This window comes from Notolepis coatsorum (assembly GCF_963971535.1).
Source record: "Notolepis coatsorum genome assembly, chromosome: 10".
Lineage (NCBI taxonomy): Eukaryota > Metazoa > Chordata > Actinopteri > Aulopiformes > Paralepididae > Notolepis > Notolepis coatsorum.
In genome coordinates this window covers 39,896,317-40,030,436 of record NC_140174.1, presented here as the reverse complement: position 1 = coordinate 40,030,436, position 134,120 = coordinate 39,896,317, and the positions used below count along the sequence as shown (strand labels likewise).

At 45.8% G+C, this 134,120-nt stretch overlaps 1 protein-coding gene across 1 annotated transcript; it reads right to left on the bottom strand.

Moving 5' to 3' along the window:
* Positions 1-17,538: 17,538 nt before the first annotated feature.
* Positions 17,539-107,062, bottom strand: LOC311235544 (carbohydrate sulfotransferase 12-like; the record flags this gene model as incomplete). Its single annotated transcript, XM_084323013.1, has 6 exons — positions 17,539-17,636; positions 18,731-18,963; positions 32,170-32,477; positions 77,287-77,381; positions 78,918-78,981; positions 106,991-107,062. The coding sequence occupies 6 exons, from the start codon at positions 107,060-107,062 to the stop codon at positions 17,539-17,541; spliced, it is 870 nt and encodes a 289-aa protein (XP_084179139.1).
* Positions 107,063-134,120: the final 27,058 nt, after the last annotated feature.

Below are 134,120 nucleotides of genomic sequence, written 5' to 3'. Positions count from 1 at the left end.
TTTTCCCCCACATTATGATTAGATCTGAATGAGCCTTTTCCTGGGTGAGGTGGAGGTAAACAATGCTGGCTGGTACTTTTTATCTCTTTATTCATTTTCTGTACATAAACTCATCACTCACTCAAAAATAAACTCATCATTGGACATAGAGTTTGTACAACTTTTATCCAATTTACCTGACCACCCACTTGGAGGTCATGAATCAGGATCAAGCTAGAAAACTAGCATTGGATGATACAGTATGTTGCATGTTCAAGGTCCTCCCGTTAACCCCATAAATCTGTTTTCCCACCTTACCAACATGTCACCCACCCATCCCTGCTACAGTCGTACCTCCCACTCATTTACATTTACATTTAGTCATTTAGCTGATGCTTTTATCCAAAGCGACTTACAAGTTCTGTACGACAAGCCATCAGGAAGGGCACAACTCTATCAGGTGAGCAACAAAGTTCATCACTCACCCTCCAATCACACTCCCCTCCAGTATCCCATCCAGTCAACCCTGCCTCCAATCATTCCCACCAACCAGACGTCGCCCTGAATCAAGTAAGGAACAAAGAGCAAACAGAGTTTACAGAGTACATGTAAACACATATACATATAAGCAATAACTTCAATTAATATTAAAGGGGAACTATTTTACTATTTCTTTCACTGTTTGGGCACTTTTACACAATTCCTGTGAGTTTATGGAACACTTCTGTAATTTAATTGTTTTGTATTTCTAATCAAGTCCTCAAAAACAGCATTTTTCTACCTCCAGATCTTAAGCCGTTTTGAGCTGACTGTGTGGAGTGGGTACGAGTCTCAGCACCCGCACGAGTTATCATGCAGCGGTGTCTCTCTGACATCACAAATCAGCACATTTTCAGATGACTCAGTTCAGTGAGGGTGAATATTGTGAGAGGAGAATTGGAAGAATGTGCCAATATGAGAATTAGAGACATAGATCATATTAATATAAGTCCACATAGCTAGGAAACAATGCTAAACACTGAAAAGGCCATTTATAAGATAGTTCCCCTTTAAGACATGAAGTAAATAAATGAGTAAGACGTTTTTAGGGAGCCATTTAGAGAGAATCGAATCTTCTTAAGTTTGATGTATATGTATATATATACGGTAAGATATATACAGCATTATTGTATACGCTATAATACAGAGTTATAGGGGTTATATGCAGGTGTATAAGTAGTTATACAGGAGGATTATATGCAGGTATATTCAGACAGAAATAATGTAGCTACCACAGAATAAGGGCTCTTTGTCCTTTTTGAGTAACAAGGTAATAGTTGCTCCTGATAGGATAGACTCTAGGCCCTGGCAGCTTACCCTAGAGTCTACTCTAGGGTAAGCTGCCATTTAAAAAAGCCTTGTTATTAAACAAGTGGTGTCTTTTAAACTTGACACAAGAGTTGACTGCAATAGGTTTATTAAAGCAGAGATGGCCCTTTACTTCACACACAGAAAAGACTGCATGGCCCCAATAACAAGAGACAGATACAGAGCAGACTAGAAAGTAAGGATAAGAATGCCACTCCGTCCGTGTCTGTCATTGATAACCTGGCCAGTGTTGGGCCTGCCATCACTCATTGAGGCGCAGTGCTGTGAGGTTGAGCCATAAATTCGCCTGAAAGAGGATGTCCTCTATGCTCTGACCACCCCTCACTGTGTGTCTATCCCCTTAACCTCTTAACAAGCGCGCAGAAAAGTGGCCATTTTAGTTTTCGTTTTTGAGGACTGCACGCTTTTTTTGCAAACCAAAATACTATACTTTATACTTATAGCACATGCATGAGCCAGGTCTCTTTCGAACGATGACATTCTGAAGTTTATGATACAATAAAGAAAATTCACTTTTAGTGCTAATGAAATAGAGTAACATAGGTCTGAACTTGAGTTGTAGAAAAACGTGTTACTCACGTTTTTCTGTAGTTAGTTGTCCAGAAGTAGTATTTCCAAAAGAATTGGTATGGCTGAAAAACACCCTGGAAGAACTGGAAAGAATGAAAGTCATAGGGGTTATATCTAAGATATAAAAATCCACGAGTGGTGCACAGGAATGGTGGTGGTTCCAAAACCCAATGGTAAGATAATAATCTATGTTGACCATATCAAACTCAACAAGGGAGTGTGCAGAGAAAGGCATATATTACCCTCAGTGGACCAATGATTTGCTTAGTTGACTGGCATCTTTACAAAGCTGGATGCATGTTCATGACATGTTCATGTCCAGTCTAGCAAATACCCCACAAGCACAGGAGAGTAGAGAGCTCACAATCGTTGTCAACCCCTTTGGCCATTTGTGTTTTAACGTCTTATCCTTCCGCATCAACTCAGGTCCAGAGCGTTTCCAGAGACGTAAGTCCCAGCTGTTAGATGGGCTAACACACGCCACACACATGATGTCCTTATATGCTTTGTGCAGCCCGGTGTCCTGTTTCTGGTACACTACATACGGCCAGTGCAGCAGACATCGAGCCTGACCCTGAGAAAATAAGAGCCGGTCATGGACATGCCCATCTCGCAGACCACAGCGGATGTTAGGCACTTCTTGGGAATGGCCACACATAAAGTTGATAAAGTTTATCCCTTATGTTGCTGACACTACCAAACCACAGAGAGACCTCCTGGCAAAGGACAATGAGTGGTCCCGGGGTCCCATGCAACAGGCAGCATTTGACTAACTCAAAGGTGAGCTGGCATCAGAGAGAGTGTTGGCTCAGTATAGTCAGCTGACGCATCATCCTTGTTGTTCTGGGGGCTGTCCTTATGGAGAGACAGGACAACATGGAGTGGCGCCCCGGTTGCCTACATCTCTCGAAGCCTATCTGGAACAGAGCAGAGATACGCCCCAGGTGGAAAATTAGGCATTGGCTGTTACCTGGGCTTGTGAAAGACTGAGCCCATACCTCATTGGTCTACAGTCCATAGTACTGGCCCTGTTGGGTACAAACGCTTTGGATGACTGTCCTCTCAGGGTCCAGTGATTCCCCCTCAGATTGCTATGGTTCACATTATGGAGATAACTAAATGCAAGCTGAGGGCCCAACAGTCAAATTGCAGAAGTGGTGGCCCAGTGTGAGTTATGTGCAAAATGTCAACACCTCCACCCTGAACCAATGAGCCAAAGCGGCCTTGACAAAAAGTGGGAGCAGATTATGTTCTACTGGCAAAATTACTCTTATTTTCTGGTAGTAGATTACTATTCTCAGTATATTGAAATAGTTAAAACACCCATAACCAAACTCAGCCAGGGTTATCAATGGATTTAAATAATTTTTTGCTAGACAAAGAGTTCCTAACGTACTAATAACTGATAATGTGCCTCCGTTTTCCACAGGCTCCTTCTCCTCGTTTGCCGCCCGCAGACTATAACTTCAAACCTGTGACAAGCCCATACTTTGCGCAGATCAATGGTGAGGCAGAGAGGGCTGTGAAAAACTAACAAGGGCCTCTTGAAGAAAAACACTGACCCATACATAGCCATGCTGGTTTAGAGAGTCACACCACTGCATCACGGGCCATTGCTCGCCAAACCCCCAATGGGCAGGAGGCTGTGCTCACCATCGGCAGTCTTGCCCTCGCAACTCAAACCACAATGGCCTAACAGGAAGGCCTTCGCAGTCAAGGACATCTGAAACAAACACAAACAGTGGACAGAAACAGAGCTGCTGAGAGGCCATGCAGAGCTGAAAGCAGGTCAGCAGGTCTAAACACCAAAGAACCAGCCACAGTGCTGAGAAAAGCACACTCCCCACTCATACAGTATGTAGTGGAGACATGCTCAGAAGAGGTGAGGGGAAACAAAACACACCTCAGGCCTCTCCCAGAAGTACTAACCCCTCCACAGACTGTGTGGGACACGGAACAGACAGCAGGGCAAGAAGAGGGGGAGGGGGAGAGGATTCAGAGAGTCCAGACAAGGAGGGAGGTGAAGGCTCCAGGGTGACTAAAAGTCTATGTGACCTTACAGTTCAGACGGACTCTGCCATGTTTATATCATGTTGTTGCTATCTCCCATGTTGCAAACATAATTCTCCACTTGCACAACCTGAAAGTAGTCACTTCCGGCTGACTTCCGGTTGCCAATGGTACTTCCTGTCCCATCCAAATACATTGGTTTTAGCTACTTTTCTCCCCTTATTTAAACAACTTTGTCGTCACAGAGAGGCAATGAAACGTTTGTATTATTATAGTATAGAATGTATTTAATAAGCAAATGTTTGTCAGCAGGGTTTTTGGGCTGTATTTCATGTAAAAACGTTCACTGTTAGTTTACTTGCTCACGCTAATTAAGGCTAATACTGGCTAACAGAAGCTAGTGCAAGAAACGACATTGTTTATAGTGCATTTCTTGCCACCTTATAGCATTTGTACATTTGTATGACAGTCTATAATGCTCCCGTGAGGTTTTTCCGGACGTTTTGGTAATGATTTTCACTATAAAATCATATTTCTAAATGACAGGAAGTTGATGAAAACTGTCCGGAATAGCTTTGAGCTAACGATCTTTGCCAATGCATTGCAAGAAACAACGCCGCAAAGTATTGTTTATAGTGCATTTCTTGCCACCTTATAGCATTTGTACATTTGTATGACAGTCTATAATGCTCCCGTGAGGTTTTTCCGGACGTTTTGGTAATGATTTTCACTATAAAATCATATTTCTAAATGACAGGAAGTTGATAAACTGTCCGGAATAGCTTTGAGCTAACTATCTTTGCCGATACATTCCATTCTAAACATAACGTTAGTTGTTCAAAACATTACCCGTCTATATAATTTGTTCCTCAACATTAGCTTCTAACTGTAGCAGGCTGCAGCTTGCTGGCTAACGTTAGCTTCTAACTGTAGCAGGCTGCAGCTTGCTGGCTAACGTTAGCTTCTAACTGTAGCAGACTGCAGCTTGCTGGCTAACGTTAGCTTCTAACTGTAGCAAGCTGCAGCTTGCTGGCTAACGTTAGCTTCTAACTGTAGCAGGCTGCAGTTAGTTTACAAAACATTACCCGTCTATATAACGTTGAGGAACAAATTATATAGACAGGTAATGTTTTGAACAACTAACGTTACGTTTAGAATGGAATGCATCGGCAAAGATAGTTAGCTCAAAGCTATTCCGGACAGTTTTCATCAACTTCCTGTCATTTAGAAATATGATTTTATAGTGAAAATCATTACCAAAACGTCCAGAAAAACCTCACGGGAGCATTATAGACTGTCATACAAATGTACAAATGCTATAAGGTGGCAAGAAATGCACTATAAACAATACTTTGCGGCGTCGTTTCTTGCGCTAGCTTCTGTTAGCCAGTATTAGCCTTAATTAGCGTGAGCAAGTAAACTAACAGTGAACGTTTTTACATGAAATACAGCCCAAAAACCCTGCTGACAAACGTTTGCTTATAAAATACATTCTATACTATAATAATACAAACGTTTCATTGCCTCTCTGTGACGACAAAGTTGTTTAAATAAGGGGAGAAAAGTAGCTAAAACCAATGTATTTGGATGGGACAGGAAGTACCATTGGCAACCGGAAGTCAGCCGGAAGTGACTACTTTCAGGTTGTGCAAGTGGAGAATTGTTCCATTACCGCTTTGGGTAAGGAGGTGGTAATAGTACCTCACGGGTATCCGTAGGGGGGTTTCAGAAAAACTACGAGCAGCAAAAGCTTGGAGTAATATTGCGTTATTGTTTTGTAGTATACGAAAACAGACTGCTGCTACATTGAGCAGCATACTAGTATTTGATTGCGGTCTCGATTGCTGTATGCTACTATGTCTATGCTACTGTGCACAAAAAATTCGGCACTACTAGACAACCAATAGCACTTATTATTGGCAATAACCACCAGTACCACTTTCTGACTTGTACACAATGTCGTAAGTCGCTTTGGATACAGGTGTCGGCTAAATGACTAAATGTAAAATGTAAATGTAACACTAGAATAATGCTGCAGTTTTTATTTAATTTAATTAAACTTTTTATTCATGAGCTACAACAAACCAATACAGATTCATGGCCCCTGCTTTGCACTGGATGACTACACAGTATTTAGTTTGGGGGTATTTAATCTGTCAGCCAATAAAGTGTAAATCAGACTCTTTGCAGCAGCAGGCAGCACCTAGTAGGTCAGACAGCCATGTCTATGGTCGGTCACCCAGGAGGGGGGGGGGGGGGGGGCATCTCCCTTCTCAAGAGGTGATCCATCTCTCTGCCTGTCTCATTACTCACCCCAAGACCTGCATTAGTAAACTAGAGAGAGAGAGAGAGAGAGAGAGAGAGAGAGAGAGAGAGAGAGAGAGAGAGAGAGAGAGAGAGAGAGAGAGAGAGAGAGAGAGAGAGAGAGAGAGAGAGGTAGAGGTAGAAACCACACATTTTCTTTATTGTGCATTCCAGGTATTTGGGTGGTTAAAGGTTGCTCTTTTGGCAAAAACAGACTCCATGGAGATTACCGGATTCGGTGCCACATTTTCACTACGCTATGTGAATATGTTTCAGCTTGCCTCTTCTTAAGGATATAAACTCACGTCATGCTAACATTTCTTTTGAAGATGACATTGAGCCAATTTACACTGCAATTAGCTTTCAGACAGCACAGTTCCAGGTAGCAGCCACATTGCGTCACGTGACCTGAATACTGTGTGCTATTTCATCTGGCTCTGTAAAAGAACAGCACTGGTGTTTGACACTTTCAATGGACAATAACAGCTTTTGTGACAAAACTCGCTCAGGGTTGAGAATGGGATGTCTTAACAGTAACTCACAACATTTATTTTCCCGCAGAGGATGGTGTTTATCGGCTTTTGCAAATGAACTCAATAGATAGACACAGACAGGCAGGTGGGCGGGCAGACGGACGGATGGACGGACGGACGGATGGACAGGCAGACAGAGAGAAAGACAGAAGGGTAAAGAGAGAGAGATATTGATACACGTTCAAGCGTGTTCAGGACTTACATGTTTACGTGTCCTCCACAGTGGAATGGGAGACAGTGTGCAGTGGTTGAATGAACTGGAATGTGTAGCTTTAGCCTCTGGCTAGCTGACTCGATTGATTAAAGGGCTCTATTCCTCATCCTGACCTCTGACCTCTTGGCAGCAGACTGAAGTTCCCCTCAGTGACCCTGAAGGAGTGGCTCAGACTGTTCTCCACTATCTAGGCTATGCCTATATTAGTGTTGGGCAAGTTACTTTAAAAAAGTAACTAGTTACTTCTTCCAAAAAGTAACTAAATTACTTACTCAGTTACAAATTATAAAAGTAACTAGTTACTTCAGAAAGTAACTATTGCGTTACTTTCAAGTACATTTTTTACATAAACAACATACACAAATCTAAACTATTTGAATGTTGCTGTGTGACAAAGTGAGACTAGCCTCCAATCAAATGCCATGTATGTAGATATTATAATTACTATGTTTATATAGTGGATCATACAAATACAAACACAATAGATGTTTGGAACTTTTGTATATGTATTGCCCCTCAACAGGCCACAACTGGGCAACATTAAATTATGCTTGTTAAGCACTATACCAAAAATAAATAACAAATATATACTGATTCATTGAACATTTTAATTAACAGATTGCAGAATGGGTACAGTACAGTTCAATACACACAATTGTTAAGGGGATGCAGACCAGAGAAAGACTTTTGTCTTGTTTACATCAGGGTCCCCCATTTTCAATTCATCATAACATATATGACATACATGACATACAGATAGACAGTACTGCTACATCTAGACATTTATGACATACCAGATCTACAAATATACAGTACTGTTTGTGATACAAAAATAGTCTAAAAAAGAGAGTACATTTGAGGGGGAAGAAACTGTACATTGGAGGAGGTTGGGTAGGTGGGGTGGGGTTGGGGGGGTCTGGGATACTGTACATTGGAGGTGGTTCGGTGGGTGGGAGGGGTGGGTCGGTGGGGGACACTGTACAAGCAAAACTGTACATTGGAATATTGACAAAACCATACTTGGTAATTTACTGTACATTGGAGGGGGTTGTGTTAGGACATTTACAGGGGCCAGTTTCGAATTGCAGTCTCCCGTAGGTGTTCTTTGAGAGTGTTTTTGAAAGTGGGTAGTGATTCACATTCCTTTACAGCTTTGGGTAGGGCGTTCCACATTGATGTGGCATAATTGCGAAACGTGTTTAGTCCCTTGTTTGAGCCGAATCTGGGTTTAACATGATTTGTGGAGCTCCCTCTGGTGTTGTGATCGTGGTATTCACTGACCTTTGGGAAGTATTTTGACATGTAGGGTACCTTGGTCGTGTAGTGTATCTTGTAGACCAGGCCCATTGCAAGTTGCTGTACTCTGTCGTCTACTCTAAGCCATCCTAGGTTGTCAAAGTGGGCAGGGGTGATCAAAGTCCTTTTAGCTTGGCCCTCAGAGCCCACCACTTCTAAATATTCTATATATTTTTTAAAGTGACATATAAAAATGCCACTGTGCGTGCGTGCACGTGTATGTGTGTGTGGGGGGGCCTCCACAAGAATCTGGCCCAGGGGCCTCTGAAGTCTTAATCTGGCCTTGACTATAATACAATGCTAGAGACTGAAAAATGACATTTATAATGCATGTCACCTTTAAGATCCAATCAGATATTGGCGCCAGCTAATGAAACGGCGCTGCGGCTGGACAGTGGACCCTATTTGACTGTGTGCAATTTGCCTTGAAAGAGACTGACATAGAAAAGAAGAGATTAATTTGCCTAATATAATAATTCATTTTAAGATCTTTATTCAATTGTTGAACTTCATCAACTTATTGTGCACTGCATCGTTTGATGATATATATATATTTTTTTTATCTCAGTTGAAGTAGTGTAGTTGACGTGAACGTGCCGTCTTGGACTGTCTGTAAGCTAACTTGTTGTAGCTAACGTAGCTAAAGTGCTACCACCGCAGCTACCAGGGTGGAGTGTTTTGTGCCCAAGAGGGCTTACCGGAGTGCTACCACCGCAGCTACCAACTGACAGCGCGGACTCTCATTGGTGAAGTGTAATGCCTGGGAGGATCACACTACCTTCACCAGTTCCTTCACTTGCTGTGCAGGCGCCCTGACCGACCTGTAGGAGTCGCTGTTTTACAACGACCAGGATACCACCGACGGCTTCCCACCCGCTGACACTGCCAATTGTGTCAGTATGACGACCGGCCAAGCCGGAGGCACCGCTGACAGCCGGATTCGATACCAGTGTCTCTGCGGTGGTAGACAGAAACTTAGTCCGCTGCACTACCCGGCCGCTGTATTATTTTGTTGTCAATAAAGGAATATCTTATCTTATCTTATCCTTCACTTCCGCAATCAGATCAGTCAGCCTTTGCGCATGTTCAATGATTCTTGTGGGTGAGCAGCTTCAAGTACCTGGGGGTCCACATCTCAGAGGACCTGACATGGACAACACACATAGACTCAGTCGTAAAGAAGGCGAAGCAGCCATCCTAGGTTGTCAAAGTGGGCAGGGGTGATCAAAGTCCTTTTAGCTTGGCCCTCAGAGCCCACCACTTCTAAATATTCTATATATTTTTTAAAGTGACATATAAAACCTACTTACCTGAGACAGTTAAGGAAGTTCAGAGTATCAGTAGAGAGCATCTTGACTGGAAACATCACTGCCTGGTATGGAAACAGCACGGCACAGGACAAGAAGGCCCTACAGAGAGTGGTGCGCTCAGCTGAGCATACTACGGGTATTGCACTACCACCCCTGCAGGTCTTATATAACAAGAGGTGCAAATCCAGAGCCTGCAGAATAATATAAGACCCTCACCACCCCAACAACAGCCTGTTCAAGCTGCTGCGGTCAGGCAAACGCCTGCGAACACCAGCAACTAGGACAGGGAGACTTCGGCTCAGCTTCTTCCCCCAGGCCATCAGAGTCTTGAACACTGAAATCTCCACACAGAAGCACACATGAGCACACACACAACACACACACTGTATACGCTCACACACTAGCAGTCACTTTAACATGAACACACACACACTCATGCTGCACACGCTCACACTCACGGTCACTTTACACAATGAAAGGTCACTTTAAAAACAAGAACGGGAGTGGTTCTTGTATAATAAACAGATGGATATAGCAAGCTAGCATAAGGACACATAGTATAACTGTAGATTGTATAGTATAGCATTGTATAGTAGTGTACATAAGACCCAGTGCCTCATCCGTATATAGCTAACAGTATATTGCACTATCGCAGGACCTTAGCATGTCTTACCATGCTTTTTGTAAACTTTATGTACATATAACTGCTATGTCTTATTCCTATTACTTGTATTATTGCACAAATGTCTTGTTCTCATCCTATTCTTATTATTGTATTATTGCACAATCGTTGCGGGCAAGACCCCCCGCATTTCACTGTATGCTTGTATGCAGTGACAAATAAAACTCTTGACTTGACTTGACTATTCTGTCCCGCCTTCCCACACAGACAGAATGTCGGGAATAGCTAGATTGAAGAATAGTTCGGAGGGCTAGATTGAAGGGCAGTCGGCCTCCACCAGACCTAGGTGTTCAGCAGTCTGATGGAGGTTGGCACGAAGCTACCTAAGCCCCCTTTGTTCAATGTTGAAGCTCTGTATCGACGGCCTGAGGGCATTAGTTTGTATTGGGTGTGAAGGGTGTGTGTGTTGTCCTCAACTATTTGGGAGGCCTTTTTAACTGTCCGTTTCTTGTGGATGCTGCTGAGTGGCTCCTGGTCCTTCCCAATGATCTTGCCGCTGATCTTAACGACCCTGTCGAGAGGTTTCCGGTTGATGGCACGCATCACTCCAAACCATGATGTTTACCTGTGTATAGATATAGTGTATATAGACTGTATAGGACTGTGAAGCTATGCATCACCCACCCTGTACCCCCCCCCCCCCCCATGTTGCTTTGACATCCGAATTTCCCCAAGGGGATCAATAAAGGATTATCTTATTTTAGCTTAGCACAATGAATGGAGGCAGACAGTATCGTTTAGCCTCGGCGTTGGCCAACTAACTCCTCTCCCGGAGTTTAAGCTAGGCTAACCCGGTGCTGTCCACATAAATTATAACTAGAATCTAAATAAGCTATAAATAAATTATAGACTATAAACTAAAACTATAAACTAAACTATAGACTAAACATTATACACAACGTATATTCTATCTATACAAACATACAATAAATGTACAATACAAGGTATACGTTAGCAGCAGTGTGTGCATGTAATAGGTGTGCTTGTGTGGTGTGTTACTGCAAATTCAAAATTAAACCAAAGTACATCTTCAGCAAGGACTCACAGTGTCATAAAGTAGACATGAAGCATCAAAAGGCGTGTGCTTCATTAGCCTCCTTCAGTTGTTCGTTTTCACTTGGTCGTTTCTTACGTTTCTGGTTGTAAGCTACAATGTTGCCACTAGGAGCAGAGTGGCTAACCATGAGTGAATGTGAGTTAATTACATTGCTAGTTAAATAGATACTTTGCATCTTGTATTCTTAATTTTTTTTATAAATTAATGAAAAAGAGGCCCCAGATCTATGTTACAAAGGGTTAAAACAGCTATTTTACGTTTGTGAATCATAATCTGAATCACAGGATATAGACTGTGGCTAGAAGCCACAGTCTGAATTCTCCTCCCCTTCCATCATCTGCGACACAATTTTGCAAAGGGCACCGTCGCTGCATCCTGGGCTTAGCACCGCTAAGCCAAACTTGTGGTTGGTTTAAAAAAAATAAAAATACAAACAAGCCAGAGTGTTTTTTCCCCTATAGCGGAATGATAATAAGTTCAGCCAGACATCTCTCCAGCGCTGGCACAGTGGAGAGAGGTCTGGCCACATGAGACTAGTGGAATCCTGTAAAATGTTAAGAGATGTAGCCTGACATGTGTATGTTCTTCTTTTCTCCTCAGTGGATGTGATTTTTGTAGATCTCGACAACGACAACAATCCTGTTGAGACAGAGGAGTCTAACCCTAAAGAAGTGAACCTCCAGGGGAAGGAAGGATTCTCCACAGGAAAAGTCTACTATGAATTCCAGGTTTCCGCCGACAGGACTGACTGGTGTTTGGGAGTTAGCAAGAAGTTATTTGAGCTCAATGATCCTACACCTAAGAGTGGAGTCTGGATCATAAAGCACACGGCTTCCACTCTGAGTATATTTCATGTAATAAATTATACTGAATACATCATACAGGTCCCCAGCCAGAACCTCCAGAAGGTCGGGGTGTTTGTAGATTATGAGGAGGGTCAGGTCTCATTCTATGATCTGGACAACAAGTCTCATATCTACACCTTCACTGGACAAACGTTCACAGAGGAACTCTATCCAATCTATTCACATAAGGATGATGAGGATGATGAGGATGAGGATGATGATGATGATGATGAGGAGGAGGAATATCCAATCTATACACACGAGGATGATGATTACAGTGTGGGGCTAAAGTTGCTAAAGTTGCCCATGATCATCTTTTCTGATGATGATGATGATGATGATGATGATGAATAGAGATGCAGAGAATAATGGCATACGGTGATGATAATAATAATTATGAAAAATGTCTGCTTCATTGGACATTACCCCTGTAAATAAGTTAATTCAGTAATAGTACACAAAGTAAAAAATATTTTTATAAAAGCTACGGAATGGCTAGTGTGGATGGATAGTTTCAGGTTATACCTTGATCTTCACTCCGACAGTATAGCTGGTGAAACCAGAGGACACAAAAAGCGGGTTCAAGGCTGTTTACTCGACTTTACTAGAAAATACTTACACAGCAAAAAGGTATTTTCGGTCACAGGTTCAGGCAGCAAAAAGCACAATCTCCGTAGGCAAACAATACAATAATAACTAGTCACAGTCCAGGTATTGGAGAAACATATTGAAAAAGAAGCAGGCAATGTAATACAAAAGACATAAAGACACTGCTAGGCAGTGGCGGCTCGTGAATTCTTCTCCAGGGGGGGCGAAATTAATTAGTATCCCCCTCTATCTCTCTTTCTCTCTCTCTCACTCACTCACACACAGCGCGACGTGGAATCTATCGTTACACAAGCAAGGAACTGCAAAAGATCAGGCCTAGTAGTATGTAGTATACCAAGAATAACTTCAGTATGAGTACAGGGCTGTACACGTATTTTGCATATTGTTAAACGAGCCAAGGCTAGCTATTAAACTATCGATATGAATTGAAAATGGGGGACCCTGATGTAAACAAGACAAACGTCTTTCTCTGGTCTGCAACCCCTTAACAATTGTGTGTATTGAGCCGTACTGTATTGTACCCATTCTGCAATCTGTTAAATAAAGTTTTCATTCATTCAAACATAGACTTACCATCACAAGAGTTGAATGGGGCGAGATATTCAGCTGTCCAGTGCACAACAAGGCTTGTTGTTGTTGAACAAGCCATAATCCACTTCTTTTAAATCCAAAAGAAACTGGCAGTAACATTAAAACAGTCCATACCGTCGTTAGCTGGATCCAGCTACGGTAGAGTCAAGGTATAGAATATACGGACTGCGATCATCCGGAAGGACCCTGCGTGCTTGGAAGATCGCTCGAAAATGTATTATCATCATATTACACCATATTTCAACGCACAGCGCGTTACGCACTGATAGGCGAAATATATTTGCTTGACCTATTTCATTGGCTGGGAGGACACAGCGATGAGTCTGCCCTGCGCGATATGTCTCGCCCAGCCCAGACAGTGACTTCCTGTGACTCACAAAATAATTATTTATATTTGATATATTAACGTCATATTGTGCATTGGAAACACAAACATACATAAAATTAGTAAATATTATTCATTTTAAACATGTTTATTTTATTTCTAGGGTCTAAAATTCAAATAAAAATAAAATATTTTCTTCTTCTTCTGCTCTTTTTACCAGGTGGGGCGGCGGACAAGCGCCCCTAGTGGAGAAACCGCCACTGCTGCTAGGGTTGGGTACTGAATGACGTTGGTATTACCAAGTACCAAGTATTGAGCACCGAGTACCGAGTACCAAGTGGGTGGTTGAAAAAAAGTTTAAAAAAAATATATCAGATATGAGTAATGGAAATCATTCACTTCTGTTTTACGGACTCTAATCTTTCAAAAAATATTTGTGGTATTGGAAATATTTTCTATTAATACATTTTTTTCATTAGTATAATGTGCTAGTGAGTAAAATTGTCATATGGCGTGACATGCAGGTCATTCTGTACAAAATGTAAAAGTGGTGTATTTTAATTATGTATGTCTACTTATCAGCATTCCTCATCACTACTATATACATTTCTAGCTCTTCCTTGTGCAAATTTGTTACATTTTGCATTATTCTTCATAATCAAAACTCATGGTAAGACGATTGCACTAAATCTTACTATGTACTTCTAATTCATTTAGGCAAACCTTCTTACAAAAACACCAACATGCTAGAAACATTAGGTGATAGTACTGTTATTCATCTGTCCCATTGATGATTTTAACATTTCTTACCAAAAAGCCTTCATAATGTCATAATTGTGAAAGTCACACCAAATGATATGCCGTCACACCATATGATGAATCACACCACACAACAATCTGTAATGCAAGAACGTGTATTTAATCCATTTAACAAACAACCAAAATTGTTTCAAAGACATATGATTGATATCATGGGTTCAAATATATAGTATAATCACTTTGAAAAACAGTTTAAAACAGTGTGTCACAAAATACATTGTATAGCACTGGGTCAGGCTGGACTTCCATCTCATGGTTAAATGAGGCTTCTGGAGATGACGGGGTTAAGTTTAAAATCTTTTGTAGATCTCTCTTCTTTGTCTTGTATTTTAACTGCACATTTCTCCACAATTCCCCAAGTCTTTCTGTTCTTGATGGTGGTAGAGAATTTACTCAGTCTGAATGTGGTAACACTTTATAATAACACTCAGTTATAAGACATTTATAAGGTATTTGTAGATAATGAACAAACCATTTATACATTCGTAAATGATTATAAAATTATTTATAACTATATTTGTATAACATTTACAAATTAGGTATACATTATTTAATTATAACTCATTATCAACATTGTTTGTACTTGATTTGTTCATCATTAAATAATGTTATTTATAGTAACTAGGGGTGTAATGGTACACAGAAGCCACGGTTCGGTACGTACCTCGGTATTGGGGTCACGGTTCGGTACGAGTTCGGTACAACAGAAAAAAAAAATTATAATTATTATTATTAATATAATTATTTCTTTAAATAATTTTTTTTTTAATATATTTTTTTATATATTATATTTATGATTATGATTATTAAATAGAATAATTTTCTATAGGCTTGCCGTGGTAGTCAGTGATACTGGTGTCATTCTGTGTTCAGGCATCCAGAGTAAATTAATTGCCTAGTGCCCCTTTAACAACTTATAGGCTTGTTAAGTTTCAGTTTCACTTCTAGAGATGATTTAACTTCACGTGAAGCCGAGACTGAAGACTAGAGAACAGATGACATGTTACACAACAATGGCAGAGGATTATTTGGATTTAAACACAATAGCAGATCAACTGGAGAGGAGCTCAGATGATATTTTTTTTATTTGATCAGCGTGAGTCCGGCGGGGGAGAATGTTGTTGTTGTTTGTTGGCGACGCGCGTGTGTGTGTGTTGGCGATGCGCGGCGTGTCTGTGTGTTGGCGATGCGCGGCGTGTCTGTGTGTTGGCGATGCGCGGCGTGTGTGTGTTGGCGACGCGCGGCGTGGCGTGTGTGTGTTGGAGACGCGCGCCGTGGCGTGTGTGTGTGTGTCTTTCCATTGGTTTCATTGTTAACATTATTGGGCGAACAAGAAAAAAAAACGGTATACTTGTAATGACCCTGCAGGCTGCAGCTGTTCTTCTAATGTAAATGTGCCTTTCTCCGTGCACTTTCGCTCGCTCTGAAGTCGGACTCTGTGTGCCCGGCCACGTGCTCTGTTCTCGCACGGACCTCGCGAGTGCCTGCATGCGCGACTGGTATGTTTGCGCTGTCACGTATTCGTCGTATGGCTGCACGTACCGCACCGTGACGGCCGTACCGTAAATTCGCGGGACGAATACACGTACCGTTACACCCCTAGTAACACATTTGTAGATGCTTTGAAAAATGGATATGAAAAAACTACTATACCTCCATTTATTTGTTCATCAAATAATTTCTAAAACATTCTTAAAATATCTATAAATCATTTGCAGATGTTATTGTGTGCCCTAATCTAAAGTGAAGACTATTCATCATTAACAAATGTCTAATAGTTTGTTTATTATTTGTGGACTTTTATGAATACACACATAGGAATTACCAGACTTGTCTTTTCATGTTTAACAAATGATTTGTTAGACATTCATAAAACAACTATAAATCATTTGCAGATGCTATTGCGTGCCCTAATCTAAAGTGAAGACTATTCATCATTAACAAATGTCTAATACAGTTTGTTAATTATTTGTTGACTTTTTCATCACCTGTTACAAATGTTGTAGACAGCTTTCGGATCCACCCTTCTTTGTGACATCAAACTGTGACAGAATTAGGACTATAGATAAATGCAATTTTATTAACAGATAAAATACATGTGCACACAACATGTAACATGGGGGACACTAGGACCCAAGAGTTCGCTGGCCAGATATTGCCAGAGTATGTAGAGGGAGACTTCAGACTTGAAAGTTGAAAGTTCACGTTTGTTCTTGTCCGTTTGAATGGAAGCTACATAAGTGTTATTCATTAGCAGAGCCAAGGAATTCGTGCTGCCCCACGCTTTTAAGGTATGAGCAAGCTAAACACCTTTTTCGTTGGTAAATCTATTCCATCATTTCCGACAACTTATAGTCCTATATTTTGTGTAGATGTACTTGATGTGGTTGGACCTTTCCTCATTCCTGGGAATGCAGTTGCTGGCTGGCTAATGTGCGCTCAGTATATGTGGGCCAACGTGTATGCTACATGAGGGTAATAATTATTTGTATTTTCAGGCTGTATAGGCACCGATACAGACTGAAAATACAAATAATTATTACCCTCATGTCATCATCACATGCCGCAATATACTGAGCACACATTAGGAACAAACACATCATTCAAATGTAATGTTAGTGCTCACCACATCAAGTATGTCTACACAAAATATTGGATTAATTAATGGGGTTGAATATATATATATTTATGTTTTTCACATTTTTAAATGTACTGTACATTGTCTGAGCTTGTTAGAATTGTTAGAATGTGGATTGTGAGAAATTATTTTTACATGACTTTTGAGACTGAAATGTTTGTACATTGGTAATACCTAAATCAAATGTATTTGTATAGCCCGAGATCACATGGATTTGGCCCCATGGGCTGTACACGTCTTCTTGTATAAGTCAAGAAGAAACATCACAAAAGATCAAAAACAAAACCCACCATAAAATCCAAATATGCAACACTCCCAGACTTTCCCCAATGAAGATGAGGAACAACTCACTAAAAACCTAGCAATAAAAAAAATAAAAAAAATAGAATCACACTTGCGGGAGGGAGTTCCAGAGGGTGGGGGCAGCCACACTGAAATCCCTGTCCCTGAAGGTCCGCAACATGACTTGTGGGATGGTAAGCAAGCCTGTGTCAGAGGAGTGGAGATTCCAGGAGGAGGGGGTGTAGGTGTGGAGAAGGTCAGATAGGTATTGAGGTCAGCAGGACGATTTTGAAGGTGACATGAGATTTTACAGGAAGCCAGTGGAGGTGAATGAGGGTGGGGGTGATGTGCTGCCAGGGTTTGGTGTGGGTGAGAAACCTGGTGGCAGAGTTCTGAACATACTGGAGCCTATCCAGGGCTTTGTGGGTCACCCCGGATAGGACTCCATTACAGTAGTCCAAGCGGGAGGTGATGAAGGCGTGGATGAGGGCTTCAGGCACAGAGTCTGCAAGTGAGGGCCGGAGTCTTGACATGTTCTTGAGGTGAAAAGAGAAGATTTTGTAACTGATTTGATGTGGGGGACAAATGAGAGTGTGGAGTCCAGGATGACACCTCAGTTCCCGACTTCTGAGGAGGGGAGAATGGAGCAGCCATCAATGGTGAGGACTAGATCCCCAAACTTCCTGAGCAGTGCCTTGGAAGCCACAACCATGAGCTGTTTTGTTGCTGTTGAGTTTCAGAAAATCTGATGACATCCAGGTTGAGGTTTTTGACAAAGAGCAACAGTATGACACACCTCTCTCTGGGATTCACGTCTAGTGAGGTCAGCGCCATTGTGCCTACAAAATAAGAAATGTTTGAAAAATGTTGTGGGGTGTCTACACTCTCCCTAGGAGGTGCCATGAATATATATATGAATTAAATTTAATTCATGCTTAACCAGTGCATTTTCTGAGGCATTTTGTATTTGCTAGGAGTCCCTGTGTCACATCCATAACTCACTGACCATATATTATATATAATTTCAGAAAATGAATGAAAAATAAAACATTTGAAAAAGGAGATAACATTTTTAAATAGTAAATCTCTTCCCACACTTGTCACAGAGGTAAGGTTTCATCCAAAATTTCTCTGACATTGATCAAAGTGGTATGGTTTATTTCCTGTGATAATATGCTGGTATAATGTTAAGACTTCTCTTGACCATGTCTTCCCACACACATGATTTACATTAGTGATTAGACATTTTCTTCCCTGTGCCGACAGTGGACTGGTGTTTTTTATTTTAAATTATTCACTGAGCAACGTTTTTGGTTTTTCATAGCCAAAAAGCTTAAAGTCGACTTCATAGAGTTTGTAGAGCTTCCTCCTGGCCCATAGGGGCACTGTGCTGAACCAGTTGGCCAGCCAGTCATAGGATGTCATGTTGGCATAGGAACGAGGGACCTTGATTTCATTTTCCAGCTCCAGGATCTTCAGTAGCTGTGGCGCATCCTCCTGAATGGTCTCCTGGTGGCCCAGAAAATCGTACCTGAGACAGACGATCAATAAGGCAATGTGGGAAGGGAAATCCATCATAAATGCATAATGTTATAATTGATCCCTTCTCCTGTGTAAGACACTGATTCTCACAAGAGCCCTGAAGCACTCAATTGTTTTTGGCATTAACTCGTTTCTCTATCAACTTTAGGGACTGGCTTGAATAATTGTGTTACTCACTAAAGAAACTGCTTTAGAATCCTCACAACTCATTCTCTACGGTGGGGGTTCAGAGTTAAAACCCCCAAGAAAAACACAGATTTGAGTAATTGCCATGTCAAACGTTCCTCTGAGTCAGTACAACCTGTTACACCGTGTGCATCCTTCTTCTTGGACAGGTGTTTGAACCTGGATGGAGAAATTGCCTCCATTCTTTTAACAAGTCACACCAACTCTTTGAACAATGTTTGAAAAGATGAATGTGGACAAATTTGCTCAAAATTGTGCTTCTTGTAAAGTAGAAGCAGGTACTATTTACACTCATTGTGGGAATGTTCCTTGGTTTTTCCTGTCTGGAAAACGGTTATTGAAAAATTAGGGGAATGGTTGTATTGTCTAGATTTAAAGAGATAGTTCAGGTTTTTGGAAACCTCGCCCTATTTCTTACTTACCAATGATGTTATCGAGTCCTTTCTCAGAATAATCCATGCTGTTCCTCATACTAGCTGCGGAATGTTGGCCACAAACCAATACAAAGTCAATGGAGTCACGCTCCTGCTGACTGAGGCTCCACAGTCCACAGACAGTGCACACAAAGTACATTTCAGTCAGCTTGTACAGACAGGAGCGTGACCCCATTGACTTTGCATTGGTTTGTGGCTAACTAGCCAGAGCAAGTATGAAGAACAGCAGGGATTGTGCTGAGAAAGGACTCTACCCAATCGACAACATCATTGGTAAGTAATAAATAGGGCTAGGGTTCCAAAAATCACAACTATGTCTTTTCATGTGATGTAAAACAGCCAGAGAGAAATGGATTAATGGCAAAAACAATTGAGTGTTCTCATCTATTATATGCAAACACAGGTAGGACATTGTGTGCTGTATTTAATTTACAGAATAAAAGTTATCATAGGTTAGCATGGGCTTTTCAATTAATGTTGTGCTTTTTAGGGGGGGGGGGGGGGGGGTTAGCAGGGACGCAGGAAGGGGGGGTGCGGAGGGGGCTGCAGCACCCCCTCTCAATTATTGCAATTTTTTTATATTTTTTTTTTATGACAGTATTTATATATTTGTATATACTGTAACTGTATAACTGTAACACTGTATATTATAAGTTTATCCTGCTCAAAGCACATCACCATTTTAATATTGTGTGTATTGAGCCGTACTGTATTGTAGCTGTTACAAAGGGTCAGATTAAACCAAATATATATATTTACTGATTGATATATATTGCATAATATTTGTATATCGTTTGATATCCCTTGTGTATTCTTTGTACATATACACGGAATATCCCTTTAACCTAGTACAGACCATAATATTCGTTCTCTTATTGGATAGCGTTCCACCAGCGCCATTGCCATGCCCCCAGAGCCGAGTTCAAAGCCACCGTCAAGGCTTGTCTCAACATGCCCGGTTCTGCCCAAGACTACGAGACAGGAATAAGGCTGGTACTAGTTTATTCGCCTAACATATAAATATGGCGCAGGTGAATACAGAAGTGGTTCGAGTTACCCAAGTGAAGCCTCACCCACGATGCAACGTGCGGTGAAGTAGGGCCCGTTTTGCCCCAAAATAGAGTCTTGTCTTATCCTAATACGTTTGTTCAACGTATCGTTCGCTCCTTACTAGTAAAGCCTTCATCACGAGTCAACGACCAAGTGAAGTGAGCAACCGTGCGTCTAAATAGAGCACTTATAGCCGCGTGCGAATAGGATAGTAAAGTGTCAGAGCTTAGTTGAATAACGTCAAGTTCAACCTAGTTAATGTGAAGTACCACGCACCGGAGAATCTACACCGGTGAATGCAGAGCCCCTTTCCGGCTGGATTATTATTATTATATTGCTTTGGACCAGGCTGTTGGAGCGGATAAGAATAGTCTACACCCCACTACTGTGGGATTTACCCGTGACGTGAGGAACATCATTCGAGCCCGTCTCAAGGAGAGGCTGGCCGGCTTTCACCTGTGCTGCACGCATACTGGGATTACAGCTGCTGCTTTCGTCTGCCGATCAGGGAGTAATATACCGCCTCCCATAGCAGGAGCTTATTGAGTCCCCGCTGATCCAGACTTTGCATTCGAACATTTCCTCCCCCTGCTGGCTTACAACTGGTGGGAACCCTACCAGAATCTCCCACTGCCTCCCCAGAGTACCATAGATATAATTCCTAATATTCAGGTTGTATTATCATCTCCTGCGTAATATGAGAATGGACATTCGTTATTGATTTACCTACGCACATTCCTTTGCCTTATAAGCGCATTGAAAGTAAAGTATATTATGTACCTTTTGCTGCTAATAAATATTCTTAACCCAGATTTGTGTGGAACCGTATCATTGTGGAGGTGTTCTCATCATATACTCGTGTACTGTATGGCCAGTAGTAATGTACATAAGACGGTAGTGGTTTAATGATACCATACTTATTAATACAGTCAGGGAATTGTACCCCTCAGTTGCAATTGGTCCTTCGAGCCCCGGATAAGAATTAGCGTAATATTAATATAATATTAATATTAACATGGCCAATGATGAACACTCCACAAACGGTTCTCCTAAGCTAGATTGCCCGGAGCGTAGACGGCAGCCACCTAGAGGACTACGTTGTCAGTCCAATACCTAGCTTTAAAAGGAAGTTAAATACGGATAAAGTAACTAAAGCGGATAGTAAAATTATGTCAAACCCTACCGACCAGGCTACCCCGCCAGTAGAGACCCTAGTGGGTTCTAACGTAACTGACCAAGCTCACGGGGGGGACCAGGAGGGACATGACATGACTTTACCCACCGACAACACCAACGGGACAGTCCCCGGAGAGCTCCAGGATAAAGAAAGCGCTCCAGGGACGGAACCCGACCCACTACCAGAAGAGAAGCGCGCCCAGGAGACGGACCTCGAGGCGCGCCCAGAGAACAGATCTCCAACGAGCACTGCCGGAAGCCGATCACCTCCGCCGGTGTCTTCCCCCAGCGAAGCGGACAAGATGCTGGCGCAGGCACTCATCGCCACCCTGGCAGCCTCCACCGAACGCGATCGACTTCAAGCGCAACAGACGCGCGAGCGCGAACATTCTGCAACCGAGCGCAACCGAGCGCTTCCAGGCGCAACAAAGGAGTGAAGACGACCGCATAAGACTGGAGACCAGACGCCTTCAGACGGAAGAGAACATTGAAAGAAGCCGCGCCGATGCACAGCACGCCGCCGCCAATGCACAGCGCGACGTCGCAAATGCACAGCTCCACGCCGCCCATGCCAGCGCCAATGCCCAGCGCGACGCCGCCAACGCACAGCGCGACGCCGCCCAGGCCAGCGCCAATGCGCAGCGCGACGGCGCCAATGCCCAGCGCGAAGCAGCGCGCGACGCAGCCCATGCCCAGCGCAAGGCAGAGCGCGACCGGCTGCAGGCGCAGCTGATGGACAAATTGGTTGCCATGGCGACACCCCCTCTCTCCGCACGGAGCTCCCGGAGATCGTCACGGCAAGGGTCTAGGACGCATTCCCCTACCCGACCAAGCGACCCGGGACCCCGCCAACAGGAGGATCCTGTCCACGTCTCCGAACCCCCTCCCCGGCCGGTCCATACGAGACCCAGCAACCGGGAAGAACCGGACCACGCCGAGAGACTGAACAGAAGACTCCAGGTCCTAGCAGAGGAAGAGGAAGAGGAAGAGGAAGAGGAGGAATGTCAAGCCGACCAGCAGCAACGTACTCTGGACCAGGAGGCCCAGTACAGCCCCGACCAGCAGCAACGTACTCTGGACCAGGAGGTCCAGTACAGCCCAGACGTCAGTCCCGAGGCCCTGCGCTACAAACCCCCGACTCAACTCACGGGTGAGTTTGACGCACCGCCAGCCCCGAGGAACAGCACCTGGGTACCCGACCTTCGGTACCCACCAAGTACCAGCCCAAGACGACACGCACGGGGAGACTCGCCCAGGAGGCCTCTCCCCCAACGCTCACCGATGTGCCAGTCATCCATGGCATCGTACCTTGGCACACCGACGTTCCCGGACTTCACACACGAGAACAGAGCACAGTACACAGAGCTACGAATGTGCTTAGAGACTATGCTGTCCGACGTACCAGATGAACCGTACAAGTATGCTATCCTACTCAAGCACCTGAAGGTGCCCAGAGCGCACAATATAGCGCTGGCATATTCCAGCTCTACTACCCCATACACCGCGGCTCTAGTAGCCCTCGACCAACGTTACGGACGCATATGGGACTATGTGATACAGGAGATAAGAGACATTGACCGTCTCCCCCCAGCCAGAGACAACAGAGCATTAGATGACCTGTCTATCAAGGTACAGTCCCTGGTAGGGATGCTGGGGGCCCAAAAGGAAAAGGGGATCTATGAACTGTACGCTAACTCTAATGTAGAGAGGATATTAGAGAAGCTCCCTCCCGCCCGACAAGAGCGCTTTCGGCGGCAGAGAGACCACCGCGACCCCAACGGTCCAGAGGCATCCCTCCTAGACCTATCTGAGTTCCTCGCCAGGGAGGTCAGTAGCCTACGACTCGACACGTTCGTATGGAGTGGACCAAGCCCAAGACTCGGACCTCGGGGATCAACAGATAACCGCCGGTTGGTGACCGTTATGCACCAAGCCGAATCAGTACCGCAGCACAAGAACCACAACACCCCCTCGACGAAAGAGGACCAGTGGAAGATCGAGTGCCAGTACTGTGAGGGAGAACATCGGCTGTACCAATGCGACACTTTCGGGAAGCTGACCACGGACGAGGTGAGTCAGTGGATCAAGGACCACCGCCGCTGCTTCCGCTGCGCGCGCAGCCACCTAGCAGCTGAGTGCCGCTTGAAGAAGAAGTGCAGCAGGTGCGGTGGCACCCACTTGGAGGTCCTGCATGACATCAACAGGCGTCAGCCAGGACAACAGAGTGGGCCCGTCACGGTAATGTACCATGCCGAGGCGGTGGCACCAGTACCGAAGAGCCACCAGACCGCTCCCTACTGTACCTACTGCGACGGCGGACACTGGCTGGCACAGTGCGCCGAATATAAGACACTGAACCCCGTCCAATTGACCAGTGGCGTGAGGCGGCCCAGGCGGGCGCCGCTTACCGCGCAGGGGCGGCCCAGGCGAGCGCCGCTTACCGCGCAGCACTGTGCGGAGCCCACCAGAAGATCCGAGGCAACCGACCAACAGGAGTGCTCCACATAGACCCCAAGCAGAGCGGAACCCCCCGAGTGCTCCTCAAAGTGGTCAGAGTGCTCCTGAGCTACGAGGACAAGGTCCTGGACACTTACGCCGTCCTGGACGATGGGTCTGAAAAGACTCTCCTCCTCGCTTCCGCAGCAGCCCAGTTGGGCCTGCGGGGTGTCAAAGATACCATGACCATACGCACCATCAGAAGGGACCAGAAGACCATAAAAGGTGAAAGGGTCTCCTTCAAGATGGCAGCGGTGGACCAGCCCGAGAAGCAGTATAGTATAACCAACGTCTTCACCAGCCACGACATAGGCCTGTCCCAGTACACCTACCCCATCCCACAGCTGATGGCTAAGTATGTGCACCTACGTCAACTACCTATACCGCTTATCGACGGCGCCACACCGACCCTGCTCATCGGCTCCGACCACGCGGACCTCATTCTCCCAATTGAGGCGGCCCACATCGGACCCAAAGGATGCCCAGTCGCGGTTCAGACCCGACTGGGATGGACGCTCCAGGGCCCCCTCTACGGACTTGACAGTCAACCCACGTCTACACGCTGCCTACACACAAAGGCGAGCGACACCGGCCACTCCCTCGTACAGCAGAGGCTATTGACATTAAGCGAGAGGCCCGTGAGAGAACCGTGGGCACCAGAGGGAGTTTGGAACTCCACCCCTCTCAGCTGCGCTCCAGACGTAGCTGACCTCGAACCCAGCACCCCAAGCGACTCCTTGACGGGGCGGCCGGCACCGGCCCCTCCTCAGACGGGGTACAGAGCAAACAAGAGAAACAGACGGAGGTACAGCCAAGCACAGATCAAAGCAGTCTCAGGCCCGCTTCCTCCTAAGCCCCCCTTCATCCCGTCCAGTCGTCATGACCATAGACCAGTCACTACCCCGAGCTGCGTGGCCGGCCGGCCGCGTAAGCAAAGTGACCACTGGTGCCGACGGAAAGGTCAGAGCGGCAGAATTGCTCGTCCAAGGGCGGACCTACAACCGACCCGTGGCGAGGCCGATAGAGTCGCCAAGGCTCCCCGACTCGCTTAATGACGACCATGACCCCTGACTTTGTGAACTGCCCTACCCTCACAACGGACATTGAGTAGTGGACAGTGCGGTTAATCTGTCTCTGCTTATCTAATTAGGTGGAACTAATTAGGAGGCGGCTGTTACAAAGGGTCAGATTAAACCAAATATATATATTTACTGATTGATATATATTGCATAATATTTGTATATCGTTTGATATCCCTTGTGTATTCTTTGTACATATACACGGAATATCCCTTTAACCTAGTACAGACCATAATATTCGTTCTCTTATTGGATAGCGTTCCACCAGCGCCATTGCCATGCCCCCAGAGCCGAGTTCAAAGCCACCGTCAAGGCTTGTCTCAACATGCCCGGTTCTGCCCAAGACTACGAGACAGGAATAAGGCTGGTACTAGTTTATTCGCCTAACATATAAATATGGCGCAGGTGAATACAGAAGTGGTTCGAGTTACCCAAGTGAAGCCTCACCCACGATGCAACGTGCGGTGAAGTAGGGCCCGTTTTGCCCCAAAATAGAGTCTTGTCTTATCCTAATACGTTTGTTCAACGTATCGTTCGCTCCTTACTAGTAAAGCCTTCATCACGAGTCAACGACCAAGTGAAGTGAGCAACCGTGCGTCTAAATAGAGCACTTATAGCCGCGTGCGAATAGGATAGTAAAGTGTCAGAGCTTAGTTGAATAACGTCAAGTTCAACCTAGTTAATGTGAAGTACCACGCACCGGAGAATCTACACCGGTGAATGCAGAGCCCCTTTCCGGCTGGATTATTATTATTATATTGCTTTGGACTAGGCTGTTGGAGCGGATAAGAATCGTCTACACCCCACTACTGTGGGATTTACCCGTGACGTGAGGAACATCATTCGAGCCCGTCTCAAGGAGAGGCTGGCCGGCTTTCACCTGTGCTGCACGCATACTGGGATTACAGCTGCTGCTTTCGTCTGCTGATCAGGGAGTAATATACCGCCTCCCATAGCAGGAGCTTATTGAGTCCCCGCTGATCCAGACTTTGCATTCAAACATTTCCTCCCCCTGCTGGCTTACAACCGGTGGGAACCCTACCAGAATCTCCCGCTGCCTCCCCAGAGTACCATAGATATAATTCCTAATATTCAGGTTGTATTATCATCTCCTGCGTAATATGAGAATGGACATTCGTTATTGATTTACCTACGCACATTCCTTTGCCTTATAAGCGCATTGAAAGTAAAGTATATTATGTACCTTTTGCTGCTAATAAATATTCTTAACCCAGATTTGTGTGGAACCGTATCATTGTGGAGGTGTTCTCATCATATACTCGTGTACTGTATGGCCAGTAGTAATGTACATAAGACGGTAGTGGTTTAATGATACCATACTTATTAATACAGTCAGGGAATTGTACCCCTCAGTTACAGTAGCCATTCTCCAATCTGTTAAATAAAGTTTTCATTCATTCATTACACTACTGTATGTACACAATCATACGTGTAAAACCGAGTAGATTTTCGAGTGATGACAGACTGTCACAGACTGATTGAATGACAGGTGAAACAACTAATTGTATTCACCTCCCGTCTCCCGCCCTTCCCACGCGCCACGAACCACTGAGCTACTGTGATACAGTGCTTGCGCAGTCAGTCGATTTGAGCTAGTAGTCAGACTTTGCTAGCACAGAATGTCTCACTCACAGAAAAGAAAAATATCAGTCCCGCCGGTCCCAGTGACAGTCCCACTAAATCTGATAAACGTCAGAGAGAGACAGAGACGACAGGTTCAGCCTCAGCATCAGGTATTGAAGAGTTAACTGAGTCTGTTCCCCTATACCCCCCCTCGGGCGCCAGGGGCTTCCACTGAGGGGTGATGCAAATAGGGATGGGGTGTTATGGCAGCTCATGATGGAAAGAGTGCGCACCGAGTCTGATCCCGAGTTGAAGAATTGGCTCCGAAAGAGAGACAACTGGATGTCCAACAACATCCAAAACGAAATCTTACAGCTGCTTGCCCATGATATTCAGCGACAAATTAGAGGCAAAGCATCCAAAAGCCCAATCTTTGGCTTGAGCGCTGACGGAACCACTGATGTCACTCACTGGAAAAGAACAATTCTCGTGTAATATACAGTTCACCGATGACAACTTGGAAGCTCAGAACTTCTTTTGGGGTTTTTACAATGCCCGGCCCAGACACAACAGCCGAGACGCTGTTTTTGTGTATAAAATACTTTTACGCCTCGACCTGCCCATGGAGAGGCTGATAGGATACTGTTTTGACGGGGCCAGCAACATGTCTGGCTGGGGGGTACAGGCTAGACCAGGGGTTCCCAAACTTTTCAGGCCGCGACCAAAAAAAAACGGTGTCAGAGAGCCACAACCCCCACTATTATAGGAGGTAAAAAAATTTTTTAATGGAAATGTATGGTTGAAACATGCAAACGTTCAAACGCACACACACTAATAAGCATTGGAGGCTTTTAACCAGGGCCGGACTGGGGAAATCATTCAGGCCAGGAAATATAGCCCCAGTCAGGCCACTTTTTAAGCAGGGGGTCTGGGGGTCCCCCACCAGGAATTTTTTTGTTACAAAGACTTAATTTCCTGCATTCTGGTGCAGGCATTTTTTTTTATTTGTACCCTTTAAATGCCAGTGTTTGTGATGGCATCACAACTTATTGTTAAAAAACAGGCTAGCATATGTATGATTAGCAACAACACAGATTTTTATGGATTTTCAGTTTTTTGTAATTGATAAATACAATATTTTATTCAACTTCAGCCCTGATCATAACACCACATATTCATTTTATAATTCTAACCCTTTAAATGCCAGTGTGTGTGATGGCATATATTTGCAATATATCAAATGCAAAGTACATTTTTCTGGGGGGGATTATTACAGGCTAGCATGTGTCAATGATTAGCAGTTTTTCGTAAGGATCCCGCCTCCACCAATCACATGCGGCTCCCTTTGTGTGTGTGTGAGAGCAAGAGAGAGAGAGAGAGAGATAGTTCTCCAACTTGTGTGAGTTGCAGTGATCTCCTGGTTGTTCCCCACCTAGGTTATCTAACTATTGCGCTGGTGCAAATAGAAACACTGGCCTGGCCTGCTTCTAAGTTCAGTGGCCTGACCGCAAAAAAAGAAACGATTTTTTTTTTTTTTTCATCTGGCGACCCCCCAGCACCCCCTGCCGTTTTATAGTTCCCGCGTGCCTGGGGGTTAGATGCCTTTAAGGTACTTTTTTAGATACATTGACAAGCTGATGAATACGCACAAAATAGCCATCTCTGTAATGAAAAAAATCAATGGACAGAGGCTTAACAGCAGCATTTTGCAAACCTTTTATCTTGGAGACTGGCAAATGTCTGTATTTTTGTTTCTGGGACTGGCAAATGATGGCATTAGCACCGTAAAGATATAATCTGTAATACCGACCTCTAAGGCAAAATAGCCCTGCTTGGTAATATACTGTGTTTTGGTCTGATGTGTAGGTTAGCGTTGAATGAGTATAGGGCAGGGGTTACTATTGCTGGCTTGACCTCAGGCTCTGCCAAGAGAGGTCAGGAGAGTATAATAAGTGATATAATACTTATAGGTATCTACCTGAAATAAATAAATTATCCTAACTCTTTTAAACCTTTGTTAGCATGCCTTGAAGATGTCAAAGCATGGTTGGCCTCTCACTTTTTACATTTTAATGGTATTTTTGTGAAGCCAACCAATCTAGGGGTGAAGATCGACATTAAGATTGACAAACAGATAAATGTTGTAGTGGGAAAGAGCTTTTTCCAGCTCAGGAGGCTGTCCAAGGTCAAACCTTTATTTATTTTTTATTTTTTTTTATCTCGTAGTGTTTTTGAAAATGTTATACTGTACATGCTTTTATGACCTCTCGTCTTGATTATTGTAATGCCTTGTATGTTGGCGTTAGTCAGGCCTCCCTCTCTCGCTTGCAGTTAGTCCAGAACGCTGCTGCTCATCTGTCAACAGTCAGTACATACATACAGGTACAGTCAGGGCCGCCACAGGGGGTGTGCGAGCAGAGGGCCTCGCGGGAAGGGGGGCCTCGCACAAAATATAATTACATTTTTTTTTTGTTTTTTTTTGTTTTTTTTGTTTTTTTTTTTTTTTTTGCAAGGCCCCCCTTCCCGCGAGGCCCTTTTTCATCACAGACCTAAAATCTAGTTTTGCTTATATGCTTATATATTTCACATTAGACACGTTTGTAGAATGTGTCTGACTTGTTCCTGGCTCTGAGGCTCTGCAGATACACTATTGGAGCTCTGAGGCTCTGCAGCAGATATACTATTGGTTTCAACGAAGGGAGGGGTTACATGTGTACAGTCGGCCGGCGTGCGTCAGCTGCGTCTGACTATTTTGCGCGTGCAGCATTAGAGGTTATGCTAGCCAAGACGAAGAGGACGGTCGTTCGGCAGATGGACTGAAGATGAAAGTTGTTGCATGTTAGAAAGTTCAGTCAGGCTAGCCATGTCGGCTTAGCTAAAGGCAGGGACAGCTAGTTAGCTTTAGCTATGTTATAATATCGAGTGCTAACGTGTGGTTCAGTCGGGATAGCCATGTCGGCTAGTAGCTTAGCTAAAGGCTAACTAGCGTTAGCTAACCTAGAGAGAGCGCGTGCAGCATTGGAGGTTATGCCAAGATGAAGAGGACGGTCGTTCGGCAGATGAACTTCGTCAACTCCACGGTTGTCTCCTTCCTCTTGGACGTTTGGTGAGTTTTTAATGCACTCTATTCTATTCCCGCCATGGAGATATCTCTCTCTCTCTCTCTCTCTCGGGCCGGCTAGCTATCGTAGCTAACGTTATGTTGGCTAACGTTATGTGGAGCCAGCGGGCCGGCTAGCTGTCGTAGCTAACGCTATTATTGAGCCAAGCGGGCCGGCTAGCTGTCGTAGCTAACGTTATATTGAGCCAAGCGGGCCGGCTAGCTGTCGTAGCTAACGTTATATTGAGCCAAGCGGGCCGGCTAGCTGTCGTAGCTAACGTTATATTGAACCAAGCTCTCTCTCTCTCTCTCTCTCTCTCTCTCTCTCTCTCTCTCTCTCTCTCTCTCTCTCTTTCTCTCTCTCTCTCTCTCTCTCTCTCTCTCTCCCTCTCTCCCTCTCTCCTCTCTCTCTCTCTCTCTCTCTCTCTCTCTGGCCTTGCTCTGGTGGAGGGTGTGCCACTGTGTGTGTGCCATCATGTTAACGTTAGCCTCAGTTAAACCTTGCGACGCCTCGTTGTTAGATGAAGCTGTGTTCTGAGGTGTCCTGTGTTCTGAGCTGTGTTCTGAGCTGTGTACTGAGCTGTGTTCTGCATGTGTTCTGTGTTCTGAGATGTGTTCTGAGCTGTGTTCTGTGTTCTGAGCTGTGTTCTGAGCTGTGTGCTGAGCTGTGTTCTGCATGTGTTCTGTGTTCTGAGGTGTCCTGTGTTCTGAGCTGTGTTCTGAGCTGTGTTCTGAGCTGTGTTCTGTGCTGTGTTCTGAGCTGTGTTCTGAGATGTGTTCTGTGTTCTGAGCTGTGTTCTAAGCTGTGTTGTGTTCTGAGCTGTGTTCTGAGCTTATATAGTGCTTTTACTAACTATTATATTTCTCTCTCCTCTGGTCAGGGGCATTGCCGGGTCTGTGCAGCAATAACACTGTATATTGACTGTAGAACGGGAGCTCTCTCTCGCTCTCTCTCTCTCTCTTGCTATATGTTGACTGTATCATGCCCAGCCTCGGGCAGCGCTATTATTTAAGAATATGTTGACTGTATGAAAAAATAAAAAATAAAAATGTATTCTTTTTTCTTTTTTTTACCTTTAGGGGGGGGGGGGGGGGGGGGGGGGGGGCTCGCGTTTAAATCTCGCACAGGGCCTCGCATTTCTCCCAGGCGGCCCTGGGTACAGTACATACATTTATTATACTGTAGACATCTATTGACAGAACCTGAGGTGTGGCCAGAAATATCAACCCATATCGCTATTGTAACACATGTTCACTATTATAGGCCAGCTCCCTGGGTATGAATGCTAGTTACATAACATACTTAGGATTAGTGGGAATTTGAAGGCACATCAATATTTTAATATTCAGTGCACTCTAAATAAACTAAACAGTGCAACTAAACAAACAATCATAATCGGAAGGAAATCAATCCCAATTTGTTGAACATAGAAGAAAAGATCTATCAATAGGCTGAATCAGTGCAGTTGACACAAACAAAACCATCAACTATAGTCAAATACCTACATCTTTTTTAATATTCAAATAACCATGCCAGGATTGGGATGCTTGGAGAACCCTTGTTGACGGCCTATGCCCCAAACGGAGTAAAAGGCGTAAGTAAGTAAGTAAATAACCATGCCCATCCCTACTGGGATTATGATTTTACCTTCATATGAAAGGACGTCACAAACACAGTGCATTGCATTATGGGTCATATTTTGGCTCCCTTTGGATTTAGGGTGCACTGTAGTGACCTTGACCTGCATCATTAGATTAGATGAACACATCGTGAGGTGAGAAATAGGACATTCAGTTTCCATGGAGAATCACTGAGGTGCTAAGGCATGTCGATGGCTGAAACGATGGCTTTTTTAAGGATACCCAATAAAATACACTGCTTTTGGCTTTTGGAAAGTATCTTGCAGACAGACTGAATAGGTGCAGATAGGATGTTTCTCATCATTCAAAGAAATCAGATAATCCAAACTTTTGCAGATAGGAGGTTTTGCATTTCAGCCATCAACATGTTGATATTAACTCTTATCAAGAATAGAAGCTACACATAATAGACTGGGAAATCAAATAAGAAAAGACAAATTGAAGCCTACTTTATCTGGCAGGGGTGGCACAGACGGTGCATCTGACGCCAGTGTGGTTCAAAGGGTTCTTTCTTCTCTGTCTCTGGGTCCAGCAGGTACTGAATGAACTGGTAGAAGGATGGGCGGATCCCTGCCTTAAATGCCTCGTCCACCGACTCGGGGGTGTCAAGTCGGTTGCCATTGAGATGGAGGATGACACTGGCAAAGTTTTTATAGAAATACTCGTTGTGCTTCTGGAACTTGTCCCGGTAACTGGAGATGAGGCGGATGAACGGGTGCCGTACAAACAAGAACTTGGTGTAATGCTTCAGCCTTGCCTTTAAATAAAGATAGAAAGATAGATGAATACTTTATTAATCCTGAGGGGGTCAAAAACACAGGCTGAACACAGGAAAAACAAGAACAACATGGAGAAAGATCTATGCACTCCTCTTCCTCTGTTGTTGGGATGTCCGATATTATCGGCCTACCGATATTATCGGCCGATATCAGCATTAAAATGTGATATCGGTTGATATTGGTAGCGGAAATTAAGAGTTGGACAATATCGGTATATCGGTATCGGTAAAAAAGCCAATATCGAGCATCCCTAATTAGAACAACTGGATACTAGATGTACAGTATGTGTTTTATGTATTAGAACTACTGGATACCAGATGTACAGTATATGTTCTATGTATTATAACTTAAGGTTATCCTATAACCCTAGTTATATGATACTGGCTGAGCGTCTCGCTCTGCCTTCTTTTTTTTATCTACTTTTTCTCCAATTTTCTATTTTTCTCCAATCCCAATTTCGTATTGTCCAATTCTACCCTCCCCTGTCTCGAACGCTGTTAGGCCATGCCTCCCACAAGCCGGCTGCAATGTGGACGAAGCCTTACATCACGTGTCCCCTCCGGTACTCGAGGAAGCAGCCGTCGCATCTTTTCACCTGCACAGCGCGATCTCTCAGCGGCGGGGGTCTGCGTGGGAGGGACACGCCGCCCCCATCGCTTCCTGATTCTGCTGCGCAGGCGCACCAACCGACCTGTAGGAGTCGCTGTCCACAACGTCCGATCCCCACCCATCAGCTTTCCCACCCCTAACGCTGCCAATTGTGTTAGTATGAACGACCAGCCAAGCTGATAGCAATGCACCAGAACATAGCGGGAGTAAACGCCACGCATCGCGTCCTCCCTTGGGACCACGACGATGGCCTGCTTCGCCAACAGAGATTGAATCTCGTTGGCCAGAGCTGTCACTGCCGCGGACCCTGACAAGAGGGTCTGTACCAAACCCAAAAACGGAGGGTGGGGTTGTGTAAACTGTAACACAAGCCCCTCCCTCAGCGTTCTCTCCATCCACCTCGACATATGGCACTCCTGTAGCCATATGTGATGATAATCCCAAAGCGCACCCGCAGCCAACTGGCGCTGGTCTGCCAGGAACCGTAGATAGGAGGCCCGGTCCCTCCCGCTGTGTGTTGCCAACCCTGGACTCGCTAACCACGCGAGCAGGGTGTCTCGCGGAGTCGGGATATCGCACCCTGACTCTACCAACGAGGCAATCGCACCCAAGGGGGGACCCCGACAGAAAGGGCCGGCCTGATACGGGGAGAGCGGCCATCACCCCTGGTGACATAGGCTCCCCCGCTGAGCATCTTCCCGGCATAGACTACTGAGGACAGCATGCTCTGCAGCTGGACATACAAGGTGTGTGGTCCCCACACTGCCCGATAGGGTGAGTCCCTACACACCGTAGCCCTGTAGTGATATTACTACCACCCAAATCACGCGTGCCTGACTGACCACCGCCGGTCTTCCGGTCGGGGGAGGCACTAACGTGATACCCGGCCTGGCAAGGGCGGGGCTGGAAGAACCCACGCTGCGACCTCCTGGGCCTAGAGTTCCCCATCTGACAAAATGTTTTAGATACAGGGAACCCTGCTCCGTCGACAGACACAACACCAGGCTCACCAAACACAGACACAGGACGTGTGGTGTGGGAGCCGCTTGACAGCACAGCATTCTCATAGACAGACCCAGACCTAGCTAGCAACTGGGTGTCAGCCCCTGTCTCCATGAGAAGCGAAATGTGGGGCCGCTTGCGCTTCACTGGAAGAGCGCGGCCCACAGCCAAAGGGAACAAATCAGAGCCCTGTGTCTTGTAGTGTAGCGGGGGGGAGTAACCGGAGAGTGCGCTAGACACAGCTAGACGGCAACGTTTTTTTAGGGCGTGCTCATCTAATGTAGCCGATCCCTCGGCCGCCGAGGCTGTCGGCCTTGTGATCACCTGTTTTCTTTGTGCCCAGGGTATCTCAGGTGGGGGAAACATGGCCGCTGGCCGGGGGCCTCGCCGCAGCCGCTGGCGAGGCCGTGCTCTCACCTCTGACTGTGTGGTGTGGGGCGGTGTGGAGCCCAGGTCAAATACCGCCCGCACCCCTGCGGACAGACCAAAAAGCCCATCTGCGGAGAGGGGAGCCCTGAGGAGGGGAAGTCTCCTCTCCTCCTCAAGGGGAGACTGCTCCAACCAAAGATGCCTGTGAACAAGTGTTGACAGCATCCTAGCCCTCCCTGCGGTTATATCTTGCGGCTGAGTCAAAAGCTGTATAACCTCAAAAACACGCGCAATGTTTTTGACGTCGGCTGGCCTTAAGGCCCCACTACCCGACACCATTTTGAACAGAAAAGCAGCCAATTGAGCAATGTTATTGGTTGCTGCTAAATTCCGTCCCGCGGCGGTATAAGCTTCATCAGCCCACTCAGCCACCTGCCGGGCCAACCTCCGGTGTCGGCTTCCGGGTGGGATACCGTTCAACCATGCCAGGGCAAAGGACCGATGCTACCTGCTCCTCTAAGCACGGCACACCTGTCCTGGGCCCTGTCGTCAGCCCATCCACCTGTGTAAAGGGTAAAAAAGCCTCAGCAAAACCCTCAACATTAGACACCGATTGACCTTTCAAGTTCAAGTTTCAAGTTTCTTTAATAGTTGTCATACAGAAGTACAGAATACTTTTATACAAAATGCTTCTTACTGTTACTCTCCAGAGACTGTGCTAGACAATATAAGTATGAAATAAAATAGTATAGCATGTTAAAAATAGAAGTAAAAATAGAAGTCACAGTGTTCAGTATAGACATATGTACAATGTTCGATGCAGAATAGAAGTAACTGAGTTACCATACAATACAATATACAATATACTATGCAATGTACTAATATACAATACTATATAGTGCAAAGCAGGAATGGGATGAGGTACAATTTAGGTACAATTTACAGTAAGGTGTACGGGTTGTAGTGCAAATCCTTTACCAATAAATATAAAGTGTGTTTAGGTGTTCTAAAGTGTGGAGAGTGGGTGCTGCAGTGTGTTGTTTGTTTAAAGTGAGTGTGTGCGTGTGGATGTGTGTGCTGTGTGCATTTGATGGTTGTTGCATAGTGTTTATTGTTCGTTGAGCAGCCTGATGGCCTGGGGATAGAAGCTTCTTCTGAGTCTTTCTGTGCTCGCCATGAGACGCCGGTATCGCTTGCCTGACCGCAGCAGTTCAAAGAGGCAGTTGTTTGGGTGACTAGAGTCCTTGATGATTCTCTTAGCCTTACCCCTGCACCGCTTGTTGTAAATGTTCTGGAGGGTGGGAAGCCCCCCTCCAATTGTGCGTTTGGCTGAACTTGTCACTCTCTGTAGTCTGCTTCGGTCTTGTGCAGTGCTATTCCCAAACCAGGAGGTGATAGTGCCAGTCAAGATGCTCTCTATTGTACATGAGTAGAAGTTCTTTAGAAGTAGAAGTAGTAGCCTTCTTCACAACACTGTCAATGTGTGTGGTCCATGTCAAGTCCTCGGATATGTGGGCTCCGAGGTACTTAAAACTGTTCACTCTCTCAACCGGTGCCCTGTCGATGCTGAGGGGGCTGTAGTCCCTGACCTCCGACCTCCTAAAGTCCACAATCATCTCCTTTGTTTTGCTGACGTTCAGGGAGAGGCTGTTCTCCTGGCACCATCCCGCCAGGACCTTGACCTCTTCCAGGTAGGCCCTCTCGTCGTTTGCAGAGATCCTTCAGCAATGAAACGGTTAAGAGGAGGGAAGAGCAGTGACAGCCCCGCATTAGCATTAGCTGCGTGCGCTAGGATATTTGGAAAAACATCCAAAACTGAGTCATGATGACCACGTTCATCCAAATATCCCGCCCCCTGCGCCAATACATCACCCGGCTGTCTCACGAGACAACAAGCAGTATTACATATACCAATGCCAGCTAGTGCAGGCCCTACCTGGGCGCAACACGGCTCGACTGCCAGCCGTTGCGCTAAGTCCCTCGGTCTGCTGTCATGCGACGAGGAACAAACAGGATAAAGCCGTCGTGCTGTCAGGACGTGCCGAGAAGGTTCCGGGGGCTGGCGAACTTCTGGCGAATTCCCAACATTGTGTAATTTCTCCTTCTGCTTCATAACAATCTCCAGTTCCGAAGTGCATCTAGCTGCTTCCGCGTTGGAAACAAACTCTAACCTTAACCAACTTCGAAAGAGCGCCTAAGCTTAACCGTCCAAAGAACTTGCCGTCACACAATTGGGCGCACATGTCACATGACCAGAAACGTCAGTGGCCAATCAGATCGCGCAAAAGGACAACTTGCTTGCGTAAAGTATTCACGCATAGGGGACGCATGGGAGTGGCGTGGTCACGTGCAAGTGGGTGCATTTGTTTTGTTTCCCGGAGCACACTAGGTGCTAGAGATGATGGGTTATATCTCAGAAGGCAGAGCGAGACGCGAGGCCAGTTGATATATAATTACTGGATACTAGATGTACAGTATGTGTTTTATGTATTAGAACTACTGGATACCAGATGTACAATATATGTTTTATGTATTAGAACTACTGGATACGTGATGTACAGTATTGTGATGGATCACGGTTTATGTTGGTTTTATTTGAGTTTATTCTAGTGTGCTTTGGATGTATTTTGGGTTTTCTCTGGTGAGCTGTCAATCACCAGACACCAACCAGTTAATTGCCATGCGGCATGGCAGGTGTGTGGGCTTGATTGCCACCTGATTGGTGTCAGGTGTGCACTGCCTTTAAGTAGGCTTGGTTGACTGTTTGGATGCTTGTCCAATTCATGTTTTCCCTCAATAGTAGAGGAGTGTCTCAAGTTATATAGCATTACTGGCATCGCGTCTCGCTCTTCGCCATATTGAGATATATCTTTATCTCCAGCACCTACTGTGCTTCATTAACGAAAACAATGCACCCATGCACTTGACCAGACACCGGACATGGTCACACTCCCCCTTCCTCTTTTTTGTTTCCATCATGGACGCTGCAGTGCACTCCATGAACTAGTAGTTATGAAATGCAGAAGGAAATTGAACAATGTTGGGTTTTCGCCGGAGATTTGCCAGCCCCTGGAATCTTCTCGGCACATTCTAACAGCGCATCGGGCCTGTCCTGGGGTTTCCTCGTCTTCTGACAGTGGATCGAGGGACGTCGCGTGGCGGCTAGCTGTCGGGCTAGGTCGCGCACAGGTAGGGCCTGCGCCACCAGGCATCAATGCTGGCATTTGTGATACTGCTCGTTGTCCCGTGAGACAACCGAGTTGTGTATTGGCGCAAGGGGCAGGATATCTGGGTAAACGTTGTCGTTTTCCCAGCTATCCTGGAGCGCACGGCTAATGCTAATGCTACGATGCTGGGTCACTGTTCCTTTATTCCCCGCCGAGGGCTGTCTTTTTAAAAGGTCTTCCCTCCTCTTAACCATTCATGCTGACGGTCAATCGGTGTCTACTGTTGGGAGTTTTGACGGGGGCTTGTTTACCATTTCATGGGTGGATGGGCTGAGGCCTAGGGCTGGTGTGCTTTTTGTGAATCTATGAATTGTGTGCGGGACTGGTGTTTCTCTGGTCTGCATCCCCTTAACATTGTGTGTATGGGCTAGCCCATTCTGCAGTGTGTTGGTGGAGTTTTCGTTCATTTATTCATGATAGCTCAGCTGTTGGGGCGGGTACGTCGGGAGCGCGGGACTTGGTCCTGGTCGTGCCGGGCCGGGGCTCAGCTGTGTGGTCCCAGGCCCTGATTCAGCTCTGTGTGGCCCCGCCGTGGCCTGTTCCGTGGAACTCTGTTCTGCCTTCCTGTTCTGGGACAGCCTCTAGGCTTGGCTGCTGACAGTTTGAATCTGGTGGGGATGCGTCTTGGCTATTCTGTGGTTAACACTATCCGGTACGCGCGCGCTCCGTCCTCTACCACGGCTTACGCTGGGGAGTGGCGTAATGGTCGAGTGTGGGGGCGGAACGTTGTTCAGCCACCCTCTCGTGGGACGTTCCTGCTTGGCGCTCGGCGTCTCAAGCCGGTGGAACGTTCTCTGTCTCCGAGTGGGACCTCCAACTGGTCCTCGGCCGGTTGTCTGAGGCCCCGTTTGAGCCTCTTGAGCAGGCGTCATTGGAGCAGCTGTCTTCAAGACTGCGTTCCTACTGGCCATCACCTCCGCTAAGCGCGTGGGTGAGCTGTGTGCTCTCTCGGTGCGGCCTGAGTGCCTGTCTATTCGTGCCAATAGCGGTGCAACTCTGAGGCCTACTCCAGTCTTCATGCCAAAGAATATCCGGAGCTCTTTTCGCTCCAGGGATATTGTGATTCAGGCGTTTCATCCGCCTCCTCACGCTAGTGGGTTAGAGGCGAGCCTTCATCTGTCGTGTCCTGTCCGTGCTTTGAGGGTTTACCTCAGTCGGACTCGGGATCTCAGGGCTGCCGATCAACTTTTTGTTTGTTACGGTGGCCCTCGCGCTGGTAAGGCACTGTCCAAGCGGCGCCTGTCACATTGGTTGTGCGAGGGCATTGCCCTTTGCTACACGTTGGCTGGATAGGCCCCCCCTGGGGGTGTCAGGGTGCACTCCACTCGTGGAGTGGCGGCCTCTGCCGCCTTGTTAGGGGGGGCCTTGGTGGAGGACATCTGTGCTGCGGCCTCCTGGTCCTCCCCGGGTCCCTTCGTTAGGTTTTACCTCATGGACATGACTGGGGGTTCCGTCTCCCAGGCGGTTCTGAGGTCTGGGACCTCCCCTGCGTCCCGCCTGTCGGTGGGTTAGCAGGGGTGTGTGGGTGTGTGCCACGGGGTGATGTGTCACACGTGGTCCCGCCTGTGCTGTGCATTTTTAGGGGGCTCTGGTTCCCTCTTTTTTCGCACTTTGGTGGAGTTGACTGCCGCCCCCTCTTCACTAGGAAGGGCGGGTGGACGGGACTCCCCTCCCCCCTGGTGGTAGGGCTTGCAGGTCCTCAGGGGGTACATTTGTCGGACCACGTGTCTGCTCTGCCCCATATCTCAATATGGCGAAGAGCGAAACGCGATGCCAGTAATGATATATAACGAAAGGTTATCCTATAACCTAGTTATATGAATACTAGCTGAGCGTCTCGCTCTTAGCGCGCCCTGAGGTCCTTTGGTTGGGTTTTCTATGATGGAAACTTTTTTCCGAGGAAGGGGGAGTGTGACCATGTCCGGTGTCTTATAGGGGGACACTGGGGCGGGGCCTGGTCAAGTGCATGGGTTCATTGTTTTCGTTAATGAAGCACAGTAGGTGCTGGAGATAAAGATATATCTCAATATGGCGAAGAGTGAGACACTCAGCCAGTATTCATATAACTAGGTTATAGGATAACCTTTCGCTCATGATTCTCGGGTTTTCTCTCTCTATAGTGCTGTTGTTTTCTTTGTTGTTTTCAACTGCTATGCAGTTATTTTATACTGATGTTTTGTGTTTTCTACAGCTTTTATTTGTATTTATTTTATTTTTGTGTTCTCCCCCACCCTCTCTCATCGCTCTGCGATTCCAGTGGTTACCCCTCTGGAGTAACTTTAAGATTCCCCTTTTTGCGAATCTTAAAGACCCCCCCCCCCAGCGGCACAGGGACGTGCTATTTCTACTCCGGCGTACCGCGCCGGCAGGGCCACTGGGACAGAAAGGGACTCCTGTCATTCAAATTACAGTCACCATGGATTGTAAGCAGGGCGTTTCTAGCTTTTTGCGAAATGTTGTTTGGGGGCCCCTATTTTGTGAAACTATGGTGGGGGGATTCCAAACCCTTTAAGGTGGGCATGCATTTAACATTTAAATGCATCAATCTGGTGCACTATAAGAGGAAAAGAGGCTAGATCCGTGAAAAAAACGTATATATTTTTTCTCACAAATTCAAATCAAACATCTCAAGTTGACCCCAGCAATGACAGAAAATTATAATAAATAGGAAACACTGGGGCTCCCCTACATCAAGAAACTCTTACAGGATTTACCCAATCTGCATTATAACATCTCCAAAATGCACATAAATGAGACAGATACTGCATTTTCCTTACATTTCTGACTTACAATATTGAAATTTAAATGGAACTATTTAAGATAAAGTTAAATAAAGTTTGAAAATGCAACTACATTTTTGTCAGTAAGTAAGCTACTTATGTATTATTATTTTCTTTTATAAAGAAACGCCCATATTTTTTAGAGAGAGAGAGAGAGAGAGAGAGAGAGAGAGAGAGAGAGAGAGAGAGAGAGAGAGAGAGAGAGAGAGAGAGAGAGAGAGAGAGAGAGAGAGAGAGAGTCCAATCCTCTTCAACATATACATAAATGAACTGGCAAAAACATTGGAACAAACTGCAGCACCTGGCATCCCCCTAGCAAACACAGAAGTAAATGCCTACTGTTTGCAGATTACCTGGTGCTGCTGTCTCCAACAAAAGAAGGGCTACAGCAGCACCAGATCATCTGCACAAATTCTCCCAGACATGGGCACTGACAGTAAACCTAACCAAAACTAAAGTTATGATATTCCAAAAAAGGCCCAGCCTACAACAACACAAACACAAATTCCTCCTAGACAAAATGTCCCTAGAATACACAAAAAACTACACCTATCTCGGCCTTAGCATCAGTGCCACAGGGAACTTCAACCAAGCTGTGAACGACCTGAGAGACAAAGCAAGAAGGGCCTTTTATGCCATCAAAACGAACATCAAGTTAGACATTCCAATCAAAATCTGGCTCAAAATATTAGACTCTGTCATAGAACCCATTTCCCATGGTTGAAAAGTCTGGGGCCCACTTGCAAACCAAGACTTCAACAAATGGGACAAACACCCAATTGAGACTCTGCATGCAGAATTTTGCAAATCCATTCTCCGCACCCAACGGAAAACACCAAATAATGCATGCAGAGCAGAACTAGGAAGATACCCACTAATCATCAAAATCCAAAAAAGAGCATTTAAATTCTACAATCACCTAAAAGAAAGTCACCCAGACACCAGGGGCGGAGTTAGGATTGTAGGAGATCCGGGGCTTAGCTCAGATGCCCCCCCCCCCCCTTTTTTTTTTTTTTTTTGATTTTTTTTTTGATTTTTTTTTTTTTTTTTTTTGGTTTTTTTTTTTTTTTTTTTGGGGGGGCATGCAAGGGGTGGTTTGGAGCGGGTCATGCACGACCCCCTCCACGACAGTTTTTTTTTTTATTTAATGAACCTGTACGTGCAATTTCCTGCAATATAGAGCCTTCAATCTTGACCAATAAAGCTGCTCTTTTCACTATAAAACTCAGTTAACCATAACGTAGTTATGGTTGATTTATATATTGGGGGGGGATATATCATATTTTTCATATAATCAAAAAGTGGTGGAGCAAGATCATACCTTTGCTCCCCCAAGTTCAATAGTGGGAGAGCAGAGATGCTCTGAATGCTCTTATGGCCAGGCGTCTATGATTCACTGATACAAAGTAAAATAGTGCAGTGCAATAAAATAGTTAGTAAAATAGAATAAAATAATGCAATAGTGCATTGCAATAAAATAGTTATCATCGTATTTTTTTGGGAGGCCGGTAAAGAGTGCATTACAGTAGTCGAGTTGGCTTGAGATAAATGCATGGATCTGGTTTTCAGCGTCCTTTTGATTTATAAATGGCCGTACTTTAGCTATGTTTCTAAGGTGGAAGAATTAAGTTTTTGTCAACTTGTTGATTGTGATTTAAAGCTTGGGTCTGAGTCTACCATAACACCAAGACTTAACTCACTCAAATACAGTTAGCAGCTGGATAGACCACAGATGGAAATTAGCTTCTGCTAAATCTGGTGCAAACATATTTTCATGTAACAATGATGAATTGTAAAAAAAAAAAAAAAAAAAAAAAAAAAATCATTTTTTTATTTGTATTTTAATTTTTTTAATTTTTTTTTAAATAGATTCGGGGCTTTTCAGAATACATCCGGGGCTTGAGCCCAGGTAGCCACCCCCTAGCTCCGCCCCTGCGGCAGACACACTCCACAACAAAGCCCTCACCTACAGTGAGACCATTGAGAGATGCCCACTCAGCCAGATGGTTCTGGGACTCTGCTCACAAACACAAGCAGAGCCACCAGACAGAAACCACACTGGACTAAACCAAATTATAAGAAAACAAAACTATCTGACACATTGGAAAGAATCAACCCAAAACCAGAGCAAATTGAAATGCTATTTGGCCCTAAACATAAAGTACACATGCAGTGGCAGAATACCTGAGCACTGTGACTGACCCAAAACTAAGAAGATCCTTGACTAGGTACAGACTCAGCGAGCACAGCCTAGCCATCGAGATAGGCTGCCATAGGCAGACCTGTCTCCCAAAAGAAGACAGACTGTGCATCCACTGCACACAAGAAAATGTGGAAACCAAGCTCCACTTCTTAACAACCTGCCCACTATACCAAGACATCAGAGACATATACTTCCCACAAATTGCAAACACCCAAAGAGACTGAAAACATGGAAAACAACTCAAAACTCCCATACCTACTGGGAGAAATACAACAATGTGCAAACACAGCAGCAAGGTTTGTGAGCTGCTCTGACAAGAAAAGGACATCCAACAGAATACAACCACCATAAAGACTGTCAACCATACAAGAAATTCCTTCTGTAATGTACTGATTTCTTTAGTTTTCTCTGTTTGATTGTTTTGTTTTGTTTTGTTTGGCTTTGGCAATGTAAATGTTTCCCATGTCAATAAAGCCCATTTGAATTGAATTGAAATGTAATTGAATTGAGAGAGAGAGAGGGGGTGAGAGAGATGAGGAAGGGGCAAGAGAGAAAGCGATCTGGGAGAGTGTGTGTGTGAGAGAGAGGGGGGGGCGGGGGGGTCGAGTGAGTCCTCAGCCCTTGTGTGGGTGAATGTAACAAGTTCCTAACGTGTTCTTACCCCTGTTATTTCATGCACACTTTATTCATTGTTTTAAATTATTATTTTCTTTTAAGTTATTTTGTGCATCAATCTGTTTTGAATTTGATGCAAATTTGCAATGCATGAGGGTCATCATTTTGTGTTAAATGGCATTTGTTGATAAGAGTATTAAACCTGGAAAAAGATCAGTTTATGGTAGATTTAGAACAGATAAAAAATATGCGATTAATTTGCGATTAATCGCGAGTTAACTATGGACAATCATGCGATTAATCAGATAAAATATTTTAATCGATTGACAGCCTTAATTTTTTCTTATTGTTTTTTATTACTGGTCCTGTCCCACCGGGAGAAGGAAGGTTCCTTGCCCGTTTGTGGAGAGGACAAGGACGAACAGGAGACTGGAGAAGTACTGCGACCTCAGTAAGTCATGTATTTACACTGCACTCATGTATTCCTTCAAGTGATGTAATGCGTTTATACAATGACTGAATTCACCCAACCTTATTGCTATACAATAAACACACAGTAATTGAAGCATAATGGAGATTTATTCAAAAACTGAAAAAGTAGATCCCAAAACAGAAAACGTTAGGTTATGACTATAACCAAGTTCTGTTAACACTAGTGGACGCTCAGCGTCTCATTGCATATATCTCGCTTCAGCATATATATACTGAATACATTTCAAAATGTACCTTTAAATGCCAGCATTCATCTGGCCACACCCCCATCCGCTTACCTACATAAGCAGGGGTGGTGCCACACACTCATCTCCTTCCCAACAAATTTCACCACAATGAAAAATCAAGGGCCGCAGCGGCGTCTAGACGCTGAGCGTCCACTAGTGTTAACAGAACTTGGTTATAGTCATAACCTAACGTTCTGTACCCGCTCAGCGTCTCATTGCATAATAGGAGCTGAGCGGGAGCTAGAAGCTCGACAAATGTACCCCGCTGAGGCCCCCCACAACCATCAGATCAGGGAGGACCGAGCCCCCCCGACCCCCCCTAATGGAGGGCACCCCCCCTATTGGGGGCTTCACGGGAGGGCGACGGACCCGACCGTGCGAAGAGGCACTCAAGCAACTCAACGCACAGGGTGAGCAGACCGTGGCTTGACCCCACGACTACACACACGCACAACCCGCATGCCACCCGGGAACGAACGGAGGGAACAACCTCGTTACTGCCCCCAGAATCACGGGGTCAAGGGCAAACCCAACCCCGTGGCAAGGCCGTAGCAGCGGAGCGCGAAGGAAGACCCAGACCCACCAAAGGGACTGGACCCCCTGGAACGGGGGCCCGGAGAAGTCCATGATGCCAGCATCAAGACCCCACCAGGTGGGCACTTAGTGACCCCGCCCCCCACATCGCCAGCGTATTCGGACAAAGGCCCCTCAGCCGAGCGGGCCCTGTCCCCCCAATAGTACACCGCCTGGCACACTGACCCTGCAGAACAGGCAGTCAGCATGGCCGTAAGCACACAAAAAAGGTTAACCAACGGAAGCAGGCAGCGCACCGGGGAAAAATCAGGCAACAGGCTGTTAACCCTAGCCTGGAGACTGAGGACGAGACAGGCGCCAGAGGGGACAGCTGAACACAGCCACCCCGGCGGAAGGGGCGTAAGCTGGCGTTGTTGCATGACCAAGCCTCCATTTAAAAAAAAACCCACCCAGAGGGGTTGAGGCAGAGAAGGCTGACACGATTGGCAGACGTCATGAACGTGCAGGGGCACCCTCAACCGGTGAACCCGGGAGTTGACACTGCTCCAACACACCAGGGAATCAACCACCTTGGTGTTACCCAATGCGGTGGTTGTTCCTATAACCCCTCAAGAAAAAAACTCCAAAACACCGGCTATACCGCAGTACAAGTGTTTCAGTTTTCAAAAAAGGGTTAACCCAGGCCTACGGGTCGACGAAACATGACTTCGGACCGGGCCCGGCGATACGGGAAGCACAGGGTCACCAGAGGAGGTCAAAGACCACCCCAACAGGCCCCTCTTCGCCATGCGTGAGAGAGGAGCGAAAAATAATGGAGAACCAGCCCCAAGCACACCGTACTTGGTATTCCCAGGCGGTCTCCCAACCAAGTACTAACCAGGACCAACCTGTGTAGCGGCCGAGATCGAGCGTGTACAGGTTGGCATGGCCGTAAGCCATTACGACAGTGCTGAGTAAAAAATGTACCCAACCAGGGTCTCCATAGCGCTCCCGGACCTACTAACTAAGGGGGTTAACTAACCTATAAAGCTATGCTTAGTGACAAATGAGTAAAGAATGATTCTTTTCTCAGCCTGTAATGACAATGAACAGTGTGTTCACATATTAACAGGTTTTCCTGTTTTAATTGGCCGTATTAAAGGATAACTCCACTTTTTTTTTAAATTAGCTTATTTAACATCTTCCCTGGAGTTAGACAAGAAGATGCATACCTTTTTTGTCTCTGTGCGTGCATTTTAGCTTTGGGAATAGACGCTCCGTTAGCATAGCTTAGCTTCATCACTGGAAGTGAGGCAGGACAGTAGCCTTACAGTGCCTTACAGTGTATTGCAAGGTCTGACATTGACCAAACTTGATATGCATGACCTTGGTGGGCTCTAGGTCAACTCCTGAAAAGGGGGTCAATGTCAGACTTTGCAATCAAAAGTTAGGGGGCTAATAACCCTTGCCATAATTTCAGTGCGCCCCTAACTTTTGATTGCAAGGTCTGACATTGACCCCCTTTTCAGGAGTTGACATAGAGCCCACCAAGGTCATGCATATCAAGTTTGGTCAATGTCAGACCTTGCAATACACTGTAAGGCACTGTAAGGCTACTGTCCTGCCTCACTTCCAGTGATGAAGCTAAGCTATGCTAACGGAGCGTCTATTCCCAAAGCTAAAATGCACGCACAGAGACAAAAAAGGTATGCATCTTCTTGTCTAACTCCAGGGAAGATGTTAAATAAGCTAATTTAAAAAAAAAGTGGAGTTATCCTTTAATACGGCCAATTAAAACAGGAAAACCTGTTAATATGTGAACACACTGTTCATTGTCATTACAGGCTGAGAAAAGAATCATTCTTTACTCATTTGTCACTAAGCATAGCTTTATAGGTTAGTTAACCCCCTTAGTTGTGCGTACACGGTACATATAAACACACATGATGTTTCTCAACACAACAAACCAGATCATTTTCACATCTGTAATAAACAACCCTATTTGCATGGAGAATCTAATACCAGTGACAAGACAATTCACACATAACTCGCATCGTATCCTAAATGTAGTGCAGCAACACTCGTTTTGGAAAACATCGTTATTTACAAAACATTTAGAAGGGAAAGCAAGAAGACGTGCTCAAGGTCTGGTCCAGACCTTGCCTACCCGGAGCGTAGATCAAGCGAAGTGCAGTCTCAAGGCACCGTAGTAAACACAGCCGTTCTGTGTTGTCGATCTGGGCAGCGTCGCCGCTCCATCCCGTCGCTACGGTCCCCCTTGTTGACGCAGTCCTTGCCGTCCTGGCCCAGGGCAGGTTCGACGAACATCCTCTGTCAAAGATGACGTCGTAGTCAAGAGTGTTTAAAACATGTTATAATCAAAGCACGTTCAACAGAGTAGCATTAAGCTAACGGCCGCTCTAACCGTCGGGCGCTACCGCCCCTGCCCGCGAGACGCCGAGCAACGGTGATTTTACCAACACCCGACGGAGCCAGCACAATACCAAACTGGCCTGTAGCTGACTTGAACACAGATCTTCCACTAACGAACATCTATGCCCATATTTCCTCGTGAGGGAATACTCTCATTTGGATATGAAAGATGGGGCCTACATGGTGACAGAGAAAACATCCACTCGTCCAGAAAACCCTATAAACTATAATGGGCTTCAGATCAAGGTCTTCCGCTGTTGCCTAAGAGGCTGAACAAAAGACCTTAATCTGGGGCCGGTGTTCGTAAACATTGTCAGCCAGCCCCCATAGCACTAACAGACAAGTGGAGCCGCAAGCAAAACATCACTCACCAACCTGGAACTCACCGCTTCTCACAACAGCGGCGCGTCCTACAGTTCAGCTGTGTCCTGAAAGGTTTTACCGCAACCAGCACAGCAAGGAACTGCAGTTGAGAGGCATGCAGCGGCGTGCTCCCAATATGAAAACCGGTGGAGGATTTTAGAATGATCACCATCTTCCAGACACTCCAGTGACGAAGACAATATCGCCGTATTTTCTCGAAAATAGTGAGAGAGAAAATAAAGATATGATGTCAACGTATCTCTTGTTCTTCCTTTCCTCGTAAACATTGTCAGCCAATATTTTTCTCCACGTCAAGTGGGCATATGAGCAACACGTTGCTTGTGATGAAATTTGAGAAGGAGATGAGTGTGTGGCACCACCCCTGCTTATGTAGGTAAGCGGATGGGGGTGTGGCCAGATGAATGCTGGCATTTAAAGGTACATTTTGAAATGTATTCAGTATATATATGCTGAAGCGAGATATATGCAATGAGACGCTGAGCGGGAGCTAGTGTGATACAGAACGTAGATCCAATGGAAGTCATGCTTGATTGATTGATTGATTGAAAATTGTGTTAACAGATTGCAGAATGGGTACAATACAGTACAGCTCAATTTCAGGAAGACCTTCATTCCAACAGCCATCAGACTATACTGTAACTAAGGGGTTACAAAACCCTGACTGTATTAAAGATTGTGATAGATTAAACCACTGCTAGGTATGTACTTTAATTACTGGCCAGACAGTACATCTAATATATGGCAGACACTCATAATAACACGGCACTGACAAAGAAATATCATTTGAGGGTATTTATTATTATGCAGTAAATGTTACAGATATGAGAATTAGGGTCGCGCTTGTATGGCGAAGAATAGGCATAAAGTCAGTCAGTAGCATAAGTCAATGGGAATAGAATAATTCCTACGATGGGGTACTAGGCTAACGCCGCCTGGCGTAGAATGGCAATTATAGAGGGCAACGCTGGTACCGCTGGAGACAATGGGGTTCCTCCCAGAGTTGTAAGTTCTGGAGGAGAGAGGAATGTTCGGATACTCAGTCTGATCAATTGAAGAAGAAGGGGATTCACGTACAGAAGCCAGTCCTTGTAATCCAAAGCTCAGCATCAAAAGCAATAACTGTAATCCAATTGCCCAATAGCAATGATGATAGCCAGCTAGCCTCGGTCCATGAGGCCAGCCCGAATGTAGATCCTCACGGTGTTTAAATCCAAACGACAGTGGAGATTAACGATGCTCTTCTCCAGGTAGTACGTTCCACAATCAATATAATCCAACCAATACTGGTTCTGCAATCGCCGCCGTCGGTTCTCCTGTGCACATGTCCAGTAGGTTCTCCGACTAGGCCTCCTCGTGTGCTGGTACCAATGTATTTAGTCCACGCGCACTGGCTAAGGTCCACTAGCTAAACGAACGAACTGCTGGGTAATGCTACACACGAACGAACTGCTGTTGGCACGATACACAATAAATTAACGACTCTTTACTTCACATTAAGCTAAGTCGAACTTGACGTTACTGCATTAAATCTGACACTTTTACTATTCCCTGCGCACGTGGTTCTCAACGCTCTGTTAGACGCACTGCTTCTCACTTCACTGTTTTACCGAACTCGATGAACGTTGAACTTGCTGCACGAACAGCTACTGTTCGCACCTGCCGCCGTATATATACTTAAGTGGCTATCTATTGCCGAACCTCAGTTCTCGTCTCGAATCAATGCGCTGTCTCCGGGCATGTTGCGACATGCCTGGACTCGCCTTTGAACCTGACTTTGGGGGCTTGCGGTCTGGCGCCGATGGCGTTATCCAATAAGGAAAGCGAATATTACTATGATTCAAACGCAGGCTTAAAGGGATATACCGTGTATATATAAATAATATACAAGGTATATAAAACAATAAATGTAGATTCTCAGCTTTAATCTGGCCCTTCACAACAGCCGCCTCCTAATTAGTCCGCACCTAATTAGTTAAGGGAGACAGATTAATAGTCCAGTCAACTGCTCAATATTTGTTGTGAGGAGTAGGGCAATCTACAAAGTCAGTGGGTCATGGTCGTCATCAGGGGAGTCAGGGATCTCCGGCAACTCTATCAGCTTCGCCACGGGTCGGGTGTAGGTCCGCCCTTGGACTATGACTTCTGCCGCTCTGACCTTCCCATCGGCACCGGTGATCACTTTGCTTACGCGGCCGGCCAGCCACATAGCTCGGGGTAGTGACTGGTCTATGATCATAACGACTGTGTCCACCTTCAGGTTGTCCCTGTCCTTTACCCACTTCTGACGGGCTTGGAGGGACGGTAGGTAGTGGAGGAGGAAACTGTTCCAAAACTGGTCAGCCAATACCTGACTGTATCTCCACATTCTTCGGCCGTTCACTTCTTCAGGTCTGTACACCGCCTGTGGAAGGGCAGGGTCCAGCCGCCCCATCAAGAGATAGTTTGGGGTGACTGGGTCGAAGTCTGCTACATCACTTGAGACGTAACCGAGGGGCTTCGAGTTCAATACGCCCTCGATCTCCGTGAGGACTGTCGTGAGGACTTCTTCCGCCACGGTCTGGGCCCCAAGCACGGCGTACAGAGCTGTCTTTATAGAACGGACTTCTCTTTCCCAGGTTCCCCCGAAATGAGGGGCGTTCGGGGGGTTGAACTGGAATTCGACCTGATAGGGAGCGAGGTGGGTCTTAAGTTCTGGGCCCATGGCCTGGAAACTCTCTCTCAGTTCTCTTTCTCCGCCTTTGAAGTTTGTCCCTTGATCAGACAACAACGCAGACGGTTTTCCTTTTCTTGATATAAATCTCCGGAAGGACATGAGGAATGAATCCGTACTCATGGTCTGGAGGATTTCTATATGAACAGCTCGTGTGGTCATACACTTGTATACAATGCCCCACCTCTTCTCTGTCCCTCTTCCTTTCTAGACGTAGAGCGGGCCGAAGCAGTCCACGCCCGTGGAGTGGAAAGGCCTCTCGCCGAGTCGGAGGCGGCAGGGAGGCAGGTCGGCCATCATAGGTATACTGGGCTGTGCTCGCCACTTGCGACAGTCTAGACAAGTCCGTTGGAAGCGACGTGCTGCTTCTCTCCCTTGCAGTATCCAGTAACGCCGTCGGATCTCAGCGAAGACTCTCTCTGCCCCCGCGTGGTGCACATCCTCGTCGTACTTCTTTATGATAAGCTCGGTTACCTTGTGTCGGCTGTTGAGGACGATAGGATACTTGACGTCATCCGTTAAGTCCGGGGCCCGTCGCAGACGACCACCCACCCTGATGAGGTCATGGGTGTCGAGCTCGGGGGCCAAGGTGAGCAGTCGGCTGTCTGAAGGGATTGGCTTTTTCCCCTGCAGGCAGTCTAGCTCATCTGGAAATGAGTCTCTTTGGGCTCGCTGTAGCAGAAGGAGTTCTGCCTCTGCGTAGTTCGATGTGTCAATGTCTGTGGTGGGGGGAACCTCAGGGTGGTGCCACAAGAATGTCCTTTTCTGAGCACTCTCAAAGGTTAAGCAGTCGTCTATGTTAGGGTCCGTGGGAGCTGGGACGTGCGTCAGCCCGCAGAACATAGACTTCTTGATCTCTGCCTCCTCTTGACTAGCCTCCCGTGGTGTGGGGGTAGGCCACTCCTCCTCCGGGAGCTTGAGGAACTCAGGACCGTCACTGTAAATGTTGGGACGTGTGAGGTCGTCTAGAGCAGCGGTTCTCAACAAGGGTTCCGCGGCACACAGGGGTTCCGCGGAGAGCTGTCAGGGGTTCCGCGAGATGCCTGATGGGAATGTTTCTTTAAGAATATAGAATGACAACTATTAACTAAACAAATAGTCTATCTAGTGCTTCATGTGTATACAATAATTGCCTAATCTAATAACATGAACTAAAAAAGAAATCGATCAAAATGTCTTCACACGTTTCGTAAAGTTATTATAGAAACAACTTAACGTCCGCGTCAGGCCGCGGCGTCATTGCTTTTACCAACAGATTTTCCAACGCATTTCCAGAGAAGTCGCATTCGTGTGACGTCACATCGCGGGTCCTATCTCCGTTACAGAGCCGGCTCTGATCCGTTATCAATGAATTGCAAAGCGGGTGGCTGTCGTGATAATAATTACTAAATGCATTCAGTGCTGGATCTAATCAAATGGATTTATCGAGACACGTTATGGAAAGTTCAAGACCGGATCACAAGCGTGCTAATTACACGCTTGGGCTACGGTGATGGGCTACTCGCCAAGTGCAGACAAAGTGAGTGTATCCGCTGCTGTTATTATTATGATACAAAATGTGAATGAATGAATGAAAACTGTATTTAACAGATAAACAGTAAAAGGCACTCTGCAGATTACATTTATATATAGCTGTTTTATACGTCAACATTGTGTCCCTGACCGTCAACAAAGAATGGCAGGATGTGATGTCATAAACAAGCGTCACCTCACTAGAATAATATTTCCAAATGGTCACACTATGTTATTTTTATAGAAAACAGTGCAGCTGCAACAGATAGCACTTTATTGATATTTTTCTGTATTTAAAAAAATAAATACATGATTTTCTGTTTTGAGAAATGGTCACACTAGTTTTTTTTTTTTTTTGAAAACAGTGCAGCTGCAACAGATAGCACTTTATTGATATTTTTCTGTATTTAAAAAAATAAATACATGATTTTCTGTTTGATAAATGGTCACAATGTTATTTGTATAGAAAACAGTGCAGCTGCAACAGATAGCACTTTATTGATATTTTTCTGTATTTTTAAATAAATACACAATTTTCTGTTTGATAAATGGTCACACTATGTTATTTTTATGGAAAACAGTGCAGCTGCAACAGATAGCACTTTATTGATATTTTTCTGTACATGATTTTCTGTTTGATAAATGGTCACACTATGTTATTTTTATGGAAAACAGTGCAGCTGCAACAGAGCACTTTGATATTTTTCTGTATTTAAAAATAAAATACATGATTTTCTGTTTGTTTCCCGGTTTCAATGGGTTAAATAAACGTTATTTTGAAAGCAAGCACTTTTGTCATCATTGTAGCAAAAAAGACAGGACCGCAAAAGTCTTTATCGTATGTAGGGGTGCCCTGGAATATTTTTTTGGACACAGGGGTGCCTTGGCAGCAGAAAGGTTGAGAACCCCTGGTCTAGAGACATCCCCCGTGTGATGACATCTGCTGGGTTCTGCTTGGTGTCAACGTACCTCCAGCACGCTGATCCTACCAAGTCTTGAATCTCGGTGACTCTGACTCCCACGAAGACTTTGTATCTACAAGAATCGGACTGGATCCATGTGAGTACAGTCATGGAGTCTGACCACAAGATTGTCTTTTGCACCGTTATGGTGAGTTCACGTTGTATCAGCGTGGCGAGTTGCGCGCCTACCAGAGCTGCACAGAGCTCTAGACGCGGGATAGATTGTTGCTTGCGGGGGGCTATTCTTGAGCGAGCCAGGACGAAAGCTGTGTGTACTTCTCCTCCCTCCTCTCGGGCTCGCAAGTAAGCCACCGAACCGTAGGCTACTTCCGAGGCGTCACTGAAGACGTGCAGGTCCATCTGACACGTCTCCAGCCGCACTGTGGGTGGGAAGTAGCTCCGGCGAATGTTCACATTTTGGAGCGAGCTGAGTTCTCTCTCCCACTCTCTCCAGGTGGAAGCTAGGTGGTCGGGTATGGGGTCGTCCCAGCCCTGCTCCTTGTCCCACAGTTCTCACACGAGCATCTTCGCCCGAGTGGTGTAAGGTAGGATACACCCCAGCGGGTCGTATTGGCTTGCGAGTGTTCTGTATACGCTCCGTCGAGTGGTCGGTAGAGGGGTCGACCTTCCCTGCTCCTGGGTCAGGGGTGTGTGCTTATAATTAGGGATGTCCCGATCCGATCACGTGATCGGGATCGGCGCCGATCACGTGCTTTTCAGAGGATCGGGATTGGGAAAAGAAATTAAATAAAAATCGGCAGTCAATAAAAGATTTTTTTTTTTTATTCAACAAAAATGACCATGTTCACGTCTTAAACTCATACGGAGGCCTTAGTTTTGGTTTTAAATTACATATAATATATCATTAATGTATTTATTGTCACACAGAGCAGAATAATTGTCCACAACAAACACATTCCCTTTAATTTACACCGTTGCAACAAACAAATTCCCCTTTAATTTAGACCGGTGTTCTGGCTACACGCTCACATCACAACAACAGTACAACACGTCGTTCCCGAAACACTGTTATCCACTCACTTGAGCAGCTAGAGGTTTGGAAGTTGGAACTAAGCATTTTAAAATAGAAAGTGAAGCCAGTCCAACAGCAATTGCAATGTTTGCAAGGACGACATTCCGTGTGGAGGAAAAACTCAGCAGGCTGGAGCCTGGAGGCGGACTTTTCAGACTAACTTTTCACCTGGATAACGTCAATTATTTGCTGTGACTAAGGATTATCGTCGGCGTTTCAGACCGTAAGTCGAACACTGAATGTATACTAATGTGCAAACATATATTGAAACTTTTAATATTTCTCATGAAGCACATTTCTCAGGGTGAATGTAATAACAAGAGCCGCCGCGCTCGCGCCCCTCCAGGGACTATAGGCAACAGAGGGACTTGTCTTGCTCCACCAGTTTCTGACAAATGCGTCAAAATTGATTACTAATGTGAAAGATCGGATCGGGAACGATCGGAATCGGGAGATATTTAAAATCACATGATCGGAATCGGATCGTGAGCAAAAAAAGGCGATCGGGACATCCCTACTTATAATGGACGAGGCCCAATGTCATTTCCTGTGCTTCACCTGGGGTGGTCGCCATCCAGGTCTCGCTGCTTGCTGCCTTTGTCTCTGGGGAGAGGCTGCGAAGTACTTGAGGGTCACTGCTGGCCCACTGCCTAAGGTCGAAGCCGCCTTTGATCAGGGAGGCTCGGAGCTTAAGTAGGATGGCTTCGGCTTCTTCTGGCGTTGATACGCTTTGTAGACAGTTGTCCACGTAGAAACTCCTCTCTACGCTTTGTCTGACCTCCTCGTCAGCTCCAGGGTCTTCGGTCACGTGCTTTTGTAGTGCGAACGTGGCACAGCATGGGCTGCATGTGGTGCCGAAGGGGAGGACCTCCCATTGATAGATGGAGGGTTGTTCATCGTCGATCCTCTCTCTCCACAGGAACCGCAGCAGGGGCTTGTCCTCCTCCATCAGTCGCACCTGCAGGAACATCCCTTTGATGTCACTGCTGATGGCCACCTTGTCTTGGCGGAAACGTAGTAGTACGCCGAGGAGGGAGGGAGGGGCCGAGTGTCGGGCCGGGCAAGAGCAATTTATTCAGGTTTTGTAGTCCGATCTGGTAGCTGCAGTTGAATACAATGCGGTTCTTGCCGTTGTGGTGGACCTTGTGGTGGGGCACGTACCAGGATTCAGTCGTCTGGTCTGCCTCTTGATTGTCAATTTTCTTGATATGTCCCGCTGTGATCAGTTTGTCGATTTCAGCGCGGTATATAGTGGCTTGAGTGGGGTCTTTTGCTAGACGCCGCTCGGTGTTCAGTAGATAGCGTTCTGTCGCTTCTTTTGAGGCGTGGAGGGTGGGCATCCCCTCTCGCCTCAAGAGTGGAGTTGTGTATCTCATCACTCCGTCGACCTCGACCCTCTTTGTCTTCTGCTCGAGGAGAGCTATGGCATACGTGTCTTCCTTTGAACAAACTAGTTTCCGTTCGTTCTTAAAGGGCATCGAGTCTAATGTCCATAGTCTCTCGACGTGCTGCAAGAGGGTGGTGTCGTCTTCGCTTATCCTCGTGTAGAGGCAGCGGGTGGCTGTCGGTCGGTTGGAAGACCCGGAGAGGGGGCCTTGTAGCGTCCAACCCAGGCGGGTCTTGACCGCTGCTGGGCAGCCTCTGGGCCCGATGTGGACCTGGTCCATTGGGACGATGAGGTCTGCGTGGTCGGATCCTATGAGCAGGGTCGGGGTGGCGCCGTCGATGAGCGGTATAGGTAGTTGACGTAGGTGCACGTATTTCTCCATCAGCTGTGGGATGGGGTAGGTATAACGTGACAGACCTATGTCATGGCTTGTGAAGGCGTTAGTGATGCTGTACCGCTTCTCGGGCTGCTCGACCGCTGCTATTGTGAACGAGACGTTTTCACCCTTTATGGTCTTTAGGTCTCGCCGAATAGTACGGATTGTCATTGTTTCTTCGGTACCCCGCAGGCCCAACTGGGCTGCGGCGGAAGCGAGGAGGAGAGTCTTTTCCGACCCATCGTCGAGGATGGCGTAAGTGTCCAGGACCTTGTCCTCGTAGCTTAGGAGCACTCGGACCACCTTCAAGAGCATTCGGGAGCTCCCGCTCTTCGCAGGGTCTATATACATGACATTTACTCTCGAGCTGCTTTGTGGTACGGGTCTCCTCTTGTTGCTGTCGTGCAGGACCTCCAGGTTGGCGCCGTCGCACTTGCTGCATCTTTTCTTCAAGCGGCACACAGCTGCCATATGGATGCGCGCGCAGCGGAAGCAGCGGCGGTTCGCTTTGATCCACTGACTCACTTCGTCAGCAGTCAACTTCTTGAAGGTGTCACATTGAGACAGCCAATGTTCATTTTCACAGTACTAGCAGGCAATCTTCCACTTTCCCTTCGCGTGGGGGGTGTTGTGGTTCTTGTGCTGCGGCACTGACTCGGCCTGGTGCATAACTGTCACTGACCGGCGGTTGTCATTGAACCTCCGCGGTCCATCTCTAGGGCTAGAGCCACTCCACACGAATGTGTCCAATCGTAGACTACTGATCTCCCTGGTGAGGAAATCAGCCAGGTCTAGGAGGGATGGTTCTGGGCCGTTGGGGTCACGGCGGTCTTTATGCCGCCGAAAACGCTCTTGACGGGCTGGAGGTAGCTTCTCCAGTATCCGCTCCACGTTGGAATTTGCATACAGTTCATATCTCCCCTTCTCCTTTTGTGACCCCAGCATCCCCACGAGGGATTGTACCTTGATAGAGAGGTCATCTAGTGCTCTATTGTCTTTGGCTGGGGGGAGGCGGTCGATATCTCGTATTTCTTGGATCACGTAATCCCATATGCGTCCATAGCGCGCGTCAAGGGCCACCAGAGCATCTGAGTAGGGGGTTCTTGAGTTCGAATATGCCAGCGCTATGTTATGCGCTCTGGGCACTTTGAGATGCTTGAGGAGGATGGCATATTTATAAGACTCGTCGTGGACATCGGACATTATAGTCTCTAAACACATGCGTAATTCTGTGTACTGTGCTCTGTCCTCGCGCGTAAAGTCTGGGAACGTCGGTGTTCCAAGGTAAGATGCCATGGATGGCTGGGACACCGATGAGCGTAGGGGGAGAGGCCTCCTGGGCGAGTCTCCCCGTACGGGTGGTCGTGGGTTAGTGCTGGGTGGGTACCAGAGGCCGGGCCCCCAGGTGCTGCTCCTCGGTGCTGACTGTGCATCAAACTCACCCATGGGTTGTGTCGGGGGTTTGTAGCGCAGTGACTCGGGGCTGAGGTCGGGGCTGTACTGGGCCTCCTGGTCCAAAGTAGGTTCGTGCTGGTGGGCTTGCTGTCCCTCCTCGTCCTCCGCTAGGTCCTGGAGTCTTCTAGTTAGTCTCTCGGCGACGTAGGCAGGTTCTCCCCGTTGGCTGGGTCCCGTATAGACCGGTCGGGGAGGGGGCTCGGCGACGTAGGCAGGTTCTTCCTGTTGGCCGGGTCCCGTGTAGATTTGTCGGGTAGGGGAAGGTGCCCTAGACCCGTGTCGTGATGATCTCCGGGAGCTCCGTGTGGAGGAGGGGGGGGTCGCCCTCTGGATCAATTGTTCTATCATCTGCGCCTGCAGACGGTCGCGCTCCGCTTCGCGCTGTGCATTGGCGCGTTCTCGCTGAATGTTCTCTTCAGTCTGGAGGCGCCTCTCCTCCAGTCTGATGCGTTCGTGCTCACTCTGTTGTTGCGCTTGGAGGCGCTCTCGTTCCACTGCAGAGTGTTCGCGCTCACTAAGTGCCTGTGCTTGGAGACGTTCGCGCTCCACTGCAGACTGTTCGCGCGCACTCTGTTGTTGCGCTTGGAGGCGCTCTCGTTCCGCTGCAGAGTGTTCGCGCTCACTAAGTGTCTGTGCTTGGAGACGGTCTCTTTCGGTTGATGCAGTTAGTGTGGCAATCAAGGCTTGTGCCAGTCTCTGGTCAGCCTCGCTGGGGGATGACACTGATGGAGGTGATCGGGCGCTGACAGGACTTGGTGGAGACCTGTTCTCTTGGCGCGCTCCGAGGTCCATCTCTTGAGCGCTGCTTCTTGATTTCTCCCGCGCCCCGAGGTCCATCTCTTGAGCGCGGTACTCTTCTCTTGGTTGCGCGCCGAGGTCTGTCTCGGGTGCGCGCTCTTGGGTCTCTTGCGTTCCGGGGTCTATCCCGGTGGCGCTTTCTTTATCCTGGGGCGCTCCGGGGTCTATCCCGGTGGCGCTGTCTTGGGGTATAGTCACGTCATGTCCCGCTTGTTCCCCCGTGAGCTAAGTCAGTTTTGTTTGAACCCACTGGGGTCTCTACTGGTGGGGCCGACAAGTCGATAGGATTGGGCATGCTTGATCTATCAGTTTTATCCGTGCTTAATGTCTTTTTAGATAAGCTAGGAGGTAAAACGAAAGCGTAGTCCTCCATGTGTGGAGGTGGCTGACGTTTGAGCCGAGGGCGCTCTAGTTTGGGAGAGCCGTCTGGAGAGAGATATTAATATGATATTAAAGATTACTGATACCCTCCGGCTCGAAGGACCAATTGTAACTGAGGGGTTACAAAACCCTGACTGTATTAAAGATTGTGATAGATTAAACCACTGCTAGGTATGTACTTTAATTACTGGCCAGACAGTACATATAATATATGGCAGACACTCATAATAACACGGCACTGACAAAGAAATATCATTTGAGGGTATTTATTATTATGCAGTAAATGTTACAGATATGAGAATTAGGGTCGTGCTTGTATGGCGAAGAATAGGCATAAAGTCAGTCAGTAGCATAAGTCAATGGGAATAGAATAATTCCTACGATGGGGTACTAGGCTAACGCCGCCTGGCGTAGAATGGCAATTATAGAGGGCAACGCTGGTACCGCTGGAGACAATGGGGTTCCTCCCAGAGTTGTAAGTTCTGGAGGAGAGAGGAATGTTCGGATACTCAGTCTGATCAATTGAAGAAGAAGGGGATTCACGTACAGAAGCCAGTCCTTGTAATCCAAAGCTCAGCATCAAAAGCAATAACTGTAATCCAATTGCCCAATAGCAATGATGATAGCCAGCTAGCCTCGGTCCATGAGGCCAGCCCGAATGTAGATCCTCACGGTGTTTAAATCCAAACGACAGTGGAGATTAACGATGCTCTTCTCCAGGTAGTACGTTCCACAATCAATATAATCCAACCAATACTGGTTCTGCAATCGCCGCCGTCGGTTCTCCTGTGCACATGTCCAGTAGGTTCTCCGACTAGGCCTCCTCGTGTGCTGGTACCAATGTATTTAGTCCACGCGCACTGGCTAAGGTCCACTAGCTAAACGAACGAACTGCTGGGTAATGCTACACACGAACGAACTGCTGTTGGCACGATACACAATAAATTAACGACTCTTTACTTCACATTAAGCTAAGTCGAACTTGACGTTACTGCATTAAATCTGACACTTTTACTATTCCCTGCGCACGTGGTTCTCAACGCTCTGTTAGACGCACTGCTTCTCACTTCACTGTTTTACCGAACTCGATGAACGTTGAACTTGCTGCACGAACAGCTACTGTTCGCACCTGCCGCCGTATATATACTTAAGTGGCTATCTAGTGCCGAACCTCAGTTCTCGTCTCGAATCAATGCGCTGTCTCCGGGCATGTTGCGACATGCCTGGACTCGCCTTTGAACCTGACTTTGGGGGCTTGCGGTCTGGCCAATAGTATGCAGCTGCAGAACGTCAGACCGCAGCGCTTACAAGCCCCGCGCTTACAAGCCCCGCACATAGCAACCCCTCGCTTCCATTGGCTGATTTTGGTCACGTGATTTGGGTCCCACCCAATGGCTGAGGTCCCCCGCGCTTAGATACCCCTCGCTTCCATTGGCTGATTTGGGTCACGTTGCACTGCGGGATTGATTGATTGATTGATTGAAAACTTTATTAACAGATTGCCGTATGATTTGGGTCACGTTGCACTGCGGGATTGATTGATTGATTGATTGATTGATTGATTCATTGATTGATTGATTGATTGAAAACTTTATTAACAGATTGCCGAATGGGTACACGTGACCACCACAGGCCCTGATTGATTGATTGAAAACTTTATTAACAGATTGTAGAATGGGTACACGTGACCTGACCAATTGATTGATTTTTTTGATTGATTGATTGATTGATTGAAAACTTTATTAACAGATTGCAGAATGGGTACAGTGACCGATTGATTGATTGATTGATTGATTGAAAACTTTATTAACAGATTGTATAATGGGTACAGTGACCGATTGATTGATTGATTGATTGATTGATTTATTGATTGATTGATTGATTGATTGAAAACTTTATTAACAGATTGCAGAATGCAGTACAGCTCAATACACACAATTGTTAAGGGGATGCAGACCATGCAGTACTGTTACATTTGTGACATACAGTAAATATATACAAGGGGGAGGGAACTGTACATTTATGATGAATTGAAAATGGGGGACCCTGATGTAAACAAGACGGAAGTCTTTCTCTGGTCTGCATCCCCTTAACAATTGTGTGTATTGAGCTGTACTGCAGATATATTTCAATTGCCTTACTTATTTACATAAGTATTATAGGCCTACAGCAGTATTGTACAGACAGTCTGTGTGAAGTCTGTGTGGTTATCCAGCTGCACAAAGGCAGAGCAAGAGGCTCTACAGAGGATGGTGAAGGCGGCAGGCAGGATTGTCGGGACTCCTCTATCAAACATCACCTCCGTCTTCACCTCCCGCTGCCTCCACCGCTCCAAGTGTATCATCAAGGACCAGTCTCACCCAGCACATCACCTCTTTCAGCTCCTTCCCCCAGGGAGGAGATACCGGTCCATACATGCCAAGAGTTCAAGATTTAAGAACAGCTTTTTCCCCCAAGCAGTCAGACTGTTAAACGCTCATTGACTGTCCCCTCACGTGCACCATGCACTTACCTGGACTTGATAATCACTGTTACCACTCATCATGCACTTTATTTAAAATATTCTGTTATGTACAGTGTTATATGTGTTTCATGTATGTATATATTGTACTACGGTCTGTGGGAGCTCCCCTGGAATTTCACTCACGGTCATATAAGAGTTTTAATGTAGAAGGTTTTATTAATGAAATGTTGGGTATAAACTGGGAGGAGGTATGTTGTGAGGATGACCCAGAGGTTGCACTGGACTTATTTATGTCAGAAACAAATCAGCCCCATGGATAGATAGTAGCTTTTAATGAATTTTAATGAATGAGAGAGACATACTGTAGCCAAAAAAGCATCAGTGTGTTCCAGTTCTGCAGATGACAGACAAAAGTACAGTTCCTTACGTAATTAAGTCACAAAGTTAAATAAGGTGAGAAAAAGGGAATATTTTAAACCATGGTTATATGATGTGAGAAATGATGGTAAAAATCTATGGAATGTTTTAAATCAAATTATGGGTAGAAAATCCAATGTCTGTACACCTTTTGTTGAGTCATATGGAATTGTCCTAACCAAACCATGTGATATTGCCAACCATTTTAATGATTTTTATGCAAGTAAGATATCTCAGCTCAGGCAGGGAATGCACATCTCAAACAATACAAAATCAAATGACATAATTAAGAATATCATAATGAAAGATAAAGGGTGTAGATTTGATTTTCAACAGGTTGAGGTTAGTGATATTGAAAGGTTACTCCAGGCTCTACCTGACAGCAAGTTAGCTGGCACAGACAACTTGGATAGTAAATTATTGAGAATTACTGCTACGATCATAGCAAGTCCAGTGTCATATTATTAATAGATGTATACAAGTGGGACTATGTCCAAAGAGATGGAAGGAGGCTAAGGTTACTCCTTTACCCAAAGACTGTTTTGAAAGATGCGCCCATTTTGTTTATAAACTTTATATCTGTTAGTGTTCTTCTTCACTTAGTTTCACGTAATGTTTTGGTTGCACAAATCACGTGACCCAAATCAGCCAATGGAAGCGAGCGGCCGGAGGACCTCAGCCATTGGGTCCCCAAATCACGTGACCCAAATCAGCCAATGGAAGCGAGGGGTATCTAAGCGCGAGGGACCTCAGCCATTGGGTGGGACCCAAATCACGTGACCAAAATCAGCCAATGGAAGCGAGGGGTCGCTATGTGCGGGGCTTGTAAGCGCGGGGCTTGTAAGCGCTGCGGTCTGACGTGCTGCAGCTGGAAGCATCTCGGTCTGGCGCCGATGGCGTTATCCAATAAGGAAAGCGAATATTACTATGATTCAAACGCAGGCTTAAAGGGATATACCGTGTATATATAAATAATATACAAGGTATATAAAACAATAAATGTAGATTCTCAGCTTTAATCTGGCCCTTCACAACATATACAATGCATCACTTTGCCTCACTGCATCACTGAGCAGAGTGGCAGTTACCATCTTCCTGGACTTAGTTTGAAACAGCACTGTGCAATATTACACCTACTGTAGACCTCAGTATATTTTTACTGTATTTATTTACTGTATATTTTATTCTATTTTTATTCTATTTTACTCTACTCTATAGGCAACTTGATTTGATTCGTTTTATTATTCTAATTCGTGACCTGTTCTGTCTAAATGTTTAAATGTTGAGCAGTGTCAAATTTCCCACGGGATAATAAAAGTATTTATATTCTATTCTATCTAATTCATCAGAACATATAACATATTATGTAACATTCCCGTTTATAGTGCAGTTTGAGAAAAAAGTATCTGTGTCGTTATTTTGCCTCTTAGCTGGAACAGAATGCTCAGAACCTTCTGCAATGCGCTTTTGCGCAGATGAGCCTGCAAGAACATGGCTATAATTTCATCTGTCTTAAAAATGTGGGGTCCAATATGATTGCAGGGAAGACTCACATTTATGGCCAGTAACAGACATAATCTCCCTCGATTGGAAGCCTGCATTCGTTAATTTTTGAACAACAGTGCTTCTAAACAACGATTGGTGTAAATCGTGTCGGTGCCTGCGGCTTTACATATTCGGGGTAACATCATACATGTACATAGATCAAAATGTACAATGATAAGTTCGTTTTCGTCAATGTCAGCATGTCTTTTTTCCTTCTCCGGCTTCTCCTGCTGTAGTTTACAGACTTATATTATTCAATGAGACTGCCAGCCAGCTTTTGCGCGACAGAGAAATACAATTTCAATTGTGATCATCTCCCGATTCAGATACAATTTAACACACACACGGTTCCAAAGATATTAATGTTTTGCGGAAAATGTTCATCCCGCAATGGATTTAGGTGCGTCTCATCTCTCCTCTCTCATGTTCTGTACACCGAGACAGAGAGCACTCAGCCAGTGGCCACTCCCCCCCCCCCCCCCCCCGCAATTTTTATTTTGTTTCACAATGGGTCATGACAAACCAATTACATAATCCATATTGTGTAAACAACTAACATATTCCAGGTGACTGTATCTTTTTTGAATGAGTCGTTATGACGAAATCAATACATCTATTCATAAAGATTATAGTCCGCCATCTTGGTTTCATTCGGGAAAAAAGTAATTCGGTTGTGGGCGGGTTCTGGGGTCACGTGGAGTGTGTAATACGAAATAACAACCGGTAACTTCACAGTTTCAGCTAATCAGAATCAAGAAATTTGCATGCCATTGTATAATGTGTCTGTTGCTTGAGTAAATTGTGATGAAACAAAGGAGAATATAAATAGTGATTTTCTTTTGCATCTTTGCCGGTGAATAACACCATGAAAACATTGAGGTTATTTTGATTTCGCTCACTGAGATCTAAGCAAATGAATAAAGGGAAGATGATTAAACAGAAGGATTTGTAGATACAGTAATAAATTATAATCCATTTGAATTATACATAAACAATGTTACCTTGAACTTGACCTTGACCTTATTATGGCCAAATCTATCACATCTATGGATAGGGGAAAAGCTCCTCTTTCCAATGGCAGTATTAAATCTGGATGTAGTCATTTCCTCACGGTTTTACGATAAAAGAGATATATAATTAGCATTTTTCCGATAAATTCTTATTTTCGGTAAATCTTAAACATCGGTAAACAAACGTAGTGCTACGACTGCTGTTTTGATAGGATTAAGGTCTTTACTCTTGGCTACATTTGAAAAAGAAACACAACATTAATTAATATGTAGACGATGTATTGATCGATTTATGAGGGGGACCCTTTATGACAGGACCCTACAGCTACTGGTCCTGTCTTACATTTGAATCTATTGAGTGACACCCTGTGGGAAGGAGAGGGCCTCACCTCTGAATATTTATTGGCTGGCTGGCGTCTGGCTACCCTACTCAATATACATCCCCATTGTCTACTGTCCCCGATGTGTCTCCCCCCCCCCCCCCCCCACTCCTGGCTCACCTGTACACCCTGGGGGAAGAGAGGCCCTCCCCTCCCTTTTGCTGTAATGACGATACATTTGAATCTAATCTAATATTTGTAATATTTGCAGGCATACAGGGCGGAGACAGAGTCGGAGCTGAGGTGGAGGTGATACAGTGGAGGCCCCTCACAGCCCACCGCATCATCAGGTCTGGAAATCGGAGGCAGAACCGGACACTGCCGTCCCCAGCCCCCTCTTACCACCGGCACCCAAACGCCATTTGATATTTTTTCTTTGTTCTTTGATGGGGAGGTATTGTGAGCAAACACGAATAAAAATGCCACCAGAAATCTTGAAGGGAAAGAAGTTTGCTCAACCCACAGGAGCTTACTAAATACCTGGGGCTGTTGTTGTACATGTCTGTGTGTGACCTCCCAAAGATGGCCGACCTTTGGAGGGTGACATTTTTTTTCTCCTGTGCCCTTTCCCGCTATTGTCATGGCAAAGAGACGGGTTCAGAGCAATCACCTCAAACATCCATATGAGTGATCCAGAGGAGGATGCGGCCAATGACCAGAAGAGGGGGACAGAGGACTATGGCTTTACACTGGGAAGAACCAGGGCGCTTCAGGGAAGGGGCTGACCTTTCATGTGGTTGCGGAGCTGGTCAACATGGAGTACCTGGGGAGTGGCTAGTCAAGTCAAGAGTTTTATTTGTCACGGCATACAAGTATACAATGAAATGCGGGTGGTCTTGCCTGCAACAATGTGCAATACAGTAGTAACAACATATAGTAGAATCCAATAAAACAACATTGTGCAATAAACATATAATAGAATCCAATAAAACAACATTGTGCAATAAACAGGTAACATAGTAGGGCATATCGGTATTTGTACATACTGTAAGTTATTTACAGAGCATGGAGGACATGCTAGGTCCTTTGGTAGTGCATATACACTGTTACTGTTACTATACTATTTTTAAAGTGACCTTTCCTTAGTGGCCATAAGTGTGGGCGTGTGCAGCATGAGTGTGTGCTTGCTCATGTTAAAGAATTTAACATCGTCAGTATTTACATCGTCTACGTCCACAACTTTTATACCAGCCTTCTCCTGTTCCGTCACCTGAGCCGGCAGGGGTTTGGTGCCTGTGGGACCTACAGGCAGACCAGAGGGGGTGTCCCCAAAACCAGGACAAGAAGTCCAAGAGAGGCTCCATCAGATGGATTAGGGACGGCGACCTGCTCTTCATAAAGTGGATGGACACGAGGGAGGTCTCCATTTGCACAACTGTGCATCCTGTGTACAGTGGGGAGACTGTCCTGCGATGGAAGAAGAGGGGTGATGGGCCCAACCGGAAGGTCCCTTTCTTAATTAATAAACTATGTTCTATTTTTATACAATTTGACTCATCTGAATTTCTACAGTTCATGGTCTTGACTCATTTAAAATATTCCACAACAGATTGGCGACGAGGTTATGGGATACCGAGGCTTGACCACCAGCGGGCTAAAGGGGTCGGTGATTGCCGTAGACTCGAGAGCATTCCAGGGGAGCATCATCTTTCCCCGTCTCAAAATCCTCAGAGAAAATGTTACTTTAAGGAGAAGAGAGAACCACTGAAAGAGGATGCCTGGTCGTCACCTCCGGTTGAAATTCTGATTGTCTAAACATTTTGTTTTAAATTTAAATGAAGAGGTCTAAACCAGGACATACAGTACATAGTAGTACCTGTCAGAGCTATTGTTCTTTTTAATTCATATATTACCGTGTGCTTGGCAGACCAGCTTTTGGGTTCTTACAAGCGTCCTAAAAAAGGGAATTTAGGACTGTAAATCTACCCTAATTTCAAGAGGAAATTAGGGTAGATTAAGGGGTACTCCCAATAGTTTCAAACAACAGTCCCGGAGGGAGGACTGGACTTTGAGAAAAGGGAATCAAAGTATTTTTAAGGCACTGCTCTGTTCTATAAGGGTTCATTCAGAACTGGTCCATTTAGTCTGTATGACCTGTTTCAGTTGACCTGTTTCAGTTGTTCATATACGACCTGACCTGTTCAGAAGGGCTCAAAGGAAGAGACAGCTGCTTTGTTTGGGACTTGTTCTATTTGTACAGTCCCGGAGGGAGGACTGGACTTTGAGAAAAGGGAATCAAAGTATTTTTGGTTTAGAACTGGACTCAAAGGGAATAGGGAGCTGCCCTGCTAGTAGAATAGGAGTTGTTCTATTAAGTAAGTTAGAAAACGGACCCATAGAGTGAGCTTCTCTGTTGTTTCTGTAACGTAAGTCAGAAACCAAAAAATCCTGTTAACTAACTTGGGTAAAGCCAGTGGTGCAGTGGTGATTTCATAGGTGGTCGCACTGTGTTCTAATGATGGCATGTGCACGCGCATGCATGTGCGTGCACGTGCTCCTGCTCAAAGAAGTTTGGTACGCCATGCAACCCCGTCCCATGAGCACTGCATGCCTGGGTAAAGCACCATTTCTATTGCGCAGGGGGAAAGTGAAAAGGTAAGATATGTGAGGAAGGGCTGTGGTTCTGACAGTGTAACATATATGTATTATTGGGTTAAAGAGTATGAATTCCCGCAGGGGGGATCATTCTTTTTGAAAATCTTAAACAAACTTGAAGAAAGATTGAAAGAAAAAATAATTCAGTTGAGAAGGAAGAAAGTCAAAATGTTGGATATTGAAAATTAGAGGAACAAGAGAGACAAGACTATTTTATTGCACTGTACTATTTTACTCTGTTTATTACTTTTCATTACAGGTTCAAAACTGTCAGGTATTAAACTGTGTGGGTATCAAACAAGAAAGACTGTCAGGCTTTAAAACTGTGTAGGACCCAGGCCTAGAACTGCACCCTAAGATAGGGAACGTACGGTTATGTATATAACCATAGTTATATGAGTGTAGTGACGCTCTGCGTCATACTGCAATACTCCGGCGTGCAGGAACTGATGGTGTTCCTCCAGCACCGTACCGCCCGCCATCATCCCTGACATGAAGCGCGCTAGCTGCGCAATGTTGGACGTCGCAGCTAGGCTCTGAGTCGAGGCGATGAATGACTGGTCACTCCAGTTGGCCAACTGCTTAGCCGATTTCCCTTGGGGAACCGGCTTCCCTAACGGCTCCCACACCACCTCAGGACAAAGGAGAGACGCCATCGGGCTATCAAGCCGAGGCACCCCTTCCTTCAGTCCCTCGATCAAACCCACCACCCGCGTGACTTGCACGTAGGCGGGGGTAAGGCCGGTGATGCGGGAGATCACCTGTCCCTGACGCACGTAGGCCTCCATTGAGGGGAAGAATGGGCAGACAACGCCCGTCTCCCTCACAGGACGACATTGCCATAGATGACCTATCAAGTCATCGGGGACAGGTGCAGGCAGTGGCTGCGGCAGCGGCACGCCATTAGCGGCTGCGGCTGCCGCCATGAGCTCCGGGAACAAGGCATGTAATTCCCCATGCGCACTGTCCTCCACGCAGCTCGCGTCCCTCACGTACGGGAGGCTACCACTCATTGTGGTGCCACCATCCGATGTGGCCGATAGCAGGGCATCCTGTCTCCGAGTCGGAGGTTCTAACCCAACACCGGAGTACGAGGGACCCCAAGGGGACATACCACCCCCTGCCACACCCTGAGGGGGAGAGTGATGCGTCCCCACCGGGGCGTCAAACAAGAGCGCCCTTGCTTCCACCATAAAATCCTCTGTTTCCATCGGACATGGAGAAGCAGAAGCACCCTCGTCTGGCTCCAGCAGCTCACCAAAACCAGGCCGTTCGCCCCTGCAGGCCACCCTCCTACGACGGGAACGAGCAGAGGCGAAGAGCTTGCGTCTCAGATCCTCCGCTACCAGAGGAGCCGCCGGTGTGTGAATGTGTGAGTGAATGTGAACAAATTTGAAGAACAGGCAAACAAATTTTAAGCGTGGAAAATGGAAGCAGAGAGGGGAGGAAGAAGGGAAAAAATGGCTGGTAGTGAGAAAAATACAGGACACTCACAACATCTCTCTCTATCTCTCCCTCTCCCACCTATATCTATATCCCTTTGTCGTTTCTCAGGGTGGACTCCTCCATCTCTATGCCTATCCATGCCCGCCGGCCCTACTGCTCCAGAACCAGATGCACTGACCCCACTGTTCCAGAACCAGTAGGCAGATGCAGCTGACCCCACTGCTTCATAACCAGGAGGCAGATGCAGCTGACCGCAGCTGACCTCACTGCTCCAGAACCATGAGGCAGATGCAGCTGACCACAGCTGACCCCACTGCTCCAGAACCAGGAGGCAGAGACCCTACATGCAGGGGCGTCGTTTTGGTATGGCAAGGTATGGCACTCGCCATACCTTGGCAAAAAAATAAAAATAAAATAGAAAAAAATTTATAATAATTTTTTTTTTTATGTTTATTTAGAATTCGAATGTCAACATTAGGAACGAAGCTTTGAACTATTCGGTACAGCCCTAGCATGTTTTGATATTTTCAATTATCTCACTTTTACTAGGTGACTTTTACTATAGGTGACTAACTCAAAATATGCCACACAAAAAAAGGAAAATGGACATACAGACGTTTTTTAATCAAAGGGCAGCAGAGACAAGTGATACAGGGACACAGAGGTCTTACAATGGCTTAGTGATTATAACAGTGCAGTTCAGCATTCAGTAACCCATACTTTTTGTGAACGTGTTTTTGATACTACATTCTGTTGAACACACACCTCAAAACCGTACCTAAGGAAAATGTAGTCCTGTGTCATACCTAAATGTCATATAAGTGAATTGTATAGAAACAACTCACCAAAAGTGACTATTGCGCAACTGATTTTACAAAAGAAATCCACCATGGGGGGGAAACCCCCCCTTCACCCCCCCACCCTCCCTAATTGCAATACCTTGGCTTTTACTGAAACGACGCCACTGCCTACACGGCAGCCAACAGCAGAGGCGCCGGCTCCATTCTGCACTCTGCAGCTACAGATCAACACCACCCAGCTATGGGACAGCTGAAACCATCACAGTCGGACACAGCTGAAACTAGGGCTGGGCGATTCTTGCTAAAATGTGAATCACGATTTTTCTCTCTAAGAATTGAGATCACGATTCTCTCACACGATTCTTATTTTTTCAATAAAATCATTTATTGCACTCTTTCTTAAACAGACAACATAACATAATCAAAGTGTTTGACTTAAACTTATAACATATATTAAAGTGCTTGACTTAAACTTGTAACATACAAAATAACTCAAGTCAGAATGGTCATCATTTAAAAAAGTTAAGTAAAAAGTAAAAATAAATAAAAGAAAAGAAAAATGTTATAAAAGAAAATCGTCATAATTTAGAAATCTATGAATCGAGATCGCGATTTTTTTCCGATTAATTACCCAGCCCATAGCTGAAACCATCACAATAGGGACAGCAACCTTATCGAAACCATGCTGGACAAAGATACAATGAAAAGCCAAGAAATCTAAGAGACAGTTCCAACAATCCTAACTCATCAAAGCTGTCACCAACCTCAATGAGGTCACCGCCATTCACCAATCCTCCTTCAGCAGAGGAAGAGGTAGTTCTAGCAACCTTATTGACAGAGTGTTTTTGTGCCTGTTTCAGTTGTGTGGAAACGAACAATGAGTACAGAAACTGTGATAAAGAAGAAAACCATGTGGGGCGACCGAGAGGAACCATCAGACTGGACCAGCCCGGGTATTTTGGATGGCGGAGAGAGAGAGGGCCACCAGCTGAGATCGTCAAATGAGGCAAGTAAAACACACACTACAGGCACTACAATATCATAATAAAAAATATTTGGTAATATATACTGAACTTTGTTTGGAATCTATTACTGTCAGAATGAAAGATGTTTACAAATTGAGTATTGAGGTGTGTTACGACCCTGGCTCAAAGGCACGCAACCTATATGCAAACCAACACCAAAACCCGTGCTCAAACTCAAAATGCTACTCTAACAAGGAATTACTGGTGTAAACTAAAGTACAAGGATAGGAAGAATGTGACAACTCTCCCCCTAACCACAGACAGACCTGCATGTGTGTCTGAAGGCCTGGTTTTAACCATGCCAGCAGGTAACCAATCAGCAGCAATTAGCTAATTAGTAGCCCTCACCTGCATGCCCAGTGACACAGCAGTGATCAGGCAGTGACACAGGAGTGATCAGGCTCATGGTACATAACACCTCCCCCACCAAACTGGTTGCCCAAGAGGCAACCACAACACATAAACCCATAAACAAAACAAAAAACCGTGACCTATTAGTTGTCAGGGCCACTACCACCACAGCGATAACGGGCCAGCCCCTGTCGAACACGACCACCAACCGTGTTGTATTCTCCCCAGCGTGGAACATTTGCCAATGCTGTGTAAAACAAAAAACAACCCTGTCCCGACTTTCGGGCAAGCTAGACCTCACAAAAGGTTCCGCCACTGCGGTACATGGCTGCAGTGGGGCAGGCGCCTCCTCCGCTGAGGCGTAAGACTTAGGACCCTGTCGACCAACCAAGACCGTATCATATACGAGCTCCCTTTCAACAGGCCCCTCCACCGATACCGACCTGTCAAAAATAGACTGCAAACCAAAATCAATTTGAGAACTAATCTCACTGCGCTCAACAGGACAGAACACAGAAAAACAAAAACCATAGATCTCTGATACCACCACCACGCCCATATCCATCCCACCTGGCACTGGCAGTTCAGGATACCGCAAACCGTGAACATCCAGAGTAGCCTGTACCGCCTCAGATACAGCCCCACCGTCCCTGGAACATGGCAATACGTCAGTCACAAAAGCGTCTGGAAGACCATCCAAAATGGCGTCACACAAAATAACATTGTCCTGATCAAAATGGCTGCCACCCAACAGACCAGGTCGCGAAGGTGGCTCCTGCTCCACAGGATACATGTAACTAGGTTGACCATCACACCTAGTGCATGGCAGAGAATCAGTGTGGACACGTGGATGAATGTCAGAATCATCAACTGACATACTGGGACCATCCCTGCCCACAAGTGAAACATTAGGGACAATAGAGCTACTGCGGGAAGGCTGGCAGCCTAAGTCAGGCCTAGTAGCCCCTTCAACTAGAACGGTGTCACATGAATCAACAGCACCTCTCATAGCATCCTTCCCACACTCATCCTCCAATTCGTTCATGGCCTCAGCCACCGTACAGGCTGGGAAGACCTTGAGACACTGTGCTGCCAGATCATCTCCTACGACATGCCTCTCCGGCACACATGTCAACCCTGGCTTCACCACCGGGCCTAACACAAAGGCACAATCAAAAGAATCATTATGCAGAGGTACATCCACAGTGTGTTTTCCAAAATTCTCAACAGGTACACTTTTCAATTCAACAAAGAATGTGTCACCAAGTGTAATGTCCCAAGTCGAAGTACCAACAACATCACTTTCGTCCTTTGACATTGCCCGTGTCACAGCACACACAGGGAACACTCCTGGATGTTTCTGTGCCAGCTCAGTAGGGACCTCAGAAACCACAGGAATGGGAGTTACAACTGGAGTAGCCAACACTTTGTCACCAGCCAAATCATTCCCTAGAATGAAGGACACCCCTCTTATGGGAATGTGAGAACATACCCCCACAACAACATTGCCTGATACTAAGGGAGAATTGAGCGTGACCTCATGCAAACGTGCATCCACAAATCCACCCCCAAAGCCCCGAACAACGACACCGGAATGCAAAGAAGAGTTCTCTGAAAACGGCAAAACCCCCTCCAGAATGAGGGACTGAAAAGCACCGGTATCCCTCCAAATTGTTATAGCCTGTTTGGACTCTAGTGCATTAGTCAGGGAAACAAATCCATCCATCATAAATCTTGAGGAACCCTCAAGCTCTTTGTCCACACGTTTGATACTTCCCCCATCACCATCTAACGCTGGCAAAGGTGTTCTGCATATGGTTTCTACCAGAGCCACTGTTCTGAAATTTTTCTGCTCAAGCACCGGGCACCCAGCAACGATATGACCAGGTTCTTTACAGTAGAAACAGATAATCCCTTCTGGGAATGCACCAGCAGAACCACCCCGCCTAGGAGGTGAAGTTAACTGACCAGCAGACACAGGTTTTGGGAAACGGCCCCCCTGAACAGGACGCCTATCCCTGGACTCAACACGGTAGTCCTCCAAAAAAACGGACTTGTGTGTCAACACAAACTCATCAGCGAAGACAGCGGCGTCGCCTATCTTCGATACCCTACGCTCGTTCAGATGAGTGGAAACGGTATCAGGAACACATCTCTTAAACTCCTCTAGGAGAATCAACTGTCTAAGCTGCTCTCTTGACTCTGCTTTCTGAGAAGTGCACCACCTGTCAAACAGGTTCTCCTTCTCTCTTCCAAATTCAACATAAGACTGACCTTCCGACCTGCGATAGGCTCTAAAACGCTGACGATAGGCCTCGGGGACCAACTCATAAGCCCTCAATATGGAAGCTTTAACAAGCTCATAGTCAGCGCTTTGTTCAAGGGACAGAGCAGTATAGGCTTCTTGTGCCCTACCAATAAGAACACACTGCAGCAGCAGTGTCCAGGCTGTATCAGGCCACTTCAATGTGGTTGCCACCCGTTCAAAAAGGGGAAAATATCTTTCCACCTCTTTCTCAAAAAATGGAGGCACCATCCTAATATTCCTGCCTACATCAAAACCGGAACGTGACTCTGAATGCAGAGCACCCGCCTGCAAGGCAGCATGCTTATACTCAAGCTCCTTCTGCGCACGCTCGTGCTCCAGCAACATTTGTTTCTCCTTAAGCTCCCACTCCTCTTTCCTCTCTTTATGCTCATGCTCACGCTCCTCTCTCCTCTCCTTAAGCTCACGCTCCTTAAGCTCCCGCTCACGCTCATGCTCACGCTCCTCTCTCCTCTCCTCCCGCTCCTGTAGTAGCTGTCTTTCCTTAAACTCCAACTCTCTAATCCTCCACTCACCCTCTGCACCAGATAATAGCGGAGACACGTCAGACAAAGGAGGCTCCTCCACCCTCGCCACAAGCACCTGCTCTCTAATGAGTAACACCCTCAAAGCACTCAAGGCAGTTGGCTTCAAACGTTTCTCACTTGCAGTAAGCTCTACCCTGTAGTGTACAGCAAGTTCTAGAAGTTGTTCCTTGGAAAACCTCTCCAACATGTCATGAGACGGGTGATCAACAAAGTCCTTGATGGAAGCCATCTTTACTGCACCAGCGCCACACCCTGCCCACCTTAGAGTCACCAAAAAAAAACTGCCAAAAGCACCCTAGCACACCCACAATCTACCTAAAGAACCACCAAAGAGCCACTAAAGAAACACTGAAGAACCACAAAGAACCACGAAGCACCACTGAAGAACCACTAAAGAACCACTAAAGAACCACTGAAGACACACTACAGAACCACTGAAGAACCATAAAGAATGCTAATGCCAATACTAATAACCATAAAGGGACGCGGTGGAAATGTGTGCTCTACTGAGCGCACCTTTCTAATTTGCAAAAAATTAAATAAAAAACAACCACCCTGAAATAAATAGACGTGTCATACACGCAGGAGGTCAGGTGCTAACAGGTATGCTAACCAAACACTCAAAACAAACAAAATAAATACAACAAACAAATTCAAACAGGTGCGCCTTCTAACCTGACATGACTACTTACGCTTCTACATCTAAACTGCAGTCAAAACCGGCCCACCACATGTCTACCCTAAGAAACACTAAATCAGGCCCTACCACACTATCTGTGTTTTCTGGCCCCCTAATCTACCTACCCTTAAGCTAATGCCCTGTAGACCTAACTATCTTCAACCACACCTGCTACCAGCCAAAGATCATATTTGACCATCCACCCGTCCAGTACATGGTATGGTACCAGACAAGTAGATGGTGCTAATCACTTCCCTGACTGCCCCAGGAGTATGTGGTGCACAGGAAGCTAACCCACAACCAGAAAATAATGTCCCTATCTACATGTGGTGCCCACTAAACTATATATTTTAACAGCATAAGTAGTCACATCAAATTACAAACAAATAAGGCATACTCACCTGTTTGATGAAACGGCTCAAGCCCCCACGTTACACAATATGTAACGAACACCACCCAAACCATAGCACCATGACACACCATGCAACACAAAAAAACCACCAAACAATTTCTAGGGGTAAATATCCCGGACGAGCGCCCAACTGTTACGACCCTGGCTCAAAGGCACGCAAACCAACACCAAAACCCGTGCTCAAACTCAAAATGCTACTCTAACAAGGAATTACTGGTGTAAACTAAAGTACAAGGATAGGAAGAATGTGACAACTCTCCCCCTAACCACAGACAGACCTGCATGTGTGTCAAGGCCTGGTTTTAACCATGCCAGCAGGTAACCAATCAGCAGCAATTAGCTAATTAGTAGCCCTCACCTGCATGCCCAGTGACACAGCAGTGATCAGGCTCATGGTACATAACAAGGTGATCAAATAGTGTTTTTGTTTTGTGTTTGTTTTTTAAATTCACATTACAAAAAGGCACCTGAAATATGTGTCAACGTTTAGATAAAACCTATGCAATATCAGACACCAAAATAGAATTGAATAAGTACACAGACACCATTGTGTTCAGAGACTTGGTTCAATGCATGATTTCATTGTTTGTCCTTAGTGCCTCGAACCACGGATTTAACTACACCGTGGTTGTGGGTACTGGGAATATTTCTAAGGCAGGCAAGGTGGGAAGGCAAAAGTGTCCTTTTCATATAATAAATATTTAATACTATTTTGATACTATATAATATGTAGTAGTAATACTATACATATGTAATACTTATCAAGTTCAAGTCCATCATTCCAGTGATGTGAGTATTTGATTATTTCTCTAGAGCTTTGCCTCAAAATTATTATAGTTTTTATTGTTTTGTTTTACCTTATCTCTCCGCTCAGAGGGGAGGGCAGCTTGGCTGTGCAGCTATGCCAAGCAAATTAAGGGGGGACAGCACCCCCTAATAGGGAAGAAAAAAAATACTTGAATAGATATCACTATGAAACTTTCCCAGTTTGTTATGTACATATAAACTAAGAAAAAATATATTGCAAGTTTCCTGAATTTTATGTTTATATATGCAAATGAGGCACTTCCCCATTAAATATGTGCACATTTATGGATGCAATCAGGCAAAATGAAGTCAAATAAACAACTAAATGTGTGTTATTGACATTTTATTGTCACTAGTTTCATAGAAGACATGTTTAGGAAGCAAAATATAACAAAATCTCAATATTGTCGAAAAAAAGCAAAAAGGCAATTTTGGGGGTGCTGTCTCGCCTTAACAATAGAGTTCTCCAACCAACATCTCTGAGATCCTGTTGTGCTCAGTTATGGTGTTTGTTTTGGGAACGCTCCGTTCCAAACAAGGGCTTGGTAGGTAGCTGAAATTTACAACACGCTGTTTTTATTCTTTTTTGTAATTGACCTCAGACCCTGATTATCTGATTTCTCAGTCCCTTCTATAGGGTCTGCAGTGTTGTTTATATAGGTGGTATAGATGGATTCATGCTAGCCATTGCAAACTGGTTCACCAGTAGCTGAATCCTAGAAGATTTAGAAAGACAATTCTAACTTTAGTAATCCAAACTTTAATGTCAATTCAACATTCAAAGTGATGTAAGCAATCACACTGGAAATTATATTTTTGCAAGATACTGCCCTGTTTTTGTTTTAATTTCTGTCTTACAGAGGAGACACCTGGGGGGGGGGGAATGTTTTCCAACTTGACCACCCAGGGATATCTAAGGACACTGAGTGCTAAACACTGTCTGTACGCTCTTAGCAGTGAACATTTGCAAAGAGACACAAACTTCATGATAATCGCTTGTCAAGATGAGATGAGGGTGAAAAAGCGCCTCTCTCCAACAAGTGGCATGACAACGCCCCTACTCATCTTCGGGGTGATCGCCAAAATCACTCATCTGTGTTCCACTACACACATGAGTGCATGCTTACCAACTGTCCGTCTGCAACACTACTATCACCAACATCTAAGAAGGGAGATCCCCCCTTGAATGGCCCTTCTAAGGTTTCTCTCCTCCACACTGCCTGTGGAGCTTTTTTCCCTATTGTTAGGTTTTAGTGAGTTTTTCCTTACCTTCGCGTGGGGTATGTCTGGGAGTGCTTGCATTCTTTCATTTATTTGCATCCATCTAAAAATGTTTGCACCTTATGGTGTTCTTGTTCTGTTCTTGACTTATTGTTATGTTTTCTTCTTGACTTGTTTAAAGAAGATCTGTACGGCCCATGGGGACATTAACGTGTGTTGTCGGGCCCTATAAATAAATTTGATTTGATTTGATTTGACCTGTTTCCTGTCATTCCTGGGGCACATGCTATGGTGATTCTGTCATTTGTTGTCATGGCTGTAATGTTTTCCACAACACCACAAACAGATATTCATCAAAAACCTGTTCAAGTTCATTTTTAGAATGGAATGTTCATGCTTAGTGCTAAAAGGGTTTTAAGAGATTTTGGCCGATTCATAGATAAGAACATGCAAATGGACCTTGTAGAAGTGGAGCAATCTTCCATTTACTTGGTATGTACTTGTAGGCACATTTTCAGAAAATATGGCTAGGGCTTAACAGGTTAATGTTGAACAACTGACAGGTATTGAAAGATGAAATGATCTTGGAAAAAAGGGCAAAAGCAATGCCCTAAATACACAAAATTCCCAGGTGGAATTAGTGATGCATAGGAGTAAAAATGCATAAGCTGAAGGCTCTGGGAATGAATGATGGAGCTGTAAAGTGGATTGCCTCATATCTTATGGAGGTCAGAGGTTATATATTCCCTAGTGTTTGGAATCACAAAGCCAAATAACCAGATCTAGCTTAGCCAACCTGCTAGATGTAGAACAAAGATGAAACAATGCTTATTTACTCACACAGGAGTGGAATGAGTTGCCTTTGACCATCAAACAGGGATTGAACCTGTATAATTTCAAGGTTAATGCTAGGAAATGGCTCCTAGAAAATGTCCCAGAGTAAACTCAGGAGACTGAGAGTGGAGGGAGGCTTCCTGCTTTAGTGTATGCTATTTTTTTTATTAACAATGTATTTTACATTTGACTTTTAGCCATATAGCCTACTGTAGGCTGATGTGTATGAAAATACTATGTGCTGCTGAGACCAAGGACCACAATGGAAATAAGTCTTTTCTGTGCCATCCTTGATCATTTTAGTATGCAAGACTTGCATTTAAAAAATTGTCAAATAAACAAAAAAGATCAGCTAAAAAACAACTATCTTTTCAAATGGGGGTCCTTGGTACATAATCACATGAAATGGTCCCTGAATGTACAGTACTCCATGTACTTGTGTTGCATTGACATACTACTACAGCCATGCTATGAATTCACCTTCATTTCTGGTCGAGGGAAACTGTTGAGAAGAGGGAACAGTTTAGGAGTGTGCACCCAATCCACAGATACAGAGTTGGGATCCTGGTATGGCTCTAGAAGCAGAAAACAAGTCAGTGTCAAGCTGCATCACAATACTAGATGCAGAAAACAAGTCAGTGTCAAGCTGCATCACAAATGCAGAAAACAAGTCAGTGTCAAGCTGCATCACAATACTAGATGTAGAAAACAAGTCAGTGTCAAGCTGCATCACAATACTAGATGTAGAAAACAAGTCAGTGTCAAGCTGCATCACAATACTAGATGTAGAAAACAAGTCAGTGTCAAGCTGCATCACAATACTAGATGAAAACAAGTCAGTGTCAAGCTGCATCACAATACTAGATGTAGAAAACAAGTCAGTGTCAAGCTGCATCACAATACTAGATGTAGAAAACAAGTCAGTGTCAAGCTGCATCACAATACTAGATGAAAACAAGTCAGTGTCAAGCTGCATCACAATACTAGATGCAGAAAACAAGTCAGTGTCAAGCTGCATCACAATACTAGATGCAGAAAACAAGTCAGTGTCAAGCTGCATCACAATACTAGATGCAGAAAACAAGTCAGTGTTAAGCTGCATCACAATACTAGATGTAGAAAACAAGTCAGTATCAAGCTGCATCACAATACTAGATGTAGAAAACAAGTCAGTATCAAGCTGCATCACAATACTAGTTATACAACAGGTAGGTCCGACCACGCATTGTGATTGGTCGAGAGCGTTCTAAGCCGTGAGTATATTCATGATACACTCACGGTTAAATCACCATGAATATACCACTGCACTGGCTTTAGAATGTTGTAGAAAGTTTCAACTGCCATTCATCAAACGGAAACTGTCAACATGACCTACTCCGCAGACAACATTACGTTTGATTTAACGTACCCGTTAACTATAAACGAGTGGATAGATGTAGGACCGTCATCTATATCTTTCCACTCATTTATAGTTAACAGGTACGTTAAATTAGACTAGTAATATATCATTCGTTTGCGTTGCCAAGCTGGTTGATAGCTTACTCCATTTGAAATTCCATAGCGACGATACATCTTTAGGAAAAAAATTCTACACCAAGTTCACTGAAATCGATATAAAAGACCCTAGAATAGTTGATCCTATATTTTTCCCGACGGTGCAACTTGCTGTATAAAAGCAATAATACACTTGAACCAGTGGAATATCAGGAATATTGCCACTCTGTGATGCCTGCGGACGCATCACAGCCGTGGCAATATTCCTGATATTCCACTGGTTCGAGTGTATTATTGCTTAAATGTAGAAAACAAGTCGGTGTCTGGATGTAGAAAACAAGTCAGTATCAAGCTGCATCATAATACTAGATGTAGAAAACAAGTCAGTATCTAGATGTAGAAAACAAGTCGGTGTTTAGATGTAGAAAACAAGTCAGTGTCTCTAGATGTAGAAAACAAGTCGGTGTCTAGATGTAGAAAACAAGTCAGTGTCTAGATGTAGAGAACAAGTCAGTATCAAGCTGCATCATCTTCTCATGAAGTTGTACAAATATGAGTGATATAAAATATGATGATGTAAATATTTTTACAATATCACTTTTATATAATTTAATTACCTTGGTATGGCTCAGTCTGGTTCATCAGGACAAACATTACCCTCTTCCAATTGGTACATGCCACCTGTTAAACAGATGTCACAGGTTAACAGAACATTATCCTGTGTCCTTGTTTTTAGTTATTTTTTTACTAACAGCCATTTTGCCCAGATTGTGTGAAGGCCTGACAGAGAACATGGCCATTGAACCTTGATTGCAATATGAGGCTGCTGGATTATGTAATATAATTGGCGAGGGGTAGCGGGCTTCATTGTTTGTCTTCTATTGACTATTATGTTTTTGTGGCTGCCCCTCTCCCCTCCTTCTGCTGTCTCTCTTAGGAAGATAATGACATCACAGGCCTTGGAAATAAAACCAGAAAGGAGATACAGAATAGCAGAATGAGACCGGTCTCGTACTACATGACGGCATGTCCTTTAAGCTGGGTAGTGGCTCTTCAGAATGAAGGGGTATGGGTTGATAATTTACATTGAGACCGGGACTGACCCCAGGCCATGGAGAAAACTAACCCGGAATGAAGAGCGGTACCGCTTGATTTGTCCGGTTGAGCAGTTTACCCATATCTGATTGTTAAATTGAAAGATATCCAAAGATACCTATAGCCATTAACCTTTCCTGATTTGGAGCAAGAGAAATATTGTAAATATTTTTTGGAATGGTGTGCATCTGGAGAAAAAACTTTTTTTCTAAAAGGGAAAGGCGTTGAGCTAAGTTCTGCAAAAACCAAATAGACTGATACGTACAAAATAGACGCAAGTCATTTACGTCCTCCCACACCGTTTAGAGTCAGCATCTGAAAACACTCCGTTTGGAGGGCCATGACCACTACCCCTTGATCCACAAAAGGATCAGGACACCCTACCCTACACGGCCACGCACTGGTAGGAGGGGGGGATTGGGAATCAGGTCTTTATACCCCCCCCCCTCCCCTTAGTTGCTTGTCTCCCTGTTGTTTGTACGTTCCCTTCCTTATCACCTTTGTTGTTTTTATTGATAGTGTAAGTATTAGTAGGCAGCCTAATTTTAGCTTTGCCCCTGTGTTCTCTTGTTCCCCTTTGGTGTGCAGGTCAGAGCAGCCAAGGCACTCCGCTAGTCAGAATGGTTTAGATAAGTCCTTCTGGCTATTAGCCTCCCTAGCCACTGGCAGCATTCTTTTTTTATTTTTGCATGCTTTATTCTGTGAACGTACAGACAAGTTTGCGAGCCTAGCCCGGTGTGTAGCATTAGCCTAGCTCCCCAGAGCCTTAGTATATTATACAAATGTGGCCAACTGTGCGTCGGTGTGCTGTGTAGAATAGCACATTTTTACATTGAGTGTTCAGCCTTGTGGCTTCCTTATGGGGCCATTATTGTTCCAATATTATTTGGAAACGTGTGTGGAGAGCTGTGTATCTCAATCGGTACATAGATCTGTAAATCCATACACAGATCTGTAAATCCGTATACAGATTTAAAGGTGCTATAGATCAGTGGTTCTCAAACTTTTTACACCAAGTACCACCTGAGAACGTAGCTGGCTCTCCAAGTACCACCATATGACCGGCGTTAAAATACAGTCTATTCAGCTATGCACAGTTCACGCAGGAGGCAAATGTATTCCTAATAACATTATTTATTGTTAACTTTTGTCAGACACAGCCACAATGTACAAAGGGATAGCACTAGAACTAGCAAACGCTTCCACACAACTCATACAATGCAAGGGGCATTGAGAACATAATAACTAACATTCTCACATAGCAAGTGAGAAAACTAAGAACAACTGTATTTCAGCAAATGTACTTAATTCTCTCTCTCTCTATCTCTCTCTCTCTCACTCTCTCTCTCTCTCACACAGCAAGCAATTGTCCGTCATTCTCTCTCACACTCACACTCACACACACACACACACACACACGCACACACACTAAGGCTGAGCCCGAACCCTGTTTTTAGGGTTCGAACGTTCGCCAGGGTTTATCGAACGAACGTTTGAACGTTCGTTTTTTTTAATTTTTTAATAAAAATCTTTTTTAATAATTTTTTTTCCCATTTTTTTAATAATACATTTTTTTTTATTGTATTATTATAGATCCTACGGAGGGCGGCATTGCATAGTCTATTGGTGAAAACCATGTTGTTTACAGTGGTGGCTGTTCATGTAAACATGTAATTAAACAAAGCACTCAGAAGAAAATAAACAAGCTACTGAATCAAAGTATGATAAACAATAGCCCTTGCAGTCACGTAAGGGGCTAGATAAACAAATGCATTAGTTTTGTGGCATTAACGTTATAAAGTTAGTGTTACACGTTCAATAACAGGTATTCACTCTTGGTCGACGGGGAGGGGAGCCGGGAGGAGAGGCGCACGCCTCGGCTCAACAGACCCGTCCACCGTCTACCTCGGAACGGCCGGGCTCCCAACACGCCTGCCGCCCGTCCGCCCTACCACCGTTCCGAGGTACCGTGCGCCTGCTGTTGTTTCCAACGCAACCACCTCCCGCCATGAAGCTCGCGCTCCGTGGCCGAAAAAGGATGGTATTCATTAATGATCCGTCTGCAGGTTCACCTACGGAAACCTTGTTACCGATTACTTTCTCGGCGGGGAGCTAACTACGGCTCCGGTAGCTACGGTAAGTCTGTTGAGGCTTGCCGATTGGTGGTAACAGCAGAGGCGGGTGCAAGCGGTGTGACGTAATTGGCAGAATCGCCTGTCAATCAAAATAGAGCTCTGGTTGAGAAATAGTATCCCGCTGCAGCCCGGCAGACCATACTGGTTGAGCCGAGCGCCTCGAATTCACATCACCTCAACCATAGATATCTATAGAACACTAGATAGCTTAAGGCGGAGTCACCAGCGTCACTGAACCGCCGCCATCTTGCTCCAGTTAGCCTTGAGTGAGAGTGAGTGAGCTGCACAGACAGAAATACTCATAACTCGCTGAAATATTGACGGATTTACAAACGGGTTGGTTTGCTATAAACATCAAATATGTAGTTATGATACTGCATACTTATAAAAAAAAATTTAAAGATGTTTTTTTTTTTACAAACCGCTTGAATCATAGCCACGTTAATAATGCTTGTAATAAACGAAACCGTTTGTAAATCCGTCAATATTTCAGCGAGTTATGAGTATTTTTGTCTGTGCAGCTCACTCACTCTCACTCAAGGCTAACTGGAGCAAGATGGCGGCGGTTCAGTGATGTCGCTCTCCATTGGCCGGCAGCGCGGGCAAGCTATCTAGTGTTCTATATATATCTATGACCTCAACCCCGTGCGCATCCTTTATTTTTTTTTCACCGAACGTTCGAACCTATTTGTTGTGAAGGGCCAGATTAAACCGAATATATATATTTATTTATATATATATATTTAATTGTATTTGTATATTCTCTAATATTCCCTGATATCCCTTGTATATTCCTTGTACAATATGCATTGAATATCCATTCTAGCCTACTGAACATCCCATAATAGTCTCCATTCTACTATTGGTCGAGACCTTGGTGCCAGGCTGCCATACCCCTCAGACCCAGTTCAAACGTACCGCTCCACATGTACGAACAAGTCCTAGTTCCGCGTAGGAATCTGACTACCGCACCACTAATGGGACTATTTGTTCATAGTGCGTATATATACTGCGCTACTAAAGTAGGACTTCCTTTTCAGTCCAGTTTCTTACCCTCCAATAGAGTCACAGACGTAAAGCCTCCCCGCGACGCCACGTGTGGGAGTAAGGCCAAGTTCGCCTACCATCGGTATTGAGACATCGTGTATATTAATATTTGAATAGTCATATTTGGCACTATATCGTCGAGTTGGACGTAGTCTATTAAGCTAATAATAGTCTGTTAATATATAGTGCTTCGTGCGGTGAGAATACTACCGTAGCCAGCACCCCATCGTTTCGGGCAGAGAACTGGCTGCTTATCCAGGGTGGTTGACCCTACGTGAAGCTGCACCCAAGGAGCCCCAGAGCCGACGAGCGAGTGGACCTGTATACCGGATTATTCTACCGACGACAGCCCGCCTTCCCAGGCACGGATTATGCTTTGTATACTTTGATTATTCCATGGATAAAGACCCCCGACACTGCCGTGTGTTGGAACCCCCCCCCTGGAGAGGACGCAAGGTGAGGAGACGCTCTGCAAGACGAGGTCGCTTCACGTCTCTCCTCCGTGGACCGGATGACGCCGGCCCACAAAGAGTCCACCTGCTTTCATCTGTGGTCCAAGGATCGCCGGCGCATTGAACGGCACTACAGTGGGTTCACCTGGGATACCCTTGGCCGGATGAGGCAGCCGGATTCTACCCCCCCCCCCCTTCCTACTCCTGTCGGCTTACAAGCGACCGGATTAACCCCCCCCTAGTGTATCCAGTATATAATCATTAAAGTATCATTGCTGTTATTCCTTAAACTATTCCAGGTCGTATATGTACCACCTGCGCCTTCAGAGATTGGACATTCTCTATTGATATATCGACGAATACTCTTGCCATAAAAGTGCATACTAATTTCCATTCATAAATGTGATTGATTTGATTAAGTGCTTGCTCTACACACCATCGCTGTGTAGAAATAAAGACCTATTTCTAATTCGTACATTTGTGTTGGATCCGTTTCATCTACGTGACAGTGTTCATCATAATATATTTATGCCGTGTACTGGGTGGCCGAATATTAAGTACAAAGGTAGTGGTAGTAAGTATCATATCTAGTAATACAGTCAGGGAATTGTACCCCTCAGTTACAATTGGTCCTTCGAGCCGGAGGGTAATTAGTGTAATATTAATATAGTGTTATTAATATTGAAATGGCCTATGATGAACACTCCACGAAACGATCCTCCTAACCAACGCCCGCAGCGCGAACGACGGCTCCCTCAGTACTTAGAGGCTTACGCTGTCAGTCAACAACCTAGTCTTCTACTAACAGTAAACGCGGTAAAACTAGAAAGTAAAAGTATGTCTAACCCCAACGCCCAGACTACCCCGACCATAGAGGCCCCTACGGGTTCTAATGTAACTGACCAAGTTCACGGTGGGGACCAGTGGGAACCAGACATGACTTCACACCCCGCCAGTACTGAAGAAGTAGTCCCCGATGAGTCCCGGGAGGAATACAACGCTACCGAGAGAGAACTCGGCACGGAAGAAGACGGGGACAGCACCGTGGAGATAGAGCTCCAAGGCTCCGCAAGGAGTACCCCGAGGGAAGGCTCCCCTATACAACCGCCTTCTCCCAGCGAGGCAGAGAGGACCCTACAGCAGGCCTTCCTCATCAGCCTGAACGCCGCTGCTGAACGCGACCGACTGCAGATCCAGCAGCGGAGCGAAGAAGAGCATATACGTCTGGAACTAAGACGCATTCAGAGAGAAGAGAATGTGGCCCGAGACCGAGCAGACAGCCAGCGAGCAGCTGCTGGTGCTCTACGGGACGCAGAGCGCGACAGACAGCAAGCGCAACTAATAGAACAGCTGATCAGACGGACAACACCCTCTCCCTCCGCCAGAGGCTCCAGGAACTCGTCTAGACACACCTCCAGGGCGGCATCCCCTAGCCGAGTAAACAACCCTGAACTTGACCAACAGACGAGGTCTATACCCCCCACAGACCACCTCCCCCCACCGGTCCAAGCGAGACCTAGCAACCGGGAAGGAGCAGCATATCCTGTGGAGAGGCTAAACCAGAGACTACAAGCACTGGATGACCTAACTGAAGACGAAGAGGAAGAGGAGGAGAACCACGCCCGACGACAGCACAGTACTCTACCGGACCAGGAGGTCCGGTACAGCCCAGGCTATACTCCCGCGGAGCTGCGCTACAGACCCCCGACTCTATACACGGGTGAGCACGACGCACGACCCGCACCGAGGAACAGCACCTGGACAAGCGGGCCATGGTACACTGCCGGTACCAGCCCATACCAAGGAGCGGGAGGAGACTCGCCTAGGAGGCCTCTCCCCCAACGCTCGCCGATGTATCCACAGTCAGCGTCATACATTGGCCCGCCTATGGTACCCGACTTCACCCAAGAGAACCGGGCCCAGTATACGGAACTCCGCATGTGTCTGGAGACCATGTTGGTGGATGTATTGGATGAACGCCATAAATACGCCATCCTACTGAAGCACTTAAAGGTGCCCCGCGCACATAATATAGCGCTCGCCTACGCGACTTCCACCACCCCATACACAGCAGCGCTGGTAGCATTGGACCAGAGGTATGGGCGCATATGGGATTACGTGATCCAGGAGATCCGACACATCGACCGCTTACCCCCAGCCATAGACAATCGAGCACTGGACGACCTGTCCATCAGAGTGCAGTCCCTGGTAGGGATGTTGGGAGCGCAGAGAGAGAAGGGGAGGCATGAACTTTACGCCAACTCAAATGTGGAAAGGATCTTGGAGAAGCTGCCGCCCGCTCGACAGGAGCGTTTTAGGCGACAGAGGGACCACCGAGACCCGAATGGCCCCGAACCGAACCTCCTCGATCTAGCAGACTTCCTGGCGAGAGAAGTCAGCAGCCTACGGCTAGATACATTCGGACGGAGCACCCCTGGCTCCAGAGAAGGAACCAGACGACTAAATGATGGAAGAAGATCGGTGACTGTGATGCACCAATCGGAGTCAGTACCGAGCAGCAGGAGCCACAGTACCCCCTCCAGAACGGAGAAGTGGAAGATAGTGTGCCCCTACTGTGAGAAAGAACACTGGCTAGCGCAATGTGACTCCTTCCCCAAGCTGAACGCGGAGGAAGCAAGTCAATGGATAAAGTCCAACAAGCGCTGTTTTCGCTGTGCGCGCTCACACATGGCAGCCGAATGCTGCTTAAAGAAAAGGTGCACCAAGTGCGATGGAGCCCATCTGGACATACTTCACGACAGTAACAGACGGCGCCCTTCACCCGCACCATCCAGCAGCAAAGCGAGCGTCATGTACATCGATCCCGCCAGCAGCAGTGGAGCCCGAGTACTCCTAAAAGTAGTGAGTGTGACACTAAGCTACCAGAATAAAGTCCTGGACACTTACGCCGTCCTCGATGACGGGTCAGAGAAGACCCTGCTGCTCGCCTCCGCTGCGGCCCAGCTAGGGCTGCGGGGAAGCGAAACCCAAATGACAATTCGGACAATAAGACGAGATTTGAAGACGATAAAGGGCGAGAATGTCTCATTCTCTATCGCAGCAAGCGGCCAGCCTGAGCGACGGTACCAGATTACAGACGCTTTCACCAGCCAAGAAATAGGACTGTCGCGGTACACATACCCCGTCGCCAAGCTGATGGAGAAATATGCACATCTGCGCAAGTTACCGATCCCGCTCATAGACAATGCTATGCCGACCCTGTTGATAGGCTCCGACCATGCAGACCTCATTGTCCCGATAGACCGGGTTCATACCGGACCCCGAGGCTGTCCTGCAGCAGTCGAGACCCGTTTGGGATGGACTCTCCAAGGCCCGCTCGCCAAATCTCTCAACCGAAGTACAGCCACTAGATGTCTCCACTCCCGAGTCACAGAGGGAGAAACCGCACTCCTGCAACACGTAGAGCGGTTATGGACCTTGGAACAAATGCCCTTTAAGAACGGAAAGAAAGACATTCGCTCTAAAGATGACATTTACGCCATTCACCTCCTCGAGACAGGGACCAAGAGAGTCCCGGTCAACGGCGTGTTGAGATACGCCACGCCACTCCTGCGGCGAGAAGGAATGCCTACTTTCCACGCCAAGACAGACGCCACAGAACGGTACCTGCTGAACACGGAGCGGCGCTTAGCCAAGAACCCCGCCCAAGAGAGTGTATACCGCGCTGAGATTGAGAAGCTCATCACAGCGGGACACGTCACAAAGATGGACATTAAAGAGGCTGACCAGACCACTGAATCGTGGTACGTGCCTCACCACAAGGTCCATCACAACGGTAAAGACCGCATAGTATTTAACTGCAGCTACCAGATCGGATCCCAAAATCTGAATAAAGAGTTACTGCCCGGTCCCACACTCGGCCCCTCCCTACTCGGCGTTCTACTCCGCTTCCGCCAGGAAAAGGTGGCCATCAGCGGGGACATTAAAGGAATGTTCCTGCAGGTGAGATTAGTAGAGGCGGACAAGCCCCTGTTACGGTTCCTATGGAGAGAGAAGCCAGGAGATGAGCACCCAGCCATCTACCAATGGGAAGTCCTCCCCTTCGGAACGACGTGCAGCCCCTGCTGTGCTACATTTGCACTACAGAAACATGTAGCAGAGGACCCAGCAGCGGACGAAGAGGTCCGACACAGCGTAAAGAACAGCTTCTACGTAGACAACTGTCTACAAAGCCTTTCAACCCAAGAAGAAGCCGAGGCTCTCCTGATTAAACTCCGCGCCTCATTGATCAAAGGCGGCTTTGATCTCAGGCAGTGGGCCAGCAGCGATCCGCAAGTACTGCGCAGCCTCTCCTCCGAGGACAAGGCAGCCAGCAGCGAGACCTGGATGGCTACAATCCCGGGAGAAGCCCAGGAGATGACCCTGGGATTGGTGTGGCGATTCAAAACAGATTCGCTTCACTACAGACACAAGCCCCTGACTACGGAGCAGGGAAGGCCGGCGGCGGCGCCGACCACCAGACGGAGTGTGTACACAACACTCGCCCGACAATATGACCCGCTAGGATGTATTCTACCGTACACCACCAGGGCAAAAATGATTGTACGAGCATTGTGGGACAAGGACCAGGGCTGGGACGACCCCATTCCCGCACACCTTGCATCCACCTGGAGAGAGTGGGAGATGGAGCTCCACTCACTCCCAGGCGTTAATATGCGCCGAAGCTACTTCCCACCCACGGTGAGGCCAGAGACATGTAAAATGGACTTACACGTCTTCAGTGACGCCTCAGAGGTCGCATACGGATCAGTAGCCTACTTGCGGGCCCAAGAGAAGGGGGGAGAGATCTACACAGCATTTGTCCTCGCCCGCTCGAGAATAGCCCCACGCAAGCAACAATCTATCCCACGCCTAGAGCTCTGCGCAGCCCTAGCCGGAGCGCACCTAGCCACGCTCATCCAACGTGAGCTCACCATACCGGTGTCTAGAACAATCCTGTGGTCAGATTCCACGACAGTACTCGCCTGGATCAAATCGGACTCATGCAAGTACAAAGTCTTCGTGGGAGTCAGAGTCACCGAGATTCAAGACTTAACCGAAGAGTTAACCGGAGAAACAGAGTGGCGCTACGTTGATACAAAACAGAACCCAGCTGACGTCATCACCCGGGGGATGCCCCTGGATGACCTCACCCGTCGCAATGTCTACAGTGACGGCCCCGCATTCCTAAGACTCCCGGAAGGACAGTGGCCCATGCCTATCCCGAGGGAAGCAAGTCCAGAGGAGGTGGAAAATAAGAAGTCTGTGTTCTGTGGATTGAGCACCGTAGCCTCCACCGACCCTAACATAGACGATTGCACGTCCATAGAGAGTGCACAACAAAGAACATTCCTGCGGTACCACCCGGAGTGCAAGTCCCCCGCTGATATGTCAGCAGCTAACTACGAGGAAGCAGAATTGCTTCTACTGCAGCGAGCCCAGAGAGACTCGTTCCCCGATGAATTGGCCTGTCTACAGGGAGGAAAGCCCGTCCCATCCGACAGCAGATTAATTCATCTGGCCCCCGAGAGCGACGCTCATACCCTCATCAGAGTGGGTGGTCGCCTACGCAGAGCCCCCAATCTACCGGATGACATTAAATACCCGATCGTATTGAACAGCCGACACAAGGTCACAGAGCTGATTATAAAGAAATACGATGAGGATGTACATCACGCAGGAGCAGAAAGAGTCTTCGCGGAAATCAGACGTCGTTACTGGATCCTACAAGGAAGAGAGGCGGTACGACGCTTCCAGCGAACATGTCTAGACTGCCGCAAGTGGCGCGCGCAGCCCAGCATACCAAGGATGGCTGACCTTCCTCCATGTCGCCTCCGAATCGGTGACAAGCCATTCCACTCAACGGGTATGGACTGCTTTGGCCCGCTGCACATAAAGAAAGGAAGAGGAACCGAGAAGCGGTGGGGTATTGTATTCAAATGCATGACCACCAGAGCGATACACATCGAGCTTCTCCCGACCATGAGCACAGACTCATTCCTTATGGCCTTCCGTAGATTCACATCACGGAAAGGAAGACCGTCTACCCTATTGTCCGATCATGGGACAAACTTCAAAGGCGGCGAAAGAGAGCTGAGAGAGAGCTTCCAAGCTATGGGCCCAGAACTTAAGACCCACCTCGCTCCAGCACAGGTTGATTTCCAATTCAACCCCCCAAACGCACCCCACTTCGGTGGCACTTGGGAACGAGAAGTGCGCTCCATAAAGACAGCCCTGTACGCAGTACTTGGGGCCCAGACTGTGGCGGATATCGACCCAGTTACCCCCAACACACTCCTGATGGGGCGGCTAGATCCTGCATTACCCCAGACCATGTACCGGCCTGAAGAAGCGAACGGCCGACGAATGTGGAGGTACAGCCAAGTATTAGCCGACAAGTTTTGGAACAGTTTCCTACTGCACTACCTACCGTCTCTACAGACCCGCCAGAAGTGGGTAAAGGAGAGAGACAATTTGACAGAAGGAACAGTCGTCATGATTATTGATCAATCACTGCCCAGAGCTATGTGGCCGGCCGGCCGCGTAAGCAAAGTGATCACCGGTGCCGACGGCAAGGTCCGAGCAGCTGAAGTGCTCGTCCAGGGTCGCACTTACACCCGTCCCGTGGCGAGGCTCATAGAACTGCCTCGACTCCCAGACACAATCGATGATGACCATGACCCTATAACCCTATGACTTTGTGAAGTTGACTGACCCCTACAGCAAACCCTTATGTGTAAATAGACAACGCGATTAATCTGTCTCTGTTTAACTGATTAGGTCTGGGACCAATCAGGGGGTGGCTGTTGTGAAGGGCCAGATTAAACCGAATATATATATTTATTTATATATATATATTTAATTGTATTTGTATATTCTCTAATATTCCCTGATATCCCTTGTATATTCCTTGTACAATATGCATTGAATATCCATTCTAGCCTACTGAACATCCCATAATAGTCTCCATTCTACTATTGGTCGAGACCTTGGTGCCAGGCTGCCATACCCCTCAGACCCAGTTCAAACGTACCGCTCCACATGTACGAACAAGTCCTAGTTCCGCGTAGGAATCTGACTACCGCACCACTAATGGGACTATTTGTTCATAGTGCGTATATATACTGCGCTACTAAAGTAGGACTTCCTTTTCAGTCCAGTTTCTTACCCTCCAATAGAGTCACAGACGTAAAGCCTCCCCGCGACGCCACGTGTGGGAGTAAGGCCAAGTTCGCCTACCATCGGTATTGAGACATCGTGTATATTAATATTTGAATAGTCATATTTGGCACTATATCGTCGAGTTGGACGTAGTCTATTAAGCTAATAATAGTCTGTTAATATATAGTGCTTCGTGCGGTGAGAATACTACCGTAGCCAGCACCCCATCGTTTCGGGCAGAGAACTGGCTGCTTATCCAGGGTGGTTGACCCTACGTGAAGCTGCACCCGAGGAGCCCCAGAGCCGACGAGCGAGTGGACCTGTATACCGGATTATTCTACCGACGACAGCCCGCCTTCCCAGGCACGGATTATGCTTTGTATACTTTGATTATTCCATGGATAAAGACCCCCGACACTGCCGTGTGTTGGAACCCCCCCCCTGGAGAGGACGCAAGGTGAGGAGACGCTCTGCAAGACGAGGTCGCTTCACGTCTCTCCTCCGTGGACCGGATGACGCCGGCCCACAAAGAGTCCACCTGCTTTCATCTGTGGTCCAAGGATCGCCGGCGCATTGAACGGCACTACAGTGGGTTCACCTGGGATACCCTTGGCCGGATGAGGCAGCCGGATTCTACCCCCCCCCCCCCCCTTCCTACTCCTGTCGGCTTACAAGCGACCGGATTAACCCCCCCCTAGTGTATCCAGTATATAATCATTAAAGTATCATTGCTGTTATTCCTTAAACTATTCCAGGTCGTATATGTACCACCTGCGCCTTCAGAGATTGGACATTCTCTATTGATATACCGACGAATACTCTTGCCATAAAAGTGCATACTAATTTCCATTCATAAATGTGATTGATTTGATTAAGTGCTTGCTCTACACACCATCGCTGTGTAGAAATAAAGACCTATTTCTAATTCGTACATTTGTGTTGGATCCGTTTCATCTACGTGACAGTGTTCATCATAATATATTTATGCCGTGTACTGGGTGGCCGAATATTAAGTACAAAGGTAGTGGTAGTAAGTATCATATCTAGTAATACAGTCAGGGAATTGTACCCCTCAGTTACACTATTAATTAAAGTCCGAATGTCAGCGTAACGAACGAACGTTCGAACGTTCGAACGCTCGGGCTCAGCCTTAACACACACACACACACACACACACACACACACACACACACACACACACACACACACACACACACACACACACACACACACACACACACACACACACACACACACACACACACACACACACACACACACACACACACACACACACACACACACACACACACACACACACACACACACACACACACACACACTGCATTCTGGTGCAGGAATTTTGGAAATTTTACCCTTTAAATGCCAGTGTTTGTGATGGGCATCACAAATTATTGTAAAAAAGAAAAGAAAACACATATTCAATACATTTTTGAATGTTTACCCTTTAAATGCCAGTTTGTGTGATGGCATCACAAATTATTGTTAAAAAAAACACACAAAAAGTAAAATATTTACAATATATCAAATGCAAAGTACATTTTTCTGGGGGGGATTATTACAGGCTATGCATGTGTCAATGATTAGCAGCAACACATATTTTGATGGATTTTTTGTAATGTCAGATTTAACACCAACTCTTTTCAGAAATGTGGGAGTATTTCATTTTGTATCTGACATTACAAGAAATCTAAAAATAAATGGTTATGATCAGGGCTGAAGTTGAATTAAAGATTTATGACTGTTTAGACTGCATTACTCTCTGTCACAGTGATCTCCTGGTTGTTCCCCACTTAGATTATCTAACTATCGCGCTGCCGCAACCAGAAACACTGGCCTGGCCTGCTTCTAAGTTCAGTGGCCTGACTGCAAAAAAAAAAAGAAAAAAAATGTATAGCTTTTTTGGAAATGTTTTCAAGTACCACCAGCAGTACCACCAAGTACCACTAGTGGTACGCGTACCACAGTTTGAGAATAGATAACATGCAGCCACTAGATTTTGCACTAGAACACCAGCATGTAATTTATCCAATCAGACATGTTTTACAAAACAATTAAATATCTTTGGAACCGTTTGTGATTGAAAGTATATTTCTATCTCACCCACAGCTTGTTTGGCGGAGCGCGGAAGTTTGACTTAGTTTACAAAAATCTTGAAAACATCTAGATTGGTCTTTCGCATGCAGACCACTGCAAATCCCAGTAGGAGTTAGAGCAAGTTCAAGTTTCTTTAATAGTTGTCATACAGAAGTACAGAATACTTTTATACAAAATGCTTCTTACTGTTTCGCTCCAGAGACTGTGTTAGACAAGATAGTATGAAATAAAAATAAAAATAGTATAGCATGTAAAATAGAAGTGAAAATAGAGGTCACAGTGTTCAGTATAGACATATGTACAATGTTCGATGCAGAATAGAAGTAACTGAGTTACCATACAATATACAATATACTATGCAATGTACTAATATACAATACTATATAGTGCAGAACAGAAATGGGATGAGGTACAATTTAGGTACAATTTACAGTAAGGTGTGCGAGTTGTAGTGCAAATCCTTTACCAATAAATATAAAGTGTAAAGTGTGTTTAGGTGTTCTAAAGTGTGTAAAGTGGGTGCTGCAGTGAGTTGCCCGTTTAAAGTGAGAGTGTGCGTGTGGATGTGTGTGCTGTGTCAGTAGCGGCTCGTGGATGCTTCGCCACTAGGGACGCTATACCAAACATTTTGCAAACATGTACAAGGCACGCATTGGCGAATATTATCACCATTGCCATCGATCAATATCACAGTCAGTCAAATGCAACCACGTTTCCAATAGCCCAACACAAACACGCACTCTCTCTCTCTCTCTCTCTCTCTCTCTCTCTCTCTCTCTCTCTCTCTCTCTCTCTCTCTCTCTCTCTCTCTCTCTCGCTCTCTCGCTCTCTCTCTCTCTCTCTCAGATGATGTCAGATCCATTCAATAATAATCACATTTGTATATCTCGTCATTTTAAACAAGTTACCATTCATTGTCTGAGTGGTTATGCCCCACACGCGGCGAAATTAGAGAGAGAGAGAGAGAGAGAGAGAGAGAGCGAGAGAGAGAGCGAGAGAGAGAGCGAGAGAGCGAGAGCGAGAGAGAGAGAGAGAGAGAGAGAGAGAGAGAGAGAGAGACCACGGCGGGTGCAGCATAACAGAAGAGAGAGAGAGAGAGAGAGAGAGAGAGAGAGAGAGAGAGAGAGAGAGAGAGAGAGAGAGAGAGAGAGAGCGTTAGTTAAGCATTAGCTGAGTGGCTAACAGCAGCTAAAGTTAGCTGAGTTGGCTAAGAGAGAGAGAGAGAGAGAATTAACTCACTTTGTTTAATTGAAAGGTGGTCCAGCCGGAGGGCTTAATAAAGTGTATGTCCACTGACTGTCCCCCAGACTGTTGTCGATGTATATCCATTCCACTCACTGCCCACTGTCCAGACTCCAGACTGAATCACAAGTTCACAACACACAGCTTCGAACATGTTGCAAACTGTGGCTAAGGAAAAAACTGGCATCGCCGCGTCGGCCAATCAGAGAGCGTCTCCGCAAAATGCGGCTATGGAAATTCTAGACGGAAATTCTAAACGCTTGACTAGACCGCTTCAAATCGCGCCCGGATTCCAACATAATAGTCATATTTCAACGCACAACGCGTTACGCACTGATTGGCTGTGACGGATACAGCGATCGAACAGTGACGCGCACTCAGAGCGCTATCGCGTCTAGCCCGGGCCGAGAAATACAAACAAATAAAAAAATAAAGAAAAAGTGAGTCACTTCCTGTTCCTGAAAACGAGTATTTTTTTATTTTATATAGTAACGTTATATTGTGCATTGGAAACACAAACATACTTAAAATGAGTAAATATTATTCATTTTAAACATGTTTATATTATTTATAGGGCTATAAAACAAAAAACAAAAAGATAATTTTTCTTGTTCTACTCTCATATAACCAGGGGCCTGAAGGGGGGGCGGCGCCCGTGCGCCCCTAGTGGCGAGCCGCCACTGTGCTGTGTGCATTTGATGGTTGCTGCATAGTGTTTATTGTTCGTTGAGCAGCCTGATGGCCTGGGGATAGAAGCTCCTTCTGAGTCTTTCTGTGCTCGCCTTAAGACTCCGGTATCGCTTGCCTGACCGCAGCAGTTCAAAGAGGCAGTTCGGGTGGCTGGAGTCCTTGATGATTCTCTTAGCCTTCCCCCTGCACCGCTTGTTGTAAATTTTCTGGAGGGTGGGAAGCCCCCCTCCAATTGTGCGTTCGGCTGAACGTGTCACTCTTTGTAGTCTGCTACGGTCTTGTGCAGTGCTATTCCCAAACCAGGAGGTGATGTTGCCAGTCAGGATGCTCTCGATTGTACATGAGTAGAAGTTCCTAAGGATCTTCTGACTGACTTGGAACTTCCTTAGGCGCCTGAGGAAGTAGAGGCGTTGTCGTGCCTTCTTCACAACACTGTCAATGTGTGTGGTCCATGTCAAGTCCTCGGATATGTGGGCTCCGAGGTACTTGAAACTGTTCACTCTCTCAACCGGTGCCCCGTCGATGCTGAGGGGGCTGTAGTCCTTGACCCCCGACCTCCTGAAGTCCACAATTATCTCTTTTGTTTTGCTGACGTTCAGGGAGAGGCAGTTCTCCTGACACCACTGTGACAGATTCTCTACCTCTTCCAGGTAGGCCCTCTCGTCGTTGGCAGAGATCAGGCCCACCACTACTGTGTCATCAGCAAATTTGATGATTGTGTTGTTGTTCCGCTGTGCCACGCAGTCATGTGTGTACAGGGAGTAGAGGATGGGGCTCAGAACACAGCCCTGGGGGGCCCCTATGTTGAGCGTGATGGATGAGGAGGTGCAGTTGCCTGCTCTTACCACCTGGGGTCTGCCCGTCAGGAAGTCCAAGACCCACTGGCAGAGGTCATAGTTCAAGCCCAGGTCCCTGAGCTTGGCTATGAGTTTGGAGGGGACTATGGTATTGAATGCTGAGCTGTAGTCAATGAACAGCATTCTCACATAGTTCCCCTGCCTCTTGTCCATCATTTTGTGTCCTGTACTGTTGTAATTGTGTAGGGACTGTCCTGCTCCACTGATTGATTGATTGATTGATTAAAAACTTTATTAACAGATTGCAGAATGGGTACATTACAGTACAGCTCAATACACACAATTGTTAAGGGGATGCAGACCAGAGAAAGACTTTCGTCTTGTTTACATCAGGGTCCCCCATTTTCAATTAATCAGGAATTGAAACACCAGATCAATTCACTAGGGCAGGGGTGCCCAACCTTTTTTGAACCAAGATCTACTTTTTAATTTGCCACCTAGCCGAGAGCTACCAGCCCAAATTTGTCCTACTCTCGGCTAAGATAAGATAAGATATTCCTTTATTGATCCCCATGGGGAAATTCAGGCATAATAGCAGCATGGGGGAAGGGGGGGGGGGGGGGGGGGGTACAGGTAGTAAAAACAACACAAATGTCAATATAATTTACTATCTAACTAACTGAAAAATATATTCACAGTGTCATAAGGTGCATAAGGCTAGTATTAGTACTAATAGTATTACCCATTCAATATGCACATGACAGAAAATATTATATGCCATATAATATTTTCTGTCATGTGCATATTGAATGGGTAATACTATTACTACTAATACTAGCCTTATGCACCTTATGACACTGTGAATACTGTGAATATATTTTTCAGTTAGTTAGATTCTAACTAACTGAAAAATATATTCACAGTATTCAGTGTCATAAGGTGCATAAGGCTAGTATTAGTAGTAATAGTATTACCCATTCAATATGCACATGACAGAAAATATTATATGACATATAATATTTTCTGTCATGTGCATATTGAATGGGTATATAATATAATATGCTATTTTATATATCATTGTAACAGTGTAGTGTAGGACTTACAAGAATGACAAGACTGTAACTGTAACTTCTCAAGTTTATTTCACACTGCATACACAACACACCCACTCAGTTCAATGGGCATGAGAAAACATGTGTTTACATTGTCAAAGCAAAAGTGGAACAATACAATAAAAATATATGTACAATAAAAAAAGGAATAGGAATGATGTGTAAACAGAGCTGTCACATTGCAAAATGGAATACAATAAAAAAACAATTCCACAAAAAGGTCTGTCAACAGTCACTGATAGTTCTCCTTTATCTGTTTTTTAATTTTTTTTATTAAATGTCTCTACCTTAGTGAGAACGCTGGCACTGGGAAGAGGTAGCTAGTTTTTCAATGTCTGGGTTGTAGGAGCTGGTTGCAAGCCTCAGGCAGTCCACAAGATGGTCATCTGTTAATGTGGTTCTGTACTTGGACTTGATGATCTTCATGTGAGAGAAAGCAGACTCACACAGGTAGGTTGATCCAAAACATGCTGTTAAGTTCATGGCACATCTCCTGAGGTTGGGGTACTTCTCAGGCAGCAGTAGCTCCCAGAACTCTGCCTTCATCCCTTGTGTTGCCCTGGCTTTAATCTCAATGTCAGTTTGAAGTGTGAGGATCTCGTTCTCCACAGCATGGCTGTCCAGATTAAACAGTGTGGCCACTTTGGATGTGATGTCATCCACATCTACAGTTCCAAATGGAAAACACATGTAGCTTGCAACAGGTTCAAGTATTGAAAAGTCTGTGAAGCGCTTATCAAACTCTGACAAGATGCTTTGAACTTGCTCCTCATAATGTGTGCAATCAAACTGTGCAGTGTCCTCACCCTGACGTTGAAGTTCTGCTTGCATGTGAGGAAAGTCGCGTAGGTCACTGCGTTGCAGCCTTCTCGCCCACATGGTGAGCTTGCTTTTAAAAGCATTCACTGAGCTGATCATGTTTATTACACATTTATCCTTTCCCTGCAGCTCTAAATTCAGGTTATTCAGCATGCCAGTGACATCGGTTATGAATGCCAAATTCAAAAGCCAGTTGTTGTCCTCTAGATGTGTATATTCGGCATGTTTAGCAAGCTTGAGAAACTCTTTAATTTCAGGCAGCAACTCGCTGAATCTCTCCAGAAATTTACCTCTGCTCAGCCACCTTACATCTGTGTGCAGCAGCAGGTCTGTGTGCTCCGCCCCCGTCTCCTCCATATGTGCACGAAATAGACTCCTCTGTAGGCTCCTTGCCCTGACAGAGCACACAATTTTCATAGCGATATCCATAACGTCCTTCATATTTAAAATCTTTGCACACAGCACTTGTTGGTGAATTATGCAGTGGTAATTAAGGAAGTCCGGGAAAGCGTCGCTTTTTTTGCACAGTCCGATGAACCCATTATTACAGCCAACCATGGCTGGTGCCCCATCGGTTGTAATAGAGATGAGTTTATGGAGGGGTAGTTTGCTCTGCTTAGCGAACTCCATGAAGGCTTGAAAGACCTTTAGTGTATCCTTTAAGAGGCAATATGGTGAGCAGCTCTTCTTTTGCGCTCATGTCGTCAAAGGCCATTCTAATGTAAATACATAGCTGTGCCACATCTACCATATCAGTCGATTCATCGAACTGCAGGGAATAACACTTGCATGTATTAATGTCCCTCATGAGTTGCTGGTGGACATCTTCGGACATTTCCTCACAGCGCCGGGTCACAGTATTACGTGACAGCTGAAGGTCTTTAACAGCATCCATAATCTCTGTGGAATTACCGAAGAGTGAATCGGCAGCGGCAGTCAATGCCTCTTTTACACATTCGCCGTCTTTAAAGGATTTTTTCTTTTTAGCGAGAATGTGACTGACACGATAAGAAGCAATTGTTGCAGCTTTTGCCTTGGTGCTGGGCTTCGTAAAAGTGGACTGTTGTCCCACTAGTGAAGACTTCAGCTGCTGGAGTGCTGTTTCTTGTGCATCGTTGTATAATGCCGCTCCAAATTACCCTTTTTCGGCACAGCCACAGTTTGTTTGCAAATCAGACATACTGACTTTGCGTTGAAATAAACAAAAAAGTAAGCCTCCTCCCACTCTTCATGGAAATGATATGTTTTTGGTCTTTTGGCTGCTCCGGTTCTGCTTGCGGCGCTGACGCTGGTGCTATCCGGCAGCTCATCGGAGGCGGCGTTGGAGCTGCTCCCTGGCGGCGGCGGTGGCAGGCGCAGCTCGTCGGAGGGTCCTGGCGGCGGCGGCAGTGAAGTCTTGCTTGCGTTGTTGAAAACTAGCGTCCTCTGAATGAACCTCTTTTTAGCTGGTGGTGTTCCATTCATCTTGCAGTTTCGAGTGACTCAAGACTGGTCTCAGAGCCACGTTTATACTGTACCTACCAGGTGATGGGCCCGACCCCCACTCATGCCACTCCATGAAAACAAAGGCATCAATTTGCATCCCTATGGGTGAAGCTCGCTGTCCGGAATGTAGACGGTATCGATTGGCCCAGGACTGCTCGAACGTGTGTTGTCCTCCCCTCCAAATCAAATCAAATTAAATGATTTTCCAAAATAATCTCGCGGCCTACTAGAAACCAGCGCGCGACCTACCGGTCGATCGCGATCGACTGGTTGGGCACGACTGCACTAGGGGCTGGCTTTTCTCATTCACAGGATGGCAGCCATCTTTTCTACCGAATTTACCTGTTGCACACTGTACAACTCCCGAGACTCCCGAGACTGGTAAGTTACTTATTAAGGCTATACAATAAATCTAATATTCACAATGTCTCTCCTAAACCCGAGGGTAGAGTGCACAAACTCTACGTTGGCTTTGAGAGTTTTATTATACTGATATAAAAGTTATAGGCTGTAGGTTGTGTATGGGGGGGGGGGGTATGTCGCACATGGTCTGTTTGGTTAACGTTATAATGTACAGTAGTTGTGTTTGATTGATTGATTGATTGAATTGATTGAAAACTTTATTAACAGATTGCAGAATGGGTACAATACAGTACAGCTCACAATTGTTAAGGGGATGCAGACCAGAGAAAGACTTTCGTCTTGTTTACATCAGGGTCCCCCATTTTCAATTCATCATAACATATATGACATACACGACATACAGATAGACAGTACTGCTACATCTATACATTATGACATACCAGATTTGCAAATACAGTACTGTTTGTGATAAAAAAATAGTTTAAAAAAGAGAGTATATACATTTGACGTAGAAACTGTACATTGGAGGAGGTTGGGTAGGTGGGGTGAGGGGGAACTGTACATTGGAGGTTGTTAGGTGTGTGGTGTGGGGGGGGGGGGGTAGGCGGGGGGGGGGACTGTACAACTGTACAAGCAAAACTATACATTCGAATATCGACGAAACCATACTTAGTTCCAAGAGGAGGGTCTCGTGTATTCTTGGGTTAGGTAATTTACTGTACATTGGAGGGGGTTGGGTTAGGATATTTACAGGGGCCAGTTTCGAATTGCAGTCTCCCGTAGGTGTTCTTTGAGAGTGGTTTTTAAAGTGGGTAGTGATTCACATTCCTTTACAGCTTTGGGTAGGACGTTCCACATTGATGTGGCATAATTGCTAAATGTGTTTAGTCCCTTGTTTGAGCCGAATCTGGGTTTAACATGATTTGTGGAGCTCCCTCTGGTGTTATGGTCGTGGTATTCACTGACCTTTGGGAAGTATTTTGATATGTACATGGGTATCTTAGTCGTGTAGTGTATCTTGTAGACCAGGCCCATTGCAAGTTGCTGTACTCTGTCTTCTACTCTAAGCCATCCTAGGTAGTAAAAGTGGGCAGGGGTGAGGTGGGTTCTAGGAGTAAGGTCAAGTAGTAGTCTGACCAGTTTGTTTTGTGATGTTTGTAATCTTGTTTTTAGCGCCTTTGAGGTACTTTGGTACCATGAGGTGCAAGCATAGTCGTAGTACCCTTGAATGAGTGCTCCTGCCAGAGTCTTCAGGGTATTCTTGTTTACCAGAGAGGAGATCCGGTACAAGAATCTAGTTCGTTGGTTGACTTTTTTTTATTACATTTGATGCCATTTTGTCACAGGAAAGATTTGCCTCTAGGATGGAACCTAGGTATGTAATTTTGTCTTTCCTTGTGACAATATTGTCACCCACTGTAACTGAGAAGCCTTCGGTCTTCCTGAGTTTGTTATTTGATCCGAAGAGAATGGACTCTGTTTTACCCAGGTGTAATGATAGTTTGTTATCAGCGAGCCAGGTGCAGATTCTGCCGAGTTCTGAGCTGAGGGTTTTTTCAACCTGTAGCAGGGCTGAGTCGTCCGCGAACAAGAACAAGTTGCAGTCACAAGCTGATGACATGTCATTTGCATAAATTAGGAACAGTAGCTGTCCTAGTATGCTTCCTTGTGGAACACCACAGCTCACTGTGAGGGGGGGGGGGATAGGGTACCGTTTACCTCCACCACCTGTTCTCTCCCCTCAAGGTAGGATTGCATCCAGCTCACTGATAGACTATCAAAACCAATTGCTTTTAGCTTGTCAATCAGAATGGAGTGATTGACAGCGTCGAAGGCCTTTTGTAGGTCCAGCAGGACCATGCCGCAGTATTTGCCCACGTCCACCTCTTGTTTGATGTCGTCGTTCAAATAGAGAAGGCATGTGTCGGTGGAGTGGGATGTTCTGAAGCCAGATTGGAATTCGTAGATTCGATTTTTTTCCGCTAGATACTTTTCGACCTGTTTGTAGACTATTTTTTCCATGACTTTCGAGATGGAGGTAAGAATAGAAACAGGGTGGTAGTTGCCTGGGTCTAATTTGCTGCCCTTTTTGTGCAGGGCTTATGCTATTATTAATGTTCAAATTAATTATGTGCAATCCATTGGAATTAATTATTGTGTTGATGTCTCCAGTTGAAAGGTATTCATCTGTTGGAAAGTCTGAGTGGGGGGCTGGTCGTTGTTGATTCCAGATGCGGTCCGTGTGGGGGGAGGGGGAGTGCTCTGGCCTTGGGTCCAGGTTTACTTTGGGGGAGGAGGGTGCTCTGGCCTTGGGTCCTGGTTTGCTTGGGGGGAGCTATGCTAGCTAGGCTAGCAGGTGACGTGACCTTTGTTGTTTCGATGGTTGAGTCTTGCGTCGTGCTGGGCACCATGGTTGTAATCCCCGGTTCCCTCAGTCGCATCCTGTTGCTGGCCGCTCGTGCGCTCGTTGTTAGAGGCGCAGGAGAGCCAGTATTGCTCCCATAGAGCGGTGGAGGGTTGTTGATGTTGGTCGCGATGGTAACTGTCGCTGTTTGTGGAAGTAGCCGCTGTTGTCTCACCTGCCGGCGAGTGATGACTGGGCCTGGATTCAGCTGAATGTCTCCCGAAAGAAGCAGGTAAAGGAAAATCATGGATAGATCCATCCTGCCAGACGGGGGGGGGGGGCAAGTTCTTACGATCCGGATTCGATTTTAGCAAGGCGTGGATAGAAGCGGTTCCTATAAGCCATTCTTATAGCAGACTTGTGTGTGTGTGTTCACGTCCCATCTCTGGTCTTTGGAAAGACCAGATGAGGTCAGAGGAGTTTGATAGTATTTACTGAGGATGGACAAATAATGTTGATATTTAAACATAAAAAATATGATACATAATAAATGTATACATGATCATGCAACATAAAAAAAATTGTTGTAGGAACGGTTTGGGAGAGGGAGGTAGGGAGGGGTTTTAGGTTGTGTGTTGTGAGTTCCAAAAAATGGAACTTAAAGTTTAAACAACAGATAAATATGAGTTTTTAATTGTATTCACTGTATGAGTAAGCATATTTTCCATCTACAAATCAAACTCTTCAATAACGTGTGAATATACTCCATATTTACATGGTGAAAGACATTCCCATATTTACATAGTGAAAGACATTCCCACATTCCCAACAAAACAAGATGGTGCTGCTAAGACCGGCTGCCTCTCTGTGCGCTCCGTCGCGACTGTGCTTACTTTTGTTAATATTTATAGTTTTAAGAGTTTTGTTTGTACCAACTGTAGGTGCATTTAATGTGTATGACCGTCAGTCACTCATAGACATTGGATTACGGGAAACTTACCAACTGGATTGCTCTCTGGATCAGCTCTCCGAACAACAACAATGGCCTGCCGAGATCTTGAGAACATCAGGACCATACCTCGACAAAGGAACAAAGGGACCAGGCGACGAGGAAGGAGAGCCGGCGTCCGAAACAGACTATAATAATAATAATAATTTAGGACCTGCTCAGAGGTCATCAATCGGCACACATGCGATGCATGCATGCAATTCGTATCTGCGATTAACCCATCCCGTCGTCCTTCCCCCCCAAGGGCAGCCGGGAGCAGACAGGCGTCAACGTGAGCCGCGCCAGGGGACCAATCCAAGTGCTCCTGTCCGTCTTCGTCAAGGACGCCACAGCGTTAGCGATCTATTGTTGTGCATGTTTTTCCATTGGGTTTATCTTATCGGGGGGGAAACCCTTGCGAGCACGGGGAGAACATGCAAACTCCACACAGAAAGGCCTGGGAGATACCCCACCTGGGTAACTGGCATTATGGAAACCTGGTCCCCAAGCGGGAATCGAACCCTGGACCTTCTTGCTGTGAGGCGACAGTGTTAACCACTACACCACCGACTGCGAGCCAGGCAACATACAGGAAGGATCACACTATCCCACTCAAGTCCTATCCGCGCTTAGCAGGCGCCTCGACCGAACTGTAGGAGTCGCTGTTTACAACGACCCGGACCCACCCCGCCAGCTTCTCCCATCCTCTAATACTGCCAATTGTATTAGTGTGAACGGCCAGCCAAGCTGGTGACAAACCCCGGAACTGTGAGCTGGATTCGAACAGGCGAATCTAGCCGCTCCGGGGTTTGGTGACGAACGCAATCTCCGTTACGCCACCTGACCGCCCTAACGTCGATCATCTTGATCGGAGTGTATATTCCACCACAAGCAAACACAGGTGACGCGCTGTCCAAACTCCATGACGAGGTAAATAGAATCCAAGCAGCGAATGTTGACGCTGCTATTGTGGTTGTGGGTGATTTCAATAGCGCCAATCTGAGAAGAGTATTGCCAGACTTCTACCAGCATGTGACTTGTAACACCAGAGGCGGTAATATTTTAGACCATTGCTACTCGCAATTTAAGTGTGGTTACAAACCTCATTCTGCCAGTGGTTTCGGCAAATCTGATCATAACGCTATCTTCCTCCTCCCAAAATATAAACAAAGTCTTAAACGCGCGCCGGTAGTCTCGCGAGAGGTGCAGAAATGGACTGTGGGATCAGAGGAAACGCTACAGGCTGCACTAGAATGTACAGACTGGGGTGTGTTCCGAGATAACACAGATAACATTAATGACTACACGGAGACAGTGCTGGACTTTGTTTGTACTTTGGTGGAAGAAACAATCCCCACTACCACAATTAGAGTTTACCCAAACCAAAAGCCCTGGGTAGACAAATCCGTCCGTGAGGCTCTGAAAGCGCGCACCTCATCCTACAACGCCGGGCTTGTGGCAGGCAACATGAATGACCACAAGGTGGCGACATGAAACGTGAGAAGGGCAGTGAAAGAAGCAAAGAGGCGCTACAGGGATAAAATTGAACTCTAATATGAACAGGCTGACTCTAGAGCTATGTGGCAGGGCCTCAGAACGATGGCAGATTACAAAGGCACCTCCCTCAAACTGAACAGTGACATCTCCCTAGCAAATGATCTCAATACCTTCTATGCGAGGTTTGAGGCTGGGAATAACAGCACCAGCCTACAATCCACTGCAATGGAGGGGGGGGACACTGCTGATGGAGACTCAGTGTTCAGGTTAACAGAACATGAGGTGAGGAGGACCTTCAAGAAAGTGAATATCAGGAAGGCAGCAGGACCGGACGGTATCCCCGGCCGCGTCCTAAAAGTCTGTGCCGACCAACTGGCCCCGGTATTCACTGACATATTTAACCTGTCCTTGGAACAGGCTGTCATCCCCACCTGTCTGAAGAAGTCAACTATTATCCCTGTACCCAAAAAATACAAGCCTGCTTGCCTCAACGACTACCGCCCTGTAGCTCTCACCTCCATAGCCATGAAGTGCTTTGAGAAGCTAGTGAAGGGCTACATCTGCTCCTCCCTCCCCATCAACCTGGACCCCCTGCAATTTGCATACCGCCCCAACAGGTCCACGGAGGACGCCATAGCCCATGTGCTGCACACAGCAGCATCACACCTGGACAAGAGGCAGGGGAACTATGTGAGAATGCTGTTCATTGACTACAGCTGAGCATTCAATACCATAGTCCCCTCCAAACTCATAGCCAAGCTCAGGGACCTGGGCTTGAACTATGACCTCTGCCAGTGGGTCTTGGACTTCCTGACGGGCAGACCCCAGGTGGTGAGAGCAGGCAACTGCACCTCCTCATCCATCACTCTCAACATAGGGGCCCCCCAGGGCTGTGTTCTGAGTCCCCTCCTCTACTCCCTGTACACACATGACTGTGTGGCACAGCGGAACAACAACACAATCATCAAATTTGCTGACGACACAGTAGTGGTGGGCCTGATCTCTGCAAACGACGAGAGGGCCTACCTGGAGGAGGTCAAGGTTCTAGCGGGATGGTGTCAAGAGAACAGCCTCTCCCTGAACGTCAGCAAAACAAAGGAGATGATTGTGGACTTTAGAAGGTCGGGGGTCAGGGACTACAGCCCCCTCAGCATCGACAGGGCACCGGTTGAGAGAGTGAACAGTTTTAAGTACCTCGGAGTCCACATATCCAATGACTTGACATGGACCTTACACATTGACAGTGTTGTGAAGAAGGCACGGCAACGCCTCTACTTCCTCAGACGCCTTAGGAAGTTCCAAGTCAGTCAGAAGATCCTTAAGAACTTCTACTCATGCACAATAGAGAGCATACTGACTGGCAATATCACCTACTGGTTTGGGAATAGCACCGCACAAGACCGTAGCAGACTACAGAGAGTGGCCCGCTCAGCCGAACGCACAATTGGAGGGGGGCTTCCCACTCTCCAGGGCATTTACAAAAGCGGTGCATGGGCAAGGCTAAGAGAATTATCAAAGACTCGAGCCACCCAAACAACTGCCTCTTTGAACTGTTGCGGTCAGGCAAGCAATACAGGAGTCTCATGGCAAGCACAGAAAGACTCAGAAGAAGCTTCTATCCCCAGGCCATCAGAATGCTCAACGAACAATAACACTATGTAACAACCATCAAATGCACTCACAGCACACACATCCACACACACACAGACTCACTTTAAACATACAACTCACTGCAGCACCCACTTTAACCACTTTAGTACACCTAAGCACACTTTATATTTATCGGTAAAGAATTTGCACTACCACCCATACCTCATTACACCTTACTGTAAATTATATTGTACCTAAATTGTACCTCATCCCACTTCTGCTTTGCACTGTATAGTATATTGTATGGTAACTCAGTTACTTCTACTCTACATAGAGCATTGTATATATGTATATACTGAAAATGTTTGTCTACGTACTTGACTTCTATTTTATACTTGCTATACTTATTTTATTATCTATTTTTGCCTAGCACAGTCTCTGGAGCGAAACAGAAAGAAGCATTTTGTATAAAAGTATTCTGTACTTCTGTATGACAACTAATAAAGAAACTTGAAACTTGATTTACATGGTAAAATTGATTGATTGATTGATTGAAAACTTTATTAACAGATTGCAGAATGGGTACAGTACAGCTCAATACATACAATTGTTAAGGGGATGCAGACCAGAGAAAGACTTTCGTCTTGTTTACATCAGGGTCCCCCATTTTCAATTCATCGTAACATATGAGACATACATGACATACCGATAGACAGTACTGCTACATCTATACATTTATGACATACCAGATTTGCAATTACAGTACTGTTTGTGATACAAAAAGAGTCCAGAAAGAAAAGAGTATATACATTAGACGTAGAAACTGTACATTGGATTGGGTAGGTGGGGGTGGGGGGGAACTGTACATTGGAGGTGGATGGGTGGGGGGGGGGGGGGGGGTTGGGTAGGAGTGGGGGGGGGGGGGGGGGTTGGGTAGGAGGGGTGGGTGGGGGACACTGTACACCTGTACAAACAAACACTGTACATTGGATTATTGACAAGACCATACTTGGTAATTTACTGTACATTGGAGGGGGTTGTGTTCGGACATTTACAGGGGCCAGTTTCGAGTTGCAGTCTCCCTTAGGTGTTTTTTGAGAGTGTTTTTGAAAGTGGGTAGTGATTCACATTCCTTTACAGCTTTGGGTAGGGCGTTCCACATTGATGTGGCATAATTGCGAAACGTGTTTAGTCCCTTGTTTGAGCCGAATCTGGGTTTAACATGATTTGTGGAGCTCCCTTTGGTGTTGTGATCGTGGTATTCACTGACCTTTGGGAAGTATTTTGTCATGTACATGGGTACCTTGGTCGTGTAGTGTATCTTGTAGACCAGGCCCATTGCAAGTTGCTGTACTCTGTCGTCTACTCTAAGCCATCCTAGGTTGTCAAAGTGGGCAGGGGTGAGGTGGGTTCTAGGAGTAAGGTCAAGCAGTAGTCTGACCAGTTTGTTTTGAGATGTTCGTAATTTTGTTTTTAGCGCCTTTGAGGTGCTTTGGTACCATGAGGTGCAAGCATAGTCGTAGTACCCTTGAATGAGTGCTCCTGCTAGAGTCTTCAGGGTATTCTTGTTTACCAGTGAGGAGATCCGGTACAAGAATCGAGTTCGTTGGTTGACTTTTTTTATTACATTGGATGCCATTTTGCCAGACATTCCCATATTTACATGGTGAAATTCCAGTTTGAGGCTTAAGTCTTTATTTGGACCACTTGATGTGTTGTGCAGGTGAGCCTATGTATGCTTGTGTATGTATGTACCTTAGGGATGTAACAATAGATGATCCCATGTCTGTCATCCACTATGAGGTTCGCCAGCTCCATGTCAGTCATGTCTTCTATCAAACGTCTCTTCTCGCTTGCGCACATCTCCCTTAGCAATCGCTTCCTCTCTTCCTGATGCTGTTCCGCTATCTTGGCACCTGTGATGACGATGATGATAATAATAATTTGTATTACTATAATGGTGCATTAGATTGAAGTCGCAACTAGGATAAATCCAACCTCCTAAATGCAATGGAATGGCGCTCGAGGTCGGAATTCCAACTACTCTAGGAAATGGTCTCTCAACTCATCTTGCAGATATCTGACGTAATTTCAACATGGTGTTGGACACTATAAACTGTACACAACATTGTGTAATTCTTTAGATGATTGAAGTTAGATTCTTATCAATACCAGTGTGGCCATCAGGATGCTCAATGACAATGACACTATGTAACAACCCATCATCTACACTCACAGCACACACATCCACATGTACACATTCACTTTAAACAAACACTCACCTTATCACTCACTTTACTCACTTTAATCACTTTAGACACTTTAACACACGTTATATTTATCTATTATCTTATTTGCACCTTACCCTACGTTTTGTACCTCATTCCATTTCTGCATTGTACCTCACTGTTACTCTTTTTACTCTGTATTGTATATTGTATGTATATTGACTGACCATTCCTTTATTTTACTTACTTTTTACTTACTTTTTTACTTTTTGTATCTATTAATGTATGAAGCACACTCTCAGGGGCTCATACAGAAACAAGCATTTCATCATAAAGTATTCTGTATTTTATTATGACAAATAATATACAAACTTGAACTTGAACTTGAACTAGAACAGTGTTTAATCATCGTGCTCAGAAACCAGCCACACAAACACCAGCTTCTTCCGTGGTCATGCGTTCTCCAGATAGACAGATCTGTAAAATTGAGTTTCCCACACGCAATCAGGCAGAAGGACCCAGCTTCAATTCGCAATAGCTGCGACCACAAATCTTTGTGGACTGGCAAACCAACCGACAGACGTACAGTATAGAGCCGCTGGTTGCAGCGAAAAAGAAGGGCACCTTGAATGTTGTATCAAGGCAAGAATGACTTGGAACCCACATGTCAAAAAGACTGGTATGGTCCTTACAATTAATTCACAAGGCCTATTCCTATTCATCAGATCATTGATTGCTTAATCAGTATTTAGTGAACCAGAACAACCAACTACCAAAGCTAGAGAGACCCAGCTACATCTGTGATGTAATCAAAAGACAAACAACAGGCCCATATCACTGTATAATCACCTTGGTTCTCGATCAGATGATGAATCTATTTTTTTAACATAACATCTGCCATATGGTGGAAGCTTTCTATCATTGAACCTCTAACCCCAGCAGTGTTAGTGATATTAACCCTTTCACTGCCGCACTACCAAACGGTTAACCCTTTCACTGCGACAATACACAGAAGGTTAACCCTTTCACTGCCACACAACAGAAGGTTAACCCTTTACTATCACACAACCGACGGTGACCGTCGGTTGTGTGATGGTAAAGGGTTAACCTTCTGTCGTGTGGCAGTGAAAGGGTTAATGGGAGGACCATCGGTGGATTTAGCCGTTACAATGTCACACACTGGCTACTATTTATACTCACGGGTGAGACTCATAGGGGTAAACAGTTAGCTTCTTTCAGATTCTGAAAGACGTTGTGAGTTACAGTAAATGTAAACAAAGGTAATCCAAACTAAAGGGCATCAAAGGTGATGTGACCGCTCACTAATCCAACTCTATGCATAGGGTGGGGTCAACCAGCGTCATAGTTTCCAATGTAAACACATTCACGGGACCAGCCAGGACCTTCACATTAATTAATCCTGGAAATGTATGCTAGCAGTTAATGAATAAAAAACGGAAGATAATCCTAAATAATCTAAAGGTAATCAGAGGTCACGGCACACTGCTGCTCATTAATCCATCACAGTACATTGCTAGTTCTCATCTGCAAACCAAAGCAAATCATTATCCAAACCACACAATATGAACCAGGATCAGAAGGTCATTCTGTTGTGAGTCAGCCTGTATGACAGTGTTATCGGAAGAACAAGGAACTGTGTGTGTCATTAGCCAATTTGTCTACAACAATTTAGCTAAATTTTACTCATCGTCGTATCGTTCATTAGAAATGTTGTAGTGTCCAGGGCCCTCATTTATCAATAATGTGTAGAAAGTGTTCTATTTTTGCTCCTACGCACGGAATTTAGAATGTCTCTACGGACAGAAAAATCTGGATTTATCAAACGTGCGTACACGGCTCGTACGCACACATGCAAGTACTCCGTGTTGATAAATACCAATTGTTCTTACCGTCTATGCTCGTGCACGATTCTAAGTATTTGCATACAGAACCGCCCCTAATCAACCATAATATGGTAATTAAACACCCCCATGGGAACATGCCTGTTTGTGGAATGTGGAATAATGGCTTAGCGAACTAAAATGAGAAACTTCACTGAGAGCGAGATTGATCACAGAGGTCATCTAACCAACAAATTGAAGGTAGAAAGCATTTTTCTTTGTGAACAATCTTATTTGGAAACATGACACACAAAATAATAGTATTTAGCTTTTTATTTTAAACAATATTTAACCGTATGATAAAAAATAAATAAAAAATTTGAATAAATAAATCCAATGAAGTTGGATTTCACAGACAACTCTGCTGAGGAGGAGGGAGCATCCAGACTATCTTCGGTGCGCCGGGAGCCAAGGGTGTTGACTGACGCAGTCCTACAGAACCAGCACATTGACAGAAATAAATTACAAGCTGACCAGTCATTTGCACTATAATGACTGAAATGAACGAGTCACTGACTGAAGCAAATTGCTGCCCTTGCAACCCAATGGAGAATAAAAACTCGTAACCACTATTTTGCGCTTGCGTTTGAGTCATTGTGATAATCATACTGGAAAATAAATGCCTTTTTTTGTTTAGGTTTTTTAAAGTTAGATTAAGACAATCACACACATGCAATTTGAAATAAGAATATAGAATACCATGGGCCTATAAATCACCTTATTACTGTATGGCCAAGTCATACATACAAGTCATATACACAAGGCAGCAAAGACCGTGAATTAAATCTAAACGTGACACCTTTTTTTTCCTAGACGTTCACAGAAAGGTAAAGAAACAATATATGTTATTTTAGGGCAAAAATTATGTGATATGGTTGGACTTCCGCTGTCGCCGGCTGGTGTGAACTGGGTAGTGTAGTTTTATGAAATCTAGACGAAATCGAAAGTCTCTTTGTTAGGACTACAATTTCTTCTTTTCGCGTCGAATTCATCCGGTTTCCGGTGCAATGCGCCAGAGATTTTTTTAGGAATTTACTATTTTATTTTATCTTACCTCATTGATATCTTATTTTATTTATCGTACTACTACTACTTATTGGACACACACACACACTCTGCACCTTATCATGCACATACACTACACGCAAGATACTTTCTGTTAGGGCTGCAACTAACGATTATTTTGGTAGTCGACTAATCTGTCGATAATTTTTTCGATTAGTCGACTAATCTAACGATTATTTCTGTCACACCCTCCATCTCTGCTTCCTGTGGGCGCGGCTCCTTTTCCGGGCTCTTAGCAGACTTCTTAGCTTAAGATAACAGACCGACAGTAAGTTTGGGGGAACTAATGGGATAACTGGTTGCAACAAAAGTGCAACTAGGGCTAAAAACACAATGAAATAAAATAATAATAATAATAACAAATAATTATCCTTCTTAGCAGACTTCTTAGCTTAACATCCCAGGGAACTAATGGGATAACTGGGGATGTTGTTTGCTCCTGACAAGAGTCTCAAAGTCTGGGGTGATGGTAGACAAAGCAACTCTGAGGTCATGCTCAATGTCCAATCTGCTCCTCTGCTTTGTCTTCAGCTGGACCAGAGCTGAGAAGCCACTTTCACAAAGATAGGTAGTGCAATTTTTTTTTTTATTATTATAATTTTTTTTAATACGACGCATCAACGCACAAATTCGGCGTCAACGAGTTTTTATGATCGACGTCGTCGATTATGTCGACTAATCATTGCAGCCCTACTTTCTGTAAATAATTTACTAATATTTTATCTTACCTAACTTTCTTTTATTATTGTGATGTACCTATTATTACCATTCTTGTATTCATTCTTAAGAACATGGGCACACACCAGTTTGTCCTATCTACTGTACGACTGCCTTTCTGCATTCGTAAATCCAAAAAGAAACTGTTCGATCATGCCAAAATCAGTGTAAATTCATATTCAACATGTGTTTTCCACTTACCTGGCCCATGTAAACAGATAGACTAGAGATTACATAAATAAGAAACCTCCCTTGGCCACATAGCAACTTGACATGCAGTCAGATTCTCTGTCTGGTCTTCTCTGACTGACATATCAACAGGGGTGTAAAAAGTACCCAGAAATTATACTTAAGTGAAAGTATGGGTACTGTCTCAAAATCTGACTCAAGTAAAAGTCAAAGTATCTGGCTAAAAACACACTTGAGTAAAAGTAAAAAAGTCCTACTTTTAAATGTACTTAAGTACTAAAAAGTAAAAGTAATTTTTTTTTAAAGGGATAGACCAGGGGTCTCAAACTCATTCCATCGTGGGCCAAGTTTTCATTTTAACTATACATTGCACCAGGTAAGTTAGTTGAAGAGGTGAGCCAATTAGTGAAATCATCAGCTGGTGTTTAGGCAAGGCTGGAATGAAACCAAGCATACACTCTGCCCACAATGGAATGTGTTCTGCGATAGACAATGCTGAAATGAAAGAACAGAGGACACTTATTTAATGCACTTCTCCATTGAAGGTAAACTAACATGGACGGCATTCACATCACAGCCTGAATAATATCACAATATTAAAGACAGAATACTGGAGTACCCTGAATAATATCACAATATTAAAGACAGAATACTGGAGTACCCTGAATAATATCACAATATTAACCACAGCATAATGAGGATCTGACTGCCTATTCTTCTGATAGCAGGTGTTTAATCAAAGTTCCACGCTTTCTAGTGTTGCACAAGGACCAATCAGCATGGGTATGGGCGGGTTCATTTTCCATTGATGGGGATTTGATTGGCTGTTTACCTGCGGTCACAGGATTAATAACGTTAACGTTAGTTCGGCCAGATAAACAATTAACATATACTAATTAAAATGGTTGGACCTGTGAGATTTGTACTTTGTACTTTGTAGGTCTGCATTTTAAATGTATTTTCTCTGAAATGTAATGGAGTAAAAGTACAAAGTATACAAACCTAATAATACTTGAGTAAAGTACAAATCCCCAAAACAGTACTTAAGTATTAATTTGTAACGAAGTACAATTACTCAAGTACTTTACACCCCTGCATATCAGACTGTTCTAGATAAATTTTTAGGCTTTTGTCTAACTGGCTTCTAAAACCTCACCAACCTACATTCGGATTAACAGGATGCACAACAGAACAGTGCCTTGGAATGGCTACTATACCTTGAGTCCTGGAGTAAAGGACCAGCAGGATGAGAGACATGCAGCCTGCAACCAGAAGAACTTGGAACCTTCTGAAGGTTTGCATGGTGACTGGAATTCCACACGGCTGTCAGCTGTGCTTTTCCTGTATGGAAGAGAAACAAGGAACAGTGGAATAGTGCTGGGTGGTTCCTCCGGATCTTTGTACTGAATCAGGAATCACGAGTCCTCTGTCTCCATTAACCCGGATCCTATGAGTCCTCTGTCTGTCTCTGACTGGCTGGCTGCCTGAAATCATATGACGTTTCGGTGTGAAGGTAAGCCATTCTGAAGGTGTGTTCACACCAAAACGTCATATGATTTCAGGCTGCCAATAAATATGAAAAACCTGGAGTGCGTGCCTGGTCTTGTTTCCCTATTTTTTATGTATAGATGTATAGTATCAGAGGTTACAGCACCCAGTGTCAAGTCTAGTGAGGTGAGCGCGTTTTACTACCTTTTTCACACACACACACACAAACACACACACACACACACACACACACACACACACACACACACACACACACACACACACACACACACACACACACACACACACACACACACACACACACACACACACACACACACACACACACACACACACACACACACACACACACACGTGCACGCACGCACGCATGCACGCACGCACGCACAATGCCCATTTGCACACACACACACAGCCATGCTCAGCCATATCTCATCCCGTATTGTTATTTTTATTCTAATTAGTGTATACTTGACCACATCTTGCACAGTTGTACAGCCCTGGGCTATTTTAATTAAAATATTTTACTTATAACTATACTATTGTGCCTACTATTGATATTGTGCTTCTATTTAATTTAGTTTATATACAATTTTACCTTTTTTATTTTACAGTTGTACAACCCTGGCCTATTTTTATTTCATAATTCTATTCTATTCTATTGTGCTTCTATCTTCATTTAGTTCATATTTCATCTGATTCTGAAATGGAAAGACTCGTTCAAAGATTCGGCTCAGCGATCTCCTGGGCCCCGTTCCCCGTACCTGGATAACTGAGTTAGCCGGATAACTTTCAGTGAAGTCTGACTTAAGCCGGACTTTCTGGTTCCCCGAATCTGGATTGTCCAAATCACCATGACAACAGATCCAAAAGTTTGAGCCTGGTCGAAAGCAGGGTTTAAGTTCAAGTTAGCCGGATGAACCATCGCCACGCCCCCGCAAAGAAGTGACAGCGCGTTTCCTGAAATTATTCCCACAGTCTAGGATCTGCATTATATCATTCTGAATTACGTTTTTGTGCTCCATTCTTCCAGAGGGGTCTTTTGAAATGTAAAATAGACCCAAAATGCTGATACTAAATTCACTTTGTCCTAAATAATGCACGTTATATACCGTGGCGCTCGCTCGGTGCAACAACAACAAAATAAAGAATATTCTAAACACGGGTCTCTCGTTCATTAATGTATAAACAATGAATTTATTCCATCTGGCACAGTGGCGTAGCGGTAGTGCTCAATCCTGGCAACCCGGCGACCGGTGTTTGAAACCCCGTGTTTCCAATATAATTTTTTGGAATATAATATTAATGATTATACGCAAAGGTAGCCTAGTTTTAAGTTAAAATATTATAAATCTACATGCATTGAGGATGTCATTCTTTATATAGCTCTCAACGTGCACCAAATTGAATTATTCCTATATTGCAAAAAGAAGGAAGAGACTAGGTTTCGAACCCCGGTCGTCTGCGTGAAAGTCAAAAGAAGAACCCGTTACACCACAGTGGAGATAAGTAAAAGATCGACCATACATCAATCAATGGGCAAGAGAGCCGTATCGTTATTCTGTATAACAGTTTAACTAATTATTTTCGCTAGCAAGATCTCATTTGATTATTCAATCCAGCAGGCAAGTTTAAAGAAATATAATCTGATTGATTGAGGTAATGAGGGACTTAAAATTAGCCTATAGATAACGCATTTAACTTGTCGGCGAGGCGATTGAGCCGTACTGCAATATGTTAATAAAGTTTTAAATCAATTAATCAATCAATGCCGCTAGAGAATCAGGATCTCTGCTATCGATACGTGCTGGCTTTTCAAATGAAGCGGCCGCGCGCACTAATCTTGGGTCTCAAATCTGGTTTGAGTTAACGAGACTGAATCCACCTTCGAGGAACAGGAAAATCCCGGCTTCAATCATCTCGTTAACTGAATCTGGATAATGGGACTCTCGATCGACTTAGTTGAACCAGGTACGGGGAACAGGGCCCTGTTAGTGGACTCACCGGAAGCACCGCAGACTCAGGTTCAAGTTTCAAGTTTCTTTATTAGTTGTCATATAGAAATACAGGATACTTTTATAGGAAATGCTTCTTTCCGTTTGGCTCCTGAGAGTGTGCTATATAAAAGGATAAGTATAAAAAGTATAATATAAGTATAGAATAGAAAGTCAAGTACGTAAACAAAACAAAAAATTTCAATATACATATATACAATATACAATACAATATACAGTGCAGAGTAGAGAAAGTTAACTGAGTTCCCATAGGTCTATTCCCATACAGTACAATGCAATGAGGTACAACTTAGCTTAGCTTGTGGTGTCACCTTGTGGTGGTGAGGTGCAATGAGGTAAAATATACAAATATTCCAGTATACCAATAAATATAAAGTGTGTTAAGTGTCTAAAGTGGGTAAAGTGGGTTTCAAGTTCAAGTTTCTTTAATAGTTGTCATACAGAAGTACAGAATACTTTTATACAAAATGCTTCTTACTGTTACACTCCAGAGACTGTGCTAGACAAGATAGTATGAAATAAAATAGTATAGCATGTAAAATAGAAGTACAAAAGGTCACAGTGTTCAGTGCTACAGTGAGTTGTTTATTAAAGTGAGTGTGTACATGTGGATGTGTGTGCTGTGAGTGTATTTGATGGTTTGTTATATAGTGTTATTTTCATTGATTGTCATTGAGCATCCTGATGGCCTGGGGATAGAAGCTCCTTCTGAGTCTCTCTGTGCTTGCCATGAGACTCCGGTATCGCTTGCCTGACCGCAGCAGTTCAAAGAGGCAGTTGTTTGGGTGGCTAGTCTTTAATTATTCTCTTAGCCTTATTTTTGCAATGCTTGTTGTTACAAAGGGTCAGATTAAACCGAATATATATATTTATTACTTGAGATATATTATATAGTATTTGTATATCGTCTGATATCCCTTGTATATTCTTTGTACATATACACGGAATATCCCTTTACCTAGGTACAGGCCAGACCATAATATTCGTTCTCCTATTGGACAGCGACCCCCTAGGCGCCACGGCCATACCCCCAATGTCTAGTTCAAAGTCACCGCTAAGACATGTCTCAACATGCCCAGGTTTGCGCAGTAATACGAGACAGAACTGAGGTTGGCACTAGATTATTCACCTTACGTATAAATACGTCGCAGGTGGATACAGCAGTAGTCTTGTCTTATCCTAAAACGTTCGTTCAACGTATCGTTCGTTCCTTACTAGTAAAGCCTTCATCACGAGTCAACGACCAAGTGAAGTGAGCAACCTTGCATCTAAATAGAAATAACGTCAAGTTCGACCTAATTAATGTGAAGTACCGTGCACAGGAGAATCTACACCGGTGAATGCAGAGCCTTTTCCGGCTGGATTATATTGATTTTGGTACTGTGGCTGCTGGAGCAGAGAACCGTCTACCCCACTGCTGTGTGGGATCTACCCGTGAGGAGCATCACTCGAGCCCGTCTCTAGGAAGAGGCTGGCTGGCTTTCATCCATGCTGTCCCGCATACTTGGATTATAGCTGCTGCTTTTGTCTGCCGATCGAGGGGAGTATATGTACCGACTCCCGTAGCTAGAGCTTATTGATTCCTCGTTGATCCAGACTTTTGCATTCGAACATTCCTCTCCCCTGCTGGCTTACAACCGGAGGGAACCCCCCTAGTATCTCCAGCTGACCTACGAGTGTACCTTATATAATTCTTATGCTACAGGTGGTATTAATTATCCCCTTCGTAATATGCTCATGGACTTACGCTCTTGACCTATTCATGCACATTCTTCGCCTTACAAGCGCAACTCTAATTCTCAATACTGTAAGATAATATTGATGCTCTTCTAATAAATATTACAAACAGTACTTTCCTTGTTAAGCCGTGTTATTGTGGGGGTGTTCATCTCATATACATGTGTACTGTATGGCCAGTAGTAATGTACATAACTCAGTAGTGGTTTAATGATACCATACTTATTCAATACAGTCAGGGAATTGTACCCCTCAGTTACACTTGTTGTAAATGTCTTGGTGAGTGGGAAGCCCACCTCCAATTGTGCGTTCGGCTGAGCGGGCCACTCTCTGTAGTCTGCTGCGGTCTTGTGCGGTGCTATTCCCAAACCAGGAGGTGATATTGCCTGTCAGGATGCTCTCTATTGTGCATGAGTAGAAGTTCTTAAGGATCTTCTGACTCACGTTGAACCTCCTTAGGCGCCTAAAGAAGTAGAGGCGTTGTTGTGCTTTCTTCACTACACTGTCAATGTGTGTGGTCCATGTCAAGTCCTCGGATATGTGGACTCCGAGGTACTTAAAACTGTTCACTCTTTCGACCAGTGCCCCGTCGATGCTGAGGGGGCTGTAGTCCCTGACCCCCAACCTCCTAAAGTCCACAATTATCTCTTTTGTTTTGCTGACGTTCAGGGAGAGGTTGTTCTCCTGGCACCATCCCGCCAGAACCTCTACCTCTTCCAGGTAGGCCCTCTCGTCGTTTGCAGAGATCAGGCCCACCACTACTGTGTCATCAGCAAATTTGATGATTGTGTTGTTGTTCCGCTGTGCCACACAGTCGTGTGTGTACAGCGAGTAGAGGAGGGGACTCAGAACACAGCCCTGGGGGGCCCCTATGTTGAGAGTGATGGATGAGGAGGTGCAGTTGCCTGCTCTCACCACCTGGGGTCTGCCCGTCAGGAAGTCCAAGACCCACTGGCAGAGGTCATAATTCAAGCCCAGATCCCTGAGCTTGGCTATGAGTTTGGAGGGGACTATGGTATTGAATGCTGAGCTGTAGTCGATGAATAGCATTCTCACATAGTTCCCCTGCCTCTTGTCCAGGTGTGATGCTGCTGTGTGCAGCACGTGGGCTATGGCGTCCTCCATGGACCTGTTGGGGCGATATGCAAATTGCAGGGGGTCCAGGTTGATGGGGAGCGAGGAACAGATGTAGCCCTTCACTAGCTTCTCAAAGCACTTCATGGCTATGGAGGTGAGAGCTACAGGGCGGTAGTTGTTGAGGCAAGCGGGCGTGGATTTTTTGGGTACAGGGATAATGGTGGACTTCTTCAGACAGGTGGGGATGACAGCCTGTTCTAAGGACAGGTTAAATATGTCAGTGAATACCGGGGCCAATTGGTCGGCACAGACTTTTAGGACGCGGCCGGGGATACCGTCCGGTCCTGCTGCCTTCCTGATATTCACTTTCTTAAAGGTCCTCCTCACCTCATGTTCTGTTATCCTGAACACTGAGTCTCCATTGGCAGTGCCCCCCCCCTCCATTGCAGTGGTTTGTAGGCTGGTGTTGTTATTCACAGCCTCAAACCTCGCATAGAAGGTATTGAGATCATTTGCCAATGAGATGTCACTGTTCAGCTTGAGGGAGGTGCCTTTGTAGTCTGTCATTGTTCTGAGGCCCTGCCACATACCTCTGGAATCAGCTTGTTCAAACTGAAGTTCAACCTTATCCCTGTAGCGCCGTTTTGCCTCTATTACTGTTCTTCTTACATTGTATCTTGCCGCCTTGTGATCATTCATGTTGCCTGTCACAAGCCCGGCGTTGTATGCTAAGGTGCGTGCTTTCAGAGTCTCACGGACGGATTTGTCTACCCAGGGCTTTTGGTTTGGGTAAACTCTAATTGTGGTAGAATTGAATTGAATTGAATAGTTTATTGGTTTAGAATGGAAAATCACACATATACATTGGATCACAATATGAAAACAGGTATACATTTTCTCCATTTACCAATAGGATTTCATAAAAACACAATAAAGCCATAGGCTTGTTTCCATTGTGGTCCTTCATCATTGGTGTCAGTGGATTTATGTACTGGTGTGTGGACGTGGGTGTTTGTAGTGTCTGTATGTCAGGATGTGTGGTATAAAAACAAAAAAATACATACAATAATATTCCATTTTATAGACAATAAAAGAATAAAAAAGGAACAACACATATTAAAACCCTTTGTTCACTACTCCCAGCTTCTGCTACTTATGATCCACCTCTTTATAGCTAATTTAAAAGTGGAGAAGGGGCTTATGGTCTTCAACTCCATTGGTAGGCTATTCCATTGTACTGCTGCTGAATATAGGAATGCGTTTTGGCCAATTTTCCTATTGCATCTCACTGGGACGATGTCTGTAGGGCTCCCCCTGGTGGCGTGTCCGTGTACATCCCTTACCATGTTAAAATATCCACTGAGGTACTGAGGGACAGTATTCCCGAGTATCCTATGTGTTATGTTGAGTTTTATTTGAGAGACCCTCTCCTCAACCCTGAGCCATTTGAGGCTGTTAAAATGTGTCTGTGTAAGGTGAGTCCTGGGATGGAGTTTTAAAATCATTCTAACTAATTTGTTCTGAGCTGTCTGTAGCCTACCTTTCAGTGCTACTGTGATGCCAGTGTACCAGGAGGAGCATGCATAGTCATAATGACATTGGATCAGTGCCCCTGCCAGGACTTCCATTGCTGACCTGTTAATATAGGTGGACACTCTACCGAGAAATTTTATTCTCTGATTGATCTTTGTGACCACCTTTTGTGCCATGCTCACCCCTGATAAGGTGTTGTCCAAAATACATCCTAAGTATGTGACTTCCTCCTTTGCTGTTAACTCGATATCTCCTACCACTACCTTGAACCCAGGAGACCTCTTAAGTCGTATGGCCGAGCCAAAAAGGATAGCTTCGGTTTTACCCAGGTGTAGGGATAACCTGTTTTCGACCAGCCAATGACTGATCTTGACAAGCTCTAGACTGAGTGACCTCTCTACTTCTCTTTTGTCCTGATGGGAGACCATGAGTGCAGCATCGTCCGCAAATAAAAACAGTTTACAATCACATGCAGTTTTCATGTCATTGATATATAAAAGAAATAAAAGTGGTCCTAAAATACTTCCTTGCGGCACCCCGCACGTCTGTTGGAGTGAGGAGGATATGGTCCCATTCATTTCCACTACTTGTTTCCTGCCTCTCAGATAAGACTCCATCCACCTTAAGGATATACTGTTAAAACCCATAGCCTTCAGTTTATATAAAAGTATGTCGTGGTTAACAGTGTCGAAGGCTTTTTGTAAGTCTATTAAAACCATCCCACAGAATTGACCTTTGTCCACCTCTGTTCTAATTTGGTCTGTCAGATATAATAAACATGTGTCTGTGGAATATGATGTTCTAAATCCAGACTGGAGCTCGTACAACAGGTTGTTTGTAGAGAGGTATTCGTTTATTTGATCATTAATGATCCTTTCTATGACTTTGGATATTGCACTAAGAATCGACACAGGCCTATAGTTCCCTGGGTCTAATTTATTGCCTTTTTTGTAAAGCGGAATGACTCTGGCTTGTTTGAGATCATAGGGAAACTGTCCTTGACCGATAGATAGATTTACAATGTGTGTTAAGCCGGAGGTGATGGACTCTGCTGCATCCCTAAGAAATCTAGCAGGTATCTTGTCCTGTCCTGTTGCCTTGTTAGGATTGAGCGCCCTCAATTTTTTCAAAACTGTGTCCTCAGTCACACTCGCAAAGGAGAAGGAATCTGTCTGGATACCTTTCTGTTTGTAGTACTCCCCTACCTGTTTTTCCCCATACATGTCAGTTGTACTTGGCAGTCTCTTAACTAGGGTATTCGCTATGGTGTTAAAAAACGTATTTAGACAATTAGCTATGTTCTTATTGCCTGTAATCACTGTGCCTCCTATGTCTAGAATCATATTTTTAGCTTTTGTCCTGAGCTTGTTTCCATACCCTGTTTGCTTTAAGCACTTCCATAATTTTTGTGGATTTGATTTATTCTCGATAATTTTGTCATTAAAATATTCAGCCTTGGCTTTCTTGATCATTCCCGTGACCTCATTTCTTTTCTTCTTGAACTCCTCATAATCCTGTTTGTTGTGAAGGGCCAGATTAAACCGAATATATATATTTATTATATATATATATTTAATTGTATTTGTATATTCTCTAATATTCCCTGATATCCTTTGTATATTCCTTGTACAATATGCATTGAATATCCATTCTAGCCTACTGAACATCCCATAATAGTCTCCATTCTACTATTGGTCGAGACCTTGGTGCCAGGCTGCCATACCCCCCAGACCCAGTTCAAACGTACCGCTCAACATGTACGAACAAGTCCTAGTTCCGCGTAGGAATCTGGCTACCGCACCACTAACGGTACTATTTGTTCATAGTGCGTATATATACTGCGCTACTAAAGTAGGACTTCCTTTTTAGTCCAGTTTCTTACCCTCCAATAGAGTGACAGACGTAAAGCCTCCCCGCGACGCCACGTGTGGGAGTAAGGCCAAGTTCGGCCTACCATCGGTATTGAGACATTGTGTATATTAATATTTGAATAGTCATATTTGGCACTATATCGTCGAGTTGGACGTAGTCTATTAAGCTAATAATAGTCTATTCATATGTAGTGCTTCGTGCGGTGAGAATACTATCGTAGTCAGTACCCCATCGTTTCGGGCAGAGAACTGGCTGCTTATCCAGGGTGGCCGACCCCATGTGAGGCTGCACCCGAGGAGCCCCAGAGCCGACGAGCGAGTGGACCTGCATACCGGATTATTCTACCGACGACAGCCCGCCTTCCCAGGCACGGATTATGCTTTGTATACAGTGATTATTCTATGGATAAAGACCAACACTGCCGTGTGTTGGAAAACCCCCCCCCGGAGAGGACGACAGGTGAGGAGACGCTCTACACGACGAGGTCGCTTCACGTCTCTCCATCGTGGACCGAAGGAAGCCGGCCCACAGAGAGTCCAACTGCTTTCATCTGTGGATCGAGGATCGCTGAGGCACCGAGCCGCACAACCGTGGGTTCTCCCAGGATACCCTCGGCCAGACGGATACAGCCAGACTCTACCCCCCCCCCCCCTTCTCCAGTTGTCTTACAAGCGACCGGAATTCCCCCCTAGTGTATCCAGTTCTATAATCATTAAAGTATCATTGCTATTATTCCTTAAATATTCCAGGTTGTATATTTACCGCCTGCGCCACCAGAGATTGGACGTTCTCTATTGATATACCAACGAATACTCATTTGCCATAAAAGTGCATCCTATTTCAAATCATAAATGTAATTAAGTGATTGCTCTACATACCTTTTGCTATGTATTAATTATTATTAAACGCAGACTTTCGACTTGGTACATTTGTGTTGGATCGTTTCATCTACGTGGGAGTGTTTACCATAATTATTTATGCCTAGTACTGGGTGGCCAGAGTCTAAAGTACAAGAGGTAGTGGTAGTAAGTATCATATCTAACAATACAGTCAGGGAATTGTACCCCTCAGTTACAATTGGTCCTTCGAGCCGGATGGTAATTAGTGTAATATTAATATAGTGTTATTAATATTGAAATGGCCTATGATGAACACTCCACGAAACGATCCTCCTAACCAACGCCCGCAGCGCGAACGACGGCTCCCTCAGTACTTAGAGGCTTACGCTGTCAGTCAACAACCTAGTCTTCTATTAACAGTAAACGCGGTAAAACCAGAAAGTAAAAGTATGTCTAACCCCAACGCCCAGACTACCCCGACCATAGAGGCCCCTACGGGTTCTAATGTAACTGACCAAGTTCACGGTGGGGACCAGTGGGAACCAGACATGACTTCACACCCCGCCAGTACTGAAGAAGTAGTCCCCGATGAGTCCCGGGAGGAATACAACGCTACCGAGAGAGAACTCGGCACGGAAGAAGACGGGGAGAGCACCGTGGAGATAGAGCTCCAAGGCTCCGCAAGGAGTACCCCGAGGGAAGGCTCCCCTATACAACCGCCTTCTCCCAGCGAGGCAGAGAGGACCCTACAGCAGGCCTTCCTCATCAGCCTGAACGCCGCTGCTGTACGCGACCGACTGCAGATCCAGCAGCGGAGCGAAGAAGAGCATATACGTCTAGAAATAAGACGCATTCAGAGGGAAGAGAATGTGGCCCGAGACCGAGCAGACAGCCAGCGAGCAGCTGCTGGTGCTCTACGGGACGCAGAGCGCGACAGACAGCAAGCGCAACTAATAGAACAGCTGATCAGACGGACAACACCCTCTCCCTCCGCCAGAGGCTCCAGGAACTCGTCTAGACACACCTCCAGGGCGGCATCCCCTAGCCAAGTAAACAACCCTGAACTTGACCAACAGACGAGGTCTATACCCCCCACAGACCACCTCCCCCCACCGGTCCAAGCGAGACCTAGCAACCGGGAAGGAGCAGCATATCCTGTGGAGAGGCTAAACCAGAGACTACAAGCACTGGATGACCTAACTGAAGACGAAGAGGAAGAGGAGGAGAACCACGCCCGACGACAGCACAGTACTCTACCGGACCAGGAGGTCCGGTACAGCCCAGGCTATACTCCCGCGGAGCTGCGCTACAGACCCCCGACTCTATACACGGGTGAGCACGACGCACGACCCGCACCGAGGAACAGCACCTGGACAAGCGGGCCATGGTACACTGCCGGTACCAGCCCATACCAAGGAGCGGGAGGAGACTCGCCTAGGAGGCCTCTCCCCCAACGCTCGCCGATGTATCCACAGTCAGCGTCATACTTTGGCACGCCTATGGTACCCGACTTCACCCAAGAGAACCGGGCCCAGTATACAGAACTCCGCATGTGTCTGGAGACCATGTTGGTGGATGTATTGGATGAACGCCATAAATACGCCATCCTACTGAAGCACTTAAAGGTACCCCACGCACATAATATAGCGCTCGCCTACGCGACTTCCACCACCCCATACACAGCAGCGCTGGTAGCATTGGACCAGAGGTATGGGCGCATATGGGATTACGTGATCCAGGAGATCCGACACATCGGCCGCTTACCCCCAGCAATAGACAATCGAGCACTGGACGACCTGTCCATCAGAGTGCAGTCCCTGGTAGGGATGTTGGGAGCGCAGAGAGAGAAGGGGAGGCATGAACTTTACGCCATTCACCTCCTCGAGACAGGGACCAAGAGAGTCCCGGTCAACGGCGTGTTGAGATACGCCACGCCACTCCTGCGGCGAGAAGGAATGCCTACTTTCCACGCCAAGACAGACGCCACAGAACGGTACCTGCTGAACACGGAGCGGCGCTTAGCCAAGAACCCCGCCCAAGAGAGTGTATACCGCGCTGAGATTGAGAAGCTCATCACAGCGGGACACGTCACAAAGATGGACATTAAAGAGGCTGACCAGACCACTGAATCGTGGTACGTGCCTCACCACAAGGTCCATCACAACGGTAAAGACCGCATAGTATTTAACTGCAGCTACCAGATCGGATCCCAAAATCTGAATAAAGAGTTACTGCCCGGTCCCACACTCGGCCCCTCCCTACTCGGCGTTCTACTCCGCTTCCGCCAGGAAAAGGTGGCCATCAGCGGGGACATTAAAGGAATGTTCCTGCAGGTGAGATTAGTAGAGGAGGACAAGCCCCTGTTACGGTTCCTATGGAGAGAGAAGCCAGGAGATGAGCACCCAGCCATCTACCAATGGGAAGTCCTCCCCTTCGGAACGACGTGCAGCCCCTGCTGTGCTACATTTGCACTACAGAAACATGTAGCAGAGGACCCAGCAGCGGACGAAGAGGTCCGACACAGCGTAAAGAACAGCTTCTACGTAGACAACTGTCTACAAAGCCTTTCAACCCAGGAAGAAGCCGAGGCTCTCCTGATTAAACTCCGCGCCTCATTGATCAAAGGCGGCTTTGATCTCAGGCAGTGGGCCAGCAGCGATCCGCAAGTACTGCGCAGCCTCTCCTCCGAGGACAAGGCAGCCAGCAGCGAGACCTGGATGGCTACAATCCCGGGAGAAGCCCAGGAGATGACCCTGGGATTGGTGTGGCGATTCAAAACAGATTCGCTTCACTACAGACACAAGCCCCTGACTACGGAGCAGGGAAGGCCGGCGGCGGCGCCGACCACCAGACGGAGTGTGTACACAACACTCGCCCGACAATATGACCCGCTAGGATGTATTCTACCGTACACCACCAGGGCAAAAATGATTGTACGAGCATTGTGGGACAAGGACCAGGGCTGGGACGACCCCATTCCCGCACACCTTGCATCCACCTGGAGAGAGTGGGAGATGGAGCTCCACTCACTCCCAGGCGTTAATATGCGCCGAAGCTACTTCCCACCCACGGTGAGGCCAGAGACATGTAAAATGGACTTACACGTCTTCAGTGACGCCTCAGAGGTCGCATACGGATCAGTAGCCTACTTGCGGGCCCAAGAAGAGGGGGGAGAGATCGACACAGCATTTGTCCTCGCCCGCTCGAGAATAGCCCCACGCAAGCAACAATCTATCCCACGCCTAGAGCTCTGCACAGCCCTAGCCGGAGCGCACCTAGCCACGCTCATCCAACGTGAGCTCACCATACCGGTGTCTAGAACAATCCTGTGGTCAGATTCCACGACAGTACTCGCCTGGATCAAATCGGACTCATGCAAGTACAAAGTCTTCGTGGGAGTCAGAGTCACCGAGATTCAAGACTTAACCGAAGAGTTAACCGGAGAAACAGAGTGGCGCTACGTTGATACAAAACAGAACCCAGCTGACGTCATCACCCGGGGAATGCCCCTAGATGACCTCACCCGTCGCAATGTCTACAGTGACGGCCCAGCATTCCTAAAGCTCCCGGAAGGAGAGTGGCCCACGCCTATCCCGAGGGAAGCCAGTCAGGAGGAGGCTGAGAATAAGAAGCCTGTGTTCTGTGGATTGAGCACTGTTATCTCCGCAGACCCCAACATAGATGATTGCACTACCATAGAGAGTGCACAACAAAGGAAATTCCTACTGCACTACCTACCGTCTCTACAGACCCGCCAGAAGTGGGTAAAGGAGAGAGACAATTTGACAGAAGGAACAGTCGTCATGATTATTGATCAATCACTGCCCAGAGCTATGTGGCCGGCCGGCCGCGTAAGCAAAGTGATCACCGGTGCCGACGGCAAGGTCCGAGCAGCTGAAGTGCTTGTCCAGGGTCGCACTTACACCCGTCCCGTGGCGAGGCTCATAGAACTGCCCCGACTCCCAGACACAATCGATGATGACCATGACCCTATAACCCTATGACTTTGTGAAGTTGACTGACCCCTACAGCAGACCCTTATGTGTAAATAGACAACGCGATTAATCTGTCTCTGCTTAACTGATTAGGTCTGGGACCAATCAGGGGGTGGCTGTTGTGAAGGGCCAGATTAAACCGAATATATATATTTATTATATATATTTAATTGTATTTGTATATTCTCTAATATTCCCTGATATCCTTTGTATATTCCTTGTACAATATGCATTGAATATCCATTCTAGCCTACTGAACATCCCATAATAGTCTCCATTCTACTATTGGTCGAGACCTTGGTGCCAGGCTGCCATACCCCCCAGACCCAGTTCAAACGTACCGCTCAACATGTACGAACAAGTCCTAGTTCCGCGTAGGAATCTGGCTACCGCACCACTAACGGTACTATTTGTTCATAGTGCGTATATATACTGCGCTACTAAAGTAGGACTTCCTTTTTAGTCCAGTTTCTTACCCTCCAATAGAGTGACAGACGTAAAGCCTCCCCGCGACGCCACGTGTGGGAGTAAGGCCAAGTTCGGCCTACCATCGGTATTGAGACATCGTGTATATTAATATTTGAATAGTCATATTTGGCACTATATCGTCGAGTTGGACGTAGTCTATTAAGCTAATAATAGTCTATTCATATGTAGTGCTTCGTGCGGTGAGAATACTATCGTAGTCAGTACCCCATCGTTTCGGGCAGAGAACTGGCTGCTTATCCAGGGTGGCCGACCCCATGTGAGGCTGCACCCGAGGAGCCCCAGAGCCGACGAGCGAGTGGACCTGCATACCGGATTATTCTACCGACGACAGCCCGCCTTCCCAGGCACGGATTATGCTTTGTATACAGTGATTATTCTATGGATAAAGACCAACACTGCCGTGTGTTGGAAACCCCCCCCCCGGAGAGGACGACAGGTGAGGAGACGCTCTACACGACGAGGTCGCTTCACGTCTCTCCATCGTGGACCGAAGGAAGCCGGCCCACAGAGAGTCCAACTGCTTTCATCTGTGGATCGAGGATCGCTGAGGCACCGAGCCGCACAACCGTGGGTTCTCCCAGGATACCCTCGGCCAGACGGATACAGCCAGACTCTACCCCCCCCCCCCCCCCTTCTCCAGTTGTCTTACAAGCGACCGGAATTCCCCCCTAGTGTATCCAGTTCTATAATCATTAAAGTATCATTGCTATTATTCCTTAAATATTCCAGGTTGTATATTTACCGCCTGCGCCACCAGAGATTGGACGTTCTCTATTGATATACCAACGAATACTCATTTGCCATAAAAGTGCATCCTATTTCAAATCATAAATGTAATTAAGTGATTGCTCTACATACCTTTTGCTATGTATTAATTATTATTAAACGCAGACTTTCGACTTGGTACATTTGTGTTGGATCGTTTCATCTACGTGGGAGTGTTTACCATAATTATTTATGCCTAGTACTGGGTGGCCAGAGTCTAAAGTACAAGAGGTAGTGGTAGTAAGTATCATATCTAACAATACAGTCAGGGAATTGTACCCCTCAGTTACACTGTTCAACCCTGTTTTTACTGAATTTCGAAAATGTGTCATGTCTGGACTTTATAGCTGCCAGGATCTCTGGGTTCATCCAGGGCTCTTGTCTGATTTTCGTTCTCATTGGCAGTGTTGGGCCCCGCTGCTCCTCCCTGCCCCAGCCCCGTCTTTCTTCCCTGCGCGCGTCAGGTAACGATTTAACGGTAGCTCCAGCTTCCTCAATCCGCTCGAAGTCGCCTCTCCTCCCATTGTTGTTCCCTGCTTCGCTTCACCGTCTCCTCCGCACTCGGATCGCCCGGCGTTATCTCCTATGGCCCTCGGAACAGCTCCCAGGCAGAGAAGTGGAGACGGATCAGTGAAGATGTCACAGGTAACGCTCGCAGATTCCCCGAACCCTGAGCTTACCTGAGAGGAGGTGTAGTCGCTCCTCGGCAGATCCGTTAAGTTGATTCCTTCCCCATTTGAGGTTGAATTTCCCGGGCCAGGACACTGATGAATATCCCCGGATAATAGCAGGCAAATTGCGATAATAAGCCTCCCAGCGTTTATGTTCCGCTTGTTTGATTTGGATTTGACGCGGTGTTGCCCCAGGTGACAGACAAACGTAGTCAACACCGCCGCTTTACCGAAGCCAAAATGTTTGGCGTTCATTCCGTTCGAAGGAGTATCATCAATTTGTGATTTACATTCCTTTAAGAATCTGCAATTAAAATCATGAGGGGTATAGCCAATAAACCCTGCAATGTTTAAGAACAAGATAAAAGTTAGGAGAGCTGTTGTCGCTCCGGCCACACCCGACGCCATGGTGACAGCTGTCAGCTGAGATGTCACAGTGCTCTGGCTGCGCTGGTGAGAGGGGATTGTTTCTTATACCAAAGTACAAACAAAGTCTAGCACTGTTTCAGTGTATAATATATAACTGTATAAAACGGAGTCATTAATATTGTCTGTGTTGTCGCGGAACACATCCCAGTCTGTACATTCAAGTGCAGCCTGGAGTGTCTCCTTTGATTCCACAGTCCAACGCTTAACCTCTTGCATTACTACAGGGACTCGCTTGAGACTTTGTTTATACTGAGGTAAAAGAAAGATGGTCATGGTCTGATTTGCTGAAAGCGCTAGCAGCTTGAGACTTGTACCCGTTCTTAAATTGCAAGTAGAAATGGTCAAGATATTCCCGCCTCTGGTGGAACAAGTCACATGCTGATAGAAATTTGGCAACACTTTTCTCAGATTAGCGCTATTAAAATCACCCGCAACCACAATAGCAGCGTCAACATGACGCTGCAGGGCGGGATCCACTAAGAATGGATTGCACGGTGGGAATTGCACCCTTAACTGCGCAGGGTTTGCGCGTGGTATCTGCTCCGTCTTTGCGAGCTATCCACTAAGGACATTGCATGGATGAGATTTCAAGATTTCAAGAGTCGTTACTATTGTGCAATAAAACAATAGTAATAGTAATAATAATTAGAACTAGAATAGACATGGTAAATATACATGTTAATAAATCGCTTAAAGGCACTGGGTCCTATGTACACTCCTATACAATGTGCAGTTTTTCTTCTGTCCCTATGCTATACTTGCTGTTACTAACTATACTATGCAACAATCACAACAAGTTCTTTTTTTAAAGTGTCCATTTTCCTTCCTTTAAAGTGTCCTTTTCTTGTGTGTTTAAAGTGACCTATGGTGCGTTTGTGTGTGTGCGAGTGCAGAATGTTGTGTTGTGTGTGTGTATGTTCATGTGTGATTGTGTGTGGAGAGATTGTGTTCATTGTTCTGATGGCCTGATGGAAGAAGCTGATCCTTAGTCTCTCTGTTCTTGCTGTGTGTATACGGAGGCACTTGCCTGACCGCAACAGCTTGAACAGGCTGTTGTTGGGGTGGTGAGGGTCCTTCATTATTCTGCAGGCTCTGGATTTGCACCTCTTATTGTATAAGTCCTGCAGGGGTTGTGGTAGAAATATGATTATGTCATTATACACCTGTTACAATAAGTATTCTATCATAGAGACCCAGGCTATGGGTCACATGATGTGTGTCTCTTCAGAGCCATAACCCAAGGTTATGGGAACTGTTAAACGAAGCTGTTTTCCTTCCAGGATATAGCCATAACATAGTCGTATTATTGATTATTCTAACCACCATCTTGTTCTTTTCTTGTTCCTTTCCTCTTCTACGTTATTTCATGTATTAAATTGTATGTCGGACCAGGGGCGTATCTAGACCAAGCACTCTACTGGGGCACAGGGGGGCACTCAGGTTTTTGGGTGAAAATGGGCGGATTTTGTAACTATTTTATTTTTAGCCAGTTCTTTATTTGTTTTAATTTGATGTGTACATGCTGATACATGTCATACAAGTAATATTCATACTTGTGTGGTGTACGCGAATGGGGGCGGGGCTGTCATAGAATAATATAGGTCTCGCAGAGAATACCATCCGCCATTGTTGTAGCCAGCCAGCGTTGATGCTAAATAATTAGCGTCACATAGCTGGCCTTTTTCTGAAAACCCAAGCACATATTGTTCCATAGCATACGCCTTCAGTTGATCATGACAAATCCTCTCTTACCTTGACGATAAAAAAGCCTCCATAATTTAGTAAATAAAGCTGTAGCCAGCCAGCTAGCATTGGTGCTATACAAAATGCTATCCACATTAGCTACATAGCTAACCAACTAAATACAATGGTATCCTGAGGTAACTTTAACGTTAAATACAACGTTTGCTAGTCGAAATGACTGGACACACACAGAGACAAGTTAAACATCAATCAATTAATTTATTCCAACAGGTAGTTTGAGCTGCATGTGAGCCGGTCTTTCTCTCCTCTCCATTGGAAACTAATGAAGTTACGTTAAAAAGCAAAGAACCGGCTGACAAAAGTTAAGCTGCTAGCAACAGACACTATAATACTTCCGGTCGGGGAATTTCAAAATAAAAGAGCGACGACTAAAAGCACCGGAAATACGTTTATTTTGTACATTATCTAACGTTAACACGAACCTAAACTAACTTTAGATTAGTTTAGGTTCGTGTAACGTTAGATATTGTACAAAATAAACGTATTTACGGTGCTTTTAGACTCGCTCTTTTATTTTGAAACCCCCCGCCCGGAAGTAAAAATTATGCTTATTTTTCTGCTTGTTATCAATGGGTTGGTTGAGAAGGGAAGCGTCATCTATCTAGGGAACCTAGCTACATACGGGGTACAATGTTACATAGGCTGCGCGTTGATTTTGCAGAAGCATAAAGGTAGAGTGTCTAAAACACCGTTGCTTTGTCGATGTTGTGTTGCAGTTGCTTTGAAGTTTCTGTAGCATGCAGAGGCCTTAAGCGTCACCATAATTCATAGAACTTGGTTATATACATAACCTTACGTTCTATTTCATTATGGCTCCGCTCAGCGTCAGTCTGCACAAGAGGAGCTGAGCGGGAGCCAGAAGCTCGACAAATGTACCCCGCTGAGGCCCCCCACAACCATCAGACCGGGGAGGACCGAGCCCCCCGACCCTCCCTAATGGAGGGATACCCTCCCTATTGGATGACGGGAGGGAGACGGATCCGACCGTGCAAAGAGGAACTCAAGCAACTCAACGCACAGGGTGAGCAGACCGTGGCTTGACCCCACGACTACGCACACGCACAACCTGCATGCCACCAGGGAACGAACGGAAGGAACAACCCTCGTTACTGCCCCCCAAATCACGGGGTCAAGAGCAAACTCAACCCCGTGGCAAGGCCGTAGCAGCGGAGCGCGAAGGAAGACCCAGACCCACTGAAGGGACTGGATCCCCTGGAAAAAGGGGGCCCGGAGAGGTCAATGACGCCATGCATCAAGACCCCACCAGGCGGTCACTTAGTGACACCGCCCCCCACATCGCCAGCGTATTCGGACAGGGCCCCTCCAAGAGCGGGCCCTTTCCCCCCATTAGTACACCGCCTGGCACACTGACCCTGCAACACAGGCAGTCAGCATGGCCGTAAAGCATTCAAAGGTTAACCAACGGAAGCAGGCAGCGCACCGGGGAAACCAGGCAGCAGGCTGTAGACCCGAGCCTGGAGCACTGCGGACGAGACAGGCGCCAAAGGGGTCAACTGAAAACAGCCTCCCCGGCGGAAGGGGCGTATGCTGGCGTTGTTGAGCACCATGACAAAGCCTCCATCAAAAAACCCCACCCAGAGGGGTCGAGGCAGAGAAGGCTGACACGATTGGCAGACGTCATGAACGTGCAGGGGCACACTCAACCGGGTAACCCGGGAGTTGACTCTGCTCCAACACACCAGGGAATCAACCACCCTCTCGGTACACAGACGGTGGTTGTTCCTATAACCCCTCAAGAAAAAGGGTTATCCCAGGCCTACGGTTTCAACGAAACATTACTTCGGACCGGGCCCGGCGGCTCGGGAAGCACACAGGGTTACCAGAGGAGGTCCAGAAGACCACCCCAACAGCCCCTTCTTCGCCATGCGTGAGAGAGGAGCGAAAGAAAGGATAATGAGCCCCTTATGATAGTGCCAGGTACAACGTGTACCCAACAAAGGGTCTCCATAATGCCTAACCCTGTGACACCCAGGCCGACCGGTATTTTTCCCCCGAAAAAAGCACAAGTCCCTCAGGGTACCAGAACAGCAGATCTGCGTCCCTGGCGGACAACGGGTTAACTGATCTGGACCAGCGCGACCAGAACCAGTCCCGTGCCCTAACCACGGCGACATGCCCACTCCAGAAGAGGGGGTAGGTATGCGTGTCGATCCAAAACATGAAAAGAGGGCGCCACCCAGATGGTCCCATTTGTACCGCGCTCAGTGGCCCACCCCAAGGGCGTGAGACCCCTCTACCTATGTTCTGATCTATTCCGTTAACATCCCCCAGATATGAACGAGAATTCATCGAGACAACCTAGTAAACTGGCGCTCGGAAGAGACAAAACTCCATCCCAGTTGCCCTATAAAAACGCTGTTTTAATAACGAGCAACCAAGGCGTACTTAGCCCCCTGCGTGATTCTTAACAGAAACACCCCAAGCCAGCACTATGTACGCGTCGAGACCCAAACACATCAATGGATAGTCTAGCAAGACACCAGACATTGTTCCTCCAAGTCGCCTGGGAGAACGACACGGAGCCGCCGTGCTTCATGTCCTTTCCTCTTTTTATTTAAAAAAGAAAGAAACACAGACTGACATGAATCCCATGTGACGCAGCTGAGGGTAATTTTTTTTTTACATTTTTACATCCCGCCACCCTCGCCACAGGGAGGAGACGGAAATCCCCAGAGAGACTTCCCACGCGAGCTGTATAGAAGAAAAGAATATATTGCAACATTGAGCTATGTAACACTTGGGTTAGAGCTCTTTGAGGAGGAGGCACTGAACCAATACACACTCAATAATCGAATTGAATCGAATACACACACAATAGAGCTTTTTTCTACTCACCTTGACAATCTGAGGAGGAGGCTCTGAACTCTGAGGAGGCTCCCTCACTGGGAAGGAGAGTCCGAACTCACAGAAGGCACTTCTCTCTGAGGAGGATCTTCGTGAGGAGGAGCTCTGACAACTCCCTGAAACAGATCCATAACATGGACCTGAACAACCCACGGAAGTCTTACCACTAGAGACGCGCTCAGTGACGTACTCTATGGCGGGGGAATTTCCGCGGTGCACACGCCCAATCTTCCAGGGCGTGGGACCAGGAAACCCCCCCCCCCCCCTTCTTACCCTGTAACGTGCCGAACAGCAACGTGACAGGAACCTTGAAGGACAGGAGGTTTTAACCCCTGACCAATCAGAAAAGGGGAGGAAAGGATTACCAGTTCACCCCTTTGAGACCCCTCACCCATGATACGATGTAATGACAAGTAGAGCATGACACAGTCATAGCCTGCTACATGAAGCATCGAACAGCCTCACATAGCTCATGTGATAACCTGCTACCTGAGTTTTACTAAGGAAAAACACAGAACAGAGAGGGCCCCTTTAAGAGCCCCGGTCCAGACTTACACATGTGCTTCTGTGGGCCAAACCTAACCCAGTTGTAGATCACAAAGACACACACAACCCTTCATCACAACAAAAAATGGCACAGTACACTCTTACTACAGAGGAACGCCGTTTTTCATAACGAGAGAAGACAGAAGTCCTCGATTATGTAAAGGCCACAGACCTTGCTAAGCACACATGATAAGTGACCAAACAACCTTTTCTTTAGGAAAAAATTGTTTCTCAAGCGGAAAGCACAACCCCAGCAATTAAGCTGAGGGTTACATCGTATCCCCACAAACACAGTGACACAATATATTGTAACCAAACATGTCTGAGAGGAGGGGGGGAAGCCCCAGGGAAACCGGGGGGTCACCCCTCCTATCTTACCCTTGATACGACCAAGGCGAACAGGCACCTCTGTTAATGTGTGAACATGCTGTTCATTGTCATCACAGGCTGAGAAAAAAGATTCATTCCTCAATCACATGTCACTAAGCATAGCTTTACAGGTTAATTAACCCTCTTAGTTGTGAGTTCACCCACGGTACAACGTTACATGAACACACATGTTCTCATCACAACCAAACCAGTTCATTTTTACACAAGTAAAAAACAACGTCGATTTACTACAGAGAGAAAAGCTATACCAGTGACAAGACAATTCACACACCACACGCGTCGTATCCTC